Source organism: Bos mutus, chromosome 21 (genome assembly GCF_027580195.1).
Source record: "Bos mutus isolate GX-2022 chromosome 21, NWIPB_WYAK_1.1, whole genome shotgun sequence".
In the NCBI taxonomy this organism is placed as follows: Eukaryota; Metazoa; Chordata; class Mammalia; order Artiodactyla; family Bovidae; genus Bos; species Bos mutus.
Genome location: NC_091637.1, coordinates 20,567,709 through 20,711,887, shown reverse-complemented (window position 1 = coordinate 20,711,887; position 144,179 = coordinate 20,567,709). Strand labels below are relative to the sequence as shown.

The following is a 144,179-nucleotide window of genomic DNA, read 5'->3' as shown; positions in this document are numbered from 1 at the left end:
GTCACCTTGAATATCTGGAAGCCAGCACATCATAGGTACCCATAAATATTAAGTTAGTAAATTGTGTCCATGAAGTCCCTTCCTACAGTGAACAGGGCTGACTGGTGTGACTAGTAGGGAACTGTGGAAGTGGCAATGTATGACTTTCAAGCCTCAGTGGCCATGGCTAACAGCCTCCTCCTTTGCCTGTTTCAATTTCAGGTTTCAGAGAAGAGGAATCCAACCGGCTTATGTTGCCTATTTGTACCAAGCCATAGATTTTCAGGACGCCCTATAAACTGGGGGCTTTGGGGAGAGCTGTTTGCCCACTTGGATCATTAGAAAGGACTATGTCTATAGTTAACAGTCTAGTGCAATGGGATCACATCTTACCTGAGGGCTGGACTCGAAATCTCCAGGTAAGGCTTTATCCCGGATAGTCACTGTTGTTCGTGTGTGCCTGCGTAATGTGTTCAGTCGCTCAGTCGTGTCCGATTCTTTGCGACCCCATGGACTGTAGCCCACCAGGCTCCTCTGTCCGTGGGATTCTCCAGGCAAGAACACTGGGGTGGGTTGTGATATCCAACTCCAGGTGACCTTCGCTACCCAGGAATGGAACCCGAGTCTCTTACGTCTCCAGTATTAGCAGATGGATTTTTTTTCCCCTGGGAAGCCTTAGAGTTACTCATGAACATCTCTTACGTTACCCTTAAAATTCTCCACCGTCTAGTACCACCAATCAAAAATCCAGTTCAGCCAGTTTTTTCCTTTAACTGGGAAGATAACTGTTTCTTTGGTTGTGCACACGAAGTAGCTGGTTTACCTTATGGGTCTTATTGTATGAAAAGCACATCTTTAGACTTTTAGGGTCATGATGAGATGATCACATATAAGGGGCACACGGGACCCTAGATTCTTGCAGAAAACCACAGTTTCCGGTCACATCAATCTCTGCTTATTATGGGGTATGTGCTGTCTGAGTAGAAAGAGAGGCAGAATCTCCAGCAGTTTTAAAATCATCCTCTCTTCTCCCCTCCCTTCCTCTCTTTTCTGATTACTTCTTTCTCCTCACTTTTGAATGAATATATACTACAAGGTTTAGTGATTACAAAAAAAAAAAAAACCCATCCACTTGCGCTTATTGGATTTACACATGAATTGCAAGGAAGTCTGGATATAAAAGGCATAAAACTAATCTGATCCCAGGGAGAAAAGCCCCAAGCACGGAAGTAAAAGAAGAAAGCAGTGAAATTGTACTGATAATCCTGTTCTCTGAAAGGGATCACTCACGTGAATTGAAAGAAGGTTTTAGAAAACAGCTATTACCTATTCTCAGGGCAATCAGGCAAGGACAGTGCAGGGCAAGGGGGTGCCCGGTCACGTTAGCTTGTCACTGGAACCTGTGATTAATAGGGTTAGAGGAGGTTGGATTATTAAATGAGGTAGGTTAGAGAAACCTATGTGGCAAGCAGGAGAAATGCATGGAGAGAGGGAAGGAAAGCTAGAGGAAAATGCTGGCCATTTAGGATAAAGTGTGAAGATTTAATGTGGGGGAAAGAGTCCCTGAAGGGAATTCCCTGGAGGTCCAGGAGTTCAGTTCAGTTGAGTCGCTCAGTCGTGTCCGACTCTGCGACCCTGTGAATCGCAGCACGCCAGGCCTCCCTGTCCATCACCAACTCCCAGAGTTCACCCAGACTCACGTCCATCGAGTCAGTGATGCCATCCAGCCATCTCATCCTCTGTCGTCCCCTTCTCCTCCTGCCCCCAATCCCTCCCAGCATCAGAGTCTTTTCCAATGAGTCAACTCTTCACATGAGGTGGCCAAAGTACTGGAGTTTCAGCTTTAGCATCAGTCCTTCCAAAGAAATCCCAGGGCTGATCTCCTTCAGAATGGACTGGTTGGATCTCCTTATAAAGTGTGAAGATTTGATGTGGGGGAAAGAGTCCCTAAAGGGAATTCCCTGGCTGTCCAGTGGTTAGGACTCCATAATTCCAGAATAGGGGATACAAGTTCGATCCCTGGTCAGGAAACTAAGATCCCGCAAGCCACCCTGCACGGTTAAAAAAAATGGTCCCTGAAATGTCTAAATAAATCAGTGGAACAGAATCAGTATTCAAAACATGTCTGTTTTCTCTCTTCTTCTTTCCCTCTCTCTCCCTCCCTGCCTCTCTCTCTCTCTGTCTCACTCACACACATACACACATGGGCAGAGAGTTTTTTGTATTTCCTTCACTGCTGTCTCCCCAAAACTTAAAACAGTGCCTAACAAGTAGTGGACCCTTAATATTTGCTAAATAAATGGTTATAGTGAACTGAGATGGGTCATCTTGTACCTATCTAAATGAGAAGCCAACTTGACCCTAAGATACATCCTGGTGAAATTCCTAAACTTGTTGGAAATGTGAAGATTTAATGTGGGGGAAAGAGTCCCTAAAGGGAATTCCCTGGCTGTCCAGTGGTTAGGACTCCATAATTCCACAATAGGGGATGCAGGCAGAGGATTTGAAATTTTAGGAGTTGAAATCCTAAATTTCAAGCAGAGGGATCAACGTCAGGTGACTTTCAAAAATATTGATAATCAGGACAGCTTTGAACTTCACCGGGCAACACTCACTGCCAGAGACAATAGAGTGAAGACTATAGAGACCTTAGGGGACGAGGGCTCCCCAGGACTCCTGAAGCCAGGAAGACAATCAAAGGAAATCTAGGACCTGGAAACCCAAGGAAATGGCCTCACGGGCCATTGGCAAAACACGGAGACTAAAGGACACCTCGAAAGAGAGAGCCCTTTCTCACTCTGCTGATGCTTACAGGGTACCATCAACACAGCAGTCTTCTCATGACCCTAAACTGTGGGCCACCTGCTCTTTCTCCCCGGCCTTGGCTTCTTGCGAGAGGAGACAGTCAATGAACAACGAAAGAACGATGGAATCAGCACAGGGAGAGCAGGGTTGGACCTGCTGCCTTAACTTGGCCCAGCTGGTGGGGGCAGCCTCAACCCTCCCTGTGGGACAGCTGGGAGGTCGCAGCCCAGCCCACCACTGTCACAGCTCTGTGACACTGCAGGTGCTTTGACCCTGGGTGATGACCAGAGGGATAGTCTTCCTAGACCCCACCATCCCGCTGCACCGATGGGAAGGGCTTGGCCTGGACACTCTCCCCACAATAGAACTGCAGAACAGGCAGGGACATAGGAGGCCATGGAGCCCAGACCAGCATGTTTGTTGTGATGAGAAAAGGGCAGCCCAGGTCCCTCTCTCAAATCTCCGGGGCTCCCACCTTTGTGAGCTCCACCCTGAAGCTGCCTTTAGTCCTTTGCCACAAGCCAGACCAGAAGGCAGTGAGCTCATGCCCATCTCCTCCTGAGCCTTGGCCCATCGGGGGCAGGCACAACTCAGGACTCTCCCCAACTCCATCCAGGTGGATGAGTCACACGGCAGGAAAGGCAAAATCAGGGCCCACTTGGAAATGGGGGAGACCCTGAAGGTCAGGACCTGGCCCTCTGCTCTCTCTCCTCCTCCCACTCCTGGGGCCCAGTTATATCCATGGTACTTGTTTGTGTGTCTCCGCCCTTTCCAGGATTGATTACCTGCTACACACTGCAAGCTGGTGGAGAGAACAGCCTCAAAACCCGTTGGGACTTCCCTGAGAGTCCAGTGGCTGACTCTGTGCTTCCAATGCAGGGGACCCAGGTTCAGTCCCTAGCTGGGGAACTAAGATCCCATGCCGAAATTAAGAGTTCACATGATGCAACCAAGACCCTGGCACAGCCAAATAAATAAACAAATTGATAGATAAATAGTTAAACATTAAACAAACAAACAAAAAAACCCTGTCGTGGAGTTTTTACTCCACAGAGATGACAAGGCAGAGCCCTACATGGATCACCTGTTCCCAGGTCTTTGAAGCTCTGGAGTAATCACCTTGGACATCTCACCCCATCAGTGCACAGTAAGAAAGGAGGTAGGAGTTTTTGTACCTTGGGGACAAAAATAAAAACCAAGTCACTTAAGTGTCACTCTTACAGCAACATAGAGTTCATGACTGAAGACAGAGGGAAAAAAAAAAACCGTTGTCTGAACAGAGACATATGTAGTCAGTTTTAATTCCCATCCCTTTGGGGGGGGGGGGAAAAACATACTGAATGCCCCCTCCCCCAAATAGGATAAAAATAAATTTCCAGAACAGATACAAAACAGCAGCTGACTGCCTTCAGTACCAAGCATTGTCCAGTGGCTGAATCACCCAGACTTCAGATTATGCCCAGTGGACAGCAAAGGTGGTGATTTACCTCCTGGGCAGGGAAGAGGCGGATGGAAGTGCAGGGACGTGGCGGGGGCCAGGGTGTCCTCTCCCCGTCCCTTTGTCTTTTGGCCTATCCCTCTGTCTTTTTTTCTTACTGTGTCCCGTGTCTATCCTTCCATCAGTCTTGCTGGTTGTCAGTGTCCTGACCTCTGTTGATCTCTGCCTGCTGACCTGTCTCTCTCAGAACATGAGATCTCTCATCTCTGCTTCCCAGTACATCCACTTTTCCCCTTCTCTCTCTCTCTTTGCCTCTGGACTGGCCTTCTCATCTCTGCTGCAACATGGCAGTCTTTTCATGACCCTGCACGTCGGTGCCTGTACTAACTGACCCTGTCTCTAAGTGACCCAATTCTTGATACCCAGGGCAGGGAGGGGATTGGCTCAGCCTCTGATATGCTTCCTCTGGGTGGCCCACCTCTCTGTTCCATGGCTCTGTGAACATGTGTGTGTGTGTGTGTGTGTGTGTGTGTAGGTGGAGGGCATGGTCCACTCTTGAGAATGGCCATGGATGTGAAAGTTCTCAGATAAAGAAACAAACCCTGGGGACACAGCTCAAAAAATTCTATGTTGCAGACAGGTGTTCCTGGAAACTCCTGGGACAGACCCCACATGTAACGTTCCCTTTTGCAGATTTTATACATATATAAATCCCTAACGCTTGAAAAAGTCATGTATCACATATGACTGAGATAAGATAGTAACAATAGATCTCTGTTCTACAGGATTCAGGCTGAAAGGTTTTCTAAATGCAGTAGGTTGCGTTAGCATCTTCATGCAGGCTCTTTCTAATTTGAAGATACTATAATTATATACCATGCATTGACATTGCTAGAAATCTGTGTAAAAACTTGGCCCAGGAAGGACCTAACCAAGATAAGCAATTTCCTTGATTTAGACCGGCCAAGATTGTGTCTGAAAAATTCCACACATTGTCAGAGACACTTCTGTGAACAGGGCTTTTCCCTACCTGCTTTATCAAGACCTCCTCACAGCTCTATGAAGGACCAGGAAGGTATATTTTCAGGAGAAAATATCTCAAAAAGACGCAGCCCCTTTTAAAAAATTTTTTAACACTGGAAACATTTTGTATTGGCATATAACTGATGAAAAACATTGTGGTGATTTCAGGTGAACAGAGAAGGGACTCAGCCATAAATATACAGGTATCCATTCTCCCCCAAATCCCCTCCCACCCAGGCTGCCACATAACATTGAGCAGAGTTCCATGTGCTATACAATAGGTCTTTGTTGGTTATCCGTTTTAAATATAGCAGTGTGTACATGACCTTCCCGTAGTCCCTAACTATCCCTTCCCCCCACCAACCATAAGTTTGTTTTCTAAGTCTGTGAGTCTCTGTTTTATAAATCTGTTTGTATCATTTCTTTTTAGATTCCAGATATAAGGGATGTCATATGACATTTCTCCTTCTCTGTCTTACTTCATTCAGTATGACACTCTCTGTGTCCATCCGTGTTGCTACAAATGACATTATTTCCTTCTTTTTGATGGCTGAGTAATATTCCACTGTATAGACGTACCACATCTTCTCTATCCATTCCTCTGTCGATGGACATTTAGATTGCTTCCATGTCTTGGCTATTGTAAACAGTGCTGCAATGATCATTAGGGTGCACGTATCTTTTCGGGCCATGTTTTTCACTGAATATATGCCCAGGAGCAGGATTGCAGGGTCATATAGTAGCTTTATTTTTAGTTTTTTAAGAAACCTCCATACTGTTCTCCACAATGGCTATACTGATTTACTTTCCCACCAACAGTGTAAGAGGGTTCCCTTCTCTCCACACCCTCTCCAGCATTTGCTGTTTGTGGATTTTTTTTTTTAAGATAGCCATTCTGACCGGTGGGAAGTGATTGTCTCACTGTAGTTTTAATCTGCATTTCTCGAATAACTAGCGATGTTGAACATTCGAAAAGATGCTTCTTAAATGGCAGGAGGCTGGGGGTGGAGGAGGCAATGACAGTTCTTAGGTTGCAGGCAATACAGCCTGGGTGGCGAGGGGAGGGAGGGATGGATTCTAGCTTCTTCAAGATTCTGAGTGCTGAATAAACTACCAAAGGAGATGTCTGCGTTAGCTTCTCTATAGAAACTAAATACGGCAAAATTCTCTCACCCTGAATCACAGAAAGCCTAATTGTTGTTTAAGCGGCTGTTTCTCATCCAAGGCATTTGGCAGTTCTGTCTTGTTTCCCAGGAATTTCTTGAAACCATGGTTTGTCTAGTTTCAAATTATGCTGTGAGCATGCCAGGGATGGGCTGGGGCCAGGGTCTGCCCTCCTAGCCCATGCAGAGAGACTCTGGTTTGATCTGTTATTTATTTTCCTAATTTAATTTTTATTTGGTCAGTTATACAATAAACATTGTTTGAATAGCAACAGTTCCCTCATCCAGCCCTGCAAAGTTCAAACTCTCAAGCCAGTTCTTTTGGTATTTACCTCCCTAATTCTCAGTTAATATGCATCTATGATTATTGACAGATTTTTTTTTCAATGTAAACCATCATCTATCTACTGATTTCCATCCCCCTATTCTCGAAGATGAAGGTGAAGCTGGCTTATCACTCACTTCTCCGCCTGTACACTCTTGCACCCACACACCCCACACTTGCCTTTTTCTTTCCTTATCTTCCTAAGACCGTTCATCCCACTTTTAACTAAATCAAGAGTGTTTATATTATTATGACTGCAGAAGAGGCTACTAATGCCCTGTCCATCAAGGGGAGGGCACCTGACTCTAAGTGAGGGATCAGGAAAAGATATCTGGAAGGAGTTACAGATTGAAGTGACTTCAAGGGATTTCCCTGGAGGTCAAGTGGTTGAGACTCCATGCTTCCATAGCAGTTGGTGTGGGTTCGATCCCTGGTGGGAGAACTGAGATCCCACAAAATTTTTAAAAATTAAATTAAAAAAAAAAAAAGAAAGACTTCAAAGACTAAGCCTAAAATAGCAAGGGGAGAAGGGAGCCTGGGTAGGAAGTGCTCAGGCCTAGAGATGGAGGGAGAGTGTGGCCCACCAGGGAAGCCGACAGAGCCCAGTGGGCTGGATCAAGGCCTGATGGGTGGGGGGCAGTGAAGGATGAGTTCGGGTGTCAGCAGAGGGTGGGAGCCACTGGGGAATTTGATGCAGAGTAGTGTCAGAATCAGATTCGCATTTTAGGAAGATGCCTGTGGCTGCCCTGGGAGGATGAATGGAAGGGGTGTGCCCAGAAGCAGTTTATCTGGGCAAGAGACGGCCCTGGCCTGGAGGAAGTTGTCTGGAAAAGCACAGACACCTGGTCGGATGAGGATGTCAATCATGAGAGTCAAACAAAGGAGAAACTGGCTTAAAAGGGAGGGTGATGCTTTCTCTCTGTTTCGGCACGTTGAGTTCAAGATGCCTGTGGGCTTCATGGGTCTGGAGCTAGGAGAAAAAAAGCCAGGGCTGGAGCAAGATGGATAAATACCTTTTTAAATTAATAGTTGGCTCGGTAATTTCTGTTATAAATCATGCTAAGGGCTTGTTTTAGAAGGTGACATACCCACTCCCAGGAAGGCCTGGGTGTCAGTAGGTCTCAAGATTCAGAGGAGCGGGGAGATGCTTCAGATAATGGGGAGGCAAGTTTTGTGGTTGCCATGGTGAAATGAAAGGTAAAGAGGATAGCAGAAGGCTAACATAGCCTCCCCCACCCCACCGAAACCTGTGGCAAAGTCCAGGAACCCCACAGTGTGGTGCAAGTAAGTGTCGTGAGGGGAGCGAAGAAGAGCACAGGACTGAACAGATTCCACCGGCTCGAGTGACACGGAAGGTGGGGAGGTCCCAGGGGAGCTGCCTCATGGGCGCCGAGACCCGGCAGAGCAGAGGAGGAGGGAAAGGAGACAAAGAAGCAAAGCCCAGAGTGTAGACGGCACCAGGTGTAAACAACGCTCTACACTTCCAGACTCTCGGCTCTGAAGGCGCTTCAGGCGCTCCGTGGTTAAATTCTCCTCCAAAGGCCTAAAAACCCTTTAATACCACCAGTAAGCTATGTTGTTTTCTTTTCTTTCTAGAAAGAAGAGAGAGAGAGAGAAGAAAATTGTGACTGTTTTTTAAGATTCAAAGGCTCACCGAAACCTGTGTTCCTCTTTCACACAAAGACATATTTGGACATCAGTGGTCCAAAATGAATATGGAGTGTTTTCAAAAGTTCCTAGTGAAATTCTTGTTCCCAAATTGTGCCAATTACTGGACAGAGAGCGGCCTGCCTTGATGAGGAACTGGGGCTTCGATCGGAGTGTGACCCCCCTCTCTGAAACAGGTTGATTGGCTCTGGACAGTCTGGGGCAGCTCCCCTAAAAAGTTGGGGATCCAATTCTCCCTGGATTATTTTTTTTCTTTTGCTCTCCTTTATTTTGTTCTTTTAGATTTCATTGTTATTATTAAAGTACAATTGCTTCACAAGGCTGTGTTCGTTTCTGCTGTATAACAGAGTGAATCAGCTATATGTATCCGTTCCTCTCCCTTTTGGATCTCTTGACCACGCCCCCCAACCCTCTAGGTCATCATGGAGCGCTGAGCTGAGCTCCCTGCTATACAGCAACTTCCCACTAGCTATATCTAGCTATACGGTGGGGTATATATGTCAGTCCCCATCTCCCAATTCAGCCCACCCTCCCCGTCCCCTCCTGTGTCCACACATCCATTCTCTACATCCGCATCTCTGTTCCTGCTCTGCAAATATGTTCATCTGTATCATTTTTTTAGATTCCACTTGGATGCTTTATTATATGATGTTTGTTTTTCTCTTTCTGACTTACTTCACTCTGTATCTCCCTGGATTATTTTTAAGTACACCAAAGCGAAGACTGTACAACCAAATCTGCATGGTGTTGTTTAGGGAGAAAAGGGAATGTAGAATAAACCCTTTGGACGGCTCTCTAGGTGTCTTAGTATCTAGATGTTTTCAAGTCATTTCTTATTTTAACAGAACTAAAAATTAGACTGAGTGTAGAAAAGGGGGATCCTTCTTGCTTATGTATTGATATAAGGAGAACAGCAGAGTGATTGGAAGGAGCGAGAGGAGTGGGAGGAGACAAAGGGGAGACCGATGGGAAAGATCTGAGCTTGTTTAAAGGCTAATGAGAAGCACACAGGGAGTAAAGAGGCTGAAGACAATGAAGGGTACTTACTGGTTTTGAGGTTGCAGAACCAAGGGGAAGGAATGGGTTGAGAGCTCAGGAGTAGGGTCTGGCCTTAGAAGGGAAAAGGTGGGTGTAGGTAGAGAGAGGTTGTTGAAGGATTGGGTTGGGGTTTAGGGGGAGCAGAAGGTTGAAAGGGCCAGGGAGTCCGCCTCCCAATGCAGGAGACACGGGTCAAATCCCTGGGTCGGGAAGATCCCCTGGAAAAGGGAATGGCAACCCACTCCTCTATCCTTGCCTGGGAAATCCCATGGACAGAGGAGTCTGTGGGCTACAGTCCACAGGGTCGCAAAGAGTTGGATACGACTGAGCAACTAAACAACAACAAGAACCCAGGGTAAGGGAAGCAGAACAAACATACAAGGAGAGATGAAGCCCCTGGAGTGTCCTGTCTGACTCCATCCCCCCAGCCCCCAGCCTCCAGGCCCCCGGCACCTTGAATTTGGGCTGTATCCCTCGCTCTCCACCATGGCAGCCCAGTGTGGTGGGTCACGTTGCAGGTGGATGAAGCAACTGCATCATAGCACTGCCCTGACAATTAGGAAGAGAGATTGTGGGAGCAACAAAACTCTCCTTTAGAGATAAAAATAGAGGAGTTGCAGGAGCAGAAACCTGAAGCAGTCTGTCACGGATACATCAGCTCTGACACAAGAAGCAACAAGTTTAGTGAGTGGCCATCTTAGGACACAGAAGCCTGCGAGGGGACAACCCACAGGACGATGACACGGTTAGGGATCTGACCCCTCCCAGCTACTCCTGGCCAAGGGTTCCCCAGTACCCAGGTGAGAGGAGTGACCATTTAATAGCAGGATGAAGTGGCAGCCAACTTGGCTGAGAGGCTGGTAAATTGCACTAAGTCCATCCCATGCTAAGGGGTTATTATTAATAGTTTTTCCTAACAAGTCAAGACTCAGATGGTTCTCCCCACCAGGCTCATGTTTGCATCAGGAAAATAAAATGGATGGTTGGGCCGTCTTGGAGCATTTCCTAAGGGACAGATGAGCGAGAGGCTGTTGGTTGACATTTAACTGTAGCTCCAAATTTGTCAACTTCTCCTTGCAATATGTCCACGTCAGCCTGGAACTAGACTGGACTTGGAGGCATGAGGAGCTGCCTGTCCTCCCAGCAGTGCAATCAGCACTCTCCCTCATCCCATGCTGGGCACAGGTCACCTGCTTGTATTATGGGGTCAAGTGCCCGAGCGCCTACCAAGGGTGGTTCTCTGTTCAATGCATCTTTCTCCTCTCTTAGTCCTTGGTATGGGTCACAAGGTATCACAGCTTGAGCTGCCATAACAAAATACCATAGATGCGGTGCCTCAAAAACAGACATTTCTTTTCTCACAGTTCTGGAGGCTAGAAGTCCAAGATCCAGGTGCCAACAGGTAGGTTTCATCCTGAGGCCTCTTTTCTTGGCTTGTAGAGGACAGCCACCACCTCCCAGGTACTCACCTGACTCCTTTTTAAAAATATTTACTTCCTTCCTGGCTGCACTGGGTCTTAGTTGCTGAGCCCGGGCTCTCTCTAGTTGTGGTGTCTTGGTGCACTGGCTCAGCTGCTCCGAGACACGCAGAATCTTCCCAGACCAAGGATGGCAGGTGGACTCCCACCCACTGTACTACCAGGGAAGTCCCTCACCTGACTTCTTATTTGTGTGTGTGAGCAGGAGGGGGCTAGAGAGAGAGCTCTGCTGCTGCTGCTTCTGATAAGGACACTAGTTCTATCAGATTAGGGCTCCATCCTTACAATTTAATTAACCTTAATTGCATTTTGCTTGCATGCTAAGTTGCTTTAGTCTTGTCCCACTCTTTGCAACCCCATGGACTGTAGCCTGCACGGCTCCTCTGTCCATGGGGATTCTCCAGGCAAGAATACTGGAGTGGGTTGCCATGCCCTCCTCCAGGGGATCTTCCCGACCAGGGATCGAACCTATATCTCTTTTGTCTCCTGCATCGACAGGCGGGTTCTTTACCACTAGCGCCACTGGGGCCTCCATCTCCAAATATACACACTGGAGGTCAGGACCTCAGCATATGAGTTATGGGAAAACACAGTTTGGTTCACCACATGTGAATACCCAACCACCTGCTCATAATCTGATTTTCAGTGCCACAGAGAGTAGAAAGAGTAGATTTTCTGTAGGTGCTGGAAATGGTCTGTGTGGGTGATAGTTATATAAGGCTGTGCGTGTGTGTAAATTCTTTGACGTGTGTGCTTAATATTTGTGTACTTTCATTGATTTCTTCTATTCTGTTTTCTATCCGTTGACTTCTTCTTTTTTGGATTTATTTCTTTATTTGGCTGTGTCAGGTCTTAGTTGTACCACTCGAGCTTCTCTCGTTGCTGCGCTTGGGCTTAGTTACCCGCTGGAATGTGGGATTTTAGTTCCCCCACCAGGGATCGAACTCAAGTTCCCTGCATTGGAAGGTGAATTCTTAACACTGGACCACCAGACAAGTCCCTGATTTCCTCTTTAATCTTTGTTATTGCTTTCTGTTTTCTTTCCGTAGACTTAACTTACTCATCTTTTTCCAGTTCTTTAGAGTAGAAGTTGAGATCAGTGACATGGGATCTTTCTTCTTTTGTAACATAAGCATTTAATGCTATGAGAACACAGGTCCTTGATGACATTGCTGACCACCGGATCAAGCCTCATTTGAGGCCAGCCTAAATCCAGACTGGGCTTCTCAGGCGGTGCTAGTGGTAAAGAACCCTCTTGCCAATGTAGGAGACACAAGCAACCCGGGTTGGATCCCTGGATCAGGAAGATCTCCTGGATGAGGGTATGGCAACCCACTCCAGTATTCTTGCCTGGAGAACCCCCATGGACAGAGGAGTCTGGCAGGCTTCAGACCATATGTTTGCAAAGAGTCGGACATGACCAAAGTGTCTTAACATACACATACTCATTAAATTCAGACCAACAGTTGTCAACTCTTTCGGCATTAGAACCACCTGTGCCTAGACCCCACCCTGGGCCAATGAAGTAAAAATCTCTAGGAATGAGCTTCAGTGTGACTAGTTGTCAAAACTCCCCAGGTGAATCTAAGGCATAGCCAGGATTTTGAATCACCACACTAGACCAGTGCTTCTCAAACTGTCTTGATAAAGGCAGTTTTGGTTTCCATTTCCAGTTTTATATTTCTATTATCCCATTGACTGATACTTTCATAACATGCAGCAAAAATGAACCATATGGTTTCTAGATGTTTCCCTTATGAAAAGTGTTTCCTTTGACTCGGAAACTCAGGTGCTCTCACTATTCTTTATCATTATCAACAATAGAGGAAAAGAAGTTTGTGGAAAGATGACATAAGGGAACTTCCCCAGTGTTGCAGTAGTTGAGGGTCTGCCTTCCAATGCACGTTCAGTCCCTGGTCAGGGAACTAAGATCCCACATGCCACAGAGCAACTAAGCTAATGGGCTGCAACGCTCGCCACAACGAAAGACCCCACGTGACTCATCGAAGATCCTGAGTACCACAACTGAGATACAACGTAGCCAAATAAATAAATTTTTTAAAAAAGTGATAGATGAACTACAGACTGTTCAAGATGGCTGTTCTCTTGCTGTCTGTGAATCTTCTGCTTGACCGGTCCCTGCTTCATCTACACCCTATTCACATGACCGTCCAGTCCTCTTAATCATAGGGCTTAATCAGTAACTGCCTTCATGCTTGCCCCCTCAGCTGCTGGTTTCCTTGGTAACTGATGAGCCAACCTGATGTCAATTCCCCCTATAACCAGTAACCTCCCCTCTCCCTGCTGAATTTCAAAGACTGCTGCTGTGTCCTGCTCGCCATCTGCTATACATGGTGGGGTGTTGCTCCAGGACTTTGCTTTGGACGCATAAGATACCCTGTTCAACCCATCACTGAAGTCTCTGTCACTGTCCCTGGGCTCTTTCTTCGGTCTCGCACCTGGGCAATTACAAGGCTTGCCGGCCTGCCGGGTGCAGCCGAACGGATGACCGTGCATGTAGTTGCTTTGGCCGTGTAGTTCTGTCTCAGGACTTCACTGGCAGTCCAGCGGTTGACTCTGCACTTCCATTGCAGGGGGGAAGGGTTCAATCCTGGGTCGAGAAACTGTGATCCCACATGCCACTGCAGTGTGGCAAAAAACCAAACCAAACCAAAAAAAAATGTAGTTCTATCATTGTGGACCATTTGAGTCTATGTTTTTAGGAGCACTGTCTAGATCTCTTGGTTATGAGTTAATAATTGCTTTGTACTGTTTAAACTTACTTGAGTTGGGTTTTCAGTTATAAGAGGAAGATTCCAACTGAAGCACCCTACCATAGACACATCCATCCATTCTGCCATCACTTGCTCACACACTATTCTCTCTTTCTAACTCTCTTTCCCACACAAAAGATGAAACCATCCCAGACAATGGCTGTGCTTTCTTTGAAGATGACTGTGTGATCACTCTGTACCCTCACCTTTCTGGAGCAGCTTTCCTACAGGACATGAAGTGTTAGTCGTTCAGTCATGCCCAACTCTTTGTGACCCCATGGACTGCAGCCCACCAGGCTCCTCTGTCCATGGGATTTTCCAGGCAAGAACACTGGAGTAGGGTGCTATTTCCTTCTCCAGGGGATCTTCCCAACCCAGGGATTGAACCCGGGTCTCCTGCACTGCAGGCATACCCTTTACTGACTGAGCTATGAGGGAAGCTTACAGGACCTTAGCCAAGGCCATATAAACTTCCTTTCCTCCACTGTTGATAATGCTAAAGAAAAAGTGAGAACACTTAGGTTTAATAAGCAATGGAAATATCATTTTTTAAATAAAGAAAATCTCTAAAAGCTGCACAATTGCAGATACAAATTTTGGCACATTTGCATTGTTCCTTTTGATGTTTGAATTATCCCTTATGTGACCACAGGGAGCCTCTTCAGGTTGGCTCCTGCGTCCTTTTAATCCAGCCTCATGGTCTCTGACACCTTCCCTGCTCATCTGTCCCAGTCCTAGAACTGCTGTTTCTTGGGAGCCCTGGTTCCTTTCAGTGGAGAATGCTATTTAGAGACTAAGATCTAGCAAGATAGATACACTTTTTAAACACAGAAATTACATGAATTTCAAAAGATCTGTTTTTTTACCATAACCAGTGGTCTTTTCATTGTCAGTTAATGACCTGAAATCATCAGGTCACTTGGGATCTAGGGTGGGTTTGGATTAAAGCAGTTTCTCAACCACAAAGCTGGGAAGTGCTTTACTTCGGACACAGTCCTGAGCCTTGTAGGGTGTTCAGCAGCATCCTTGACCTCTACATACTAGATATCAATAGGACCCTCCCAGTTGTGACAACCAAAAATGTCCCCAGACTTTGCCAAATGCCCCTTAGGGTGACAAAATCATCCTCCATTAAACATACTAGATGCAATTCTAAAGAAAATAAGTCCTGAATATTCATTGAAAAGATTGATGCTGAAGCTGAGGCTCCAGAACTTTGGCCACCTGGTGCAAAGCACCAACTCATTGGAAAGGACCCTGATCCTGGGAAAGATTGAAGGCAGGAGGAGAAGGGGGCGGCAGAGGATGAGATGGTTAGATATTATCACCAACTCAACGGACATGAACTTGAGCAAACTCCAGGAGAGAGTGAAGGACAGGCAGCCTGGAGTACTGCAGTCCACGGAGTCTCAAAGGGTCAGACACAACTTAGCAACTGAACAACAGCTATAACAAAATTCTAATTTCAGTGAATATAGCAATTCTACTTTAATGTATTTGGAGAAAATCAGTCTATGCCTAACATGTAACTCACCCCACCTCAAATCAATTGTAAGAAATGTTCTGTCAAAGAAAAATAAAAAAGAACCACTGAATGGCGGCTGTGGCCTGTGGCTTCTACGGAAAACATCCCAAAACAAACCAGAGAATCTGGCCCCCAGTGTGACATGCTTGACACCTTCCTGCCTCTATTTCCCCATCTGTCTTTTGGGACACAGGCTACAGGAATAAAGCAACACATTGTGGGAAGCAATTTGACTGGCAAAGACTCATTGGCGTAAAAGTGAGGAGCAGACATTACGTCATAGACACCACCACCCCGAAGCCGCATGTCGGGTTTTTGCCAAACCTTGCTGAGATGGTACAGCTTTCTGATTGAACTGCCTGGAGTCCCGAAGATTGCTCAAACTCTTGTGTTCCCACCAGGCCTCTTTTTAATGTCAGCCTTGTTTAAGACCTTTCATTTTACTGTCACCAAGAGAAAGTCCCGTTTAATTCATACCAGATGCTGAGTGAGTCGTCATGAATCAATACAACAGCATCCAAAACCCACCAAAATGAATCATAAGGACAAACAGGACTTTTTCTCCCCACAAAACAGTGACTAAAATAGTGTTTTGCCCTTTTAGAAAAAAAAAGAAAAAGTAACAAGGTTAAGATGAGGCTTTGGGCCCTGCTTGTGTAACACACGTGTCCGTGGGTGTGAAGTGGTTAAACTGTGTGTCTCCAGCAAGACAGCGTTTGGGGCCTCCAGCCAAGCCAGACAGAGGCTGGGGAGAGGAGATGAGACTTGGACATCAGGGGCTCTAGACGGGGGGTCCAGCGATGCCCAGAAACTGTTACATAATCCTGTCTCCGTCCAAGTGGCAAGGGTGTCCGAGACTCAGAGTTTAGGAATCTCTATCATGGAATGGGGCTCTTGGGAACTGTGGAGGGTCTTTCAGGAAATGAGCATCTAGAATCTTCTCCTGGCAGAGCCCACTCGATCCCTAACCCTTGTTTACTCAGTCCTGCCTGTTCTCCGGATTCTGGGAACAGCAGTTGGATTACCTATGGGAGTCAGAGATTGTGTCTGTCCTCCTTGGGATGGGAGGGGCTGGGCCCACTGAGGCACTTTCTCCTGGACTCTGACCCTTGAACGGAGAAAAGCAAAAAGCAGAGAAGAGGCGGGGGCTGACACACCCCCGTAATGGCTGGATAAGACTCTCAACTGGGGCCTGCTTCTGTCCCCAAGACTTCCCTGGCTCCTGTCCTTTGCAGACTAGGTTCTTCAAGTTTCCTCTTTTTTATGGGTTGTTGTTCAGTAGCTAAGTCGTGGCCAACTCTTTGTGATCCCATGGACTGTAGCCTGCCAGGCTCCTCTGTCCTTGAGATTTCCCAGGCAAGAACACTGGAGTGGGTTGCCATTTCCTTCTCCACAGGATCCTCCTGACCCAGGGATTGAACCCATGTCTTGTACACTGGCAGGTGGATTTTTTTACCACTGAGCCACCTGGGGAGCCCTTTGTTATAGGAGGGACTCCTACCCTTCCAATGGATTTCCTTTGTGACAAGGTCAGTGACTGTTGCTTAACCAACACAGCACCAAGTCACTGCTGTCAGAGGCACTGAGGGCTTCGTGTCCCACTCCGTATCTCGAAGACTCCTGCGGGAGCCTGAGCACACAGGCTGCAGAGCTGTGCTCGACGATATTCACAAGTTACAGTCAGGTCTCCCCTCAGTGAAGGCAAAATGAGAGTGATGGAGGCCGAGAGCTCCCTGCAGTTACCGTATCAACACTGATCGAGGAAGTGAATCATCACATGATATCACATATATGTGGAATCAGAAGCAGACTCACGGACACAGAACAGACCTGTGGTTGCCAAAGGAGAAGCGAGGAGGAAGGGGTAGACAGGAGGCTGGGGATTAGCAGGCGCCAACCACCGCATTTAGAATGGATAAACTGCAAGGTCCTCACCGGGAACTGTATTCAATAGCCTGTGATAAACTGTAACGGAAAAGGATGCAAAAAGACAAGGCATATTTGTGTGTCACTGAGTCACTTTGCTGTACAGCAGAGATTGGCACAAACATTGTAAATCAGCTATACTTCAATTAAAATAAATAAATAAGTAAAATTATATTTATCAAGATTTTTCTACTCAAAAAAAAAGGAACTGAACCATTGATGCGGGTGGGTGAGGGACTCTGAGGTGGACTGCTGCTGCTGCTAAGTCGCTTCAGTCGTGTCCGACTCTGTGCGACCCCATAGACGGCAGCCCACCAGGCTCCCCCGTCCCTGGGATTCTCCAGGCAAGAACACTGGAGTGGGTTGCCATTTCCTTCTCCAATGCATCAAAGTGAAAAGTGAAAGTGTAGTCGCTCAGTCTTGTCTGACTCTTAGTGGCCCCATGGACTGCGGCCCACCAGGCTCCTCTGTCCATGGGATTTTCCAGGCAAGAGCGCTGGAGTGAGGTGCCATCGCCTTCTCCGCTGAGGTGGACTAGTGGACACCTAAGACCTGCGGCACCAGAAGAAGAGCAGAGAGCCCCTGGGGCCCTCCGGCAGTGCTCCGTGGAGGAGGCTGGGCACGCAGGCTCTGCCGCAGGACCCCGAGCCCGTGTGCCCTGCAGGGGTCTGCCTGGATTGTGCCTTTGGACCCCTGCATTGTCTGGTTGTTGGCAACCCTACCATGTGTCGCCTAGCTCCCCACTCCTACAAGGACTATTTCCATTCTTCATTCTTTCAAATCTCCATGGCCCTCCCATGCCTCTCATTCCCAGCAGAAGGTGAATTTCTAACTCCACAGAAAAAGTTTAGACCATCATATGGGGACTCTTTCAACTTCCCAACACCAAACCTGCACGGTCCTGCCCTTGAACTTGCCCTGACCTGTGCTGTTTTGGATATGTAGCAGCATGCCTGGCCTTGTACTAGATGAGCCCTGCTTGTAGCGCCTCCTAGAGGTGTTGATCAAGCACGTCTCCAGACATTGCCAAATGTCCCAGGGGTATTAAGTCATCCAGGTGAGAACGCTTTTTGTTTGTTTGTTTTTAAATATATATATTTTTTTATTTGGCCGCGCTGGGTCTTAGTTGTAGCATGTGAACTCTTGGTTGCAGCATGTGGGATCTAGTTCCCTGACCAGGGATCGAACTCAGGTTCTCTGCATCCGGAGCTCAAAATCTTAACCACTGGACCCCCAGGGAAATCTCTAGGTGAGAACTCGACCCAGAACAACCTCTAGCTGCTCTGTCTCGAATTTGTAGCCCACATCGGCCCCACAGGAAGTGCACACATAGAACCGACCTTCACCTGCCTCTCATATAGAGCACTTTGTAAAAGCCAGGCCACTGACAGCCAAGCCCCCGATGTAGACCTCCTCCCCTGGCTCTAGGGACCACACTTCAAGTTCTCCAGTTGGCCCTCTAGTTGATTTCAGAAAACAAGAAGTACACCACCACCACCACCCCCACCACCCCCGCTTCTCTCCACAGTAAAAGCCTCTCCTCCAGAAATCTCCCTCAGAGGGTCTGGTCCTCTCTGGGGCTTTCCATCCATCCTCTTTATAAGCTGGAAGTGGGCGATCAATATAGTGACTCAGAGCTAGTTCTCAGACATTTCCCTTTCCAGTCCTGCTGAGGTGGTCTAGCATCCCACGTTGGAACAGTGGAGCGGCTGCCTTCCTTGCGGGGACCTCAGCCAACAGAGTGGCAGAGAGCTTGTAATAGGTTTAATATTATTATTAACATCCGTGTGTTCCTTAGAAATGCCTTCTCTCTTCCTCTCAGGATCCTTTCTCACTTGATTTATTCAACCTCTCCTTCCTGATTGGAACCTTCCCACTGACATTTAAACAGGTTTAAGTCACTGCCATTAAAAAAAAAAAAAAAATGCTTTGACCACAAAGCTCCTTGCAGCTACCACTCTAATTCTCCTCCCCTTCAAAGCCAAACTAGTGGAAAAGCTGTCTACACCCACCGTCTCCCTTTCCTCACCTCCCACTCTTTCCAGTCTGGCTTCCACCCTCATCAGTCCCCTGAAACAGCTCTCGCCAGTGTGGTCAGCAATTTCTGCAGAGCTGAGCTGAGGCTGGAGTGCAGGAGGCTGACCCGACCCCACTCAGGACACTGGCCCTAGGACCAGTGGCAGGGGACAGTTGGTGGTCGACATTACCCGGGGGCAACCACAGATGATAGAGCGGAACTTCTGAGATGTTCCAGAAAGAACATCGGGCCATGAGTCCTGGGAAAGTGCCCCCACCTCCTTGCCCTCTTTCATTCACTTGGTCTTGACTGAGTACGGCTTGAGTCAGGCCCTGAGGCAGGCACTTATGTTACGCTTTGAAGGATCCAGGTGTGGCTTCTACCCTCACAGAGATACCCATCTATTAGGGGAGTGGGAATTAGTCAAAGAGTCATGAGAATACCCCATGACAACCTAGACATTTTATAGAGGTACACAGTGTGGAATGATAGGTTCTGATCTCACTGGAAGAGAGATTTCGAGGCTGAGATCAGATAGATGGGTAGGAATTAGCTAGTCCAGGCAGAAGGAGGAGGAAGACATTAAAAGCATTGGGAGAAACCAATACAACACGCAAAGCACTTATCTTCCCATTTAAAAATAATTAATTAATTTTTAAAAAGGTTTGGGAGAAAGGGACTTCCCTGGTGTTCTAGCGGCTAACACTCTGCACTTTCGAGGCAGGGGGTGCGGGTTTGATACCTGTGTCAGGGAATTAAACCCCACATGCCGTGAGGTGTATCCAAAACAGTGTTAAAAGAAAAAAAAAAGTGTTGGAGGAAAGGAGTAAGAACAATGTTCCCCCCAGAGACCAGGGAATCACCTCCCCCAACCCAGAAACTGGAAGCGGGTGGGGGAAGGCGGTGAGACACTCTAGATAGAAATTAGATTTTTGTCTCTGCCTCATAGTCTTTGTGCCATGACCCTCTCCTGCCTCATTCTAGGGACTTTGGCCCCCTGGGCCCCCTATATGGTTAACCCCTTTTATTCCCTTTTAGCTCCCAAGGCTGTGTGTTCACGGCCTGGCTCCTGCCGCTTCTCCTATAACCTGAAAGTGGATGTTCCACAGAGTTCCACACAGGCCTTACCCTCATCCCCACCCACTTCTCCCTTGACACTGTCTCCCAGTTTTATGAGACTACCACTCCCAGCACATCTCCAATCTCAGAAATCTCTCCCAGGTTTTCAGGGGGTGTTTTTGTTTTGTTTGTGGCTGCATTATTCAGCAGCAGGATTTGGCTCCCTGACCAGGGATCTAATCTGTGCCCTCTGCAGTGGAAGCTCAGAAGCGCTAAACACTAGGCTGCCAGGGAAGTCCCAGGTTTATAGTCTCATTTGCCCAATGGTCAACTCCATGCAGACACCCTGCCACCATTTCAAACACAGTGGATTGTAGTTTTAAAATGTAACCTTCACTTTTGTTGAACGACATATAGACAGTAATGTAATGTTACCTTTTTTCCCCAACCGTGATTAATAACATAGGAGGAAATAGACAGAACAGGCTCCATCTTGAAAGCAGGACTCCATCTCGGGCCGGACTGTGGACTTTGAGCTATATGCCCAGTATCTATGGAAACGACATACCAACTGGAAAACCAGACCTCCCGGATGGAAGAGCCCCAGGGCTCATACCTAGACTCTCCACTGCCTAAAAGAATACCCTAATTATCTGTGTAACCAGATAGAATGATAAATTCTATTATGCTTACTGGGATATGACCACAGGCCCATTGATAACTGTCCACTGTTAACTACCTAGGCTTAAGGCATATGAATCACAGGTTAACTTTGATTGTATCCTTCTCTTCCTTTGTTCAGATTAGTTTCAGGGAATTTGGGGAGGTGGGTTTGGGCACGTACACTTAGGGTATATAAGGTTTTCACAAAATCTGGTTGGGGTTCTTGGCTAAGAGGAGACTCTGCCTTGGGCGTACAGGTGTAATAAACAGGACTTCACTATCTGCATCGTCCTGAGTGGGTTTGTTTCCTGGAACACGTGGCTACAACAATAAGACAATCTTGAACAGAACTTGAGAATTTGACCCAGACCTACAGAAACTTGGTGCAGTTGTTGAGTCATGAATAGCCTTTCTTTACCACGATAAAGAAGCTAAAATTAAACAAAGAGCTTTGATTAGCTGATTAATCAAGTTGGAGCAAGCTCCCAGTAAAGCTAAATTTAACTGTATCCCAAACTGCAGACTTCTTCTTTTATGATTTCTTCCAACTCAGTGTAATTGGATCGCTCATTCTGGGTGCTGGTTATGTGAGGGGGACTGTTGTACTTTTCTGTGTATGTTTGAAATTTTTCATAATAAAAATCCAGAAAAGAAATAATATCTCTCTCTTAAAAAAAAAAAAAAAAACTGGTCTTAACTGGCTGGTTAGCACTTATCTGAGCGTAATCCTTAACCTCCTGGTTGGAGAGAATTGCCTGGACTTTCATGAGCATGCTTTTTGCAGGAAATCATGTGCTATGAAACATGGGACTGTGCACTGAAGCTGCAAATGACATCATCAATGAATTATTTTTCCTTGTGCTCCTTTTCTTTGTTCTTCTAACCATATGTGTATATAAATGTGTGTGTGTGAGCGCTGAGAATTTCTGAGCAGGAGGAAGTGGTTCAATCTGCTTGTCTCTGAGCAGCTGTTGGCTTTCAGAATAAAGAAGTGACTCTGCCTGCTTTCTGATTCACATGCAATATGAAATTTGCTTTCATCCACATATAAATTTAGATGCCTGTCTTCTCCCCCTCTAAAACTTAATCCTCTTCCCCATAACACTGTAGAAAAAACCCCTGGCTTCACCATGGTGTTTAGGTTAAAGATACAAGAGGAGTTTAAGTGTTGAGTGCAAGAAACATCAAGGAGAGAATGCAAACTGGCATGGAAACCTGATGCAGAGAACACTGCATATTATAAAGACACTGCACAGCCTCTTCAGGTCTCAGGGTTAGAATGGCAGAGCTCTAGAGCCTAACAGTTACGGGCATCGTTATGATACATCTAAGAACTCAGCCCTCCCATTTCTTCAACCATTCTTTCCCACACCTTCCCCACTCCTAGCTTCATTTTCACAGAAAAAGACAATCTCTCTTGACCAAAATCTGAATTTTTTAATATTATCAGTTTGCACATTTCACCCACTTTGTTTAAAATTTTATTTTGACACAATTTGAAACGTACAGAAAACCTATGAAAACAGTGTTAAGGAACCACGATATGGCCTTTACCCTGGTCTTACTTTTATTTTCCCTCTATTTTTCTTTATTTCTAAATCTTGCTGATTTTATCGATTTCATTAATCTTTACAAGGAAACTTTTTGTTTTTCTCTTTTTTTTATTGGCTTTCTCTTTCACTGACTTCTGCTCATTTTTATTAAATTTCCTTTCTTCCTGCTACTTTTTTTTCTTTAAAAATTTTTTTATTGGAGTATAGTTGATTTACAATGTGGTGTTAGTTTCAGATGTACAGCAAAGCGAATCAGTTATACATACACATAAATCCACTCATTTTTAGATTCGTTACCCACGTAGGCCATGACAGAGAATGGAGTAGAGCTCCCTGTGCTATATGGTAGGTCCTCGTTAGTTATTAATTTAATATATAGTAGTGTGTAGAAGTCAGTTTATTCCTGTTAATTTGGATTTAATTTGTTCTTTTTCTAGCTACTTAAAGTGGAAAGTTAGATTATTGTTCAAAACTTTTCTTCTTCTGTAATATAAGCATTTAAAGCTATAAATTTCCCTCTAGGCATAGCTTTAGCTATATCCCACATATTTTGATATGTTGTACTAGCTTCTGGTTTAAGATATCTTAAAATTTCTCTTATGATTTTTTTATTAGTAGTGTGTTATCTGATTTCCAAATACTCGGGGCCTTTCTAGATTTCTTTTATAACATATTCCATCAACTATCAGTGCTTTAATATTTATTTATGTTATCATCCAGCGTATGGTCTATCTCAAGGAACATTCTTGTGTCCTTGAAAAGAAACATCTGTATTCTGCAGTTTTCGGGTATAGTGTTCTAGACACAGACATGGACAGAAGGAAGACGATGTTAAGATACAGGGAAGACAGGCTCCAGAGGGAACTAACACAGCCACCACCTGGATATCACAATTCCAGCCTCCAGAACAATGAGAAAATAAATTTTTGTTGTGTAAGCCACACAGTCTGAGGTACTTTGTTATGGCCCAACTAACCCAACTTGCTAGCAAAGTTATATAGCTTACTGAGTGCACGTATTTAGGATTGTTAGATCTTCTTGATGGATTGACTCTTTAATCAATATGAAATTTCATCTTATTATGTGTATTACATACACATAATGTATTTTTCCATCCTTTTACTTTTCCTTTATCAGTGTCTGTATGTTTAAAGTGTGTCTCTTCAGACAGCAGAGATTTGGGTCATTTGTGTCCAATTTGATAATCTCTGCCTTTTAATGGAAGTGTTCATTTTACAACTAATATAATTATTGACATGGTTTGGTTTAAATCTACCATCTTGCCATTTGTTTTATATTTGTCCTACCTGATTTTTGTTCTTCTGTCTTCAATTAATTAAATATTTTTAGTAGTTTATTTTATTTCCTCTATTTGCTTTTTTAGCTCTTCCTTTTTGTATAATGTTATTAGTTTAGCTCTAGGGGATTACAATATATGCTCTTAATTCATTACATTCTGCAAAGCCAAAGACTTCTTTTCAGCGATGTTTCAGTGACGTTTTTTGCTGGTAAACTTTAATGTGTATCCCAAGTTTCTGTGGCAACATGGTTTATCAGGGTGGTTGCTTTCTTAAGTTGGGTTCCTAAAAGCACATGTTGAAACAGGAGGGAGGTACAAATGATTTATTAAGGAAGTGTTGCCGTCCAAAATCTTGGCTTTCTTTGCCCACTGAAGCCAAATGAAAAATACAGAGACAGAGTTTAGAGGAAATAGAAAGGTGGCTTTTATTCTCAGCCAGTGGAGAGGGGAACAGGGTAGGCCCGTGCCTTGAGAACTGTGCCCTCTGCCATGAGGGGTTTGAAAGTGAAAGTGAAGTCACTCAGTCGCTCAGTCGTGTCTGACTCTTTGCGACCCCATGGAGGGTAACCTACCAGACTCAGCGGTCCAAGGGATTTTCCAGGCAAGAAAACTGGAGTGGATTGCCATTTCCTTCTCCAGGGGATCTTCCCAAGCCAGGGATCGAACCCGGGTCTCCTGCATTGCAGACAGACACTTTACCATCTGAGCCATGAGGGGTTTAGGGGTTCATATGAGGCAAGGGCTGGCAGTCAGGAGTTGGTGATGAGAAACAAAAGTGACAGGATCTTGATTTCTTCCTCTTGCATTGTTTCAATGACAGTCATAAACTGGTGTCAGCTTACTCAATTACAGCAACCCGGTAATTGAGTCTGGCAGTTCAGTGGCTCTGCCGCCTTCCTTCTGATATGTAACTACAGGGGGAAGGGTGTTGTAAGGATAAACACCAGATAGGGGGTGTATTTAGCAAAGAGTCAAGGGAAAAGACGTGTGAAGTGTAGCTCCTGCAGAGTTAGGGGGCGGAAAAGCAAACTTAGTTATAGACATGCAGAGTTAGAAGCAGTTAAAGTAAAATAAAAAGAAAGCTAGGAATGTTCAGGCCTGCTCACTGTTCTCTTATATTCTTTGTTCTCAAGAAAGGGAAAGAGAAAAACCCATTTCTTTTTTTTTTCCTTTTCACTGCAACAGAAGTGCTCCAGGGAAAACAAGGAAAAGAATGGGGAAAAGAGGTATAGAAAGGGAAGCAGCCAGGAAGAGGATGATGTTGGCCAAGCCCCAGCTTCGGCCTGATCCAGGGGGCAGTTCTGAAGGGTAAATTATACCTCATGTAGTTCATCCTTCTTAAACAAGAGATCTGTACTTTCATACTCCTGAACCAACCAGTAGCATGGACCCAGTAGGGAGAAGAACACAAACTCTCAGGGAATTCCTGTTCTGTTTGTATGATGATGTTCAAAGTAGCTCCCATAGCCCAAGGGAGATCCTCTGAATGAAGTCGCAGTTATAAGCCATTAGAAACCCAAGGCATGGAAGCTAAAGAATGACAAAATAGAAAGGGTGAAAGGAATTGATATTGTGATTTATAATAAGAAATATATATTTTGTCTTTGACCCTGTTCCTGGCATAGGGCTCCTAAAATCCTTGGGACTTCCTATGTGATAAAGACACCATAAAGGTTTCTTTTCAAGTTGTGTTAATGAAGTGACTTGGGAAACTGTTGGGTCATCTAAGGATGAGCTGGTTGCCAGGGGAACAAACCATGTAATTAGAGGTTTCGAACTTTGAGTTCCACTCCCCTGACCTCCAGAGAGGGGAGAGGGGCTGGAGATTGAGTTCAATCACCAATGGTCAATGATCTAATCAATCATGCCTAGGTAATGAAGGTTCCATAAAAACCCCAAAGGACAGGATTTGGAGAGTTTCTGGGCTGGTGAACATGTGGAAATTCAGGGAGAGGTGCTCAGAGAGGGCATGAAAGCTCTGCACCCTGCCCACACACTTTGCCGTGTGTATCTCTTCTGACCGTTTCTGAGTTATATCCTTTTATAAAACACTGGTAATCTACCAAGTAAAATATTTCTCTGGGTTCTAAGCTGCTTTGGCAAATTAATGAAATCTAAGAAGGGGGTCATAGAAACCTCCGATCTTGAGTGGTTGGTCGGAAACCCAGGTGAAAACCTGGAATTATGATTGGCATCTGGGGTGGGGGAGATTCTTGTAAGATTTAGCCTTAAACTGTGGTTATCTATCTTTAGGTAGGTAGTATCAGAATTGAGTTGAATTGTAGGACACACAGCTGATGTGGAAGAATTGCTTGATATATGGGGGGAGAAAACACACATCAGAATTAGAATCAGAGGGACCCAAGGGGATGTAGGTGAAGCACCAACAGCATTTGCTGTGATAGGACAGTTATGAACGAAAGGCCCTGACAAAATTTCCAAAAAAATGCATAACTTCAGTAGAAAGTCAGTTAATACATGATTTCTTTTCAGTGTGTGCCTGTGAGAACATAGCGGGAAGTTTCATGGGCCAACCCATTAATATATCAAGATGAGAAAGTCTTGCCTCTTTGATAACCACTCATCTTATACTCCCAAGAACTAAGGGCAAGATCTAGGCCATCTGACTCAGGTTCCTGCGTATATATTGGCCAACATAGTTTTTAAGATACTTTTTTATCATTTTTACCCCCTTGATGAATCTACAGTGAGAGTTGACGGTTAAGTTCTTGCTGTTTCTGAAAGACTTCCAGTTTGACCAATGAAGCGTGTGTTCCATTATATTAAATAATAGCAGTATTTCAAATCGGAGTGTGGTGACTTTTCACAGCTCTTTGATGATGGGAGTATTTTATATTTTGCATGTGGTGATATTTTTGTATTTCCATGAATATGTATTTATGTGATCAGTATTTGTTTATCTGGATGAAACCAAACAGAATGATTCTATTGTGGATTTTCCCCTCCCATTATATCCTTAAAAGTGGCTGACATGACAGTATTACCACTCACGAAACATGTTGGAACACACTGATACCTTTTATGAGACCTCCTTTATCATAGCCCACCGCTTAATTCACGTGAGCCATCCCCACCGGTCTTGCCACTGAAGTGAAGATTCTTGGGCGCCATCAAGTGGCCATCTGGGGAATGAAGGTGAGCTGGTTGAAGACCATTTGGCCTCAACAGATGTCCCTGTAAACTTGCAGCCTGGTTTCAGAGCAGAACAGCATTCAAGAAAGTTAAAGTTTCAGAGGAGCCAGTTGAAAGTGAAGGAAATAAAGTCATGGCCCGAGAAGAGAGAAAATGGTTGCGGTAGCCATGGCATTTTGACTTGGAGCACCTCATGACTTCTTTAGAAGAAGTTAGAAGGCGGGGAAAGTCATTAATCTAAAGACATTTGGAGACTTCTTTTCACTTTGTTGCTTTCCAGTTGGCCACAAATATGAGCAAGCCCAAAGTCAGCTGGAACAAATAAAGACATTGGCAGATTTATATGAAGGGTGTGTGTTTTGAGGAAAGCAGTCAGTGACCTATGCAGACGTCACACATCTAAGGGGAACATCGAAGGGGAATGACACTGAAACCAATGAAGAGATCCATCTGTGTAAAAGTCGACAGTAAGATGTCCTTCTGTCTTTCTCCTCTGCCCGCCTCAGCCCAGACCACCGTCACAAGAAGGTGGCTGCAGCTCCGAAAGAAAACGACTCTGTGGGGGTCTGTGAGGGGGAGTGAAGAAACTTTTCTCAGAAGTTTCCCCAGGAGATTCCTCCCCATATCTCACTGGCAGAACTGTATCCATACTGGATCAATCCCTGTTCAGGGGAATGGTACGCAATTAATCAAGATTTGCCCCTGGACTGGGAAAAGTGGTAGTTTCTAGGGGAGGAGGGATATATATAGAGATGTCTGCAAGAAACCAAGATTCTGTTAACAAAAAAGAGGGGAGAAGGGTTGTATAAAGGCAAACAGGTATGTTTTCAAAAACAGTAAGACAAATACGAGGTTTTGAATATATTGGAGTTGGAAGTGAAATTGTTGGATTTAGTTGGGGACAATGTGTAAGGGTAATATGACCAGCCAAGATGAGTGAAATGTAATACTAACATACTTGGACAGTAGATGGGAATTGTATTTTGGTTTTCAGAGGGAGTGCTGTACCTGAAGAGGAGCAGACCTCTCCCCATTTAGAGGTAGTCATGGACAGATGTGAGAGTTGGCTCATAAAGAAGGTGGAACACCGAAGAATTGATGCTTTCAAACTGTGGTGTTGGAGAAGACTCTTGAGAGTCCCTTGGATTGCAAGGAGATCAAACCAGTCAATCCTAAAAGAAATCAGTCCTGAATATTCATTGAAAAGACTGATGCTGAAGCTGAAGCTCCAGTACTTTGGCTACCTGATGGAAGGAGTTGACTCAGTGGAAAAGATCCTGATGCTGGGAAAGTTTGAAGGCAAAAGAAGAGGGCGGTAAAGAATGAGATGGTTAGATAGCAACCCCAACTCAATGGACATGAATTTGAGCAAACTCCAGGAGATAGCGGAGAACAGAGGAAGCTGGTGCGGTACTGTCCCTGGGGTCACAAAGAGTCTGACATGACTTAGTGACTGAACAATGAACAACAACAAAGACAAAAACAGAGGGAGACTCCAATGAGACAGATGTCCTGGTCACTGGCTGTGGCTCTAGACAGGACAGAGTCCAGAGGCACATCTGGTGCTACCAGTTGTACAGAGGATTATAACAGCAATGGAAATTGTCTCCATCAGTCTTTGTACAACAAACGTAAGTATTGCTTTTTAATGGCAGAAAAGAGTGTATTGCTTACTGCAGAATCAAGGGTACCTAATGCACAGCTGACAGGACTTGTTTAAGGGAAGAAAATCCATTTAGATTTTAAGACCTAGGTAATCATGTAATGTGGTTAGCTTGAGTTAGATGCAGTAGAGGTTTTATATTTGAAGCATGATTTAATATTTACTGTCAGCAAAAGCCAGACATGTCCAAGAAGGTATGCATTTGTGAGACTGTGGTGAGCCCAGGTCCCTTGAGGATGGCTACTTCCCTAGAAGAAAATGAACGTCTTTTTTTTTTTTTAACTGATTTGTCTTGTCCAACTAATGGGCTTGGGACAGGCATAATTGTAATTTATTTTAGAGTCTTTGTGGCCCTTGACAGCACAAGAAGAAAGAGAACAAGAAATCTCATTTGGGCCTTTTAGTGAGGAGGAGGCCAACAGAAGGCTGTTAACATATTGGATGGGAACAGTTTCCAGGAAACGTTACATTATTTAAATCACTTTTAAGAACTAATACAGGAGTTGCAGGCTGAAACTGCAGATTAAACATTCACATCTAGATTCACTCCCTCTAAAACTCCTGCTAAAATCATAGTAATTTTTTTAAACTACAATATATCTACAAAGATGAGGGAACAGAGAAGACAGCAGTAACAAAATTTTGGAAGTTAGCAGAAGAGGAATGGTGACTTTTAGCAGATCCAGGAAGAGACAGGTCCTGGACTAGTAGTGGGCAAAAGTGAAAACCAACGCAGTTAATATGGAATTCTGAAAAGGCACAGCCACTGACGGAACCAGGAATCTCTGGAATTGGGAGTAAAGAAGTGTATAAATTAATGAGGATTGGGCAAAAGCAATTTGAAAGATCCCTAGATCCCCCTACCCCACTGCATACATTTGGGCTGGATTCCCCATTACTTCACTCCTTATGACCATATTTTCTTTTAATTCCTTGAACACATTTTGTTTTAGGTTTTTGAACATATTTATAATGATTTCCTTAAAGTCTGCTAAATTCAGCATCTGGGCCATCTTGCAGTCAGTTTCTATTGACTCTTTTTTGTTGTTTTTACTATGGTTCACATTTCCTTGTTTTTGTTTTTGACATATGTAGAAATGTTAGACAATTTAATGGCCACTGTGGCTGGTACATTTTAGAGGCTCTAGATTCTGTTATCTGCTTGACTTCTAGTATCTATTTTATCCTCAACTTAGTAGCAGCCTCTCTCTGGAAAGCCTCAGGTGGTCTTCTCTTATACATGTGCATCCCAGACCTGAGCCAAGTGTTCACAGGGGACCCTCCCACACTTCATAGCAACATCTTTGTCAGTGCCATGACCTGTAGACTGTAGCTGCTTCAACAACCCTGAACTCTGATCTCTGTCTCTTCAACTCAGCAAGGCATTCCTACTCTGCTAGGACTTCAGCTTGCTGTGCTATGGTTGAAAACTGTTTCCCAGCAGAGAACAAAAATGATTTGGGGGCACATCTCATGAGTTTCCCTTCTCTCAAGGATCAGTGGCAGGTACTGTCTGTTGTCCAAGGCAAATGAGAATGGTTGCCCATATTTTTTTGTCCAGTTTTATGGTTGTTTGAGGCTAATCTGGTACCAAAGTTTGTATCATAGCTGGAACCCTTCCTTACCTGATATACTTTAAAATACATATTTCTTTATTTGGCTGCACTGGGTCTTAGTTGTGGCAAGCAACTTTACCTGTGACGTGCGAACACTTAGTTGTGGCATGCGGGATCTACTTCCTCAACCAGGGATCAAACCAAAGCCCCCTGCATTGGGAACACGGGTTCTTAGTCACCATGCCACCAGGAAAGTCCCTTACTTGATACACTTTTATTTCTTTCTTTTATCATCCCTTCCCCTCCACTTCATCAATTTAAGCCAGTTCTGTGTTTATTGGCTCAGAGGAAAGAGAAAGTGATAATGAAAGTAGAAAACAATAGTCCAAAAATACAGTTCAAAAAAACTAAGCCTATTGAGAAGGTAGGGTTCTCTAAGGAGATCAGATAAGAGCCCCTTAAGCCTTAAGCAGGGAGAAAGAGGAATGAGAGATTGATTTCTAATAGCAATGATGAAGTGGGTTCAAGAAAACAAAGTCCTGGGCTTCCCTGACAGCTCAGTGGTAAAGAACCTGTCCGCCAATGCAGGAGACATAGGTTCAATTCCTGGTCTGGGAAGATCCCACATGCCATAGAGCAACTAACCCCACGTGCCACAACTACTGAGCCTGTGGTCCAGAGCCCAGGAGCCGCAGCCACTGAAGCCAGTGTGCCCTGAAGTCCGTGCACTGCAACAAGAGAAGCCTGAGCACTGCAACCAAGAGTAGGCCCCTCTCGCTGCACCAAGAGAAAGGCCAAGAGCAGCGACGAACACCCAGCGCAGCCAAAAAGAAAAATAAACAAAAGGTTTGTAAAAATAGTCAAGAGCACCATCACATCTCCTTATGGAGAGCTTTACATCCCTGATTTCATTTAAGCTCATTTCATTTAATGAAAGTCCTTTACCTCATACTCCCTCTGATGCTTCTTCTGACATACAGATGTACCTGCTTGAGGAAAAAATGCTAATAAAAGTGTACATTTACTCTGTGCCAGGCATTATTATGCTAAGGGCTTTATGTCCCTTAATCTTCATGCTAAAGCTATGAGATATATACTATTACCTTCATTTTGCAAATATGAAGACTGGATTTTAGAGTTAGACAATGAAGTGAGTTTTAGATTCAAATCCACTAGAAGCTTTACTTTATATTACGTGCAATCTGTGGAAGAAAACTAGGTCCAAGAGTCTAGTAGGAATGTCTGCGATACGATTCCCAAAGTGAGTTTACTTACAATTTAAGTAAACAAATTCCCTTGTATCTGCTACAACAAACATTCGAAGATGAAATGAATAATCTTCTTGGCTAAATATTGTATGCTGGGAAGACATCAAACAAAAACTTTGTAGTTAGCATTGTTCTTTCTATTCCTTTATCTTTCTGTACTTTAGTTTGGATATTTTCTATTGGCCTGTCTTCAAGTTTACTAATCTCTTGCCTCTGCTGCATCTGGTCTGTTGCTCAGCACATCTGAATGCTTCCTTTCAGATATTGTTAATCCTAGGATGTTCATTTGGTTTGTATATATTTACATATTCTCTGTTGAAATTTCATAGCTTGCCACCATTTGTTCATTGATCCTCCTATTTTCTTTAACATATTTCAATGGTTATTTCATTGTTAAAATTTATTTTATTGAAGTATAGTTGCTTTACAATGTGTTAATTTCTGCCATATGGCAAAATGATTCAGTTTTATGTATATACATTCTTTTCCACATTCTCTTCCATCATGGTTTATCACAGGACATTGAATATAGTTCCCTGTGCTGTTTATTCATTGTATAAATAATAATTTGCATCTGCTAATCCCAAACTCCCAATCCATCTCTCTCCTATCCTCCTCTACCCCTTGACAACCACACATCTGTTCTCTATGTCTGTGAGTCTGTTTCTATTTCATAAAAGTTTATTTGTGTTATATTTGAGATCCAACAAAGTTCCATCTAGTCAAGGCTATGGTTTTTCCAGTGGTCATGTATGGATGTGAGAGGTGGACTGTGAAGAAAGCTGAGCGTCGAAGAATGGATGCTTTTGAACTGTGGTGTTGGAGAAGACTCTTGAGAGTCCCTTGGACTGCAAGGAGATCAAACCAGTCTATCCTAAAGGAGATCAGTCCTGGGTGTTCTTTGGAAGGAATGATGCTAAAGCTGAAACTCCAGTACTTTGGCCACCTCATGCGAAGAGTTGACTCATTGGAAAAGACTCTGATGCTGGGAGGGATTGGGGGCAGGAGGAGAAGGGGACGACAGAGGATGAGATGGCTGGATGGCATCACTCATGACTCGATGGACATGAGTTTGGGTGAACTCTGGGAGTTGGTGATGGACAGGGAGGCCTGGCGTGCTGCAATTCATGGGGTCGCAAGGAGTCGGACACGACTGAGCAACTGAACTGAACTGAAACCTAGGTGATATCATACGGCATTTTCCTTTCTTTCTAACTTACTTCACTCAGTGTGATAACTTCCTAGTCTATCCATGTTGTGGCAAATTGCATCGTTTCATTCTTCTTTATGGCTGAGTAGTATTCCAGTGTATATATGCCACATCTTTATCTGTTCATCTGTCAATGTGTGCTTGGTTGCTGCCATGTCTTAGCTATTGTACATAGTGCTGCAATGAACATTGGGGTACATATATGTTTTTGAATTATATTAATAGTTTTTTTCTGAATATGTGCCTAAGACTGTGATTGCAGGATCATATGACAACTCTATTTTAAGTTTTTGGAGGAGCCTCCTTATTTTCTGTAGTGAAAACACAGCTGTACCAGTTTATATTCCCTTAAATGGTTATTTTAAAGTCCATGATATCCAGATCAGATATGGGTCTGCTTCTATTGCCTCATGTTTCCTCTTGATTATCAGTCACATTGTCCAGTTGTATTAGTTTCCCACTACTAGTTAATAAATTACTACAAATTTAGAAGTCTAAGACAGCAGTGATTTATTATCTTATAGTTCTGGGGGTCAGAAATCCAAAATCGGTCTCACTGGGCTAGAGTCAAGGTGTCAGCGGGGTGGGTCCCTTCTGGAAACTGTAGGGAAGAATCCTTTTCCTTGTCTTTTTCAACTCTGATGGCCACCTGCTTCCTTAGGCTTGTGGCCCCTTGTCCACATAACTCCAAACTCTCATTTCTATCCTTCCACCTACTACTGACTCTGACCTTGTGATTTTATTGGGCCCCCCTGGATAAGCCACAATACTCTCTCCATCTCAAGATCCTGAATCACATCAGCAGAGTCCCTACAGGTTCTGAGAATTAGGACAGACACATCTTTGGGAGGACATTGCTCAGTCTACCATACTGGCTTTTTCTATGACTTGTAATTTTTTAATCATATGCCAAATATTGTATATGAAAGAATCACAGACAGTGAAGTTAACCATATTCCCCACTAGTGTGTGTGTGTGTGTGTGTGTGCTCGGTTGTGTCGGACCCTTTGTGACCCCATGGACTGTAGCCCACCAGGCTCCTCTGTCCATGGGGTTTTTCAGGCAAGAATACTGGAGTGGGTTGCCATTTCCTGCTCCAGGGGATCTTTCCAACCCAGGGGTCAAACCCACGCCTCTTGCATCTCCTGCATTGGCAGCAGATACTTTACAACTGGGCCAGCTGGGAAGCCCATTTTCCCCTAGAGGGTTGATGTCTCCTATGTTAGACAATATATCTTAAAGGGATGGGTGCCTCAGTGAAATCAGGAACTGAGCTGAGTTGGGGTGAGCTGCAGCCTTAGTTGGATTCAGTCCACCTCTGATTTAGTTATCCTGAGTGTGAGATCTATCTTGTGTTTTTGCAGGCTCTTCTCCCCAGTGAGACTCCACCCTCCAATTACCAAACGACTGCGGACCTTGTGCTACCTTTCCAGCCCAGGCCCCCAGCCAGGCCCTACCCCGGCCCCACCATCATCACCCCTAGCCTCCCCTGTCACTCACCAAATATCCCATAGGAAAAAGAGCCTCGCATCTAGATTCTAGTCTGTAATAGGAGCCTGAATGGCTTCAATCGTTCACCGTAAAGCAAACCCAATCTTCAGCACGGCAGTGACTCGGAAAAAATGACCAACAATCTCAGCTCATCTAGAATGAGATCTTCCTTCTCTGTTCCTACTGCTCTCTGAAGTCTTTTTTAAATTTTATTTTATTTTATGTATTTTGGCTGTGCTGGGTCTTCGATGCTGCTTGGGCTTTTCTCTAGCTGCGAGGAGCTGTGGCTACTCACTAGCTGCAGTGCGCAGACTTCTCGTTGCAGTGGTTTGTCTTGGTGTGGAGCACAGGCTGTAGGGCATGTGGGCTTCAGTAGTTGCCACACGTGGGCTCAATAGTTTCTGCTCTTGGGCTCTAGAGCACAGGGTCAATAGTTGTGGTTCACAGGCTTAGGTACTCTGAGGCATGTGGGATCTTCCCACTCGAACCCGTGTCTCCTGCACTGGAAGGTGGATTCTTTACCACTGAGTCACCAGAGAAACCCTCTGATGTCTTTTAAATTGTGAGTTTTTTAATTTATCCTTTTTTTTTTCTTTGCAATTGTTGCCACACAAATGAAGACCTACTGATACTGACTACATCCTACACAGAAGCAGGAGTTCTTTATGGATAACACTGAATATTCTGAGAAGAACTTTGTAGTTACCACTGGATATCTCAGAAAGCTTCTTGCATCTCCTTAGCAAACATAACAAAAGACAGACTATGCATAGCTTTAAATCTAATTAAGATCTTTTCCCATCTACTTGGTCTCTTGACTTTGTTCTGTTTACTTTGCTCCCAAGTGGTTAGAAGTGTAAATATACTTATCTTACATACTTTGAACATTTAATGTATTTGGTATAATAGGCTTTGTTCTTACTAAGGCTTATACAATACCATTGCAACCTCTAGCTTTTTATTTTAAATTATGTAATTAATACTATTAAAAGGTAACAATCCCAAATGTACAAGTGTAAAAAGATATGAAAGGATATACGGTGAAGCTATGGAAGCTGCTATTTTATGCCTAACATGTGTAGCTGAGGCCACACATGGCCCCTAGCACTGGCTGCTTGGACAGTGCCCCTAGGTGGAGAGGGGTTGCTGTTTTCTTAGACTCTGCATTTATCTATTTAATGTCTACTAATCACAAGGCCAATTGCTACTGCTGCTACTGCTAAGTCGCTTCAGTTGGGTCCGACTCTGTGCGACCCCAGAGACGGCAGCCCACCAGGCTCCCCCGTCCCTGGGATTCTCCAGGCAAGAACACTGGAGTGGGTTGCCATTTCCTTCTCCAGTGCATGAAAGTGAAAAGTGAAAGTGAAGTCGCTCAGTCGTGCCCGACCCTCAACGACCCCATGGACTGCCTTGGGGGCTCTCCGTCCATGGGATTTTCCAGGCAAGAGTACTGGAGTGGAGTGCCATTGCCTTCTCCGACAAGGCCAAACTAACAGCCAAATTTGTCTAGCTCTCCTCTGGGATCTACATCAAGGCCAGGTACCAGACTTTTAGGGACAGCTCCAAAGCCGTAAAGTTCAAAAGAATTCTTTAAACTAACTGATCCTAAACTATTGGGTTGAAAGTTTCTTAGAACTTCTTGGCTAACCCCATATTTTCCCTGATATACCTGCCCTTTCCTGAAGAAACCCTGGTAAAGGCTTTGACTGGGGCATCCCCTTGTTCCTTTCTGACTCCTGACCAAACCTGGTGCTTCCCCATATGGCCCTATGTGGTGTTTCTTGGGAAACATAAGTAATAAGTTCTTCTTCGAATGCCATGACTTCTTTCCATGCCATCACTCAGTCACTTCCAAAAATTAAAATTCTGCAGTTATAGTTGAGACAAGAACTGCCACTGCTGAACACCAGCCTTGTGTATATATGTGTGTGTGTTAAAGCACATGTGATATAAACTTTACTACACTGATCACTTCTAAATATACAGTTCCATGGCATCAATCACATTTGCATTGTTATGCACCCACCACTACTGTGCAACTGAAGAACTTATCACCACTATTAAACAGTAACTCCTTATGACACCCCCTCGCCCCCAAATCCTAGTAACCATTATTCTACTTTCTCTCTCTGAATGCTAAGTACCACATATAAGCGGAAACCATAAAATATTTGTCCTTTTGTGACTGACATTTCATTTAGCATAATGTTTTTGAAGTTCATTCATCTGTTCAGTTCAGTTGCTCAGTCATGTCTGACTCTTTGCGACCCAATGGACTGCAGCATGCCAGGCTTCCCTGTCCATCACCAACTCCCAGAGCTTATTTAAACTCATGTCCATCAAGTCAGTGATGCCATCCAACCATCTCATCCTCTGTCGTCCCTTTCTCCTCCTGCATTCAATCTTTCCCAGCATCAGGGTCTTTTCCAATCAGTCACTTCTTCACATCAGGTGGCCAAAGTATTGGAACTTCACCTTTCAGCATCAGTACTTCCAATGAATAGTCAGGACTGATTTCCTTTAGGATTGACTGGTTGGATCTCCTTGCAGTCCAAGGGACTCCCAAGAGTCTTCTCCAATGCCACAATTCAAAAGCATCAATTTTTTGGCACTCAGATTGCTTTATAGTCCAACTTTCACATCCATACATGACTACTGGAAAAACCATAGCTTTGACTAGATAGACTTTTGTTGGCAAAGTAATGTTTCTGCTTTTTAATATGCTGTCTAGGTTGTTCATAACTTTTCTTCCAAGGAGCGAGCAAGCGTTTTTAAATTTCTTGGCTGCAATCACCATCTGCAGTGATTTTGGAGCCCCCCAAAATAAAATCTGTCCCTGTTTCCATCGTTTCCTCTTCTATTTGCCATGAAGTGATGGGACCAGATGCCATGATCTTAGTTTTCTGAATATTGTATTTCAAGCCAACTTCTTTCACTCTCCTCTTTCACTTTCATCAAGAGGGTCTTTAGTTCTTCTTTGCTTTCTGCCATAAGGATGGTGTCATCTGCATATCTGAGGTTATTGATATTTCTCCTGGCAATCTTGATTCCAGCTTGTGCTCCTTCCAGCCCAGCATTTCTCAAGATGTACTCTGCATATAAGTTAAATAAGCAGGGTGACAATATACAGCCTTAACGTACTCCTTTTCCTATTTGGAACCAGTCTGTTGTTCCATGTCCAGTTCTAACTGTTGCTTCTTGACCTGCATACAGATTTTTCAGGACACAGGTCAGGTGGTCTGGTATTTCCATCTCTTGAAGAATTTCCCACAGTTTGTTGTGATCCACACAGTCAAAGGCTTTGGCATAGTCAATAAAGCAGAAGTAGATGTTTTTCTGGAACTCTCTTGCTTTTTCAATGACCCAACAGATATTGGCAATTTGATCTCTGGTTCCTCTGCATTTTCTAAATCCAGCTTGACCATCTGGAAGTTCACGGTTCACATACTGTTGAAGCCTGGCTTGGAGATTTTGAGCATTACTTTGCTAGCATGTGAGATGAGTGCAATTGTGCAGTAGTTTGAGCATTCTTTGGCATTGCCTTTCTTTGGGATTGGAATGAAAACAGATCTTTTCCAGTCCTGTGGCCACTGCTGAGTTTTTCATATTTGCTGGCATATTGAGTGAAGCACTTTCATAGCATCATCTTTTATGATTTGAAATAGCTCAACTGGAATTCCATCACCTCCACTAGCTTTGTTCATAGTGATGCTTCCTAAGGCCCACTTGACTTCACATTCCAGGATGTCTGGCTCTAGGTGAGTGATCACACCTTCGTGGTAATCTGGGTCATGAAGATCTTCATTGTATAGTTCTTCTGTGTATTATTGCCACCTCTTCTTAATATCTTCTGCTTCTGTTAGGTCCATACCATTTCTGTCCTTTATTGTGCCCATCTTTGCATGAAATGTTCCCTTGGTATCTCTAATTTTCTTGAAGAGATCTCTAGTCTTTCGCATTCTATTGTTTTCCTCTATTTCTTTGCATTGATCACTGAGGAAGGCTTTCTTACCTCTCCTTGCTATTCTTTGGATCTCTGCATTCGAATGGGTGTATCTTTCCTTTTCTCCTTTGCCTTTTGCATCTTTCTTTTCTCAGCTGTTTGTAAGGCCTCCTTAGACAACCACTTTCCCTTTTTGCATTTCTTTTCCATGGGGATGGTCTTGATCCCTGTCTCCTGTACAATGTCATGAACCTCTGTCTACAGTTCTTCAGATCTATCAGATCTAATCCCTTGAATCTATTTCCCACTTCCACTGTATAATCATATGGGATTTGATTTAGGTCATACCTGAATGGTCTAGTGGTTTTCCCTACTTGTTTCAATTTCAGTCTGAATTTGGCAACAAGGAGTTCATGATCTGAGCTATTATTTTTGCTGACTGTATAGAGCTTCTCCATCTTTGGCTGCAAAGAATATAATCAATCTGATTTTGGTGTTGGCCATCTGGTGATGTCCATGTGTAGAGTCTTCTCTTGTGTTGTTGGAAGAGGGTGTTTGCTATGACCAGTGCATTCTCTTGACAAAACTTTGTCAGCCTTTGACCTGCTTTGTTTCATACTCCAGGGCCAAATTTCCCTGTTACTCCAGGTATCTCTTGACTTCCTACTTTTGCATTCAAGTCCCCTATAATGAAAAGGACATCTTTTTTGGGTGTTAGTTCTAGAAAGTCTTGTAGGTCTTCATAGAACCATTCAACTTCAGCTTCTTCAGCATTACTGGTCAGGACATAGGCTTGGATTACTGTGATATTGAGTGGTTTGCCTAGGAAACGAACAGAGATCATTCTGTCATTTTTGAGATTGCATCCAAGTACTGCATTTTGGACTCTTCTGTTGACTATGATGGCTACTCCATGTCCTCTAAGGGCTTCTTTCCCACAGTAGTAGATATAATGGTCATCTGAGTCAAATTCACCCATTCCAATGGAAGTTAAGAGATACCTGGAGTAACAGGCAAATTTGGCCTCGGAGTACAAAATGAGGCAGGTCAAAGGCTAACAGAGTTTTGCCAAGGGAATGCGCTGGTCATAGCAAACATCCTCATCCATCTTGCCTTTTGAGATGGCAGAGTAGAAGGACATGTGCTCATCTCCTGGGAGAACTCCAAAATTACAACTCACTGCTGAACAACCATCGACAGGAGAATGTTGGATCACACCAAAAAAGATACCCCATGTCCAAGGGCAGAGGAGAAGCCCAAGTAAGACAGTAGGAGGGGCAAAATTGCATTTAGAATCAAACCCCATACCCACCAGAGATGATTGGAGGGCTCTAACAAACCTGGTGAGCACCAGGACACAGAGACCCCATAGAAACTGAGCCAGAACTGTGTTTGAGTGTCACTTGTGGAGGTATGGGTCAGCAGTGGACTGCTGCAGAGGCAGGGGCTCTGGGTGCTGTAGACCTGGGTATGGCATAAGCCCTCTTAGAAGCTGCCGTTAACCCCACCATAGAGCTGCCAGAACTTACACAGGACTGGGGAAACAGACTCTTGGAGGGCACAAACAAAAGTTTGTGCACACCAGGACACAGGAGGAGGGAGCAGTGCCCCGACAAGAGACTGACCCAGGCTTGCCTGTGAGTGTTCAGGAGTCTCCAGCGGAGGTGTGGGTTGGTGGTGGCCTGCTGTGGGGTTGGGGGCACTGAGTGTGGTATTGCATAGACCTTTTGAAGAAGGTCAACATTATCTTCATTACCTCCACCATAGTTTGGCCTCAGGTCAAACAACAGGGAGGGAACACAGCTCCACCCATCAACAGAAAATTGGATTAAAGATTTACTGAGCATGGCCCCGCCCATCAGAGCAAGACCCAGTTTCCCCCTCAATCAGTCTCTCCCATCAGGAAGCTTCCATAAGCCTCTTATCCTTATCCATCAGAGGGCAGACAAACTGAATGAAAACCACAGTCACAGAAAACTAACCAATCTGATCACATGGACCACAGCCTTTTCTAACTCAATGAAATTATGAGCCATGCTGTGTAGGGCCACCCAAGACAGACGGGTCATGGTGGAGAGTTCTGGAAAAACGTGGTCCACTGGAGGAGGGAATGGCAAACCACTTCAGTATTCTTGCTTTGATAACTCCATGAACAGTATGAAAAGTTCATTCATGTTGTGGCATATATCAGAATTTCATTCCTTCTTAAGATCGAATAATATTCCTTTGCATGTATAGACCACATTTGTTTATCCATTCATCTGCCAATGGACACTTGGCTTCTTTCCACATTTTGGCTATTATGAATAATGCTGCTATGAGCTTTGGTATACAAGTATCATTCTCTACATAAAAGCCAGAAAAAATTTTCTAAAATGTAAATTTACTCAGTCCCTTCCTTCATAAAAACCTTCTCTGGTAATGGTGAATTGAACCACAATGACATACCATAGAATAACTACAGATAGCTAAAATGAAAAAGATTGACAATTCCCAGTGTTGGCAAGGATGCAGAAAGTAAGAAACTCATATGGTGTGGGTGGGAGTGTAAAAAGTTACACTTTGAAAACAAGTCTGTTTTCACCAAAGTTACTCCATGACTCAGAAATTCCATTCCTAGATACTTACCAAGAAAAATTAATGCATTTATTCACAAAAAGATTTATACAAAGGCATCCATAGCAGCTTTATAATAGGCAAAGGGAAAAAATTAAAATGTCCATCAGCAGATGAATGGATAAATAAACTGTACTGTGTTCATACAACTTCACACTGTTGTTAAAGAATAATTTTAAAAATCTAGTTTAATCAAGCTCTCACATAGATATAAAATGAATGTATCAAAGGTTTTTATTAATATTTAAGTCATTAATTATTGAGACCCAGGAAGATATTAATACAAAGTTCAAAGAAAAGTTCAAAGTACTGCAGGCAGGCACATAATAAATGAGGAATAATGAAATGTTTTACAAATAGATGCAAAACCTGGCAGAACTGATCGAATCCACAGTGCAGTAATAAAATACATTGCACTGAACACAATTTGCATTTCTATACACAATAATAGATCTTTAAAAACACTAAGTTATTTCCATGATGATGAAAGGTATGGAACACTCAAGTCAAATATCAAGTCAGATATCCCAGAAGGGTGTGCTAGCAGCACCATGGTTTCACTGGATACTCAATTTTTAAACCATTTCAGAGCTCATGTTTTTAGACCATTTCAAAATTTTTCAGTTTTCCCCTACATTACACAGTAATAAAAGAGAATGAACTACTGGTACACAGACAGGTGAAGCTTGAAGATACTATGTTCAGGGAGAAAAAGGGCAGAAATTAACTCCGCAATGGAAGTTCCACAAGAGAATCTTATGGGGTGCTGGAAATGGTATATAACTTGAGTGGTGAAGATACATTTATTTATATACATGTATAAAGTGATATACATGTATATAAAATCACTGATTTTACCTAAGAGTAGTACACAAACATCTCCCTATCTCACTTGCCCCCAAAACCAACAGTTGTTATTTGTCTTCAGAGTGAAGTCCAAACTGAGGTGTGTCATCTGTTTCCTCTAATGTGTAATTTCTATTTTCCCCTTTTCTGATAGTTTCTTAAAGCTACCTTACATAGTTTTTCATCTCCTGGCCTCTGCCTACAGATCATACATGCTATTTATCACTCAGCTATCAGCACACCTTTTGAAATCCTCACCTAACCTGACAAATCTGCCCTCCTAGGTACCTCTGTAACATAGGTCAGCATTGTTAGCGCTTGTGTTGTTGTCATAAAGTGTACAAGTGTCTGCCTCCTCAAAAGATGTCTAAAAGAATGTATGCTCCTCAAGGACACTCTCCAGGGCCTGGCACAATGCCTCGCACTGGAAAAGAGCACAAAGTTGAAAGACAGTGAAGAAAAAAGCGAAGGAGAATTCAGGCAGTGCGTGGTTTAGGTGATTTCAGATGAGGGTCAAACTTTATTGAATTCTGAGAGAGGATCCTACTTGTGGTACCCTTTGAATTTAAAAGTTAACGCTTTATTCTTTTGGTAAATTATTCACTCTTTGTTCTTTATCCCTATCCTGCTTCCTGTTTGATCATTTTGCTATTAAAAGTCTGCTTAGCTGACTCTGCTTTTGCTTTTTTTTCCTAGAGTAATTCAACAGCGATGTGTTCTGATTGTCCCATTAGGCTTTGTTTCTGAACATTTGAAAAACAGATTTAGATAGCTAATGGGAAGCTGCTGTATCGCATAGTGAGCTCAACTCTGTTCTCTGTGATGACCTAGAGGGGTGCAGTGGGGGTGGTGATGAAGGAGGGAGATTCAAGAGAGAGGGGATATATGTATACATCCAGCTGATTCACTTCTGTTGTACAGCAGAAACACAACATTGTAAAGCAATTATACTCTAATTTTAGAAAATGGAAAAAAACCTAGCAGATTTCAATCACAAAATAGGACTGAAACAGATTTTTCAGTTTTTTTTTTAAAGGACAAATAAATTCATTTCTTTAGGGAGTAAAGAAAATCTGGCATCAGAAGGCCCACAGTTTCCTGATGAAAAAAATCACTTGGAACCTCAGCATGGGTTTTCACTCAGCTACTGCACATATCCCTGCATGCATCTGAGTTTGACACCCTTTTCTCCATCAATAACAATTTCCAGTTGCTCACTTAGAACATACTGTGTGGGGTAGAGGCCAGCGTTACCAAGCAGGTGGAGAGGACAGGAGTCAAAGTCTCAGAGACAGAACCAAAAAGACCGGGGCGCAGAGCCTTGGCGGGGCCTATGGGAACTCAAAAATCTCAGGCTCCCCTTAAACGCGGGGGTTTTCAATTCAGCCACAGTCGTGTTCCAGGAGCCTTTCTCACTGACAGCCTTTTGCAACACACTTTTTAACTCACTAAAAACAAAGGACTCTGCCAAGGCCGGAAGCCCGGGGGATAAACTGTAGTCACCTGACCTCGAATTCCGGGCTTTGATTGGGCTTTGCGAATACGTGCCCCTCTCGGCCCTGTACGCGTATCCTGCCCCAGCAGCCCACGGGGCGGGGGACAGGTGCCACCGAGGGACAGTATTGGTCGGCTTCTTCGGGACGCAGCCAATCGGAATCTGTCGGCTTCCGGCGCGAAATGAGCTGGCGCGCGGCCCCGGGGCTGTGGCAGCGACGCGGGTAGTTTAGATCCTGGTTCCACCCGCTTCCAGACTGTAGGAGAGGTGAGTTCCCGCACACGCCGACTTACGGGTTGTCCGCCTGGCCCAGCTCCGTTCCTGGCCATCCGGCCCAGGGATGGAGAGGGAGGCCTCTCCGGTTCCTTCCGTTGTCTCCCTCGGTTCGGCTAGGCCGGAGTCCGGAGTCCTCCAGTCCCGCGAGCGGCATGAGAGAAGATCCTCAGATGCGGAAACAGAGGCCCGGGGGCGGGGGCTAACTTTACCAGGCTGTCCCAGGGCGTCGGGGGCAGAGCCGGCCTGGCACCCACTATGTTCTTGTTCGTGTGCTCCAGTGCCTGCCCTGATGCCTGGCACAGAACAGTCAACTGTCTAGATTCCTGGCACTACCCCGTTTCTCTACCGAGGGAAAACCAAAACACTGTACGTTTCTAAATGGCCTTCCACAATCATGAGCCAGGCAGTGGTGTTTTGAGTGCTGTGTACCACGTGCCCGGCACCCCTTTATCTTAACTGTAGCTTACCTCCAGCAAAGGGAAATGGTTAAGGGCACAGACTGTATCAGATTTCCTGAGTTCAGATGCCGGCCTCTGCACATACTAGGTCTGTGACTCTCCAACTCATAAAGTACCTCAGTTTCCTTCTTATATGAAGGAGATGACCTATTTTACGTCTTGGAGTTTTTGTTAGTATTGAACCGACTTAATGCTGTATATGCCAGTAAATGCTTCATAGAGTACTTACTACTTAGTAAGGATTCTTTTATCACCACCCAGAGAACTAGGTAGGATTGTTCTCACTTTAGCCATTGAGACTAGAGCACAAACACGTGTCTTTGTGAAAGGGCATTTGTAAATGCTAGAGATAGGATTTTAATTAAGAACTGCCAGACCCCAAAACACCTTGTACAACCGGGGGATTCTTCATGTACCCCTTACTTGCCCTTACTTGCAACTTTGGATGTCTAGTGGCCTGAAATGGTACCTGACAGCTTGGGCTTCCCTCGTGGTAAAGAATCTTCCTGCCAATGCAGGAGATGTGGATTTGATCCCAAGATTGGGAAGATCCCCTGGAAGGAAATGGCAACCCACTCCAGTATTCTTGCTTGGGAAATCCCATGGATGGAGGGGCTTAGCTTGGCGGGCTACAGTCCATGGGTTTGCAAAAGTCAGCCACAAGTTATGGAGAAAAACAACAGCCAGCTCCTGGTGCCACCAACATGGATAAATAGCACTCCTGTGCCCCTGTCAAGAGTAAGGAGCAATTTATGTAAGTGATTCACTTTATTGTACAGCAGAAACTAACTCAACATTGTAAAGCAATTAGACTTCAATTAAAAAAAAAAGGTTAAGGGACATAGTGAGAAAGCCGAAATTGGAGAAGGGAGAGGCAGAGTATTCTGTGTGAAATAATAAGTAGAATTAAATTGAAACAACATTTAGTTAGCCAGGCTGCTAACTGTCAAAAAGTAACTTATAGTCTAGTAGGAGGAAAGGAAATTTCTGGATCTTGAATCATTTTCAGCATCAGTCCCCATGATAACCACCTTATGCATAATATTTCTCATCCTCCCAGCAACCGGAAGCTATTGCCTTCATTTTACTGATGAGGAAACCCAGGATTTAAAAATTGGAAAAAGACTGTAGTGTTAGATGTGCAGTAAAAGAATAATGTGCAGGGAAATTATACACATCCACTTTAGGATAGTCACAGTCTCTGGAGAGGAAGATAGGGGAAGTGAATAGGATTTTAAATATATCTGAAACGTTTTATGCCTTTAAAAGAGAAATAGGATAGAGTTTGGACTTTCTTGGTGGCTCTGTGGTAAAGAATTCGCCTGCCAATACAGGAAATGCAGGTTTGATCCCTGATTCTGGAATATTCCCCTGGAGATACCTACTCCAGTATTGCCTGGGAAATCTCATGGACAGAGGAGCTTGGCGGGCTACAGTCCATGGCTTCTAAACAACAACAGGACAGAACTTAGAAATTCTTAAATTTGGTTGGTGGGTACATGGGAATTGTTCTATTTTCTGTACTTTTCTGTATGTTTGAAATATTTTTTAAAAGTTTTTAAAGGAAATATATAGTACAAAATTAAATATAAACACTATATTAAATATAGTAGTACTAGTTGGAGAAGGAAATGGCAACCCATTCCAATACTCTTGCCTGGAAAATCCCACGGATGGAGGAGCCTGGTAGGCTACAGTCCATGGGGTCGCAAAGAGTTGGACACGACTGAGCGACTTCACTTTCACTTTCCTGCAAGGAAAGTGCAGAGTCTTAACCACTGGACCAGCAGGGAATAGACCTGTTTGTCTTTCTCTCCAAGCAATAATTTATTATTTTTCTTGCATATGTTAGTAATGCCCTAATTTACTTCTAAGGTTAGGAGAGAGACCTTTGATGTAGATAGTAGGTATTTTGGAGAAGGCAATGGCAACCCACTCCAGTATTCTTGCCTGGAGAATCCCAGGACGGCGGAGCCTGGTGGGCTGCCGTCTGTGGGGTCCCACAGAGTCGAACACGACTGAAGCGACTTAGTAGTAGCACTAGTTAACTATATATTTTAACATGTAACATTTTCCTTTGAAGTATAGTTGATTTACAGTATTGTATTTGTGTCAGGTATACAGCACAGCAATTCGGTATTTTTGCAGATTATACTCCATTAAGTGTTATTGCAGGATAATGGTCGGAGTCCACTGATATCGCTACAAATGGTGGAATTTCATGTTTTTTATGGCTGAGTATTATTTATTTGTGTGTGTGTGTACACACCACATCTTTTTTATTTATTCATCTGCTGATGCATTACTTTGATGTTTTGGCTGCTGTAAATAGTGCTGCTATGAACATTGGGATGAATGTATCTTTTTGAATTAGTATTTTCATTTTTCTTAAATATATGCCCAGAAGTGGAATTGCTGGATCATATGGTAGTTCAGTTTTTGAGGACCCTCCATATTGCTTTGCTTGCTGGCTGCACCATTCCCATCAATAGTATACAAGGGTTCTCTTTTCTCCACTTTCTCTCCTATATTTATCGTCTGTAGGCTTTTTGATGACAGCCATTCTGACTGATATCTTGAGTCAGATATCACTAATATTATGAGGTGTTATCTCATTGTTTTGACCTGCATTTTCTCTCATAATTAGCAGTTTTGAGCATCTTTTCATGTACTTGTTAGCCATCTATATGTCTTTGAAAAATGTCTGTTTAAGTCTTCTGCCCATTTTTTGATTGGCTTTTTGTTTACTCAGCACACTTGTTGAGGAGACTCTTCTCTGTTGTATATTGTTGCCTTCTTTATTATTAATTAATTGATCACAGGTGTGTGGGTTTATGTCTGCGCCCTCTATCCTGATGCACTGATCTATGTGTCTGTGCTTATGCCAGTACTGTGCTGTTTTGATTTCTGTGGCTTTGTAGTATAGTCAGAAGTCTCAGAGAGCAATACCTCCAGCTTTGTTCTTTTTTCTCACAATTGCTTTGGCAGTTTGGGGTCTTTTATGATTCTGTATGAATTTTAGAATTATTTGTTCTAATTCTGTGAAAAATTTCATGGGATTGCATTACAGCTGTATGTTACTTGGGTTGTATTTTGTATTTATTCTGTTTAAGGGAAGAAAGGATAGAAAAAGAGGTCCATGGGTAACTGCAGAGTATTTTGGGGAGCAAAATGGGAAGCCATTGTGGGTCTCCATTGCTTGTAGCTCAATACATGAGGCCTTTGAACAGTCTGCTCTAACCCTTGCTAGTCCACACCAGGCTTTGCACAAATAGTGCATTGACTACTCTTCACAACTTCCACCCTGTTTGAAAGGTTCCAGTTGTCCTTCAAGACCCAATTCAGTATTCTTTGGAAAGCTGCTCTATGATTTTCCTGAATTTTACCTTCATCTGGGAAGTCATAAGACTTGTAAGAAAAGACTTTACAAGGACTTTGTAGGACTTACCCCATTCCATTATAATTATTTATTGGCATGGCTATTTCCTACTCATCTAGAAGCTCATTGAGGGTAATAATTATGTCTTGCCTATCTCTGTCCTCTAGTGCTTCCTACAATCTCTGGCACAGAGTGAAAATACAAGTTAAAAGCAGCTAGTGGAAGTTCTTGGCATTATGACATAGGGACTTTGTTCTTAAAGAATAGCAAGGAACTATTGAGTTTACTTTATCTAAAAAGTCCTATATCTTAATGAACCACGTTCTCAATATCAAGAAAAAAATTTTGCAGTCATAATCCATCTTTCACTCACCAGCTGTTTTTATTTTCTCATGAAATTTAAATTTTAAAATTTCTAAATAACCTTTGTGTATTCATAATTTACTGTTTTTTTCCCCAGTTTTAAGTTATTCCACGTAGCTTCTCAGTCTTTGTGGTTGTCATTTATCTTGTAAATTATCACAGTATTCCATTCTCCTTGTTTTAATAGGTGTGAAATGTCTCATGGTATTAATTATTAGAAAAGTTGAACATTTTTCCATAAGATTATTTTGTATGTGTATATTCTGGTTAACTGTGTATTTATACTCCCTGATCATTTGTTCTTTGGAGCTTTATGTGTTTTTAATATTAATGCTTTATTTGTTATTTGTTGCTGTTTTTGCAAAAAAAATTTGCGTGTGAAAGTAGATACATTTTTTAAGTACATTGTGTGTGTATATATACAATAAAGAATATAGAGTTTAACTTTATATTAAAATTATGTAAATGTAAAGAATAATTATAAAACTGTAATTACATGTAACTGTCACCCAGATGAAGAAATATAACATTATCAGTACCCCCAGTACCCCCTGTCTGCACGTGTAAGTAATGCAGTTAATTCAGTTTTGCCTGGTTTTGAACTCAGTAAATGGCTTGATGGTTTGTTTCTACTTTGTCTTTCTTCTTCGATTCAATGTTACGTTTGTGAGACTCTTCCATATTGTAGATACAAGTTTTCCTTTTCTTCTTTAATTTTTTGGCCATGCCCTGTGGCATGGGGGATAATAGTTCCCCCAGGGATAACTAATAGGAACCCTTTAGCCCCAAAACGTCAGCTTCTCAGAATAAAAGCAAGTGTTAGTGCCCCACGTAGGCAGAAGGACCTTATTAGCTTAAGGGATCGCACCTGTGCCCTCTGCAGTGAAAACATTGAGTCTTTACCATTGGCCCACCAGGGAAGGCGCAGATATAGGTTTTCTAATTTTTTAAATAATTTAATGATTTAGAATAAAAGCTTATTTTGTTGCCATAGAATATCCTGTTGTCTGATTGTGCCTCAGTTTATCCACCCTGCTTTTGATGGCGTTTGGGCTGGTTTCAGATTTTGGCTATTAATGTTGCCCCGAATGATCTTGTATATACTCCTGCTGCACACGTTCTTTAGTTTGTATATAACTAGGAGTAGAAGCACTGGGTCTAAGGGTATGTTTAGGTTTTACTTTTTGATCTGAAGCCAGATGGTCTTCAAAAGTGGTTGCACTCCTACGTGTATTAGACTTTTCATTACCCCACATCCTTTCTAATATTTGATACTGTGATTTTGTTTTTTGCCTGTCAAGTACGTGTATGTGTTTTCTTATGGTTTTAGTTCCTGGATTACTAATGAAGTTGAGCACCTTGTATTTATGGACTGTTTCCTCTTTTTTAAAGTGACTCTTCAAGTATTCTGTCTTTTCTGTGCAGTTGTCTTTTTCTTGTTTTGTAGGAGATATTTTTACATTCCACATAGTTTTTATTTGTTATACATATTGCTGATATCTTCTCGTCTGTGGCTCTTAAAAGTGGATTTAATATAATTTTAGTCAATTATTTTTAAACATTTTTATTATGAAAATTTTTTGACTTTTTATTTTACATTGGAGTATAGTTGATTAACAGTGTTGTGATAGTTTTAGTTGTTCAGTGAAGTGATTTAGTTATACACACATGTATCTATTCTTTCTCAAATTCTTTCCCCATTTAGGTTGTTACTTAACATTGAGCAGAGTTCCCTGTGTTATACAGTTTGTCCTTGATGGTTATGCATTTTAAATACAGCAATATGTACAATCCCAAACTCTTAAGTTCCTCTCCTCCACCCTACTGTGAAATAATATACATTATATTTCATGGGGAAAAGTGTAGAAAACATCCATATAAACTGTGTTGTTGTTTAGTTGCTAAGTCATGTCCAGCTCTTTTTTGTGACCCCATGGACTGTAGCCCACCAGGCACTATCTATGGGATTTCCCAGGCAAAAATACTGGAGTAGGTTGCCATTTCCTTCTCTAGGGGATCTTAACAACCCAGGGATCGAACTCGCATCTCCTGCCATTAGCAGGCGTATTCTTTACTGCTGAGCCACCAAGGAAGCCCATAAGCTTTGTGGGAGTAGTTAACATAGTAGGCCTGAGAATTATCCTTAGACCTGCACGCAAGATTGGCCCTTGACTGGTGTCTAGGAACTCTTGGAACCTTTTGGAACCTCTCTTAAGCTAATAAGGTCCTTTTGCCTACGGGGGGCACTAACACTTGCTTTCATTCTGAGAAGCTGACATTTTGGGGTTAAAGGGTTCTCATGTGACCAGCCCTAGATAAAGACCCTAACCATTGCATCTCTGGTGAGTTCCCTAGGGAAGAACCATTGTGCACATGTAGCTACGCTTTCCTTGAGAGAGAGCATGCTGTCTAGTAGGGAGAGAGTATGTAAAGCCAGCATGGATTCCTAGAGACTGGCGTGTCTTTTCCCCTTGCTGATCTAATGGTGTGTCTTTACCGCCTGTTGTAATGAAAATTAGCTGTGTATTGGGACTGTATGCCTGGGGGTCCTTCATCACTGAACATGAGGGAGTGGTCTCTGGGGACTCCACCAACAGCATGTTAATGACATGTATCAAAGCAAACACCCCTGTACCCATGTCCCAGGTTAGAACATTGCTAGCACCTTCAAAAGCCTCCTCTCTGCCCCAGTCTCATCCTCATCCCCAAAGAGAACAATTATCCTAATTTGTGTGCTGATCAGGACCTTGCTTGCTTGCTTGTGCTTGTTTCAGTCATGTCCAGCTCTTTGCAACCCCCTCTACTGTATCCCACCGGCTCCTCTGTCCATGGGATTTCCCAGGCAAGAATACTGGAGTGAGTTGCCGTTTCCTCCTCCCGGGGATCTTCCCAACACAGGCATCTAACCTGAGTCTCCTGCATCGCAGGTGGACTCTTGACCACTGTGCCACCTGGGAAGCCCAATCAGGATCTTATTTTTCTTTATTTTCAGATGTCAGGTCCTGAAAGTGCAAGTCGCTCAGTCATGTCTGACTCTGCAACCCTATGGACTGTAGCCTGCCAGGCTCCTCTGTCCATGGAATTCTCCAGGCCAGAATACTGGAGTGGGTTGGCATTCCCTTCTCCAGGACATCTTCCCAACCCAGGGATCAAACCCAGGTCTCACATATCACAGACAGATTCTTTACGGTTTGAGCCACCAAGCAAGTTATTTTAAACTAGTTGGCACACAGAAGATTCTTAATTAAAATGACAGTTCAGTTTTTCTTATCTTTATCTTTTTTGTTAGTGCTTTTTATATCTTGTTTGATAAATCTCTTGGTGATTATACAATTATTCTGTATTCTTTTCCAGAAACTTTATTGTTTTGCCCTTTACATTTAGAGCTGCAGTTCATTTGAAAATGATTTATGTGTGTGGAGTGAAGTAGTGTTTAAATTTCATTTCTTATGTAGATATCCAGTGCCCCAGCCCCATTTACTGAAAGACTCCTTCCCTAGCGTTCTGCAGCGCCACTTTTGTCATCAATTAAGTGTCTGTATATTGCCTTGCTTGTGGATTCTTTAGTCTCTTTAGACCAAAGAGAAACTGATCTATTTGCCTATCCTTGCATCAGTATCTCACTGTTGTTAAAGTAGGTTTTTAGTAAGTCCTCATATGTCTGCTGACGCTAGTCTTCTGACCCTGTAGGTCTTCAAGAGTGTCTTGGCTATTTTTGGAATTTTGTATCACCATATAAACTATACATTCATCTATTAAATTCCTTCAAGGGAAAAAAATAGAATTTTGATTAGAGTTGCATGAAGTTATACATCAGTTTGGGGAGAATGGGCATCTTGATAGTGTTGTTGTCTTCCAGTCATGACTATGATTCAAATATTTGTTTACTCCTTGTGGGCTTTCTGGGTAGCTCAAACGGTAAAGAATCTGCCTGCAATGCAGGAGACCTGGGTATGACCCCTGGGTTGGAAAGAGTCCCTGGTGAAGGGCACGGCAACTCACTCCAGTATTCTTGCCTGGAGAATTCCATGGGGTCTCAAAGAGTCCTTTGATTACTCCTTAATTTCTCTTAATAATTGTTTATAATTTTCTGAACAGAATCATAGACATAGTTTGGTAGATTTATTTTTTGGACTTTAAAATTTTTATGCCATTGTAAATGGTAAGCTTTCTGAAATTTTCTGTTTATTGGTGATATATAAAAATAGAATTAATTTTTGTATACTCACAGTCTGCCTAAACTCACTGCATTTGTTTTCTGCTGTAACAAGTAACCACAAATTCAGTGGCTTGAAACAACACAGATTTATTATCTTACAGTCTGTAGTCCCAAAGTTGAATGGGTCTCGTTGGGCTAAAATCAAGGTATTGGTGTTCCCTGTGTTCCTTTCTGGAACCTCTACGGAAGAATCTGTTTCCTTGCCCTTTGCATCTTCTTGAGGCTTTCCCCCTCCATTAATCTGAAGATCTCCTAGTCCTTCTATATACACAGTGTGTCATTTGTGAATGTTAATGTTCTTGCTTCTTTCCAGTCCTCCTGTGCTGTTTGTTTACTGTTCTTGCTGTGCTGCTTTGGCTTAAACTTCCGGTGCACATCGTATGGAAGCAGTGAGAGTGGGCATCGCTGTAGTGTTCCTGATCTAAAAGGAAAAGCTTTCTAAATTTCATCCCACTGGATGGAGGCTTGTTTATTTTGTAATTGTATATCCCCTCTAGGGTTAGGGAAGTTCCCTTTTATTCCTTCTTTGATAAGAGTTTTCATAAAGAATGGATCTCATTGTGAATGGATATTTATTTGATTTTACCATATGCTTATTCTGCAGCTCTTGAGAAAAATCATAAGATTCTTCTGCTTTAATAATTTGATTTATTAATGTTGCCAACCATGCATTCCTGAAACAGTGCCACTTATTATAATATATTTTATACATGACTGGATTTGGTTTGCTAACATATTGTTTGGGATTTTTTGTGGCTACATTCATGCATGAGAATTGACTTGTAATTTTTCTTGTTAACTGCCCTTGCAGAATTCTGTACCAAAATTATGCTAGTTTCATAGAGTTGGGAGGTTCAGTCTTTCTGTACTTTTGAATCATTCTAAAATTTGGAATTTTAAATAAAGTATTTTATAATTAGAATATTTTATTGTCATAAATGCTCAGAAGAATTCACCAGCTCTTGGGTGATGATAGTACCTTTATGGGTAGATTTTTAACCACAGATATTTCTTTAATTGTAAGGCTGTAGGCTTTCTGTCTTTTTGAATGAGTTTTGATAACTATGTTTGTAAAGAAATTTGTCCCTTTCATCTAAATTTTAAATTTCACTGGCTCAAAGTTGTTCATAACAACCTATTATATTTTAATGTCTATATTATATGTGATTGAGTTTCTTCTTTTAGTCCTGATAGTGAGTTATGCATGCCTTTTCTCTTGTTTTTGATAAGTCTTTTCACAGAACAAACCTTGTTTACTGACTCTATTATTTGTTCATTATTTTGGCTCTTTATAATTTTCTTCTTTCTATGTTCATTGGACTTATTTTGTTTTTCATTTGTGAAAATGAAAAACATATGAGATAGAATAGTTAAGGCTGTGCATTTCCCTGTAAGTGCATCTTTAGTTGCAGAGCACAAGTTTTTATATGTAAACTTTCATTATTGTTCAGTTCAAAAATATATATTAATGCCCATTCTGTTATCTTATTTGATGCATGCTTTTTTAATAAGTGTATTCCTTTATTTCCAAACATAAGGATTTCCTGGATCTCTTTCCTCCTTTCTCTATCTCTTTTTTTTACTTTGAAAAATTAAAGTAATTTTTATGGGAAAATTGTAGGATTAGTCCAGTAATAATGTATCTACTCAAGTGTGCATTTTATATTCATAAAAATAGTTCATGTTATCAACCTAAAAAATAAAATAGTTATTTTACTGGCAAAATGAACTTATTCAGGAATGGCAGAGGAATTGCAATTTAGGACATGCAAACTATAGCAAACCACAGGTAAGCCCAGAAAACATAGGAGAACAACCTTACTTTATATGGAGAAAGAAGTTGGAAAGGGATACTCTGAACCCAAGACCATTGAGGAAAGCAAGAGTTCAGAGTGGCTGAGTTGCAGATCTCATCGACTGCGCTGTTGCTTAACAAGGAGAAAATCAGGTGATAAAGTAAGCTTCCTGCCCAGGAACGTAAAGCAAGCTATGAAAGAAGATACATGTGAGGAGAGCACCCCCTTCAAGACTTTGCAACTGTTTTCAGTGAAATTTCTCCCTTTTTTAATTTTTGCAATATGTTTGGTCACAAAGAAAACATTAGTATTTCCCCAAAAGTACAAATATTTTGAACTGTTCTTGTCATTGTACAACAAAACTAGAAATTTAGAATTTTTTTTTTTTTAAAGGCAAAGACTCTTCATCTAGAAAATTAAAAACTTTCTATTAACATACTGTCAGACAGAAGGGAAATACAGATAGAAATAAAGGATTCTTGAAAATTAATGAAATGAAAACAACAAATCAGATTCTGTAAGACACATAATGAAGTGATGAAGGGGGGAATTTATAGCTTTAAAGCCATTATAAATGAAGGAAAGAAAATAGATGAACTAAATTGCAAGCTTGGAAAGTTAGAAAAAGGACAACAAAGTAAACCAAATGAAAGCACAAGAGGCAAAAATATAATAAAGACAGAGAAATTACTGAGATAGAGAACTGAAAAACATGATTAATCAATCAAAATCTTGTATCTTGAAAAATTTAGCAAACTAGCAAACTACTGCCTAACTTAAGAAAATAGGCGGGGGTATTGGGCTTCCCTCGTGGTCCAGTGGTTAAGAATCTGCCCGCCAATGCAGGAGACACGGATTTGAGCCCTAGTCTGGGAAGATCCCACATGCCACAGAGCAACTAATCAGTGCACCACAACTACTGAGCCCAAGCCCTGGAACTACTACTACATGCCTGGAGCCCGTGCTTCACAACAAGAGAAGCCACTGCAATGAGAAGCCCACGCACCGCAAGGAAGACAGCCTCTGTTCACCCCACCTAGAAAAAGCCCACCTGCTGCAACAGAGACCCAGTGCAGCCAAAATAAATCAAGTTTTAAAAATTAAAGAAAATAGGGGGAAATCGCAAATACAAAATGACAAATGGGGAAAAACTCACTGATAGAAAAGAAACTCTGGGAGTTGGTGATGGACAGGGAGGCCTGGCATGCTGCAATTCATGGGGTCACAGAGTCGGACATGACTGAGCGACTGAACTGATGAGATTAATTTGCATACCTCTAAACATATTTGAATATTTATATGAAATGGGTTCAGTTCAGATCAGTTGCTTTGTCGTTTCCAACTCTTTGCAACCCCATGGACTGCAGCACACCAGGCCTCCCTGTCCATCACCAACTCCCGGAGTTTACTCAGACTCATGTCCATTGAGTCAGTGATGCCATCCAACCATCTCATTCTCTGTCATCCACTTCTTCTCCCGCCTTCAATATTTCCCAGCATCAAGGTCTTTTCAGATGAGTCAGCTCTTCACATCAGGTGGCCAAAGTATTGGAGTTTCAACTTCAACATCAGTCCTTCCAATGAACACTCAGGACTCATCTCCTTTAGGATGGACGGGTTGGATCTCCTTGCAGTCCAAGGGACTCTCAAGAGTCTTTTCCGACACCACGGTTCAAAAGCATCAATTTTTCGGTGCTCAGCTTTCTTTATAGTCCAGCTCTCACATCCATACATGACTACTGGAAAAACCATAGCTTTGACTAGATGGACCTTTGTGGCAAAGTAATGTCTATGCTTTTTAATATGCTGTCTAGGTTGGTCATAACTATTTTTCCAAGCAGTAAGCGTCTTTTAATTTCATAGCTGCAGTCACCATCTGAAATGGGTAGAGAAATAGAATTTGATAAAATGGATCCTCATAAAGATTACAAGTTAAATAGCTCAATTTCCATAGGATAAACAGTTTTGAAAGAACCATTTCATTGAAAACAAAAAGCATTAGCTGCAAATGGTTTCATAGGGAAAATTCTACTAAACTTCAAAAGTCTAGGTGACCACAATGCTAATAAATTGTTTCAGACCAATGAAGGGAAACTTCAAAAACATCTTATTGGGTGCTTCATATTACTGTTATTGATTTAGTCATCTGTCTCTTGTGCTCGTGCTCAGTTGTGTCCGACACTTTGCAACCCTGTGGACTGTAGGCTGCCAGGCTTCTCTGTCCATGGGATTTCCCAGGACAGAATACTGCCATTTCCTCCTCCAGGGGATCTTCCCAACCCAGGGATCAAACCCTCGTCTCCTGCATTGCAGGCAGATTCTTTTATCACTGAGCCACCAGGGAAGCCCCAAGTGTTATCAAACAGCTAGAGTGAAGTAAAATTCAGTCTTCTAGAGATGCTCCTTGAGTTTGCCTTTTTTGAAGCTGTTTTGTTGACCTATAATAAACTGCACACATTTGAGTTATGATTTGATCAGCTTTGATACATATATCATCACCACAATCGGGTTAGCGAACATACCCATCTCTCCCAAAAGTCTCTGCGTGCCCTGGTGTCATGCCTCACTCCTGCTCCCTTTCCCCCAGTTCAGAATCTATATATATATAATCCATATATGAAACAATTAGAGCATCAACATAAATAATGACAGGATAGATTACAACCCACTGAATAAATGAAGAATCTTTACTGATAGAAAACAAATAGGGGAGACAGGAAAGTTCTTGATAGTGGAATGCCAACTACTAAATGGTAATGCCAGCTGCTAAAGAATGGGATTAGAAAAGGCTTCATTATATAACCATATTATTCAGGTATGAATCATCAATGGATATGAAAACAGTTTTTTTTTTCCTAGTTATCTTTTTATTGCTGATTTCGGGCTTAATTACAATTGGTTGGAAGCATGTCATTATTATTCAGTCCTTTGAAATTTGTTGAGACTTGCCTTGTGACCCAGTACAGGGTTGGTTTTTATAAATGTCTGTTCTTGAAAAGTGTACATGGTGTAGTTGTCAAGTTTGTGTTATTCAAATTTCTGGATTGTTACTGATTGTTTAGTTACTTGTTCTGTCATTTACAGAGCGCTAATTTTAAATCTATAATTACAGGCTTTTTTCTGTTTCTTGTCATTCTATCAGTTTTGCTGCATGTATTTTTGCAGTTATTTTATGAGCCATACCAATTTAAAGTAGTGAATCTTCCCGGTGAATTGAATTCTTTATCATTATATTCTTTATCTCTACTGAAGCTTTATGTCTTAAAATTTATTTTCTTTGATATGAATATAGCCATCAGCTTTTTTTGGTCAGTTTTTGTATATTTTTTCCATCTTCTTTCAACCTTCCTATACACCTAATTTTTTACATGTGACTCTAATAATCTGCAAATATTAGATACCATTTATTCAGATTGTAATCTTTTAATCAAGACAGTCTGTTTACATTTATTATAATTTATAAATTTTTGGATTTAAATCTACTACCTTATTTTTTCCTTTGTATTATTTTTTTCCTCTTTTATGTAGCTTTCTTACAGGTGAAAGTTTTTTTGTTTGTTTGTTTTTAATCATTTTTCCCTTCTAGATTTTAAGTTACATACTCTGCTTTTGTTCTTTGGTAGTTACCCTAGAAAGTACAAATGCATATTTATGCTCTCAAAGTTTTAAGCTTATCAACACTAATTACACTCCTCACAGACAAGACAAGGGCCTTGGAACACATTCACTGTCTTTGCCTCCCTCATTTATGGGTCATCTATTGTTGGGTGTTTTACCTATTTTTTTAACCCCACTGGACACTGTTATTTTGTACAGTCAAGGTTTGCATAGATTTAACTGAATGTCCGCCACTTTCTTTGTCCTTCAGTCTAGCTGTCATCCATCCAGGCTCACTTTTCTGCTACATGAAAGTACATCCTTCAGAATTGCATCTAATGAGAGTCTACTGGTGGTAAACTCTTGGTTTTTGATTATCTGAAAATATCTTTATTTTGCCTTGATTATTTTTTAAAGATTTTTTTTTTCATGTGGACCTTTTTTTTTTAAGTCTGTATTGAATTTGTTACGATATTGTTTCTGTTGTCTATGTTCTAGTGTTTTGACCACCAGGCACATGGGATCTCAGCTTCCTGACGGGGGAGCAAACCCGTACCCCCTACATTGGAAAGCGAAGTTTTAACCACTGGACCACCAGGGAAGTCCCCTGTCTTGACTTTTAAATAACAACTTTGTTAGCTGTAACTCACATACCATAAAATTCACCCATTTTAAGTATAGAATTCAGAGGCTTTTAGTATATTCACCGGTGCAGCAGTTGTCACACTGAATCTTAGAACAGCTTTGTCAGCCCAAAGAAAAACACCACACCCCTAGCCATCAAACCACAATCTAACCAGCACCCCTGCCCCAGGCAATCACTAATTACTCTATAGGTTTGCTTATTTTTGACATGTCATATAAATGGGGTCATACCATATGTTGTTCCTTGTGCCTGGCTTCTTTCTCTTAGCTTAGTATTTCAAGGTTCATCATCACTGTAGCATTTATCGGTACTACATTCCTTTGTATGACCAAGTAATATTCCATTATATGGTTACCCACATTTCCTTTATCCATTCATTCATCAGTTGATGGGCATTTGGGTTGTTTCTAGTTTGGGGCTATTATAAATAATGCCCCAATAAGCATTCAGATACAAGTATTTGTTTGAATACCTGTTTTCAGCTTTTTTGAGTGTATATCTAGCAGTGGAGTTGCTGGATCATATGATAACTCAGTGTTTAACTTTTTGAGGAACTGCCAGACTGTTTTCTAAAGTAACTGCACCATTTTACATTCCCGCCAGCAGTGGATAAAGGTTTCACTTCACATCCTCACCAGTACTCTGTTTCTTTAATTATGAAAAGTGAAAGTGAAGTTGCTCAGTTGTGCCCCTCTGTCCATGGGTTTTCCAGGCAAGAGTACTGGAGGGGGTTGCCAAATGGAGTGGGTTCCATTTCCTTCTTTCATGATAGCCAGTTTAAAAAATAACAGCCTTATTGTGATGTAATATACAATTCAGTCTCAATTTTTGAACGCTGTTTTTGCTGGGAAAAGAGTCCTAGCTTACTTTCAGCAGATTGAAAGATGTTAATCAATCCACTGTCATTGTCGGAAGTATAGATTTATAATGTTGTGTTCCATTCCACTGTCTTAGGATTTCCAATTTTACTGAAGAGAAATCTATCCAAAAGTCTATCCAAGTATTGTATGATTAGGGGAAGTCCCTGGCAGTCCAGTGGTTAGGACTCTACACTTTCAATGCCAGGGCCCAGGTTCAATCCCTGGTTGCAGAACTAAGATCCCATAAGCTGCTTGGTATAGCCAAAAAAGAAAAGGGGGGAAAAACACCCCACAAATTTTGCAGTTGATATATTTTGGTGTGGATTTATTTTTATCTGTCTTGCTTGGAATATATTTCCTTTCTTGAATCTGAAGATTTGTGTCATTCATTCTGGAAACGTTCCAGCTGTTATGTTTTTAAATATTCTGCCCCAGTTTCTCCTCTTTCTGGAGCTAGATTTATGTTAGACTTTCTTACTCTTTCATGTCTTTTAACTTCTCATATTTTCCATCTGTTTTCTTTATCATTCTGTGTATGCATCTATTAAGTCAGAAACTATGAAGGATCTTAAATTTTACCCTGTTTTTCAGCTCACAAGTTAGCCAGACACATACAGAGGTGCTTAAACATGTACTAATGACACAGACACCTGGGGAGGGATACAGGTGGTTTATTATGGCAATACCTTGCATCCATTCCCTACACCCTAATTCCTACAAGGTGATGTGATAAGAGCTACATGATACCTGTGCATACAGTTGTGTGCATCCCAGGAAAGGAACCCCAAAATTCAGAGACTGTGAGCACTTGAGGGTTTCTGGGATATCTTCCAGAGAGATTACTTTTTACCTTGAGATGTAGGTAAATCTCCCCTGGCTGAGAGAGGAAGGGACCTTGAGGTTTGTTATCCTGAATGTAGGGAAACGTCTCCAGGGAGAGAAAAGAAAGGGCTTTATCTTTGCTACTGTGAGATATCTCTGGGGAGTGTGTGACCCCTAATTCCTCCAGAGGAATACAGCCACCAAGGCCATTTGCTACTTAACATGTCCTTTGCTCAGAAGGCTTGGACCATGCAGGAGTGTGAGAAATCCATGGAGACAGATCCTGGACACTTTCTTCTGGTTTTCCCCCCAGGTTACTAATTTCCTCTTCTTCAGCTTTGTGTTGTCTGCTGAAACAGTGTACTGGTTCAAAATTGGGAAAGGAATACATCAAGGCTGTATATTGTCACCCTGCTTACCTAACTTACATACAGAGTACATCATGCAAAGTGCTGGCTGGATGACTCACAAGCTGGAATCAAGATTGCTGGGAGAAATATCAATAACTTTAGATATGTAGATGATACCACTTTAATGACAGAAAGCAAAGAGGAACTAAAGAGCCTCTTAATGAGGGTGAAAAGGAGAGTGAAAAAGCTGGCTTGAAACTCAGCATTCAGAAAACTAAGATCACGGCATCCGGTCCCATCAGTTCATGATGAATAGAAGGGGGAAAAGTGGAAGCAGTGATAAATTATATTTTCTTGGGCTCCAAAATCATTGTGGACGGTGATTACAGCCACAAATTTAAGCTGCTTGCTCCTTGGAAGGAAAGCTATGACAAACCTACTGTATAGTCTGGTTTTTCTGGTAGTCATGTACAGATGTGAGAGCTGTACCATGAAGAAGAAGGCTGATCACTGAAGAATCTATACTTTTGAATTTGGTGCTGGAGAAGATTCTTGAGAGTCCCTTGGACTGCAAGGAGATCAAACCAGTCAATCCTAAAGGATATCAACCCTGAATATTCATTGGAAAGACTGATGCTGAAGCTCTAGTATTTTGGCCACCTGATGCTAAGAGCTGACTCATTGCAGAAGACCCTGATGATGGGAAGGATAGAAAGCAAAAGAAGGGTGTGGCAGAGGATGAAATAGATAGCATCATCCACTGACTCAGTGGACATGAATTTGAGCAAACTCTAGGAGACAGTGGAGGACAGAGGAGCCTGGTATACTGTATAGTCCATGGGGTTGCAGAGTTGGACACGACTGAGCAACTGAACAGTCTACTGTTCTACAAAGTCTATCTGTTGAATTCTGAATTTTGGTTGTTGTAGCTTTCATTCCTAAAAGTTCTGTTGACAAGGTCAATCTAACAGTTGTGTTTACTGCAGATATTTTCAAGCTTGTCTTTTATTTTTGTAAACGAGGTTTAATAGCTTTATACTGCTATGTCTGATACTGTTTATTTCTGTTACAACTAGTTCTCATTCCTGGTGCCTTGTTTCCATTTTGTGCTTGACTATTTTTGTTTGCTACACATTGTCTCGTGGTAACTATTTAAGGCATAAGATAAAGGGCTTGTCCTCCAGATACATTTTTGCATTTGTTTCTGCCAGGTGCCTTGGGGTTAGGATTGCTTTAATCTAAATTCATGACTTGAATTTTTTTTAAAATATGTGATTGATAAAATTGGGTTGAAAAGATTTTCAAAATTTGGGCTTGTGGTTTCAGGGTCTTTCCCACTCAGCACCTCACTGATTGGTAACTTTATTTGTAGATACCTGGGGATAGAGGTGGGGTTTAATTTTAGTTTACCTTTGCCCAAATGATAGAGCCCTTTGGGGTGACAGTTTTATGGGGAAACAGTTCCCACCATGGTTTTGCCTTGACTTTGATTCTCTCCATCTTTTCCCTCCAAGGCTAGCAAAACTGATGTTCAGATTCTCAGAATTAGACAGCTGTCCTCAGGACAAAAATAACTGTCAGTATTCTCCTTACCTCTCTGGGTTCTCACTTTTGACTTGATCATTTTATCTTCTTGTCAGAGATTCACTGTATATAATCATTTCTTCTTTTTTTTAACTTTATAAAAAATTATATTGAAGCATAGTTGAATAACAGTGTTATGTTAGTTTCACCTGTACAGCAGTGATTCAGTTATACGTACATCCACATGCATCCCTTTTCAGATTCTCTTCCCTTTTAGGTTACCACAGAGTATTGAGTTCCCTGTGCTATACAGTAGACCCTTGTTGGTTATCAGTTTTAAATAAAGCTGTGTGTCCATGTCAATCCCGAACTCACAGTCTATTCCCCCCACCCAATACTTAATAATTTCTTGTTTTATCCAGCACTAATCTAGTAGGATCAATTGTCAATAAGCCTTTTCTGTGAGGGGCCAAATAGTAAATGTTTTAGGCTTTGCAGGCTAGACATTCTCTGTTGTTACTTCCCAACCATGCAGTATGTGAATAAACAGGCATTGTTGTGTTTCAGTAAAACTTTATTTAAGAAACACAGGCTGCAGGCAGGTTTTGGCCTGCAGGTCATAGTTTTTTCAACTCCTGATCTAGAATATATTGTGTGTTCATTATGTTAATAACATTTGTTAAATATTGGTTACTTTCCTTATTTTGTTATGTTTCTCTCATTACACACTAAACATATTTTGGTTTTTCTTTTTCAAAGTTGAGTACCATGCTGTTTAAATTAGTTACACTTAATATGATTATAATATTTCTAATGCTAGTTCCCATCCCATTGTTATTTTGTATTCTTGCCTCATGCTTTTGTCAAATGAAGTGTTTTGGTTGAGTTTTGTGAAATATTCTTGTGGTATTTTAATTGGAATTTTATTAAACTCACTAATATAGAACGAAATATCTTTGCTATATTTAAACCTTTCTTTTAAGAATATGAAATATATTTCTTGATCCAAATCTTTCTTTATTCTTCCCAGTAATATTTGGTCATTTTCTTTATATCATGAAGACGTATGTCTTTTGTTAGGTTAATTGGTAGCTTAATGTTTTTCATGCTATTGTTAATTGAACACTTTTTTAAAATTATATGTTCTAGTTATTACTATTACATGAAAATACATTTGACTTTTGTGGATTTATATTTATCTTTTATTTACCCACTTTCCTGAAGTTTTAATTGTCTATTGTTAATGACTGATTTTCTTTGGATTGAGTTAGTAGTATATAATCAAATTGTCTACATGTGATGATATTCTCATCCTTTCTAGTATATTTCTCTTTTTGCATATTTTTGCATTGGCAAGAATGTCCAGCATGAGAGTGAAAATAAGAGAACAGTCTCATTTTTGCCCCTGTTTTTAATGGGTTCACCTCTATTATAAAATATAAGATATTGTATTGGGTCTTGATTTTAAGTACTTCTAATTTCATGTTTTAGTGTACCTATTAGAAATGATTTAACAGACACCATTTAAATATACATTAGTAATACATACTGTGTGAATCCATATATACGAATCAAGAAATTCAAGAACAGGCAAAACTAATCTATGGTGATAGTCAGATAGTGGTTATATATGGTGTGTATCAACTGGGAAAGAGCATGGGAAAGCATACTAATGTGCTAGAAATGTTCTATACCTCTTCTTAAAAGCATTACTACTGAAGGCTGTGGCATAGGAAAATTATGTCCTTGCTGCCGTGCTTCAGAATATAACTGACTAGAGGACGCCACCCTGTGAGGAATAACCAAAGAGCAGTGTAGCTTGAAAGTAGGGAAGGATACATTAAGGTTGAGATGGTAAAGAATCTGCCTGCAGTGCAGGAGACCTGGGTTTGATCCTGGGTTGGGAAGATCCCCTGAAGAAGGAAATGGCAACCCACTCCAGTATTCTTGCCCAGAGAATCCCATGGACAGAGGAACCTGGCGGGGCTGCAGTCCATGGGGCTGCAAAGAGTCCGACACAGCCGAGCAGCGAACACTACTACTGACTGTGTGCTAACTGTGAATCCACGATCTATCACTGCAGTTACAAAATACTTAGTCAAACGTAGGTACTACCAAGATGGTCAAATATACATATCAAATCGTGCCATGGAATAATATTAGAAATCTTTATTATAGACTACTGTGGCTAGTTTTGATCCAAAAATCAATAAAGTGTGAAAATTTTGCAGAGGGATGAGACAGGAACAGTAAAACCTGAGAAGGAATGCTAGGAAAGGTTGTGTAATGATGCCGTGGACCTTTTGTCCTGCTTTGTCTGAAGGCTGAAGGGCTGTGTGCCTCTGTCTCCGCGTCATTGGTGGAGATCAGTAGTGTGGCTTTATTCTGTGAAAAACTTCCATATTGGACTGGGCCTTGGAGAAAACATACTTTGGCAAAAGGCCGGTGCTTTTAAACTGGATGTAAAATGGGGAGGTGCCTTTGGATATGCAGGGAATGATGGTCTTAAAATACTCTCCACTGAGACTCCCTTGGTGGCCTAGTGCTTAAGACTCGACCTTCCCATGTGGGGAGTGTAGGTTCAGTCTCTGGTCAAGGAGCTTAAGATCCCACATGCCTTATAGCCAAAAAATCAAAACATAAAATACAGAAGCAATATTGTAATAAATTCAATAAAGACTTTTTAAATGGTTCACATAAAAAAATCTTTTAAAAATAAAAAAATATATACCTTCTCCACTAAAAAAAAAAAAATCAGGGTGGGGAATTCCCTGGTGGTCCAGTGGTTAAGACTCTGCTTCCACTGAGCGGGGTGAGGATTCAATCCCTGGTTGGGGAATGAAGATCCTATATGTTGTGCAGCATGGCGCACACACACACATACACACACACAAATCAAGGCTCTTTGGAGAGATGCCTGATTCTGAGTCTGGGGCAAAAAACTGCCTCAAGAGAAGTCTGGGGCATCTTTTTATTCCAAAGAGTAAAGAAGCTCTCAAAGCCTAACTTTATGTCAAAAGGACTGAAGAGCCAGTCCTGGTATCTGAGTGATTCCCTGGGCCCAGCAAAGGAACCAAGTTTCCAGAGCCTTGAAGACAAGGGGTAACACCCCAAAACATGGACACATGTTCCACTCTACCTTCATTGGCTGAGCAGCTGCTAAGAGCAAAGGCCGCATCTCCTGATAACCTGGCAAACAAATCCAGTATTGCCTCACAAATTGATTGCTTCTCTGAGGTACTGACTGGTGTATTTAGGGAGAAACATCAAAAACAAGTTGAGGAGCGTCTGTCCTTCTGTGAGACTGGAGAAATTCCACAAAAGAATCTGGGTGTCATGACGGAGGCAATGGTTCAGGCAGAGGAAGCGGCTACTGAGATTACTAGGAAGCTAGAGAAACAGGAGAAGAAACGCTTGAAGAAGGAAAAGAAAAGACTGGCTGCAATTGCCCTGGCATCTTCAGAAAATAGTCATGCCCCAGAGGAGTATGAGGAGACAAGTCAAAGACCCAAAAAGAAGAAAAAACAAAAGCCCCAGGAGGCTTCCTTGGTGGCTCAGATGTTAAACTGCTTGCAGTGCAGGAGACCTGGGTTCGATCCCTGGGTTGGGAAGATCCCCTGGAGAGGGGAACAGCTACCCACTCTAGTGTTCTTGCCTGGAATTCCATGGACAGAGGAGCTGGCAGGCTGCAGTCCATGGAATCACAAAGAATCAAACACTTAGCAACTATTACTAACGCTAACAGGAGGCTCCTCTGGAATATGGAATGGAAGACCTGTCTGTCTCTTTTTCCAAACCCAAGAAAAAAAAATCTTTTTCCAGGGAGGAGCTGGTCAGTAGTGATCTTGAAAAGAGGTGGCACTGGAAATCTTCCCAAGAGGAAGAAATCTTTCCCCAAAAAGAAACCAGTTAGTGACCCCAAGAGTCAGGAAATAAGAGAGTCCCCAAGGAAAAGAGGACAGAGAAGGCAATGGCACCCCACTCCAGTAATTGCCTGGACAATCCCATGGATGGAGGAACCTGGAAAGCTGCAGTCTATGGGGTCGCTGAGGGTAGGATATGACTCAACGTCTTCACTTTCACTTTTCACTTTCATGCATTGGAGAAGGAAATGGCAACCCACTCCATTGTTCTTGCCTGGAGAATCCCAGGGACAGGGGAGCCTGGTGGGCTGCTGTCTGTGGGGTCACACAGAGTCGGACAAAGAGGAAATTGTCCTCCAAGGAGGGGCCTCTCAGCAGTAGACCTGAAGAGGCTACTGCCAGCAGGAGCAGTGGCTCCAAGAAAAGAAAAATCCCAAGGAAATTAGAATGGGCGTCTCCCTCATGGGGCATAATGTGTGGAGGTATTTCCCAGCCCATCCTCTAGAGCCCAATAAAAATCAAAACTAAAGAAGTAAAAAGGACTGAAGAGTCAAACTGGAAACGCTCCCTCTGAAGAGTTTTGAAATAGTTTGAGAATCAATAAGGGTGATAATTCTATTGAATTGAAACATACCTAATGTTTAATCCATGAATTTATAATGATACTGAGAAAAAAAATTGACCAATAGAGGTTACCAGAGAATTAACTCATTATTTTGAAAACTAATAAAGGGAAAAAAATGCAACATTTATCCTGTCTTTCCTATGTGAGCTGCGCTGCTGGGTAAAAAAATAGTAGATCAGAGTACGTTTCTCTTGGTAGAAATAGTCCAGCTAATGAACAAAGAAGGAATGACAGAATTAAAATATGACTATTTTGAGAGGTTGGCTTCTGGAATGGTGAAGTGGGGACCCTGGGATGTGTGTGCAGATGAAACAATATTGGATGAGTTGACAGTTTTTGATAAATGTTGATAATGAGTACATAAGAGTTCATTATACCCTTCTGTCTACTTTCTGGTGTTTGCTGCTGCTAAGTCGCTTCAGTCGTGTCCGACTCTCTGCGACCCCATAGACGGCAGCCTATGAGGCTCCCCCGTCCCTGGGATTCTCCAGGCAAGAACACTGGAGTGGGCTGCCATTTCCTTCTCCAAAGCATGAAAGGGAAAAGTGAAAGTGAAGTCTCTCAGTCGTGTCCGACTCTTTGAGACCCCATGGACTGCAGCCTACCAGGCTCCTCCGTCCATGGGATTTTCCAGGCAAGAGTACTGGAGTTTATTTTGTAACAACTTTATTAAGATATAATTCACATAGTTATTCAGTGTTTATTAATTGGGCTTCCCAGGTGGTATGAATGGTAAAGAACTCCTGCCAATGCAGGAGACATCAGAGACATGGGTTTGACCCCTGGGTGGGGAAGATCCCCTGGAGGAGGGCATGGCAACTCACGCCAGTATCTTGCCTGGAGAACCCCATGAACAGAGGAGCTACAGTCCATAGGGTCTAAAGAGTTGGACATGACTGAAGCGACTTCTTGTTTAGTCGCCAAGTCGTATCTGACTCTTTGTGACTCTGTGGACTGCAACACACCAGGCTTGGACATGACTGAAGCAACTTAGCATAATTAGTTATTTTACTGAAGGCATTTGAAAGAGGAAGAAAAGGCAAACATCATTTTTTCTTCCAGGGAAGGTGGAACAAAATCAATATTGTAATCATCTTCATCAAGCTCAACACATGAAGATTTCTTCCACTGCACTTGCTTCGAAGTTCTCCTTTTTTCACTATTATCTAAAGACTTGTTAAACATAATTTAATAATTAGTGAGTGGACTGTGATACATGTAAAACTTCATATTTCCATGAATATCATTTGGTATTGTTAGCCCTTCCTCCTAAGCTATATGGCATAAAATAAAAGAAGATCTTTGGTAAAGATAAAATGAGAAAGAAGGTTATATCTCTTTGCTCAAATAAGAATTGATTACTGTCCATATATTCTGCTATTCCATCCTGATTTGGCCCCAGTAATTTTTAAAAAATTGTTTACTTTTAATTGGAAGATAATTGCTTTACAATATGGTGTTGGTTTCTGCCATACATCAACATGAATCAGCCATAGGTATGTATACATTGTCCCCTCCCTATTGAATTTCCCTCCTACCTCTCACCCCAGGCCTCAGTAATTTTTTAAAATTTTTATTTATTTGGCTTCACTGGGTCTTAGTTGTCGCATGTGGGATCTAGTTCCCTGAGCAGGTTTTGAACCCAGGCCCCCTGCATTGGGAGCACAGAGTCTTAGCCACTGGATCACCAGGAATGTCTCCGGCCCCCTTAATTTTAAGACGGCTTAACCTACACATTGATGGTTAATGCTTGCGGGGGTGGTGCTCAGTTATGTCCAACTCTTTGTGACCCCATGGACTGTGGCCTGCCAGGTTCCTCTGTCCGTGGGATTTCCCAGGCAAGAATACCGAAGCAGGTTGCCATTTCCTCCTCCTGTAGATCTTCCCAACCTAGGGATCGAGCCGCATCTAATCTCCTGCATTGACAGTTGGATTCTTTACCACTAGCACCACCTGGGAAGCCTCTAAGCTACATATTATCCCAGGAATTAGTTCAGCCGTGTCACAATTTATATGCTTGGTAAAAGTATTCTTTCAGGTTGAGACCAGATGATTCCAAAGCACAGCATCTTGCTGGTAAACCATTGCTCTCATTGACAGTGCTCATCCTTCTTTTCCGATTTCCCCTCGGGCGGAGAACTCAGTTATTCCTTTGTTCTTTGGATTTTCAGTGTGCTTTGATCATTTTCTCACACTTCTCTCCCCATTTGCCTTCCCTCTATTCTTCAGACCTAGGCCAGGTCCCCTTTTTCTGCAAGCCTTTTCCTAATAAGCCCTTCCCTAAAAATATCTTTTGTGCTTTTTTTAGCATTGGGGGAAAACCAGGTCATTTTGCTATTTAAGTGAGCTTTCAGTTAGTTAAAGATTATGTATTTCAAATGTCACCTGTTTTAAATGTCAAAACAGTTTTTTGTCCAAAAAAAAGTCTCATTACTCTGGGCACAGTTGGAACAGTAAATATTGTGATTAATGCAAAGCGTGTAATTCCACTGATATTTTTCTCCCTCATTTTTCAGGATCATGGCTGCTGTTCCTCAAAATAATCTACAGGAACAACTGGAACGTCATTCGGCAAGAAAGCTTAACAATAAATTGAGTCTTTCAAAACCGAAATCTTCGTAAGTACTTTAGTTTGCTTTCATACAGGCACCAGCACTCAAGTGAAAAGAAACATCTCTTACAACTCTTTCATTGTAGAGATGAGAAAATGAGAGGGTCAGTGGTTTTCCCACTTGCAAAATAATAATAGAGCATCTTTTAGCAACACCAGGTAATGAATTGTTCAGCACCTTTGCACAGTTTCTAGCACGTGATATTTGCTCAATGAATATTCGTTGAATGAACAATGAATCTTGTAAATATGAGCAAATTGGTATTTTTTATTAAAAAAATTTTTTTTTTGGCAGTGCTGGCTTTTTCTCTGGTTATGATGCATGGGGGCTGCTCTCTAGTTGCAGTACACGGGCTTCTCCTTGTGGTGACTTCTCTTGTCGTGGTTCCTGGGCTCTAGAGTACAGAACCAGTAGTTGTGACAGCCGAGCTGAGTTCCTCCCTGGCATGTGGGATCATCCCAAACCAGGGATCGAACCGATGTCTCCTGCATTAGTAGGTGGACTCTTTACCACTAAGCCAGCAGGGAAGACCCAAATCGGTGTTTTTAGTATCTTAATATAATTTTATGTCCTTTTCGAAAACCATCTGTAAGGAAACTATAGCTCTCCAGTTCTGTTCTTTCCTTCAAGCTGTACTCCAAAGTCCTTCTAACAGACCTAATGATGTATAGCCCTCATTGTGCCCTTAGCAGGTTCTAGGCACATTCTTTGTGCTTGACTTTAAAGTTACCATTGACTTTCATGTCATTAAAGCCCGCAGATGTCCAGGGTCCTTGCCCCTTTCACTTGTCTTTCAGATTTCAGCAGAGCTGGAAGTTTTTAATTCTTTTCCCCATAAAACTTTTATCAGAGTCGCAACAAGTAGTCACATTTGCGTCTTTTCTCTTCTTTGCTTCTGCTTTCCCCCTCTCTGGAGAGGTTGTTAATTAAGGACTATGAGCCTGAGAGGCAAAGTAATGGGAATGGCCTGGATAGTCTCAAAGCTGAGTAATGAGCTCCTGAATAGGAAGGATCAGAGCATACAAAGCATAATGTAAGTTTCCTTACATATTTTAAAGTCAGAGAGGCATATAGATTCTTTGCTCATTTGGGATACAATGAAGGTAAGTCATTATATAAATTAGTAAAAAAAAAAATCAGAGTTTTGTATACTTTCTGGGTTTGTTAAAATGAATCCATCTAATTCAGTTTTTCAATTCTTTTTCAGAGGTTTCACTTTTAAAAAGAAAGTGCCTTCAGCCAACGATGTCTCTGTAACTAGTGTGTCAGTGGCAAAAACACCTGTGTTGAGTGATAAAGATGTTAATATTACTGAGGCCTTTTCCTTCAGTGAACCTTTACCCCACACCACCAATCAGCAGACGGGGATCAATGACTTTAAAAGTGCTCCATCCGGACCGCAAACTAAGAGAGTTGGTTCAAAACCATTATTGCCAAGTTTGTCGCAGGTTCCCCAGGAAGTTTCATGTACGGCCCAGAACACACCGGTTATAAAGCAATCCCTCAATGCTACTTTCAAGAAATTAGAATTTAGTTCCTCATCAGATTCTCTTATTGCCTTCAATGATTGGGATGATATGGATGACTTCGATACTTCTGGAAATTCTAAAGCATTTGTGACACCATGTAAAAACCACTTCGTAAGAGTAAGCACTGCTCAGAAATCAAAAAAGTCTAAGAGGAACTTAGTAAAAGCGCAGCTTAATAAAACACATACAGGGGAGACTGATTTGGCTCCCTCCTCCTCTGAGAGCAAGCAGGAACATTTGACTGAGAAACAGAAGGATGACTCAGAATGGTTAAGTAGTGATGTGATTTGCATTGATGATGACCCCGATCCCGAAGAGCTGATAAATGAAGATACTCAGGAAAATCACTCGTTAAAAACTCATTTGGGAGCGGAAAGAGGTAAAAATTATTATTTCATTTCAAAAGGTTGATTGTATTAGTTTATTCAAAGCTAGACATTGGGAAGAGTCACAAATATGATTTAACTTTTGTCCTTAGGATATATAGAGGTGCTTATTGAACCATCTGTGGGCCACGTTCTTGCGTACTAAGGAAATGAAAGATTTTATTCTGCTAATATAGTTTTTATATTAGCAAGGATAGTTCTGTGATTTTAAATACAAAGAAATATGTAGAGAATATAATGCTTAATGGAATAAGTCAGAGAGAGAAAGAAAATTACTGTGATATCACATGTGGAATCTAAAAAATAATAAAAATAAGTATACAAAGCAGAAGCAGGGACATAGAAAACAAACTTATGGTTACCAAAAGGGAGAGGGAAGTGGAGGGGGGGACAAATTAGGAATATGAAATTAATAGATACAAACTACTATACATAAAATAGATAAGCAGTAGGGATTTATTGTGTAGCACAGGGAGTTATACCCATTATCTGATAATGTCCTGTGATGAAATAAAATCTGCAAAAAACTGAATCACTTGGCTGTACACCTGAAACTAACCCAATATTGTAAATCAACTATACTTCAATAAAAAGAAGAGAAGTTTCCATAGAAGTTCAAGTGGCTTCTTGATGGTGTGCTAACTAGTCGGTAGTAGAATTGGGATAAAACGAAGCCTTTGTGTTATGATTCTTTTATGATTTGCACTGCCTAATACTGATGAATAATACAATATAATCATACTATTCAAGTATTATAAATTACATTCAAATAGTTTTCTGTTTAGGTCTCATAGTTATTAGATGTCTAGAACTTAATAGCTGAGATCAGCCATATGTGGAGGTACCCACCTTATGAAATAATTGTAAATATGAGACTAATATTTTTAAACACCGAATCCCATCAAGGTTACTGCAGGGTAAGAGGGGACTGAAAAGTGACTGATTATAAGCAAGACTATAGTCTAATCAAATGTGTTACTATTTATGAAGAGAAGATTTGGCAAAAGGTAAACTAGAGAGCAACGATTTGGCACTGTTTTCCCACATAGTTGAGAGAGACATGTATTCTGGGAGACTTAAATAACTAAGACGCCTTTGGGATAAGGCAGACATTGTTTATCTGTATCAATAATGGTACTTGTATAACCCTCAGGCTTACTTACTGTACTTTACCCTTATTTAAATATGAATGAAAAATAGAAATGAAAGGACTGATACTAAATATGAGTTTCTTAATTTGACTGGAGACAGTCATGAAAATCCTTAAGCAAATCATCAGCCTCAGTCCAGCTTCTGGTGGACTTAATCCAGTTGATTCAGTCCTCTTCCATGAAGAAACAAGCCAACATCAACGTGTGAAAGGAGAGAACTCATCAGTACAAAGTGCTGCGAATGCTTTTACCTTGTCCAAAGCACTCACTTTTAAGTGCTCACACCCTGTTCTTTCTGGCTCGTTAATATTAAAATAACCTACACTTATCAACTATTTTACTTTGTTTTTTAAACTTTTTATTTTGTATTGGGGTGTAGCCAATTAACAGTGTTGTGATAATTTTAGAGGAACAGTGAAGGGACTCAGCGATAGACATCCATGTATCCATCCCACCCACCAACTCCCCTCCCATCCAGGCTGCCACATCACATTGAGCAGAGTTCCCTGTGCTGCACAGTCGGATCCTGTTGGTTGGGGAGTTTGGGGTGGCATGTACACACTGCTATGTTTAAAGTGGATAACCATCAATTGTTTTACTTAGGTAATTGTGAAAAGAAGAAAAACTTGGAAGAAACAGAATTACATTCAGTGGAGAAGTCTTCATGTATTGAGCTTGACGAAGATGATTATGACATAGATTTTGTCCCACCTTCTCCAGAAGAAGGAATGACTTCTACCTCCTCATCCTCTTTAAAATGCTCTAGGTAAAATAGTTTTATTAATTAATAAACATTGTTTCTGAGATAGCTGAAATAATTTTAGTTGTGTAATGTCACCTCAGAATTGACTAATTTCATGCTAATGCAGTTTGTTTTGTATTCAAATGAACACATCAAGAAATTCCTATTTATATAAATTTTATTTAATTGTTGGCATTCTAAAACTATATAGTCCAATTATCATTAATTACATGGCACCTCCAAATGGTTTTATGTAGTTGATCTTGATATGTGGAATGTAGTCCTAAAGATACTGATTTCCTAGACCTGAAATGACCCCAAACTAACACCTTCTTTGCGAAGTGACTTTTACTAAGTGTCCTTTCTTCTTCTTTTAAAAATTTTTCTTAATCCAAATATTAATAGAATTGACCATTGGTATTTGTTATTCACTGAATTTTGATAAATTTGTGACATGGTGGTGATTAATTGGTGGTGTTATGGCAAAAGAGAGAATCCACATAGTTCATTAATAGCTTAAAATACTAATAGTCGTTGTTACTGCCATACTGGCTCCAGCCTAAATCCACTCAGTTGAGAGGTCTGTTACATACTATGCTGCTAACCATATTTTGATGAGAAACAAATCCCTCTAGTACATCACCTGAAGGAAGGAAGGCAGACAGGAAGGAGGTGTTTGTCTACATAAGCTGGTTTCTCTGGGTTTTTGTTTTAACAGGTGGGTTGAGATGTTTACAGAGATGGGAGAGGGTGAAGCGTGATTGCTATTTGACAACAAAACAGAAAAACTCCAAAAGTTCCCCTCTTTCATCTCCCCCATAAAAATGCAGACAGAGTTGTGGGGAAAAAACTCAGCAAAAGTTCACATAGCATTATTCAACAGCATTCTTATTTCTCAGGTGAAGGAGTTGAAGCCTAGGGAGGAACAGGGGATTGTCTGAGATGACGTCATTAATGGCAAATGGGCTAAGATCCAGTGTAGGGTTATTTCAAGTGTGTATTGCACAGATAACACTGTAGCCACTTTAACAGGATATTGACTGATAGTCTTAGAGTCCAACAAACCAAACATTTTCTTTATCCACATTAAGTTTATTTATTTATTTATTTTTTAAATTGCAGTATAGTTGATTTGCAATATTGTGTTAGTTTCAGGTGTACAGCATAGCGATTTAGGGTTTGTATTTTTCTTTTTCTGATTATACTCTTATATAGATTGTTAAAAGATATTGAATATAATGCTCTGTGCTATACAGTAAATCCTTGTATGTTGTCTATTTTGTATATGAAAGTGAAAGTGTTAGTTGCTCAGTCATGTCCAGTTCTTTGCGACCCCATGTACTGTACTGTCCATGGAATTTTCCAGGCAAGAATAGTGGAGTGGATAGCCATTCTCTTCAGGGGATCTTCCCAACCCAGGGATTGAATCGAGGTCTCCTGAGCTGCAGGCAGCTTTTTTATGAGCCGCCAGGGAAGCCCAGTTTGTATTTGCACCCCGTCCTCCTGATTCGTTCCTCCCCTCTCCCTGTCCACATTGTTTTGTTCCTTCTCTATACGTGTGTATGATTTTTACATTGCCATAATCAACATGTTGCTGTCATTTTTCAATCTGCTTTTCTTTTGACATTATTTTTAAAACGTTTTCCATATTGCCGCATAGTCATTATTTTTATTCCTCTTAATGGCTACATAATTTATTGAGTTGTCATACCACAATTTAGTATATTTTACCTAGATATTCAGCAGTTGGAAAATGGTTCTTTCTAAGGTGGTTTCTGAGATAAATTCTCTGTATATATTTTCAACTGCAACCTTGTATACATATTTGTATATATTATAAAACTAAAAGAGGATTTTCACAAATGCTTTATGTGCAGTGCACACTTACATTTTGTTATATTTTATTACATTTTAAAGTGCTGGTTGTGACTTCTGAACTTATTTCAGAGATGTAATGGTTAGAAAATATATAACAAAAAGGAGAACATATTTTTGTATCTCCTGTATTCCTAAACCTCTTTAGATGGCCCTCAAAATCCTCTCTCTGCAGGCCCCAAATTGTCTTTACAGCTTTATCTCCAGTTATGTTCCTATGGTAACCCTGAGCTCTATTGCGCCTAATGAGAGTAAACTGACAGTCTCCCTCCTTCATAAGCTTTAGCTTTCTTCGGATTGCCATAGTATCCTCTCTCTAACACTTAGTTAATACTAATTTATTTTGTTACTTTAAAGTATTTTTTATATCCAGCCCGAATGACCATGTTTATGTGTGTTAATATCAGGGCCAAAAGATGGCAAACTTTGAGGGCCAGCTAGGTCTTCCCAGGTGGATCAGTTGGTAAAGGACCCACCTGCAGTGCAGGAGACGAGGGTTCGATCCCTGGACTGAGAAGATCCCTTAGAGAAGGAATGGCACCCACTCCAGTATTTTTGCCTGGGAAATTCCATGGACAGAGGAACCTGGTGGGCTACAGTCCATGGAGTCACAAAAGAGTCGGACATGACGTAGCGACTAAACCACCACCTAAGAGGTTTTACAATAGAGATACAGAGACATGTTTCTCTTTTCTGTTACATAGTGTCTAACCAGTTGTGGGAAATATTAGAGGGAAAAGTATGCATTTGGTCTAGTCTGTACTCTGATCAGTTTAATGTTTTTTTAATTTGTAGTATGTTGAAGGATCTTGACACCTCTGACAAAAAGCATAGTCTTAGCACATCAGAAGACTTGTCAAAACCCAAGGAAATGGCCACACAACAGCCTAATCAAGAAACCAGCACAAGCTGTGAAGGTACAAAAGAATTTTAGACGTAACACATGTTGTAGCTGCTTACTTTTGAAAACAAAGTAAGGTTGTATTCTCAGCCTGTGACTGTATAGTATAAGATGATGAATCTGTAGTTTCTTTTGATCTAATAGTGAATCATCCGTAATAACCAACCACCAGCATTTGCTCAGATAACTCTGAAACTCAGAAACTTGTTTTCTCACCAAATGACTCTCTAATAAGTAGTGTTTTTAGAATAGAGGAGGAATTTTTTTTCTCATACTGCACCAAAATTTTGCCTTCCTGTAGCTTTAATCTCTGTGAGATAAATGTGAAGTGCCTAGAGCTAAATATTAGATCTTTTACCTCTTTTTTATAGGTACTGATTTCTAGACCATCCTCCAAGTTCTCTGGGTTTGGTGTTCACTTAAAGTTTAGTACTTTTTGTTTGCTTGATTTATTTCTAATTCATTTTTAAATTTTCTATTAAATATCTAGTATAAATAATCCAGTAGCACCTAAAGGCTTTGAAAAACTGCTTTGTCTCCTTCCCACTCCTGATTTCTGTTTCCCAAAGGCTTTTCCAGACTAGAAATTTGTTTCCTTCTAGTCTGAATGGAGGAGCCTAGTGGGCTGCAGTCCATGGGGTGACCCGCTAGGAATTGGACATGACTGAGAGACTTCATTTTCACTTTTCACTTTCATGCATTGGCGAAGGAAATGGCAACCCACTCCAGTATTCTTGCCTGGAGAATCCCAGGGACGGGGGAGCCTGGTGGGCTGCTGTCTGTGGGGTCGCACAGAGTCGGACATGACTGAAGTGACTTAGTGGCAGCAGTCTGAATTTTTCCTGGTATTATTTCTTTTTGTTTTCTTCTTTTTGTTTCCTCTTTTCTCTTTCACTCTTCCCGGAACTTCAGCTATTGGACCATTAGACCTCCATTAATTAACTTTTCTGATTTTTATCTCTTGCCTTTTTTGCTTTCTGAGAGATGTCCTCGGTTTTTAAATTAACTCTTGCATGGAATTTTTCATTTTTATCAGATTAATTTCCAACAGCTGCATTGTAATCTATGGGTATTTCTGTAATGTTTTCTATTCTTATTTGATGGGTATTATACTTAGGGGGTATGTGAATGTGTGTTTGAGAGTTGCTGTACTTACGGTGTATGTGTGTGTGTGTGTGTGTGCGTGCACATACATGTGCAGTGATCTCTTGGTGTGGTTCCTGTTTCCTCTGGATTTTTGTTTATTTTCGTCTCTGAATTTATTGTTAAAGATGCTCCTGAAATACCTGATGTAGGCACTCTTCCAAGTGCATTACAACATTAATTAATTTAATCCTCACAATGATCCTTTAAGATAGTTTCTGTTATCCCATTTTACAAATAAGGAAACCAAGGTACGAGGTACCAGAGAGCTAAATAATACTCATGGTCATAGAGTTAGACAGCAGCAGAGCTAGGATATGGACCCAGCAGTCTTGAGACTCTTGAATTTGCACTGGTAGCCACTGCACCATACTGCTCCTGCATCATCAGGTTTCACTGATGAAATGGTTGGCTAAGACGAGAGCAAGGACAGAGTCCTACACAATGTCCTTAGCGGCCTCCCTCTCAGCTGACAGCAGTCTGTTCATCACCACCTCGTGTTCATCTTGTTACAAATCTGCCTTCAGACTGTGTTTCTCTCCCTTGTCCCTGGGGATACGAAAGACTCGCTCAATTGACTCCAGAATTTGAAAGTCTGAGGCAGCGAGAGGAAAAAGGTGGGCCACTGGCTCTAGAGCAATGCTGACCTTGTGTGCAAGCCTCCCTCTTCCCACTCCTGGCTGGTGACTGTGCCAAAGTAGTTCAGCCTCTTTGGACCGCAGTTTCTGTTCCTTCTGTTAAATGAGAATAGTATCTGCCTTGCCTGGTTGTTGTCAGGGTTCAAGGTAAAGTGCCCCTTGCACTGCGGGCCTTCAATAAATGGGGGCTTCTGTTATCTGTCAGTCTAGTGATCCTTTCAAAAAAGGAACTACGTTGAGATGGCTGTTGTATTTTTATGAACTCTTGCGAACTCTGTAATTGTTTCCTCTTTTTCTTAGAGCTCACAAAGCAGCCATTTGATAACATGTTCTAGAATTTTGCCTTGAATTAACTTTAAGAACGCCAGCCTGTAGCTTTTGGCATCCCTTTAGAATTTTTTTGAAAATTAGAACAATGTTTGACTGTCTTCACTCTCCCTTCAACTCTCCTATTAACTAGACGCCTCATGTATTAGTGAGATTTTCTTTTGCAGGTTTCGTTTGTACTCTGAGGTGTAATCTGTCTAGACAAAGAGACTTGAGCTCCTTTCCAATAACTGTATCTCTGAGCCTGTCTTGGTTTTCATTTCCTTTGGACTGTTGTTTATGCTACTCTTTCCAATCCAATGCCCGTTCTCCTTCCAGAGAAAACAGATGTCAAACAGGAGCGCGGTGAGTGCACTTGTACCACTTCATACTTCGGGACCCTGTTTACGTCAGTCACTAGTGAAAGTCCTCACTCCCACATCGTTTTCACATGGACATGCGGGTCCCCTCACCGGGGTCGTGTCCACACCCCCATGCTCATCTGTCCTCGCTTCCTCTCCTTAGACCCATCAGCTGGCTCCCTTGCTCAATAATTTCCCAGTAGCCGCCTCCTCTTCTCTGATTGTCTCTGAGAACACTGTTGCTTCTGTAGCTGCCTAAACTGTTTATTTCACCTGAACACCGTAGGCCCCAGGGGTCGGTAGGCATGTTTCTTGCTTCCCATTGCTCCCCTAACCCATTGTTTTTCCTTTGCCTCATCTAAAGCCATCCCTCCTCTATCTATTTCTTAGTTATACAGCTGAAATGTGAAAGTGTGGAGTGGGCTGGCTGGATCCACATGTCCGTACGGGTGTTAGCAGGCATCTCTCTCTCACACCTGCCTCTCACGTCTCCCCATCTCAATCTTCCGTTTCCCTCCATCTCTGTTTTCTGCTTTCCCTTACCTTGGCCTTATTTTCAAGCTTGTATTTTCCCTCAGGGTGGCAGAGTTGGCCACCTGCAGCCAGTCCAGCTTGTTGAAGAGAGAGGTCCTCTTTTCCATTCAGTCAAAAAACTCTCAGATCTAATTCTCATTGAACTGCCTCACGTCACATGCCCACTGAGGAGGTAGGGGTTGGGGTGGAGGGTGGGAGTGGTCTCCAAAAGGAAAGTGTAAGTGCCGTGCTGTTAGGAAGCTCTGGTTGGCAGGCAGACGAGAGCAACAAGTGGAGTTCTTACCTGTCCAAACTGTATGACGTATTCTGTGTGGGCATGGTGAGATTTACATCTGAAAAAGTAAAAAAAAAAAAAACCATAAAACTTTACTATCTTACCGCAACCTTGGTTACCTTATAAGAATTAGCAGGAAATGAAACGATAACAGTTTTTAGCTCTCATGATACAGATTAGAGCCAGTCTGATTTCAGATGATTTCAGAGGCAGATAACGGAGAATATATTATTGTTCAGAATCCTGTTTTTAAACTACTTCAGGTGTTACATGCAGGGCTTTCAAGATTTTAAGTCTTTTTTTGTTGGTGGTGAAAAATATTCATAGCATAATTACTTTACAGCTAGACAGACAAGTTTACAGCAGCAGCTTATCCGTGTGATGGACCGAATCTGTAAATTAGTTGATGCTGTTCCTGATGATGAGCTGAAAGCTTTGGATTGTGGGAACGAGCTGCTCCAGCAGCGGGACATAAGGTATCTTGACTTTTCTCCTTCTGGATCTGATTGCATTTCCACCGACATTGTAAGTGTCAAAGATACAGGGCAAGATTTCCAGGCATTCTGCCCCACAAATGGTGTAGCATACTTATCACTGTCATTTTTTTTTTTAATTCTATGATTGGAATATAGTTGATTTACAATGTTGTTAGTTTCAGGTATACCAAAAAAATGACTTAGTTATACATATACATGTATCTATTCTTTTTCAGATTCTTTTCCCAAATACGTTATTACAGGGCTTCCCAGGTAAAGAACCTGCTTGCCAGTGCAGGAGATGTAAGAGACATGGGTTCAATCCCTGGATCGGGAAGATCCCCTGGAGGAAGAAATGGCAGCCCACTCCAGTATTCTTGCCTGGAAAATTCCATGGACAGAGGATGCTACTGGGCTACAGTCCATGGGTTCTCAAAAAGTCAGACATGCCTGAGCAACTGAGCACACACATATGTTGTTACAGAGTATTGAGTAGAGTTCCCTGTGCTCTGCATTATGTCTTAATTTACTTTTTCAAACTGTTCCTTTAGCATTTGTATTCAGATTTTTAAGGTTGGAAATATTTCGCCAGTTCGGCATGAAAATTAAACATAAACTTGTGTGTACCCTACCATTGCCAGCCTGTTGTTGTTTAGTTGCTAAGTAATGTCCGAATCTTTGCAACCCCATGGACTGTAGCCCACCAGGCTCCTCTGTCCATGGAATTCTCCAGGCAGGAATACTGGGGGAGGTTACCATTTCCTCCTCCAGGGGATCTTCCCCACCCAGGGATCGCACTTGTATCTCCTGCCTGGCAGGCAGATTCTTTATCACTGAGCTACCAGGAAAGCCCACACCATTGCCAACTACTCATTGTTAATTTGGCATCCTGTGTTCTCTCTTCAGAAGGAAACTCCTAGCTGAAGCGGATTTTGATCCCAGTGATGCCAGTGTTCTTAGCGCCATGTGGGGGTGTAGGCCTGATCCCCTGGAGAGCCCTGTGAAGGACTTGGCCTCTGTTTCCTTACCTTACGCGTTTCGGAAGGGTGACTCCTGTCTTGCAGGGAATGCTGTGAAGGAGTTTACTCTTCCACACCTCCCCTCAAATTCCATGTCCACCCGGGAACGTTTACTGACTCCTCCCCTAGGAAAGACGGGAGTCTTAGCCACCACAAAGAGTCCCTTTGAAAGACCGCTATTCAGTTCCCATTTACAGAAGTCCTTTGTAAGTAGCAACTGGGCTGAAACACCGAGGGCAGAGAAAAGAAATGAAAGCCCTGATTTCCCAGGAAATGTTCTCACAAGCACGGCTGTGAAAGATCAGAATAAACATACCACCTCCATAAATGACTTGGAAAGAGAGCTCCAGGCTGCTTGCGAGATTGACAATTTTGACATAGATGACTTTGACGATGATGATGATGACTGGGAAAATCTGATGCAAAACTTAGCAGCCAGCAAATCTTCCACAGCTGCCTACCCACCCATTAAGGAAGGTCGACCAGTTAAATCAGTGTCAGAAAGACCCTCTTCCGCCAAGACAGACTGCCTTCCAGGGGCATCTACCACTCAAAATAAAAACTTCTCAGAGTCAATTCCGAATTACCCTGGTAAGTTTACAATACATGGAATGCTTATATTTTCTTTGACAACAAAACTGTCCAAAATAGGAATTGTACAAGAGAAACCATAGCAAATCATCATTGCCTGAGAATGACATTGTTTCTATGCAAATTTCTGCTGATAATATGAATTAAAAATCACAGTTTCAGAAGCAAGTTGCTCTTTGTCTGGGTACCAGCTGTAGTTTTATAAAATGTGTAATTATAACCTATTGTAGTAAAGCTCCAAAAGTCGTTACAAATGTGCTTTGCCTTTAACGTTTTTTAGTCCCTAAAACAATAAAGCTCAGGAGGGCCAAGTTTTAACAATTTGGGGGATGGATAAAAAGCAAAGCTGAATTTATATGTTAAAATGTCGTCGTGTGTATTTTTAGAATCCTGGATTGATAAGAAATGATGTTTATAAAGCTGTGGAACAGGTTTTATGTCAAAATACTAAAATTTACAGCAACCTAAGAAACCTAAGAAGTCAGAAATTTCTTAAGTCAGTCAAATCATTTTTTTGGTCTAGGATCATTTTAATCCGCTCAGCAAATATTTCCTGAGTGGCCACCATGTGCTATGCTCAGGTCCTAGTGATAGATGGATAACGAAGAGTTCCTACCTGCTTGGAGCTCACAGTTTAGTGAGAGAACTTTTTGGAATAGTGAAATTAGCCATTGTAAAGGCTGCAGAGAAAAGCCAAAATTGATTTTAAAACCTTTCATTGACCTTATAAAGTTATCAAAAGGTGGTTTTCTTTTTTAAGTTTGTATGTGTATGGTGTAAAGTGCATTCCTCCCTATTTTTGCCATTGATGACTTAATCCCACAGAGGTTGTTCTTACAGCTATGCTGTTGACCTTTAAAATAACCATTAATGGATTTATTTCTATGTCATGTTTGAGTGTGTCATGCCTGGTGTTTGCAGTTATCTTTGAGACAGTTGAGGGCTGAGGTAAAAGGAACTGCCAGAGCTGGAGTGAGCACTTTTTGCACTCTGTGGGCACCCACCCAGAGTTGCGACAGCGAGGGGGCGGAAGTGGGGGCAGAGGCGAGTGGCATGATGGAGGGAGATTCATAGGGAGCTAGGATGACTCTGAGCTTTCAGACCCGGTAACTGAGAAAGCTGTGACACCGTGAACAGAAAGAGAAGTCAGGAGGCAGAGGCAGATTTGGAGCAGAGCTGAGGAGGGCTATTTTAAGGCTTGCTGAGCTTCAAGTGTTGGGAAGTCATTCAGGTGGAAGTATCTTGCAGACAGTTGGAGGTGCGTGCAGCCCTGGGACTTAGGAGGGCGTCAGTCTAATCTTGAGAAAGAGATCTGGGCATTCTGTGCACATCAGCGATGTTTAAGGTCAAAGAACTAGGAAAATTCCAAAAAAGAATGTCTACTGAGCCCAGTCCCAAGTGTCGGAGACTCCCACATTTCAGGGACAGATGGAAATGGAGCCAGGAAAAGGAAGTTAGAGTGAGTAGAAAACCCAGGACTGTCTTTCTTTTTTTTTTTTTTTAATCTGTATGTATGTATTTGACTGTTCCATGTACATGCATTGCATGGGGGTCTTAGTACCACATGCAAACTCTTAGTTGAGGCATGTGGGATCTAGTTCCCTGACCAGGGATAGAACCCCGACCCCCTGCATTGGGAGTACAGGGTCTTAGCCACTGGAACACCAGGGAAGTCCCCCCATGATTGTCTTGAAGTTCAAAAGAGAAGGAGGAGAGAATATATAGGAGGGGTAGGTGCTGTAAAAAAAAATCAAGGAAAAATTTGAACTTGGCCCTTAGGAAGTCTCTGGTGGCCTTGACACTGGGCAGCAAGGAGACCCCGATAAATAGGTAAAGAAGGGTGTGCTGTGGCAAACCGCACACCAGCGCTTCTGCAGGGCAGTGGGCTCAGATGCTAAAGCTTACTGGTTACAATAACGCCCCGATTTCTCTTAACATTGATTATTTTCTTAGACAAGATGGAGCAGAATTTAGCATCCAGAAATCCGAAACATGAGCGTTTCCAGAGTCTTAATTTTCCTCATACAAAAGAAATGATGAAGATTTTTCATAAGAAATTTGGCCTGCATAATTTTAGAACTAATCAGCTAGAGGCGATCAATGCTGCACTGCTTGGTGAAGACTGTTTCATTTTAATGCCCACTGGTATGTATTTTTAGATATGAATTGGCAGGAATCCATTGGCAGATGTTAAATGAAAGCCCTTTAATAGAAATAAAAAGAACACCTACACCATATTTCTATCATTTAGGGGCCTCTGATCCTCCCATGCCACAGTTGGGAAAGTATATTATTTCATATCCTCTGTTCTGGTTGTTGACATGATAACATTTATTGCCCTTTAAGATCCTCACCTCAAAGCTCATTGTGTTGAATTGATCAAGGATTTTCCTTTGGGAATTTTTCTTTTTTTCTAGTCTAAATTAGCCTGGAACAAGAACAAAAAAATTACTGTCAGAGACCACAACCCCTTCTGGCAGTTTATTTGGCACAACCTCGTGTGGCCTGGTGGTTGAAATCATTGGCTCTGGAGTGATGCCCTGGGCTCAAAGCACAGCTCTGCCATTTATTAACGGTGTGGCTGTGAGCAAGGCACTTCATCCCCCAAACCCAGGCTCCTCGTTTGTGCAGTGGGAATAATACCAAAGCACCCACTTCACAGAGTGTCATGAGGATTAAGTGAAAAGCCTGGAACATAGTTCTTTCTTGTCTTCAGTTTTGAAGAGATCCAAGACTTTTCATTGTGCTGTTAAAGTGTATAACAGCTGTCGAGTGATTGATGTACAGTCATCCAAATAAGAATATTAAATTAGCCATTAGGATAAGACGCAGGGTAGCATTGTAAATCACCTATGCTTCGATTAATGAAAAGAAAGCACGCGGCAATGTGGGAGGTTGGGGTTTCATTACCAGACGAGTCTTCCCTCTGCCTCTTACTTGCCTTAGTTGTGACCTCCAGCAATCAGGTGTCGCCATCGTCATTAGTAGCATTGACTGGGCATCTGAATTTTCTCACACTGACCTTACATTGTAGATGCTGTTGGTTTGTTTAGTCAGCAGCTTTCCGTACTTCTATTGCCGTTCAGTGTGTGTCTTCTGTTTTGACTCCAGTTTGGCACTGCAGAACTAAAGCTGGAGAGGGAGGGCCCTGGCATTCTCCTCGTCCAGCAGTCTGAGGCATTGGCAGTTCGGTGGTGGAATTCTCACCCTCCTCATCCAGCAGTTTTCATTCAAGGCTTTCCAAGACCCTCTAGGGTTTCGAGGGGGCATTTTTTGGGGTATCCTTCTCAAGCAGACTTTTAAAGTATTTCTGATGCATTTAAGTTTCCTGCCCTGATGCTTGCTTTTGCTGTCATGTATACCTATGTAAGATTGTCCTAAAGATAATTTTTATGCATTTAAGTTGCCCACATACTTTGGCTCATTCAAATATGGCGTATTTTGGCACCGTGGAGAATATCACTTGGTGTCCTATTAGTTACTTTAAATTTTATATGTCATTTGCATTGTACATTTTGCCTTCATGCTCTCAACATAGAACTTGACGGATTTTTTTTTTTTTTTGGTCATTTCCTTTAGGAGGTGGTAAAAGCCTGTGTTACCAGCTTCCTGCCTGTGTTTCTCCTGGGGTCACTATTGTCATTTCCCCTTTGAGATCACTTATAGTAGATCAAGTCCAAAAGCTGACTTCCTTGGATGTAAGTTAAAACACTGCCAATTATAATAAAAATACTAAGAATAGCATAACTTAAAAACAGTTATATTTTAGTACTCTGGGTAACCTTTTTTATTAAATAGTTCATGAACTATATGACTAAAGCACAGCAGTTATATTAGGTTGTTACATTTAAGTACAAGTCTTTGGGAATTCTGGTACAGATGACTTTCTAGAGTTCAATCTGGTTTTACTCTGGAAGAACGCATTTTAGTATGAACCTTTAACCTGTATTGCTGATGTAAATTTGTTTTTTCTAATGTGGAAGAATTTCTTTTTATACTACTGTTAGATCAGCTTAGTTCTCACTCCCTTAATATCTTAAAATGCACACACATGTGCATGCCTACACACGTATGTCCTTTTTCCTCCTGGCTGAGGTTAAGAAAAGTTTATGAATGCAGTCTATTAAATCCTACATACTGTGAGCAAACAGAACTCTTCTCAGGGTTATGAACCATCACCCCTCAACAAGACCACTGCTTTGATTTTTCTTCCCAAAGATGATGTCTCAGTACAGAGATGGTAGCCATTGTTCAGCCATTCATGAGGTTGTGGTCCTTTTAGTGTCGTGGTGCATTAAAACCCAAAAGATGCATTTACTTGAAAAAATAATATGGCCATACATTAGAATTGGAATCTCTTAGATGATGAATTCACATTTATCTTCCTTACAAATCTGAAGAGCTAAGAAAGTAAAGAAACAGGGAAAAAGAAAAGGAAATAAACAGTGGGAAGACTATTTGACTTACAGTTAACAAGGGTTTGTAAAAAATATGTACTGATTATTATGTTGAGATTCTCTTTTCCTTTGACAGGTTTGATATGTGACTTATAAAATATTTATAAAACCTAAAGATAAATGTAAGCTTGAGTCAGATTAGTGTGTAAAATTTAATTTGTTTACTACTTTTATGCTTAGATCCCAGCTACATATCTGACAGGTGATAAGACGGACTCAGAAGCTACAAGTATTTACCTCCAGTTATCAAAAAAAGACCCAATTATAAAACTTCTGTATGTTACGCCAGAGAAGGTTTGTATTTCTATCATTATTTTAAAATATGATATTACAGCTATTTTAGAAAAACAACCCAGTTCTCCTTTACCAAGTGAGGAAATACTGAGTCTTTCCCTCCCGTGTTTCTCTCCTTTACTTCTCACATAGAATATTACACGCTAGTCAGCAAAGATACGGAGGTCTTTGCTTCCATCAAGTGGTCCTCTGTGACACCAGGTAGGGGTCCTACAGTTTAACTCAATTCTGACACTACCTACCCAGAGATAGTGTCGGACCCCACAGGTTAAGGGCTCAGTCTCTCGAGATTACCACCCTGCTCCAGGTGCCAAGCCACAGGTTACCCACAACTTCCGTCTGACTTAGCTGCAAATCTGAGGTTCCTGTGACCTCCTCCTGCTTGAATTCAGTGACTTGCAAGAGCAGCTCACAGAACGCAGGGAGACACTTACCTACATTCACCAGTTTATTGAAGGCTGTGGTAAAGGCCTTCAGATAAACAGCCAGATGAAGAGGTATATGAGGCGGGTCCTAAGCACAGGAGCTTCTGTCCCTGTGGAATTGGGGTGTGTCAGCCCCCAAGCACGTGGATGTGTTTGCCAACCTAGAACTTCTCTGAACCCCATACTTTTGGTATTTTATGGAGGCTTCCTCACACAGGTATGATCAATTATAGTCTCCATTTCTACACTGACTCCCTTCTCTGGAGGATGGGAGTAGAACTCAAAATCCCAAGCTTTTAATCCTGGTGTAGTCTTTCTAGCGACCAGTTCCCACCCAGGAGCCCAACCAGAGTCGCCTCAATAGGATCAAAGGTGCTCCCAGTGCTCTTGTTGTTCAGTCGCTCAGTCATATCCAACTCTTTGTGACCCCATGAACTGTAGCCCGAAGGCTCCTCTGTCCATGGCATTTTCCCAGGCAAGAGTACTGGAGTGGGTTGCCATTTATCCTCCTCCAGGGGATCTTCCTGACCCAGGAATCGAACCCCTGTCTCCTGAATTGTAGACGGATTCTTTACCACTGAGCCACCAGGGGAGCCCCAGTGCTCTAACTACTTAAGAATTTACAAGGGTTTCAGGAACCCTATTCCAGGAACTGGGAGCAGGGACCAGTATATTTTTTCTGTTATCTTATTAAAGCCCACTAAAACACATGTTTTTAAATTTTTGACATAATTTCTGATGCGTGTAGTGTAAGAATTCCTCTATAACTTTCACTGAGAAACCCACATGGTAACGTTTTATTGTAACTGCTCTATTATTCTTTCTCTGTTTTTCCCTTAAACATTTCAGAGTAAGTTGCAGACATGATATCCTTTCAACCCTAACTACTTCATTGCATGTCCTAAAAACAAGGAATTCTCAGTATAATTAACAAAATTGGAAAATATTAATTGCTACAATACTGTTACTTTATGAAACCTTATTGTAATTTCACTAGTTATCCCAATAATATCCTTTATAGCAAAATAAATTCTTAGATTATCCATTTTCTTCATGTCTCTTTAAACAATTTCTGTCTTTCATGATCTTGACAGTTGAGTGAAAACCAGTTGTTTTGTGGACTGTCACACAATTTGATTTTATATTGCCTCTTGATTAGATTTGCATTGTTCATTTTGGGGAGAATATCACAGAAGTGGTGATATGTTCTCAGTGCAGCTTATCAGGAGGCATTTGATGTCAATTCATTCTATTATTGGTATTGTTAACTTCGATCATTTGGTTAATATGGTGTCTGCCAGATTTCTCCACTGTAAAATTACTTTTTTTGTTGTTAATTATTCATTACAAGAATAAATGTAATTTTTTTGTAATTGTAGATCTCTTATTGTGGAATATTCTGAAACTGTGTACATATCCTATGTCTGGTGAGACTTTGACTTGAGTTTTATTGTCCCCACCAGTTGTTATTGTAGTGAGTGCCAAGTGATGATTCTTCTAATTTAATTGGTATTCTCCTGTAAGGACAAGCTTTTCATTTTACCCACATATTTATTTACATCAATATGAAATCATGAATTCTTAAGTTAATCAGTGGGTTATAATCAGTTACCATTGTGTGTTTTGATGTTTTAATTGTTCTAGGTTTGGCCAGTGGAAAAGCTCCATCACACTGGCTTCTGTGTCCTTCCAACATGTCTGTCAAGACATGGGTGCCAGATATGGTCACTGCTACTGGGATGTCATTGTTTCTAGACCCAGTTATGGACTGAGCTATGAAATATACGTACATACAGGCTTGTACGTACAAGCCATGCATATACAGGCTTCCCAGGTAGCACAGTGATAAAGAATCCACCTGCCAGTGTAGGAGACATGAGACGCAGGTTCCATCTCTGGGTCTCGAAGATCTCCTGAATGAGGAAATGGCAACCCACTCCAGTATTCTTGCCTGGAAAATCCCATGGACAGAGGAGCCTGGTGGTCTACAGTCCATGGGGTCACAGAGTTGGACTCGACTGAGCATGCACACGTGTGTGTATATATTGTACATATGTTTGTATATGATTTCCCCAAACAACATGCACACATGTAACACGTCTGTAACACTTTCACCCGTATAAACCTGTGGTGGCTCCCAGATACACTGAGGCAGAAAAATTGTTTTAGAAGCACTGACCTAATACATAACTGTTTGCTAAATGTGGGTGAACATTCTAGAATGTCTCATCTGCTACTTTCTATTACTTTTTCTAATTCAGTTCATAGATTGAAATCAGAACCAATTTTATGTGGTTTTAATGCAACTTAAGTCACAGTGGAACTTAAAGACAACCAGATCCTTACGGTGATGTGTTCAAATGGTTTTAAATGTCTGACTGACATACTTCCCGTCTAGGTCTGTGCGAGTAACAGGCTGATCTCTACTCTGGAGAATCTGTATGAGAGGAAGCTCTTGGCACGTTTTGTCATTGATGAAGCGCACTGTGTGAGTCAGGTAAGTACCGTTCTCTATATCTTGACATACCAGTAAATACATACCGCCAACAGTATTTAGATTTTGAGTGCCGAGAGAAGAAATATTGATTGAATTATTCTGCTATGTCACTGAAGAATAATGTGGTTCTTAATATGTGTATTAAGTGTATGCTGTATATAAAGAAGATCCGAGTAATCTGAAAAGCAGTAGTGTTTTGTTTTGTTTTTTTTTCCCTAACTAGTGGGGACATGATTTTCGTCCAGATTACAAAAGAATGAATATTCTTCGCCAGAAGTTCCCTTCTGTTCCAGTGATGGCTCTCACTGCCACGGCCAACCCCCGGGTACAGAAGGACATACTCACTCAGCTGAAGATTCTCAGGCCTCAGGTGTAAGTTGTCAAAAGTTATTCATTTTAAAACCTGGGGGCCATGGTTCCCCGATTGTTGCACAATAGGATCATTTGTGGAGTCTTCAAAAATCCCAGTGCCTGGGGTGCATGCGTGCTAAGTCACTTCAGTTGTCTCTAACTCTTTGCAACCCTATGGATTGTAGTCTGCCAAGCTCCTCTGTCTGTGGGACTCCCCAGGCAAGAGTACTGGAGTGGGCAGCCGTTTCCATCTCCAAGGTGTATTTCCATCTCTAATGCCAATTACATCAGGATTTGAGGAGCTGGGAGCCAGTATGTATTGTTGTTGTATTTAAAAAAAATTTTTTTTAATTCTCAGGTGATTCCAATGTGCAGCAGAATTTGGGAACCAAGACCCTGGGGCTTTTAGTCAATCACTGAAATTAAAACTCTCATCCCAGTACCAATTTTGGAAGTAGGGATAAAGTGCATGCCATACCTGTTAAACCTTAGGATGGTCTCAGAAATAAATTAGCTTTTATTTATCCAATTTTGGCTCCTGTGTATTCTAGAACAGGGGACCCCAACCCGGGGTCGCAGACTGCTACTGGACTGTGGCCTGTTGGGAACCAACAGGCTGCACAGCAGGAGGTGAGCCGTGGGCAAGCAAGCAAAGCTTCATCTGTATTTACAGCCACTCCCCATCGCTCCCTTTACCTTCTGGGCTCCACCCCCTGTCAGACCAGCGGCAGCATCATAAATGTAATGTGCTTCAATCCTGAAACCATCCCCGCCCCCCAGCTCCTGTGGAAAAAAGGTCTTCCAGTCGTCTTTTCTGGCACAGTCCCTGGCGCCAGAAAAGTTGGGTGGGGACTGCTGTCGTAGAGTGTATATAATGAAAGGGACAGACGATACTGCTTTGTCATTTTCCTCTGAAGTCCCAACTATATCCAGGATGTTGAAAGCAGTCCAGAAAGTGTATGTAGCAGCTTTTTTTTTAACTTTGTTTTCATCTCAACAGCAAAGTGCTTCTGCTTGCCACCATTTGACCATAACTGTTCAATAACAAAAACTTCTATAAGAAAATATCCCCAGTATAGGTTGCACTGAGTTGTTTTGTATCTCTGTATGACTTTGTAAAGACAAGTACATTCTCTCACAGGTTCCATTTACTCAGCAAACATTTACTTAAACAGCTGTTGTCTACCAAGGTTAATGTATTTTTTCCTTCTGATTTATTAGTGGGTGCTTTGAGGAATATCTGAGGGAATAATGGCTGCTAATGTATTGGGGTGAATTTTTAAAGCTTGACTCACTTGGAAATAAAGAAAATAAGCTGGCTCTATAAATATTATGATCAATAAAGACAACAGCAGCATTTTGGTGGATTATCAGAAGAACTCTTTAAGTGCCATATGTGGGGACGGATGTGAAGATGGTATTAGTCACTCAGTCATGTCCGACTCCTTGCAATTCCATGGACTGTAGCCAGGCTCCTCTGTCCTTGAAATTCTCTAGGTAAGAATACTGGAGTGGGTAGCATTCCCTTCTCCAGGGGATCTTCCCAACCCAAGGATCAAACCTAGGTCTCCTGCATAGCAGGCAGATTCTTCACCATCTGAGCCACGAGAGGAGCCCTAGTGTGAAGGGGTTTGAGATTAAGATAGCTTCAGAGACCTTTTGCAGATTAAACTGGCATTCATAAGCCCAAGAATTTGAGAGTCTTCAGAATTTTGTGCAGGTAATCACAAAAACTGGAATGCAGTATTTTAATTTCACTTGCAGAGGAGTGTTTATAAAATTTGGGAGAGAAAAAGATTGTTTCTTCCATAACTGATTTATATTACAACATTTTATGTTTAAGATGTCTTACAAGTTTAGGTTCTAGTGAAGAGCCCACATGCTGGAAATTTGTTTCTGCAAGTCTTCCACTGGTTTAAAAAACCCCTTTTAAAAATAGGCAGTGTTTTTAGCATTTTTCCATCAATAGATATCAGATGCAATCTACTATTCTTTTAAATCAGTAATATTAATTACCAAACGTCCATAATTAAGAGAAGTGATGCAAATTCAATTCACCTTTTGAATAGCTTTTTGGAAGTATCGAATCTGTGTTTTTTGAGTAAGCATTGTACGTACAGGCTCAGAGGTAGACACCTCTAATATGTCCTCCCAAGGATGTGTGGGGGAGATCTTGGAAAAGTCATGGATTGTACGTTCCCTGAGGCTAGCATGTGGTGCCCTGTGTATACTTGGCACTCGGTAAGAATGAATAAATGAAACGTATGGAAGAATTTTGGTAAATGTGGGTAAAATATGAAAATTTGGGCAGGTCTGTTGACTCCTTTAATATATTTGGTGCTTCTATATTTGGGAGAATTTAAATCCCTGAGTTGAAAGTAAAAGATTTTAACCCCCGGCTGATCCAGGGTATTCGAAGCGGGGACGGCGTCGGCGACCTATTTATTTAAATATTTTATCAAAGATATAAAGAGTAATAGGATGAGGATAGCTCAGTAGGAAAATTCAGTGGAGAAAAGAGGCTGAGTAGCTTGGTTTACGCGGGAGACCAATAAAACTTCAAGACAAGAAATTTGCACCACTTACGTAGGCCGCAGGCGTCCTTCCGTTGTCCCGAAGGAGAGGAGACACTGAGGCCTCCCCGGTCGGATCTTAGAAGCCCAGGCATAATTAGTAAGCATGGCGGGTTCCGCGCTCCAGATGGAGACTCAGCCAGAGTGGGAGAGAGAGCGACATGGGGAGACCAGTCTTTCGAGAAACCGATCCCAATTCTTTATTTTCCATGGTCTACTTTTATACACTGATATGTTATGCAAAAGTCACGTGGGGTCAGCAGTCCTGACTTTTATCAAAGTCAGGTGCTTCATACAAATGTATACAGAGGTCTTAGGGGTGTTACATCATCTTCTGGCCAGGGGGACCTGTTGACAATTTATGACCCTCTCCTTGTGACAGCGGTCAGTCAACCAGGACACTTATTTCTCCAGGGGTGATTATTCTTAAAACAGACGCCACCCAAATAAAGTTACATTCCTATAGGGTGAGGGTGTAGTGGGTTTTAGTTAAGGAAAGAATTGACTTAGCCTAAGGTCTAACGTGATTAATATCAAAGGTTAATACTTATTCCTTCTATATATTCATTAATGTGTGTAAGGGCAGGGGATATGGAGACTTAGCAACAAACATTGGCTCAACAAATGAAAAACCCTTCACCAACACAATTTCTAATTAGCCCACTATACTTATAGTTTTCTAACTTCTCTAAAGAACCTGTTTTTAGAGGGTTTAAAGCATCTCGTGCCTCTCACGGTTGGGAGGCTGTGAGCAATCACATGTGGCCCGACGAGCCTGTCAGGCAGGCTAGAGAACCTTCAGAGGAGTTTGTAGGTTAAAACACTCTTGTTTTTTAAAACACCCAAGAGTTTTTATTGACTGGAGCTCTAGGTTAACTCCTTCTCCGAAAGAGGTGGTGGGGGACAGCCCCCCGTAAAGTCAGAGGTGTAGGTAAGAGCACAAAGTAAGTAGGCAGGCTCTGGTTATGGAGGTAGACGCTCGAGGATTTCCAGGGGGACTCCTGAGGCTCTATCCCGCCTTTGCGTATGTCGAGCCTCCTTCCTCATGACCTTTGCCATGGGCAGAGTACCTCACTCTGGCCCCCAACATTAACCAACACTTTCTGTTACTTTTTTTTTTTTATCTTCTTTTCTGTCCATAGACCCCTTGTTTGGATTAAATTTCCCCACTGCTGTGGTGTCATGGCCCTAGTGAAGACAGGTGCCCCTAAGGTTGAAGCCACGGTCCCTGCTCTTCTCTCCTCCTGCCAGTCTGTGATAACATTCTTTGTCTTTGGGAAATATGAGGATGGAAGTAAAATTGATTGGCTTTATCCCTTTTCTTCAGGGCCTTATAATATGAACCGAGAAAGAAAAATAAGAGTTAGACATTTATGCAGTTAATATAAAAAAGAATACTGTTTCTCTTTCAATTTCCCCATAGAATTTTACCCTAAGGTAATGTATTTTTATGCATGAAGTCTTATTGCTTACTCTGTCATATTTACCTGAAAGAAAAACATATATATAAATTAATTGTTTTTTTTTAATTTCCTATAGTAAAATTTTCTTCCTAACTGAACAAATGAATTATATATAACATTAGTAGTACATGACTGATAGAACAGCTTAAATACATTTTTGAAAATAATTCTTAGGGATAAATTTTGATGGGGAATGTGTAACTTAATGAGCTAGGACTTTTTTCTCAGTACATTTATCTATGGATCAATCAAGTCAGTTCATATTTCTTATTTTTAGAGGTATATTTTATAGCATTGAGAAATGTTGCTCATATAAGCATGTAGATAGGAATGGAAAGCATTTTATTCTACATTAATGCTCAGTTATTTGAATTCCTCCAGATATATATGCCAAAATTATATAATGATCTGTCATCGAAAATTATTTGTAATGATCTCTCAGCTGACATCTCAATTAAGTCCTCCAAATTTTGTGAAAAGGAAAGAATTTGGAACCATTTGGCAAAATAAGTCAGGTCATTATTTATTCACTTTACTTTTTCTGGGAAATATACCTTTAAAAATATGCTTTACCAAACTTTTCTAGTGGCTATTAGATATCCTTGTTACTCTTTTCATTCAAATGATTCCTTTATCCAGGAGTTAGGGAAATCAAAATACTATTAGCTTCAGTACATCTTTTCTAGTGTATTTTTGACATGTTTTTATTCTGTGATATGCTTTTAAATAATAGTTTTGTCAGAACTTTATGGCTGCCAATTAGCTCTTTCAAACAATGAGACATGACTACCATGAAACCTAATTGGCAAAGCCAGTTTTCATTGCCAAAACAATTGGCCAAACTAGACTTATTTTCTTATATAAAAAAAAAAATTCTGACTTTGTTTTTCAACTCACATAAACTACTTAGGACACATGCCCATGATGGTGGCTCGGTTCCAGAAGCAGAGCCGAGCACAAACTGATCCCATTTCCTAACGTCACTTAGCATGGCTAGAGCTTGACACCCTGGACCTAATAATATTTACCATTTCAGTGTCTACACCAGTATTCCCTCGGTGAAGATATTTTGGGATCCAAAGCTTTTTTAAAAAAAATATTGAGACACATTTGACACACCACCGAATTCACCCATTTCAAGGTTAGAATTTACTGGTTTGTTTGTACTTTCACAGGCTGTGTACCCATCCCCCAAATCTAAGTTTAGAACATTTTTATCACCCCAGAAAGAAACCTAGTACTCAGTAGTCACCACCCATTCTCTCCTTCCTGTTTCTGCCCTGCTTCTTTCACTTGTTTTCAGGGTTCAACTATTTTGTAACATACATCAGAATTTCACTCCTTTAAAAAAAAATCATTTATTTTACTGTGCCGGCTCTTAGTTGCAGTATACAGGATCTAGTTCCCCAACCAGGGATTGAACCCAGGCCCCCTGCATTGGGAGCACAGAGTTTTAGTCAGTAAACCACCTGAAATTCCTTCATTCCTTTTTATGGCGTAATAATCTTTTTTGAATAGGCATTTCACATTTATTTATCCACTTATCAACTGATGTGAACTCTAATTAGAGTATCTGTTAATTCCAAACATCCCATTTCCAACAAGCCAAGTAAGATTTGTTATATGTGATGAACTCTTTAAGAGATTTAACTTTTTCATTATAACAAATTGTGTGAATACAGTGAACCCTTGAGCAACATGAATTTGAACACAGGCATAGTAACTTCCCATACATGTTTTTGTGTGTACCTGTGTTTTCAGTTCTCTTGGGTATATCCCCAGAAGTGGAATTGTTGGGTCGTATTGTAACTATTTTTAACCTTTTGAGAGCTTTCCAAAGTGGCTGCACCATTTTTCATTCCCACCAGTGATATAGTGGATTCAACAGCATGTGCTTTTATCTCCCCTTTTTTGACCCAAAACTTTTTTGCTTAATGCATAAAACACCGTTCTGAAATTAAATGTAATGTGTAAAATGTAGGGGAAATCAGTAAGGTCATTCTTGTGTATAATCATTTCAGCATTCCTAGGGAGACTCACAGAGAAGGCGATGGCACCCCACTCCAGTACTCTTGCCTGGAAAATCCCATGGATGGAGGAGCCTGGTGGGCTGCAGTCCATGGGGTCGCTGAGGGTCGGACACGACTGAGCGACTTCACTTTCACTTTTCACTTTCATGCATTGGAGAAGGAAATGGCAACCCACTCCAGTGTTCTTGCCTGGAGAATCCCAGGGATGGGGGAGCCTGGTGGGCTGCCGTCTATGGGGTCGCACAGAGTCGGACACGACTGAAGCGACTTAGCAGCAGCAGCAGCAGCAGCAGCAGCAGGGAGACTCACATGGCATTCCCAGCTTAAGCCCAAATCATACAAGTTTTTAAATTATCTACATCATTTGTATTCCTGAGCAATTCTTTTTATGCCTAAATTTTATCAAGACTGCAGTTTCCTTTGCTGTGGCAGTGATTATAAATAATTAATTGAGAACAATCAGAATAGTCTGTGGGTGTATCAAGTCTCTCATCTACCGTCTTGCCGCAGTCTGCCACACATTCTTCTGCCATCTCAAGCTCTGAAAGATCTCTGAGTGCTTTGTACGTACACATGGTGTCTTAAGAGGAGTGGATTCTCAGTATGGTTTAGCAGTCATCTCACAAGACGCTGTGCATAATGCATCTCATGACAATAGGAATGAAAGCGGCCAATGTCATAAAGTGAGCATCAGCTTCTCTGCCGCCACTTTCCTGTCAGTGTATCTGAAATCAGATCATCCCAATAAAGGCCACAATACTTTTTTCCTGATGTTTACTCTTAACAGAAACGTGTAAAGCACTGAGAGACAGGAAGCCCCACCCAGGTCTCTGGTACTTAGATTAGAGAAAGTTGTACCTACACCCATACTGCATTTCAGTCGTTTTGTTGGGAGGTTTTTACATCTGGAACAATGCACGTGGTAAGTTTAGAATGGCTGAAAAGTAAAGTTTGTTTTTCAAAAGTGAGAGACAATTGTAAAAGGGAAAAAAAGGGGCAGGAGTATTAAGCAGAAAGGGCTTCCCTAGTCGCTCAGCGGTAAAGACTCTGCCTGCCTTGCAGGAGATTTGGGTTCTATCCCTGGGTTGGGAAGATCCCCTGGACAAGGAAATGGTAACCCGCTCCAGTATTCTTGCCTGGAGAATCCCATGGACAGAGGAGCCTGGTGGGCTACAGTCCATGGATTCGAAAAAAGAGTCAGACACAACTTAGCAACTAAACAACGATGAGCAGAAAGTCCTGATTACCAGCATTCTCAGATCCATCTTTTCTTGATTGTTTGTCTTTAATATTTGTTTATATATTTGGCTGTGTCAGGTCTTAGTTGTATCATGCAGGATCTTTTGTTGTGGTGTGCTAGGGCTCAGTAGTTGCAGCTCAGGGGCTTAGTTGCCCCACAGCATGTGGAATCTTAGTGCCCCCACCAGGGACTGAACCCATGTCCCCCGCATTGGAAGGCAAATTCTTAACCACTGGACCACCAGGAAGTCCCTCAGATCCATCTTTTAGGGAAAAATTCATACATGTGAAAACAGGATCTGGAAATTGATTCCTGTAAGATTATCTTCGCTCATGTACCTTGAGAAAATCTTTGTGAACCCCTAGGGGTATACATCAGAGAAGGCAGTGGCACTCCACTCCAATACTCTTGCCTGGAAAATCCCATGGGCGGAGGAGCCTGGTGGGCTGCAGTCCATGGGGTTGCAAAGAGTCGGACACGACTGAGCGACTTCACTTTCACTTTTCACTTTCATGCATTGGAGAAGGAAATGGCAACCCACTCCAGCGTTCTTGCCTGGAGAATCCCAGGGATGGGGGAGCCTGGTGGGCTGCCAACTGTGGGGTCGCACAGAGTCGGACACGACTCAAGTGACTTAGCAGCAGCAGCAGCAAGGGTATACATACCCCAGATTTAGACCACTGATTTGGAAGAAGTTGAACAGTGGTTTAGAACTCTGAAAAGAGGTCTAAGGTGGGAGTAAAGTTGGAACTCGCAGGTATGATATTTGGATGCTGTTTAAAGCAGTGAGAGTGCAGTCCCTGAAGAGGATAATACAGGGGAAGAAGAAAAGAGCCAAGCGTTTCGGGAGCTGATTCTCCTGTAAGTGGGGAGAAACCCCACAGGTAGAGGTTTTGGTAAGACTAGCAAACAGCAGACGGTGACAAGAAAAGGTAGGAGAATGAGGTCTGACAGAAGACCAGGCAGATACCAGATGCAGTTGATTTCTGCCGCCTGCTGCGTGGCCATCTTACCTGCATAGCAGTCCCCTCAGGAACATGCCCGCCTCACATGTGAAGCATTCTTTAGTCCTAAAATTAAGTGTGTATCTTGATATCAATGGCAACCAAACCTGGACCCATCTAACCTGAACTTAGATACAAAGACAGAAAGGCAGTGGTTTTAGTCCCCATCTTTCCTTCCTCTGATCCCTACCCGCTGTGTATAGACCACCTCCTTACCACAGGTTATTGCAGTTCACCATCTTCGTTCCCTTCCATCCACCCAGGCACTGAGATGTCTTCATTCTCTAACTTTAACTCCTTACTTCATGTTCTCACTCCTTCCTGGGGCCATGTTGGAACCTGGCACAGATTCAGGGGCTCCCCAGGGCCAAGGACCCTATAACAATTCCATCATCCTTCTCCAGATTCTCAAAGCTCTGATAAAGCAATTTTGGTAGAATGGTAATGCCAAAAGCCAGCTGGTTGGGGGCACAAGAAGATTCTGAGAAACCTGCCTTTGGAGGGAGAGAACAAAGTGGGACGCTAGCTGCAGTGGAACGTATGATGGGTCAAGAGAAGCTTTTGTTGTTTTCAGGATTGGAAGGTCCAGGTACATACACAGAGATAAAAGGGAAGAATTCACAGAAGAGACTGGAGCACAAGAAAGGAGATAATGGAGAGGCAGAGCTCACAAAGGAGATAGGGGACGTGGGGGACCAAGAGCGAAAGGCCAGAGGACGAAGAGTGTATCCATCTCAGAGTCAGTCACGCCCCCTCTGAGCACAGAGCAAAGGGCAGTGATCAGGGTCTGCAGACTTCACCTCCTGGGGCCTTGCAGCCAGCTCTCCACTCTTTGTGTGCATGCGTGCCTAGTCACTTCAGTTGTGTCCGACTCTTTGCCACCCCATGGACTGTAGCCAACCAGGCTCTTCTGTCCCTGGGATTCTCCAGGCAGGAATACTGAAGTGGGTTGCCACGCCCTCCTCCAGGAGATCTTCCTGACCCAGGGATCGAACCCACGTCCCTTGGCATCCCCTTCATTGGCTGGCAGGTTCTTTGCTACTAGCACCGCCTGGGAAGCCCCCACTCGTCTGTGCACAGTTAGAATTGGGGGATACTGGTAGCCTAAACTTATGTATGGTTTCTCTATGAATTTCTCATCTTTTACATAATATTTTAACCATCTCTGCTTTTAATCTACCTTGTTTTTGGAACCTGGACTCCTGTCTTTTCTGCATATTTTTTTCTTTGGCCCTCCTTCTGATTGTCATAGTCCCATAGACATACCCTCCTTATCACCATCCTTAATCTTTAACCTAACTTCCAGCTGTGTTTTATTATGTAAGTTGCCAGTAGTTATATTCACTTTAAGACAACTTGATGATTAGGTTTACATTGTAGAAAACCAGTGCTTAATTTTTTTTATTTTATAATTTTGTTCATTTACTTATTTTGGCTATGCTGGGTCTTTGTTGCTGTGAGAACTTTTCTCTGATTTCGGGGAGTGGGGGCAGCTCTCTAGTTGTGGTGTGCGGGCTTTTCGTTGCAGTGGCTTCTTGCTGTGGCGCACGAGCGGGCCCTCGGGCGCCTGGGCTTCTGTAGTTGCGGTTTCCGGGCTCTGGAGCACAGGCTCAATAGCTGTGGTGCACGGGCGTGGTTGCTCCGAGGCGTGTGGGATCTTCTGGACCAGGGATCAAACCGTGTCTCCTGCATTTGCAGGTAGATTCTTTACCACTGAGCCACCAGGAAAGCCCAATCAGCGTTCAGTTTTTGAAGGTGGCTAAACCTATATTTTCTCATAATAGTGAAATTTTTATGTTTCTGACTTCTTTTAGGTTTAGCATGAGCTTCAACAGACACAATCTAAAATACTACGTGTTACCCAAAAAACCTAAAAAGGTGGCATTTGATTGCTTAGAATGGATCAGAAAGCATCACCCACGTGAGTACAGCCTTGTGATGAACTATGTCTAGAAGTGATGAGTAAATGTCTTTTTAGTACCATGGTTGAATATATAAAATCGCCTATTAAGCATTTCTTTTCTCATCATGGTAGCACTAACTTGCTGTTTATAGCGCAGAATATTGCAACTCTCTCAGTTCTGAAAATTAGAAAACCTCATTCGGTTTGCTAGCAATAACCCCTAATAAAAAGCATATTAAATACCACCTCCTACACACCTGTATTATTCGTGGTTTCAGTCTTTCTTCTGGCTGCTATCAGTGTGTGAATTATGCAACTCTGTTCTAGTGCCTTCTCCCAAGTGTGTCTGCCTTTGAGTCCTGTTAACTAGAATGAGATTCCGAGATTCATGGTAGTTTTCCATGTAACCTCTTAGCTACTTTTCCATGGAGCATTTGTTGTTGTTGCTGTTAAACATCTCTATTTTATTTTTTTTAATTTGTATACAAATTTGTCTCAGTAAATCAGACAATACAGAGATAGATCAAAGAAAAAGTCAGTAATTTCCTTTCCCATACCCCCACCCCCAGCCCCCGCCACCCAGGGAGCTAATATAAATAGCCTTCTGTGTGTACCTGTATCTTTGGCCCTTCCACAGAGAGATGTCTTTTTCTTTACTGCCTTTTATTGTCTGATTTTTAAAAATAACGTACATACAAACAGCAGCAAATATAATACAGTGAAGAGAATTTAGAAAGGAAGGGAAGAAAGAATCAAAGGACAAACCTTACCATAGGACAAGTTAAGTTACTCTTACCATTTTGGCTTATTTCCTTCCAGTAATTTTTGTGTGTATTTTTCTTTCCATTAGCCTACTGTATATACAGTGTTTTCTACCCTTTACCTCTTTTAAATCTTAAACATTTTCTCATGTCTTTTTAAAAACTTAGAAAACACTGAATGATTGCTTATAATTTTCTTTCTTAATTATGTCCTATGTTGGCCCTTAAATTTTTTTTTTTAATCTTAAAAACTATAGGGCCTTCCCTGGTGGTCCAGTGGTTAAGACTGTGCACTTCCACCTGCAGGGGGCCAGGGTTCAGTCCCTGTTTGGGGAACTAAGATCTTGCATGCTGCACAATGTGGCCAAAAATTATAAACAGAACTTGTTAAATAAGTCCTTGGGGCACTTTATTTCTTCGATTTGTTTCCCAGAAGGAAACTGAGTCAAAAGGAAGGAGAATTTCTAAGGCTCTTGATACATATCACCATATGCTTTCTACAAAGTCTGTGTAGGAGTGCCTTCCTATTGTATAGCAGTGAGAAACGGAGCCAGGGCGCCTCCAGGTCCATTTGGAGGAACAGGATTGCAAGTCAAATCTTGTCATTTCCAGCACATGTTACTCCTTGCTTGATTTATTCTACCTATGTGATTCTCCTCTGCTGTCAGAAAACTGAAGGTTTGTTTACAGTTCAGACAATTCTGAGGACATCATGTAAGTCATGTCGCCGTTTATGTTACGTGTCCTCATTTCACAAGACTGTCTTGGTTTCTTGGCAGATGACTCAGGGATAATTTACTGCCTCTCCAGGCGAGAATGTGACACAATGGCTGAAACGTTACAGAACGATGGCCTTGCTGCCCTGGCTTATCACGCCGGCCTCAGTGACTCCGCCAGAGACGAAGTGCAGCACAAGTGGATTAATCAGGATGGCTGCCAGGTAACATCTCTTAACATAAAGGAAACAATGCTTTATAGTATATAAGCCACCTTGCGTGGAAAATTGTTTTTACCTTAAATAGTAAACATCAAAAGAAGGCGGATCTAAAAGTAGATCTTTGAGACATCTAAAGTTGCTTTTTCTTTCTTAAATTAAAAAAAAATTTTCTTATTGGGATGTAATTCGCATACCATAAAATTCTCCCTCCCAGAGTTTACAAGTCAGTGGTTTTTAGTATATTCACAAGGTTGTGCAACCATTACCACTGTCTAATTCCAGAACACTCCATCATCCCAGAAAGAAACCGCATATCCACTAGCCATCACTCCCCACACCCCCCAACCCCCAGTTCACTAATCTATTAACTACTATTAATCTGTCTCCATAGAGTTTCCTATCCTGGACATTTCATACAAATGGAATCATACAGTATGCATTCTTCTGTGACAGATTTCTCTTACTTAGCATGTTTTCGAGATTTATCCACATTGTAGTGTGTATCAGTACTTGACTCCTTTTTGTGTCTGGATAATATTCCATTGTATGAGGTACCATATTTCTTATCTGTTCATCAGTTGGAAGGCATCTGGGTTGTATCCACTGTTTAACTCTTATGAATAGTGCTTCTGTGCAAGTTTTTATGTAAACGTACATTCAGTTCTGTTGGGTAAATACCTAGGAGTGGAGGGACTTCCCTGGTGGTATGATGGATAAGAATCCCCTTGCCCGTCCAGGGGACACGGGTTCCATCCCTGGTCTGGGAAGATTGCACATGCCTCGGAGCAACTAAGCCCATGCACCACAACTACTGAACCTGTGCTCTAAGCCCTCAGACTGCAGCTGCTGAAGCCCTCGAGCCTAAACCTGTGCCCCACAACCACAATGAGGAGCCCAAGCCCCACAGCGAAGGACAGCCCCTGCTCGCCACAACTAGAGAAAACCTGAGCACGGCAACAGAGGCCTACACAGCCAAAAGTTAATTAATTTATAAATAAAAAAATACCTAGAAGTAGAATTGCTTAGTCATATGGAAGCTCATTGTTTAACTTTTTAAGGAACTGCCCGTTTTCCAAAGCAATTATAAAGTTAGACATTCCAGCAATGTATGAGGTTCCAATGCCTCTACTTCACCAACACTAATTATTGTCCTTTTTTTAAGCTATATCCATCCTGGTGGATGTAAAGTGGTATCTCACTGTGATTTTACTTGCATCCCCTAATAACTAGTGATGCTGAGCATCTACTTCTGATATGACAGATTTGTCACCCAAGTGGATCAAGAAAGAAGCCGAGAACACTCTAGGCATCCCATATTGTCACTTGGATAGATCCCTCTACATACAAGGATGAATCTGAGAATGACTAAACTTTTTTTTTGGAGCCCATGAAATTTTCAGCTCATAAAAAAAGAAATCATTACCCTGAAGATTCAGAAAGAAAATAACTTTTGAAATTATTTTCTGAGGGAAAATAAAAGGAAGTCTTAGAGGATATCAACTTAATATCCTTAGAAAGATTTAAGAAAACTTGTATGAACTAGAAACAGTTTGCCATAAGAAGATGATATGAAAAGGCTGACATGAAGGGAAAAATAAAAATTCCATGTATGCAAACAAGAAAATGCAAGAAAAAACAAAACAAATAGAATGATATATCAAGACACACACGGTTCAATTCAATGCAGACATTTGAATCAATGATGTAGTGAATAACTTCAGACTGTAAAGGGAAAAAGAAACATATGAAAATTGAAGGAATAAAAAACAAAAAAAGTGTGGGTTTTTTTTTTTGCCAAACAGAAAAATGTTTGGCAACAGGGAGTAATATTCAGCCTAAAAATAATAAGTGTACCCAAGAATGAAATCGGGAGAGTTGAGATTGATAGAATAGTCAAATGTATTATAAATAAATACATAATAAGTATATAAGAAATTAAGAGTCATCTCAGAATCACTAGGGAAAAACTTAGATAATTCAGAATATTTGTTTGATTTACAAAGTTGAAAGAAATTGTGGGCCTTAGGAAGCATCACTACAAACAAAGCTAGTGGAGGTGATGGAATTCCAGTTGAGTTATTTCACATCCTAAAAGATGATACTGTGAAAGTCCTGCACTCAATATGTCAGCAAATTTGGAAAACTCATCAGTGGCCACAGAACTGGAAAATGTCAGTTTTCATTCCAATCCCAAAGAAAGGCAATGCCAAAGAATGCTCAAACTATCGCACAATTGCACTCATCTCACACGCCAGCAAAGTAACGCTCAAAATTCTCCAAGCCAGGCTTCACCAATATGTGAACCGTGAACTTCCAGATGTTCAAGCTGGTTTTAGAAAAGGCAGAGGAACCAGAGATCAAATTGCCAACATCTGCTGGATCATGGAAAAAGCAAGAGAGTTCCAGAAAAACATCTATTTCTGTTTATTGACTATGCCAAAGCCTTTGACTGTGTGGGTCACAATACACTGTGGAAAATTCTGAAAGAGATGGGAATACCAGACCACCTGACCTGCCTCTTGAGAAACCAATACGCAGGTCAGGAAGCAACCGTTAGAACTGGACAAGGAACAACAGACTGGTTCCAAATAGGAAAAGGAGTACATCACGGCTGTGTATTGTCACCCTGCTTATTTAACTTATATGCAGAGTACATCATGAGAAACGCTGGGCTGGAAGAAGCACAAGCTGGAATCAAGATTGCCGGGAGAAATATCAGTCACCTCAGATATGCAGATGATACCACCCTTATGGCAGAAAGTGAAGAGGAACTCAAAAGCCTCTTGATGAAAGTGAAAGAGGAGAGTGAAAAAGCTGGCTTAAAGCTCAACGAAAACGAAGATCATAGCATCTGGTCCCGTCACTTCATGGGAAATAGATGGGGAAACAGTGAAAACAGTGTCAGACTTTATTGTAGGGGGGCTCCAAAATCACTGCAGGTAATGATTCCAGCCATGAAATTAAAAGACACTTACTGCTTGGAAGGAAAGTTTTGACCAACCTAGATAGCATATTGAAAAGCAGAGACATTACTTTGCCAACAAAGGTCTGTATAGTCAACGCTATGGTTTTTCCTATGGTCATGTATGGATGTGAGAGTTGGACTGTGAAGAAAGCTGAGCACTGAAGAATTGATGCTTTTGAACTGTGGTGATGGAGAAGACTCTTGAGAGTCCCTTGGACTGCAAGGAGATCCAACCAGTCCATTCTAAAGGAGATCAGCCCTGGGATTTCTTTGGAAGGAATAATGCTAAAGCTGGAACTCCAGTACTTCGGCCACCTCATGCGAAAAGTTGACTCATTGGAAAAGACTGATGCTGGGAGGGATTGGGGGCAGGAGGAGAAGGGGACGACAGAGGATGAGATGGCTGGATGGCATCACCGACTCGATGGACATGAGTTTGGGTAGACTCTGGGAGTTGGTGATGGACAGGGAGGCCTGGAGTGCTGCGGTTCATGGGGTCACAGAGTCGGACACGACTGAGCGACTGAACTGAACTGAAGAAATTGTATTCGTTAAGATAAAGAAATAGGTTACTCTACAAAGAATGAGAAACAGATTTGCCTGAGGCACTGTCACTAAATTAAAAAAACAGAACCAGACTATCTCTAGAAGGCTGGGACTGAGGGGTTTCATGCTCAGCTTATTGTTATTTATGTTGAAAACAATGGAACGGCTTTTTCAGATATTTAGAAGTTCAGAAAATACTGGTTTGTCTTCACTGACATAACTATAGATGGCATTCTTTCTGAATTAATATTTAACTAATAAAAATTGCAGTTTTTTTTTCCTTTGATGAACTTTTTTGAAAGTTTGCCTGGATGAACATTCAAGTGAAAATAACCAAAAGAATTTGGCAAGAAAATGATAACTCATGAACACTGCCTTTGCAATACATTATAGATCAATGAAACATAAATCCAAAAATAGACTAGAAACATGTAAAAACAGTATATGATAAGGAAGGCATTTAAAATTAATTTGGGAGCTTCCCTGTTGGCTCAGTGGTAAAGAATCCGCCTGCCAGTGTAGAAGACATGGGTGGTCTCGGAAGATCGCACGTGCCATGGAGCAGCTAAGCCAGTGTATCACAGCTACTGAGCTCCTGTGCTGCAGCTACTGAAGCCTGCATGCCCTAGAGCCCATGCTCTGCGGCAAGAGAAGTCACCACAATGAGAAGCCTGTGCACCGCAACAGGGGAGTAGCTCTCCTCTCCACCGCTAAAGAAAAGCCCGCACAGCAGCACAGACCCAGGATAGTCAAAAGTAAATAAATTAATTAAAATTTAAAATTAATTGAGAAGCCCCTGGAGAAGAAAATGGCAACCCACTCCAGTATTCTCACCTGGAGAATTCCATGGACAGAGGCCTGGCGGGCTGTAAGTCCATGGGGTCGCAAAGAGTCAGACACGACTGGGCACTCAGCACAATCGGGAAGGGAAGTTTATTCAACTTGTGGCACTGGCTACCTGATGGGGAGAATTATCCTGAGTCCTCATATCAAAATTAATTACAGGTAGGGACGTCCTTGCTGTCCATGTTGAGACTTCATGCTTCCAAAGCAGGGAGCACAGGTTCAATCCCTGGTCCAAGAACAAAGATTCCACATACCACGTAACCAAGAAAAAAAATTACAGGCAAATACAAGTACTGATATTTTTAAATGTGGAAGAGAACCTAAGCTTAGAAACAAACCTGACAGGAAGTAACTGCTCTAAATGATTAAAAACCTAAACAACTAAACAGTTCTGTATCTATAACAAAACCGAAAGGCAACAGCAAACTGGGAACTATATCTTCAAAAATAAAACATAATGAAGACCTTGTAAAAATGTAGTAAGAGAAGCATGAGTCTCGAATAGTCAATTACCTGAGGCTGTCAGGAGACTATTGGAAAGGAAGAAACCACAGAGGGCTAAATACAAATTTATTTTAAGTGCAACTTTACTAATAATCGAATTAACATTTAAAACAGAGATTTTTACCTTCTGTATTGGCAAACATTTGTTAACTGACGGGAACAGCTTTGTGAGAGGCAATTTCCTATAGTAATCCTGAGACCTTTTCTGGAAAACAATGTGATGGACTACACTCGAATCTGAAACAGGTGTGGAATTTACTTTAGTGTTATTTTTAATAATAAATGTTCTGAGACCATGATTGGTTATATTGCAGTACATTCCTGCCATTAAAAATGGTTTATGAAGAATTTTTTAATGGTATGAAAATGTTGGAATGTTAACGATAGATGAATGCAGGAAAAAATATAATTCAAAAGTGTGTAATCTCAACCATAAAAAAATCGGATAGAAAACTGATAAGAAAAAAGAAGTAAGTCAATTTGTTTAATTTCTTTAATTCATTATATATATGTACGTGCTCAATTGCTCAGTCATGTCCCACTCTTTGTGACCCCATGGGCTGTAGCCCGCCAAGCTCCTTTGTCCATGGAATTTTCCAGCCAAGAATACTGGAGTGGCTTGTCATTTCCTACTCCCGGGGATCTTCCCAACCTAGGAATTGAACCTGAGTCTCCACCATTGCAGGCAGATTCTTTACCACTGCACTACCTGGGAAGCCCCTTTATATATAGTATATTCTACAGTATACATGTTTTTATATTTAAACACTTTGATCAGTTAACTCAGTTTTTTTAATCTAATTGTTTCTGCCTCAGAGCAGCTAATCCTCATAGTCAAGGTGTAATCACCAACTGGGCAGCCTTGATCTTAATAGATTTGTGGGACAGAATAAAACTTGGTTGTTTTTCTTCACAAAGAAATGATGGTTCCCTGAAATTTTGAAAGCCACACAGATAAAAAGAAGGAATTATCAGTTCAGCAAAGCCAGTGTTCCCAGTTACTAGAAGAAGAGAGGCTCAGGAGGAGTTGGTGTCACTGTCACCTTATGAGCCTGCGGGCTCCCTGGAAGGGCTGTGCTCAGCAGACCCTGGGAGGTGCACCCAGGCTTCCTGGAGACCTGTGGGCTGGCACAGCTTGCTCCACAGCCTCTCCACCTGCTCTCCCACCTCTCTAGGCTGCGGTAGACCTTCCCTTTCCAGGGGATTCACCTTTGATCACAGTGCCGTAAATTTCAGTGGATGGATAAGCTGAAGTACAGCCATCGGTGCTCCCGGTATGGATGAGCGCCCTGTCTGCCATCCGTGTGCTCCGTGCTGTGCTCTTCCCAGGTCTGGTACTCACAGTGACTGAAATCATGTCATTAACCTCAGTCTGGCTGCCACATCGTCCAGTTGTTTCTTGAAATACTCTTCTTGAAGTTGCAATTCATCTTTTTAGGTCCTAAAAAAAGACTTGCAGCTTTATTTGTGTAACGTAATTTTGCCTGGAGATACAGTGTCTTCACCTGGGTTATAGGCTCTAAATTTGCCACTGAAACAGATAGGCTTGAAGATGATTTTTTACCAAAAACTGATTTATCAGGCTCCTGAAATTTAAGTGCCAGTTTGCTTCCACTGAGTAACTTGCATAGACAAAGATCCACAGTCTCTAGTCTTTTTTTCTTTTTTAGTATAAACAACTCTCAGACTTATTGCCCATCTGAGTTCCAGTAAAAAAATTCACAAATTTTGACTCTGAAACCAGCTGATGAATATAAGGAACCAGTGTGTGATCAGCTGGAAAAATGGTTAGTAAGCCCTGGAGTAGGTGAGAACACCACTATTCCTGAGCCATTGGAAAAGCTAGCAGCAGTGACCCCGACAGCCCCAGCCCTGGAAATACCCAGAGCTTCAGAGCAACACGGTTATCCGGGCATTATGGATATCATGGCTGTGTGAGCACCACTCTTGCACATCCATGTCAAAAAAATGAGAGAGCAAATAGTGGCAACACATCGAGAGGCAACTGCCATTGGCCTTGGCTCCCGTGGTGATAACACTTAGTCACGCAAGCAGGGGCCTGCCACACCAAGCTTCTCCCTGCCTTCTTGGGTCTGAACAGGGTTGCAAATTAACAACATGAAAATCTCTAATTCAGTTCAGTTCAGTTCAGTCACTCAGTCGTGTCCGACTCTTTGCGACCCAGTGAGTTGCAGCACGCCAGGCCTCCCTGTCCATCACCAACTCCTGGAGTTCACTCAAATTCATATCCATCGAGTCAGTGATGCCATCCAGCCATCTCATGCTCTGTCGTCCCCTTCTCCTCCTGCCCCCAATCCCTCCCAGCATCAGAGTCTTTTCCAATGAGTCAACTCTTCGCATGAGGTGGCCAAAGTGCTGGAGTTTCAGCTTTAGCATCATTTCTTCCAAAGAATGCCCAGGACTGATCTCCTTTAGAATGGACTGGTTGGATCTCCTTGCAGTCCAAGGGACTCTCAAGAGTCTTCCCCAAGACCGCAGTTCAGAATCATCAATTCTTCGGCACTCAACTTTCTTCACAGTCCAACTCTCACACTCATACACGACCACTGGAAAAACCATAGCCTTGACTAGACGGACCTTTGTTGGCAAAGTAATGTCTCTGCTTTTCAGTGTGCTATCTAGGTTGGTCATAACTTTGCTCCAAGGAGTAAGCATCTTTTAATTTCATGGCTGGAATCACCATCTGCAGTGATTTTGGAGCCCAAAAAAACGAAGTCCGACGCTGTTTCCACAGTTTCCCCATCTGTTTCCCATGAAGTGATGGGACCAGATGCCATGATCTTCGTTTTCTGAATGTTGAGCTTTAAGCCAGCTTTTTCAGTCTCCTCTTTCACTTTCATCAAGAGGCTTTTGAGTTCCTCTTCACTTTCTGCCGTAAGGGTGGTGTCATCTGCATATCTGAGGTTATTGATATTTCTCCTGGCAATCTTGATTCCCACTTGTGTTTCTTTCAGCCCAGTGTTTCTCATGATGTACTCTGCATATAAGTTAAATGAGCAGGGTGACAATATACAGCCTTGACGTACTCCTTTTCCTATTTGGAACCAGTCTGTTGGTCCCTGTCCAGTTCTAACTGTTGCTTCCTGACCTGCATATAGGTTTCTCAAGAGGCAGGTCAGGTGATCTGGTATTCCCATCTCTTTCAGAATTTCCCACAGTTTATTGTGACCCACACAGTCAAAGGCTTTGGCATAGTCAATAAACAGAAATAGATGTTTTTCTGGAACTCTCTTGCTTTTTTGATGATCCAGCAGATGTTGGCAATTTGATCTCTGGTTCCTCTGCCTTTTCTAAAACCAGCTTGAACATCTGGAAATTCACGGTTCACATATTGGTGAAGCCTGGCTTGTAGAATTTTGAGCATGACTTTGCTAGCATGTGAGATGAGTGCAATTGTGCGGTAGTTTGAGCATTCTTTGGCATTGCCTTTCTTTGGGATTGGAATGAAAACTGACCTTTTCCTAATTAGTCACGCTCAATAATGAAATCAAGTTATTAGAATCTTGTATAGAGTACATTTCAAAGTAAAAGAGAGGAAGACTTCCCTGGTGGTCCAGTGTTTAAGAATCCACCTGCCAATGCAAGGGACACGGGTTTGATCCCTAATCTGGGAAGATTCTATGGGGCAGCTAAGCCCCTGCGCACCTACTGAGCCCGTGTGCCATAACTACTGAGCCCGCATTCTAGAGCCCAAGAGCAGCAACTAGAAAAAGCCCAAGCATAGCCATGAAGACCCAGGGCAGCCAAAAATAAATAACAAAATTACTTTTTAAAAAATTAAGTAAAATAGAGGATGAAGGTTTTCAAAGCATCTATTATTAAAATGTTCCTTCAGATGCATTAAGAGCCTCACTGGCTTTCGCTTGTATGGCAGGTCATCTGCGCGACAATCGCCTTTGGAATGGGCATCGACAAACCGGACGTGCGCTTTGTGATCCACGCCTCCCTCCCGAAGTCCGTGGAGGGTTACTACCAGGAGTCCGGCCGAGCCGGAAGGGACGGGGAGATCTCTCACTGCATACTCTTCTACACCTACCACGACGTGACCCGGCTGAAGAGGCTTATCCTGAGTAAGCTCGGCTCCCTGGGGGACTGTGCTGTCCCGCTCAGTCCCGTGACTGCCGTCCACCCCTGCAGTCATGGTGCTTTTGGTCCAGTGTTCTTAAAATAGAGATGCTTACGTAGATATGGAAGTTTTATTTTAGGTCATCTTTATGATAAAGATGTTGTTCAACATGTTGAAGACTAGAAAATTTCCAAACCAGGCCTTATATACAGTCCAATCCTAAGAAATAACTCCAGTTACTAATTTCCTTTGTATCCTTCTAGGCCCATTTTCTGCCTGGATCCTTGTATATAATGTATATTTCAGACATGCAAAAAAGTAAAATGGAAAAACTAATAAGCTATCGTGTACCCCCATCCAGGTTAGGAAATAAACTCCCTATAGAGCCCTCTCATATCCCATCTCTTGACTTCCACATTGGAGTTAAACAGTATCTTTTTATTTTTAATAATTTTTTAAAAATTGGGGTGTGATTGCTTTAAATTTGGGGCAGTATTTTATATTTGATATTTACGTTCCCAAATGCAGGTATTTCACAGTATAAATGCTATTATGTGTGTCGTCCCCCCCCACCCCCACCCCGCTGAAGTATTGTTGAGTCATTCAGGTGTACAACACAGTGATTTAAAGGTTATACTCTATATATGTAGTGAAAGAAAGTCAAGTTGCTCAGTCATGTGCGACTCTGTGACCCCATGGACTGTAGCCTACCAGGCTCCTCCGTCCATGCATTTTCCAGGCAAGGGTACTGGAGTGGGTTGCCGTTTCCTTCTCCAGGTGATCTTCCCGACTCAGGAATCAAACCCAGGTCTCCCGTATTGCAGGCAGATGCCTTCCTTACCCTCTGAGCCACCAGGGAAGCCTACTCTATTTACATACAGTTATTATATAAATGTGCTTTTTTAAATATATATGTATATTGACCAGATTTTTTCTAGTCAACACCAGGGTGTGACTATGATTCCAACAAGTACACATAGCTTGACTATATAGAATTCTATAGAATCATATTCCTTGTTTATTGAACCAGTTCCCTTTTAATAGATAAGTAAACTTGCCTGTTTTGAGACCACTTTTGAAGGAACTCTGGCAAAGATACTGAGTGCATGAAATGACGCTTACCAAGTTCTGTGCCAGATAATGTTGACCTGTTTTGCTCGTAACCGGTAGCAAGGGCAGGGTCCTAACCATTGGACCGCCAGGGAATTCCCAGCCACTGGCTTTAGAGATAGAGTCAGTCCCAAGAGAAAAGTGAACTTCAGAAAAGTTTTATAACTTGCTCCCAATAGCAGCAGCAGCGGTAGCAGGGGGAGTTGTCATGGTAATGATAATGTTTCCTTAGCACTTACTTACTGTATGCCACTGTCTGGAATGCTTTACGTACATCACTTAATGTTCACAAGATCCCTAAAAGACACTACTCTTACTCTCCTCATTTTACAGAAGAATTTCCTCGAAATACAGAGCTAGATAAGTGGCAGAGCCCTGGTGGAATCCAGGTTCATCTGAATCCAAGATTCACCTCCCTTGCACTATACCAAGATCATTCTCAGTGAAAAAATGCAACTTTTAAACTTAGCGTGTCCAAAAAAGTGAAACTTTTAAACTTAGTGTGTTTTTGAAAAGAACCTATATTAAGTTAGGTCCAAATAATTTAGTAAGTATTTAAACCCTAAATACTTAGAAGCCATCTGAAAAAAATAATACTCATAAAGCAGAAAAAAATTTTTTTAATTTCCTTTTTAACAAACCACAGTTGCTTATGAATGAAAATTATGAACATGTTGTTCTCAAACCTTGGAATCAGAGTACACGCTACCACCCTCATTTCCTGTTTCAGGTTGATTTTTTTGGAGGTAAAGACATTTGAAAAGACCCTGATGCTGGGAAAGATTGAGGGCAGAAGGAGAGGGGATGACAGAGGATGAGATGGTTGGATGGCGTCACCGACTCAATGGACATGGGTTTGGGTGAACTCCGGGAGTTGGTGATGGACAGGGAGGCCTGGCGTGCTGCAGTTCATGGGGTCGCAAAGAGTCGGACACAACTGAGTGACTGAACTGAACTGAGCTGAATTGTGTTCATGATAGCAACTGCCAAAATTTTAACTTCACAATGTCATTTAGAGGGACTTCCTTGGTGGTCCAGTAGCTAAGACTCTACGCTTCCAATGCAGGAGGTGAGAGTTCGATCCCTGGTCAGGGAATTAAGATGCCGCATGCTGCCTGGCACGGGCAGGAAAACAAAAAAAAATTAAATAAAAAACAATAACAATGTCATCAGAAGAAAAGTAGCACATCATGAGGGCTTCCCTGGTGGCTTAGTGGTAAAGAACCCACATGCCAGTGTAGGAGAGGCAGATTCAATCTCTGGATCAGAAAGAGCCTCTGGAGAAGGAAATGGCAACCCACTCCAGTATTCTTGTCTGGGAAATCTATGGACAGAGGAGCCTGACGGACTACAGTCTGTATGGTCACGAGAGTTGGACACAACTTAGTGACTAAACAACAAGCTCATTGTGAACTAGCTCAATCAAGTTGTGTATGTGGAGTTCAACATGTGTTAGGTGTTGCTGTGTTTCGCTTAAATTTAAAATACCGACCAGCAGCCGTGTGCATACATTGCAGCACCCACCCTGGCCCAGGAGGTCCTTCGCACACAGTTTCAGAACTAGTGGCTTCACCACTTTGGTCCCAAATACTCCAGAAGATGCACAGCCCACTGCCATGGCCCGTCTCTGCTCACTCTGGATGCTAGGTTTAGTTCATGCTTGTCTTGATAAATGTAGTAAATATAGTTGAGATAGTTATCATTAGGAATAATGAAGATATGCAAAACGTTTTCAGCTACTCCTGACAAACCTGTATTTATTCCCATAAAACTAAATTCTTGGTTGTTGTTGTTCAGTCCCTCAGTCGTGTTTGACTCTTTTCAGCCCCCTGGACTGCAGCATGCCAGGGCTCCCTGTCCTTCACCATCTCCCAGAGTTTGCCCAAACTCATGTCCAGTGAGTCGGTGATGCCACCCAACCATCTTGTCCTCTGTCATCCCCTTCTCCTGCTTTCAGTGTTTCCCTGCATCAGGGTCTTTTCTAATGAGTTGGCTTTTCGCATCAGGTAGCCAAAGTATTGGAGCTTCAGCTTCAGCATCAATACTTCCAATGAATATTCAGAGTTGATTTCCTTTAGGATTGACTGGTTTGATCTTGCTGTCCAAGGAACCTTCAAGAGTCTTCTCTTGAGATGAATCTTGGAGATGAACATAAACATTCAGTTAATTATAATATAAATATTTAGAATTATAGGAATCTATTTGAAATACTTCTGTGATATATTCAACTTTTCTACTTTAATAAGTATGTTTTACTATGTTCTTCATCTCTTTTAGTGGAAAAAGATGGAAACCGTCATACACGAGAGACCCACTTCAATAATTTGTATAGCATGGTACATTACTGTGAAAATATAACAGAATGTAGGAGAATACAGCTTTTGGCTTACTTTGGCGAAAATGAATTTAATCCTCATTTTTGTAAGAAATACCCAGATGTTTCATGTGATAACTGCTATAAAACAAAGGTAAAATAAGCAGGTTTTAAATTCTTTGTAATAAGGAAATTGCCAAGATTTTTTTTTTTTTTCTTCTCTTAATTTAGAATAGTTAGATATAGGTTAGACTGCAATCAAGTCGGCCCTAAGGAGTTTAACAAGGGAACAGTGGCTTCCTCCCCATGTTAATTGGAAATAGAAACATTTTGATAATAATTCTGTGACATACCCTTAGAATTCGAAGCCTGTTTAAAAATATATACTGTACCTGTTTCAGCAATTATAGGATACTTTAGAAATGTCGTTAATCTATAAATTTCCAAAAAGATCCAATATGGGCAGCTAGAATAATTTCCATTCAATTGTAGTTACATTTAAGCATCCCATTCTCAAAAGGGTTATAACTAGTATACTTATATGTTTGAATTCAGATCAATTAGATTACTCTGTAAATTGGTTTTAAACTATAAAGAATAATGGCAATAGCTTTGAGATGAGTTTGCTATCAATTTTCATAAAAACAACCTTGGGAGGTGGTTAAATTCAATCCTTGTCTTCTCTACTTCACAGTTTATGGAGCATTTTCTTGTGTTATGTATTACTTGAAATGTCTGTGCAAGGTGCTAGGGATTCACAGACAGGAGAGAAAGACATGTTTGTATTCATATCATTGTGATACTGTGTTATAAATCCAGTTACAGATAGGCAGCACTAGCCGAGCAGACAGCAATTTACTCTGTCTCTGTGGATTCCCAGCCATCTCCACCCATCGCGCCCCACTCTGTAGATGTTCCTAATCTGTTCACTCATTCAACAAATATTTGTTGAGTGCCTGCTCTGTGATAGACACTGTTCTAGGAGTTTGGGATATATCACCAAACAACATATGAAGATCCCTAACTCTTGTGGAGCTCACTTTCAAGCAGAGGAAGGCTGAATAAAGACAACATACGTTATAAGTACATGTGAAGAGGGAAATTGTTGCTGTTCAGTCGCTCAGTCATGTCTGACTCTTTGAGACCCCATGAACTGCAGCATGCCAAGTTGCCCTGTCCTTCACCATCTCCTGAAGTTTGTTCAAACTCATGTCCGTTGAGTTGATTGTGCCATCCAACCATTTCATCCTCTGTCGCCCTCTTCTCCTCCTGCTCTCCATCTTTCCCAACATCAGGGTCTTTTGAAGAGGGAAGAGCCTTGGTGAAAAGTACAGCAGTATAAGGAGTCAGGAATGATAAATGAGATTTAGGAGGCAGTGGCCCTAGGAAGTCCTATTACAATGATGTTCAATTCAGTCGCTCAGTCATGTCCGACTGTTTGCGACCCCATGAATCGCAGCACAACAGGCCTCCCTGTCCATCACCATCTCCCGGAGTTCACTCAAACTCACGTCCATCGAGTCGGTGATGCCATCCAGCCATCTCATCCTCTGTCGTCCCCTTCTCCTCCTGCCCGCAGTCCCTCCCAGCATCAAGTCTTTTCCAATGAGTCAACTCTTTGCATGAGGTGGCCAAAGTACTGGAGTTTCAGCTTTAGCACCAGTCCTTCCAAAGAAATCCCAGAGCTGATCTCCTTCAGAATGGACTGGTTGGATCTCCTTGCAGTCCAAGGGACTCTCAAGAGTCTTCTCCAAGACCACAGTTCAGAAGCATCAATTCTTCGGCGCTCAGCCTTCTTCACAGTCCAACTCTCACATCCATACATGACCATAGGAAAAACCATAGCCTTGACTAGACGGACCTTTGTTGGCAAAGTAATGTCTCTGCTTTTCAATATGCTATCTAGGTTGGTCATAACTTTCCTTTCAAGGAGTAAGCGTCTTTTAATTTCATGGCTGGAATCACCATCTGCAGTGATTTTGGAGCCCAAAAAAACAAAGTCTGACACTGTTTCCACTGTTTCCCCATCTATTTCCCATGAAGTGATGGGACCAGATGCCATGATCGTCGTTTTCTGAATGTTGAGCTTTAAGCCAACTTTTTCACTCTCCACTTTCACTTTCATCAAGAGGCTTTTGAGTTCCTCTTCACTTCTGCCATAAGGGTGGTGTCATCTGCATATCTGAGGTGATTGATATTTCTCCAATCTTGATTCCAGCTTGTACTTCTTCCAGCCCAGCGTTTCTCATGATGTACTCTGCATATAAGTTAAATAAGCAGGGTGACAATATACAGCCTTGACGTACTCCTTTTCCTATTTGGAACCAGTCCAGTTCTAACTGTTGCTTCCTGACCTGCATACAGGTTTCTCAAGAGGCAGGTCAGGTGGTCTGGTATTCCCATCTCTTTCAGAATTTTCCACAGTTTATTGTGACCCACACAGTCAAAGGCTTTGGCATAGTCAATAAAGCAGAAATAGATGTTTTTCTGGAACTCTCTTGCTGATGTGATGAGACCTCAGCAAAAACTTGAAGGGAGTTTAGCTGAGCAGCTCTCAAATATGGGTATTCTTGGCAGAAGCCAAGACAAAAGGCCCTGAGGTGGGGATGTGCCTGTATGTTTGAGAGATAGCAAGGGAACTCACAAGCCTGCCCTGGGCTAAGAGTTAGTCAGGGGAAAGGTAACAGCCAGCCATAGCATTATCTGGAGGGCGGAGAGACTGGCCAAGTAGAACAACCCTCAGCAGAGGAGACCTATTGGCAGGGAAGATCAGGAGTTCGGCCTGGGACACAGTGAGTTAGACACTCTTATCTTAGATTCAGGAATTCTGGAAGGAGGCTGGTGATACCATAGCTGGAAGTGCTTGGCCCGGGGGTTGAATTGAAAGTCATAAAAGCAGGTGAAACCTTCAGTGGTTTCTGTTTACATGGAAGAAAAGAAAATGAAAGACCGAGCCCTGGTGCTTCAAAAGCCTGAGGAGAAGAGGGAGAATTAGGAAAGGAGCCCAGGAAAGAGAACAAGTGAGGTAGGAAGAAGAGCAAGGCAGCTAAGTGTGGAAGAGCTTCAGGGAAAAGGGAGTGCTGCCTGGCCATACACTGCTGCCAAGCCCCATATCTTAAGGACCAAGACGTCCCCACGAACGTAGCCCTACAGAAATACGGGACCTGGACATGACCAGTTACAGTGGAGAGGGGCAAAGCTGGAGGCAGTGTGCTTATGGAAAATTCTTTCAAGTTTTGTTTCAGGGATGAACAGAGAAACAATATCTGCCAGGAGAGCTGGAGTCAAGAAAAGATAGGAGAAATGCTGTAGTTGTGTGCTGAAAGGAACGCACCTACAGAGGATGGAAACTGATGTGTGAGGACAGGAAGATGTGCTGCAGCAGGGTCCCTGGGGTGGCGAGGGGGGCTGGGAGCTCGTCGAGGGCACCAAGATGGGTTCAGACAGTAGCCTGGATAGTTCATCTGTAATAACAGGAAGGAGGAGAGAAAATGTGGGAGAGGCGCTGGTGACAGATGTAGTGGAGGGAGTTTGCGAAAGTTGCTTCCCATCGATTCACTGTTCTCAGCAAAGTAGGAAGCAAGGTGTGTGCAGGAAGCAAGAGTGTGAAATCAGACAGGAGTCCACAGGCTTACCTTACAGGGCCAGAGAGCAGACATTCCAGGCTTTGTGGGCAGTCTCTGTCCCAGCTACTCAACTCTGCCATTTTAGCCCAAAGGGGGACATAAAGCACAATAAATACATCGATTTTCCGTGGTCGTATTTTGATAAAATTTGATTTACAAAAGCAGGTGTATAGCGCATGGGCCATAATTTGCTGACTCCTATTCTAAGAGAATGGAGGAAGATAGACCACACACCTGTCATGATCACCAAAGGGTGCACTTGAGATCTGTGGCCCTGTGTTGAAAGTGAAAGTCAGTTCTGTTCAGCAGTCGTGTCTGACTCTTTGAGACCCCATGGACTGCAGCACGCCTGGCTTCCCTGTCCATCACCAGCTCCTGGAGCTTGCTCAGACTCATGTCCATCAAGTCAGTGAAGCCATGAAGTCGAAAGTGAAAACAGCACAGTTGTCCAAGTGTTTCTCCAGCCAGGTGTAGCTACAAAGATACAGGCATGAAGTGGTGGAGAATGGGATGTAATGTGTTTGTCAAACTAGGAGACATAAGGGCAAGGGAGTTGAAGCTGTTGTGTGAAAGGTGGTGTTACAATTTTTTTTAAAAAGCGAAAGATTGGCTCTGGGATATCAACTGAATATCTTAGTACTTAGAGAACATCTAAGAGTGTGGATCAATGGCTAGGCAGTCCCAGAGGATTGTTGGAGTCAGCATACTAGCTGGCCTGATTTTGAAAGGTAGGAGGTGATGGTCAGAGAACAGAGTGTTGCTGATATTAGTAAGACTAAGGTAGTGGGCGTGACCATTAGAGTGAGTGGCCGACATTTGTGGAGAATGGGATCACTAGAGCACAGGAGATCAAGTTGCCCAAGGCCAACATGTGGGAGAATCATTTCTGTGTACTAAGTCACCAAGAATTAAGACAGGAGTCAGGTTGGAGAGAGCAATGGGGGCACTCTCTCGTGACAATGCCAGATAGAGCCTCAGAATAACTACCAGTTGTTAGTATAGGATGAAAAACCCACCTGTCTTCAGGACTGTGGGGGTTGAGCAGGGATTAGCAGGTAGAGGGACTCATATACAGAAGCACGATGCCACTTCTGAGAACTGCAGGTGCTCAGCAATCCTGTGATGTGATGATAGTAAAGCATCACATAGTAATGGGGACTTCCAAGAGGAAGGCAGAGGGACTTCCCTGGTGGTCCAGTGGCTGAGTCCACCTGCCAGTGCAGGAGACTCGAGTTCAGTCCCTGGTCCAAGAAGACCCCACATGCTGCAGATCAGCTAAGCCCGTGCTCCACAGACACTGAACCCTTGTGCTGCAACTACCAAAGCCCACACGCCTAGAGCCTGTGCTCTGCGACAAGAGCAGCCACTGCGATGAGAAGCCAGCACGCTGCAATGAAGAGGAGCCACCCCCTCACCAAGCACAACTAGAGAAAACCCACAATGAAGACACAGCAGAGCCAAAAAAGAAAATAAAATAAAATTCAAAGAGCAAAGGAAAAAAATGGTTGGCAGAGTTTGGAGACACCTGAGGGCTAAAGGCAGAGGAACCAGCGATCAAATTGCCAACATCCGCTGGATCATGGAAAAAGCAAGAGAGTTCCAGAAAAACATCTATTTCTGCTTTATTGACTATGCCAAAAAGCCTTTGACTATGTAGATCACAAGAAACTGTGGAAAATTCTGAAAGAGATGGGAATACCAGATCACCTGACCTGCCTCTTGAGAAACCTATATGCAGGTCAGGAAGCAACAGTTAGAACTGGACATGGAACAACAGACTGGTTCCAAATAGGAAAAGGAGTACGTCAAGGCTATATATTGTCACCCTGCTTATTTAACTTCTATGCAGAGTACATCATGAGAAACGCTGGGCTGGAAGAAGCACAAGCTGGAATCAAGATTGCCAGGAGAAATATCAATCACCTCAGATATGCAGATGATACCACCCTTATGGCAGAAAGTGAAGAGGAACTAAAAAGCCTCTTGATGAAAGTGAAAGTGGAGAGTGAAAAAGTTGGCTTAAAGCTCAACATTCAGAAAACGAAGATCATGGCATCTGGTCCCATCACTTCATGGCAAATAGATGGGGAAACAGTGGCTGACTTTATGTTTTGGGGCTCCAAAATCACTGCAGATGGTGATTGCAGCCATGAAATTAAAAGACGCTTACTCCTTGGAAGGAAAGTTACGACCAACCTAGATAGCATATTGAAAAGCAGAGACATTACTTTGCCAACAAATGTCTGTCTAGTCAAGGCTATGGTTTTTCCAGTGGTCATGTATGAGTGTGAGAGTTGGACTGTGAAGAAAGCTGAGTGCCAAAGAATTGATGCTTCTGAACTGTGGTCTTGGAGAAGACTCTTGAGAGTCCCTTGGACTGCAAGGAGATCCAACCAGTCCATTCTAAAGGAGATCAGCCCTGGGATTTCTTTGGAAGGAATGATGCTAAAGTTGAAACTCCAGTACTTTGGCCACCTCATGCAAAGAGTTGACTCATTGGAAAAGACCCTGATGCTGGGAGGGATTAGGGGCAGGAGGAGAAGGGGACAACAGAGGATGAGATGGCTGGATGGCCTCACCGACTCGATGGAGAAGAATTTGGGTGAACTCTGGGAGTTGGTGACGGACAGGGAGGCCTATTGTGCTGCGATTCGTGGGGTCGCAAAGAGTCGGACACGACTGAGCAACTGAACTGAACTGAGGGCTATGATAAAGGAAACTGACTGGAAATAACAAAAAGGATTGACTGTGGCACCAAAGACCCAAAGGACATCAGAACTCATACATTTGCATGGTTAGACAGTGTTTTTCATTCCAGAGGTCACCATACAGTAGGTGACAGAGAAAATATGAAGGATTTTGGGGGAAAAAAATGTTTCTACCCACAGAGTGCTCTCCGGTAACAGTCTGTGAAACTAATGAAATAGAGCAGACTGCTAGTTGTTCTAGACACAAGATTAATATAAAAACTTAGAAAAGAAGGACATTTGCAACTTCCTTAGTTTTTGCTCTTGGTTTTAGTGTGGGAATGGCGTGTTGTGGGACTGTTTCAGTTAGTATTAAACCCTAGCAATCTAGGTATTGTTATCTTAATTATAAAGATAACAGTAAAAGCTAATAAATATAAAAAGGTAATCTCTTTTTATTCATAGGATTTTAAGACAAAAGATGTGACTGAAGATGTGAAAAATATTGTAAGATTTGTTCAAGAACACAGTTCATCTCAGGGAACAAGAAATATAAAGCATATAGGTCCTTCTGGGAGGTTCACTATGAACATGCTGGTTGACATTTTCTTGGGTAAGTCAGCTGTTTTATCGTTTGAATTACATCAATTAAATTTGAACATTAAAGAAGTCATTACAGTTACATAGAAACAGCTCTATTGTCGCTTTCTTAAAGAATTTAAGGGCTTTAGAATAAAAACCTTTTAGAGTAATAAAGGAAAAGCCATTTTATGCATTATAACAGTTATTTTTATAGAATTTATATAAGTCACTAAAATCAGTTTTCACAAATGAAAAAAAAAGAAAGCTCACGGAGTTTCATCTGAGTGAGTGAGCTTCTAGTTTGGGACGGCAGCTTGAGCATTAAGTATCTGTCTTCTTTTTTCTTCCTTGAGGCCCTTTTAAAATAGTAGCAAGGAAATAGAAGGAGGATTCAATCCATAACAGCATAAAGAACCAGGAAGAGACCATCATCGGATTAGAAGTTTTAAAAATCTTTTACAAAATGGATGAAAGCATATTGATGAATGGAATGAAATTCAATAAATCACAGAGCAAATAAATGTAGGAGAAAGTTACAGCCAAGGGACTGTCAACCAGGCGGAACGCCATTGTCCCCAGGCCCCGAACCTGGAGTCCTAGAGACCTAGGGGTAGAAGTGAAAGCAGGGGAGCTCCAAATAGGAGGGGACAATTGGAAGAAAGTCTGCTCACAGAAGAACTGCATGGAGTACCAGCCTGCAACTCGTTCTAGAACAAAGATAAACAAACTGCTTGAGGAGCAGAAAGACAGCCAAGTTGGGGGCTACCAGCGCATTTACCCTAAAACAAACCTGATAACTGGACATTACATTTTAAGGGAGAAATTTGGGGGGAAACAGACATTGATACAAAATAATAAGAAATCCACTTAAAAAGTTTAATCTGGTCCCTGAAGAATAAATATAAATAGACGATCAAGAAAAGACCAGAGACTTCCCTGGTGGTCCAGTGGCTAAGACTCTGTGCTCCCAGTGCAGGGAATCCGGGTTCGATCCCCGGTCAGGGAACTAGAGCCCACTGCCCTAACTAAGAGTTTGCGTGCCACAAAGAAAAATGAGAGAAAGGCCAAAGAAGTAACATATTTGATCCTGGGGATAGAGGTAATTTAGAAAGTAGGCAGTACTTCTGGGGAGACAGGAAGGGGAACTCTTCATTAGTATCTTCACAAAGACAAACAATAATAGAATGTTACGGTGTCTTGGATGGTAAAGAATCCACCTGCAATGCAGGAGACATGGGTTTAGTCCCTGGGTTGGGAAGATCCTGTGGAGGAGAGCATGGCAACCCACCCCAGTATTCTTACCTGGAGAATTCCATGGACAGAGGAACCTGTTGGGCTGCAGTCCACGGGGTCACAGTCAGACATGACTAAACAACTTTCACTTGTATGGAAAAGAAACAAAGATGGAGAAAGAGCTTTTAAAATTTTTAAATGATTAACAAAGTAAATTTAGTAGAAAGGCTGGAAGATAACATCAAGAAAATTTTCTGAAGACCTCAGCAAAAATATATGGAAAATGTGAGAGAGAAAATACAAATCAATTCTTAGGAAATGTAAAATCTGACAGAATTTTGAAATAGGAAATAAACCAACAATAAAAGGAAATTTCTCCGAAAAGGAAAAAAGCCTTAATTGCCCACTGGGGGAGTTCCCTAGTGGTTAGGATTCGGCACTTTCACTTCCATGGCCTGGGTTCAATCCCTGGTCAGGGAACTGAGGTCCCGCAAGCTGTGTGGTGTGCCAAAATTTAAATTAAAAAAAAAAAAAAAGCCTGCTTAATGCCAAATAAATGCTTTATAAGATGAGGTTTAAGAATACCAAGAGTAAAGCGATGTTAGGGAGGAAAAGCCTTTTCTCTTGTAGTTAGGGGAGGCAGATTAGCAAGAGAAAGGACAGATTTAATCAGACATGTAATGGGAATTCATGGAAAATGTGACTCAAAGGAGCCATTAGAATCTGAGGCTTAGCTACCATTTTAAAGGGGAAGGAGAGGCAGGAAGGGTTAGGAGGAAACAAATGTTGTGGAGGGGGCGGATCATAGGGCCCTTAGGAGAAAGATGGTGGGGGAGGGGAGGGGAACACGTGGTCATTTTTGTAACAGTGTCTGGGTGTTGTATGGAAAGTTCTCATCTCCGATGATGTGAGTCAGTCTTCTGGTTGCTCCAGGGCTGGGGCGGGGGCTAGGATTTAAGACAATTGAGTTCTTTGGGGAGTGTCTGCTTTTTGGCAGATAGATTTCAGGAGCTCAGATACCTTCTGCTCAGAATAGTTTTGATGCCATTGTGGCATATTCTGAACCCCTTCAAAGATACTCCCAAAAGCTTTGGAAAGAAAAAGACAACCAAAATCAAAGGACATCATATTAATACCAGCAACCCTGGAGACTTGTAGGCAAAGAAGATGATGTGATCTATACCATAAACAGGAACAGACCCATGGGTCCAGGGAGAAGAAATCCCAGAGTCACAGTAAGCAGTCTTTACATGCATGCTCAGTCAGTCAGTTGTGTCCAGCTCTTTGCAACTCTGTGGACTGTAGCCCTCCAGGTTCCTCTGTCCATGGGATTCTCCAGGCAAGAATACTGGAGTGGGTTGCCATGCCCTTCTCCAGGGGATTGTCCTGAAGCAGTCTGTAGAAATTGTTAACAGAAAGTCGGAAAAATAAGTCCCACGCAATATAGAGAAAGAACAAGAAATGAATTTTTTTTTTTCTTTTTGATGACAGAAAAGGCCACAAATGTTACTTCTCAACAACAAAAGGAGAAAGGCACTTAGAAACTCCGGGGAAAAGATTATACAAGAGAGCGGAGGTCAACTAGAAAATGAAGGAAGTGGCCACACCGTTTTGCGTAATTGATAAAATGTACAAAATAATCTGTCTGGATACAGTGAACATCCTCCTTAGTTGCACAAGAGTCAGGAGTTCTGAGAGGGAAAGGAAGCTTGTCCTAATCTAAACACTGCTGATAAGCAGCAGAGTCAACTTAGAGACTTAAACGTGGTTAGAGAACAGGACAGGATATAGTGGTTAATCCTGGTGATATAAGAATGCAAGTAGAATAAGTAAAAATAGGGATTTCCCTGGTGGTACAGTGGGTAAGAATCCACCTGCCATGGCAATGCAGGGGACATGAGTTTGATCCCCGATCCAAGAAGATTCCACATGCTGTGGAGCAACTAACTCAAGCACCACAACTAAACCTATGCTCTCGAGCCCTCAAGTTGCAGCTATTGATCCCATGTGCGCTAGAGCCTGTTCGGGCCTGTTAGGGCGTAGGTTCACCTAGAGCCTGTGCTCCACAAGAGAAGTCACCACGATGACAAGGCCATGCGCTGCAACAAAGAGTAGCTCTGCTCGCCGCAACTAGAGAACGCCTTCGCAAAACCAATAAACAGATAAAAATAAAAGGGGAGTATACAGATGGCTTGAAATGACAGCAGAAGTGTGGGTTCCATGAGTGGTAACCACCAGAAGAGCTGAAAACAAGCCATTTAAAAAGTGATTGCCTTGGGATTTCCCCGGAAGTGCAGTGGTTAAGACTCCACGCTTCCATTGCAGGGGGCAGGGGTTTGACCAGGGATCGGGGAACTGAGATCCTACATACTGCATGGCACAGCCAGAAAAAAAATTTAAATTTTTAAAAAAGCAATTGACTTGGAAAAGAGTGAGACTAGGGAGGGGAAGGGTAGAATAGAGGAATGTTGCTTTTAATTACAAACCCTCCTGTACTGTATTTTTCCCTATGTGCATGTATTACTTTAATTTAAAATCTAAAGCAATTAAACCACGAATAGCCTCCACTGGGGAAGGGAGGTGGTTTGCTCAGTTTCTAAGCTGCTGCTTCTGGATCCACACATTTCTCAGGACAAAGTAGCCTTTAATGCTGGACCCCCTTTCTGGATTCTTGCCTTCTAGTTTGGGAGCACAAAGGGTTGTAGGTTAAGCAGTTTATTATAAGAATGATACATAATCATTCTACATTATTACATGTAGAGAACTGAAAAATACAAACTCCAGAAAAAAAACTACTAATATTTTAATACGTTTGCTCACAATTACATATTTATCATATTGAATGTATAATTTCTATCATTTTTATTTAATAATATAAGCACTTTAAAATTTTTTTACTCTCTTGAAGTAGTTTTTAGTTTATATTTTATCAGGTTGATGAAATATGTTTTAATAGCTTTATTGTAGGACATATTGGGTTGGTGAAAAAGTCTGTTAGGGGTTTTCCATAACATCTTACAGAAAACTCCAAGTGGACTTTTGGCCAACTCGCTGTTTTCCTATTCTGTTTTCACATTCTGTAGAATGTGTGATAAATAGCCTTTTAAGTACACCTTCATCTGCATCTCTGTAGCTTTCACGTAGGGTCCTAGAAAGATCGCTAAGTCAGACATTTTTCTGACACATACTTCAGTTTCTTATCAGCTCTCGTATGTTTTTAAGAAAACTGTTTATGTTCCATCCAGCTTTCTTAGTTACCCTCAGCACTAGCACTGGGTCCATGTCACCAAGGCCTTTACCAGAGCAGTAGTCCTTTATGTCCAGATCACTTGAAGAAGTAAAACTTGCATCATTCAGCATCTGTGACCAGAAGCCATCTGAAATTTACAGTAACATAACTATTTGGAGCTCTTACAATAGAGCTAAAGCCTTACAAAATATAGCTGTTAATTCTGATTATAATCAGTGTCACCAACCTTCTTAAGTGGTGGTGGTTTAGTTGCTAAGTCTTGTCTGACTCCTGCGATCCCACGGAACTATAGCCCATCAGGCTCCTCTGTCCATAGCATTTTCCAGGCAAGAATACTGGAGTGGGTTGCCATTTCCTTCTCCAACCTTCATAAATAGATTGCTATTAAAGAAAAAAATAACTGCTTATGATTTAAAAAAAAAACAGACACTTGTCATCACAGCAGCTGGGATGTGAAACCAAGTATCCAGCCTTCTGTGGAGCTCTCAGTCAGCCCCCTGGGGGAGGAGGGAAGTACATGGCCTCCTGGAATGCTGTGCTCTTGTTTTGGAGTTTATATAGGTTTCATCTGTGAGGATGACAGAATGTGTAGACTTAAATGCTTTGATTGTAAAGGAGTAGCACTTTCATCACAGGATCAGAGATATTTATAAAGTTGATTGTCAAAAAAATTTTTTGGAACCAGATCAACAATGCATAGTTATCCTAATACAGCAGCAGTCATGTGAAGCTATTAAAGTTGACATAAACTTTGTCTTTGATTTGTTTGCTGTCATATAATTTTATAAGCTGTACATGCAGCATCCTAAAATGACCAACTGAATTCTGTTGCTGTGTTTGGTCAATGCCTGTTATATAAAGAGAAGTACATGAAATTATTTTAGAATTCTACTCAAATATTCTTACTTGATGGAAATGAGTGTCTGTTTGTGCCATAGGTTTTCCTGAAGAAGAGTTGTCTATCCCTTTATCCAGACCTGTCCATAAATGACTTTTAAATATATATATATATATATATATATATATATATATATATATATTTGGCTGCATTGGGTCTTAGTCGTGGCCTGCAGGCTCTTGATTGTGGCTCATGGGCTTCGTTGCCCCATGCCATGTGGGATCTTAGTTCCCCACGCAGGGATTGAACCCATGTCCCCTGCACTGGAAGGCAGCTTCTTAACCAATGGACCATCAGGGAAGTCCCCATAAATAACTTTTTTTAGCTTCTTTTGTTACAGTTATGGTGAAAGGGAAAGTTGTTCAATCATGTCTGTCTCTTTGGGACCCCGTGGACTGTAGCCTGCCAGGCTCCTCTGTGCATGGAATTCTCCAGGCAAGAATACTGTAGTAGGTTGCCGTTGCCTTCTGTAGGGGGTCTTCCCAACCCAGGGATCGAACTCGGGTCTCCTGCCTTGCAGGCAGATTCTTTTCCATCTGAGCCACCAGGGAAGCCCTCAGTTATGATATACCTATATTTACTAGTCTAACTTCTTGTACCTTCTTGCCAGGGAGTAAGAGTGCAAAAATTCAGTCAGGAATATTTGGAAAAGGATCTACTTATTCAAGACACAATGCCGAAAGACTTTTTAAAAAACTGATACTTGACAGGATTTTGGATGAAGACTTATATATCAATGCCAATGATCAAGCAATTGCCTATGTGATGCTCGGAAGTAAAGCACAAACCGTACTAAATGGGCATTTAAAGGTATGATTTTTTAAATGTTGATTTTATTATCTCCCAAACAGTAGATAGAAATATATTACTGTGAGTTAAAGTGTCTTTTCCTAAGCTGATGAGCTGATGGACATTGAACTTACATGTACTGCCCTATATGAACATATTCTGTTCTTCTTAGTTTAGAAAGAGATCTTAAACTTGAGCCCAAGTAATGTCATACTTGTCAAAATGAATTATATGGGCTATCAGATCATTAGATCATCATATATTCATTAAGTAAACATTTATTAAAAAGCTTTTCTGTGCTCTCACTGGAAATGTGAAGATGGAGAATGGACAGCCCCTGTTCCCAAGAGACTTACTATCTACTTGACATAACAGAAATACCCCTACCCTGACCCCAAGAAATGTAATTAAGCATTAAATAAAGCCTCTGTTTGGCTACAAGTATGCACACACCCACTCTTGTGCTCTGTTTTTCTCTCACAAAGGTAGACTTTATGGAAACGGAAAATTCCAGCAGTGTGAAAAAACAAAAAGCGTTAGTGGCAAAGGTGTCTCAGAGGGAAGAGGTGGTGAAGAAATGTCTTGGAGAACTTACAGAAGTCTGCAAATCTCTGGGGAAAGTTTTTGGCGTCCACTACTTTAATATTTTTAATACCGTCACTCTCAAGAAGCTCGCAGGTTGGTATGTGTGTGTCTCCTGCTGCACAGCATAAATGAATGGGCCAAAGTTAATCCTGATAAAGAACTCATCAAGAGCATAAGTGTATCTCAGTCTTTTTCATCTCTGAATTGAAAGCTCAAACAATTTTAAACTCATTCTTGAAATAAAATATATTCTTGAAGATAAACACAGTACTTTGTTCTTCAGACATATGGTATTAATATAATTTTAATCTTATACTTTGGTTTAATGCTCCATGTTAAGATATGGATAATTGTAATTGCTAATACCAGGTGTCTCTTACTTTGTGTGCATTACTTGCCTGCCTTATTTTTAATGAATTGTGCACACGGTTTTGTTTTGTTTTCGTGAGGACCTTAGCTTCACATTCCTAAAACATAAGTTCCTTATGAAAAGAGATTTTGTTTTATGTTTCTCCGAATCCAGACCTAGCACATGGCTGTGTCTTAAGTATTTTGTGATAAATACTTGCTGACCTGAATTATCCCCATGGCTTCAGATAGCTCCACCCAGAATTCTTGTAGTAAAGTCCCTGGAAAATAAGTTGGCCAGTAGTTGACTGATGATGAGTGTACATTTCCTTCCATGCTTATCCTTTATAAAAACCCATAATCACCACCTTCCCTCTTTCCCATTCCCACTCTGGCCACCATAGGTCATTATAGTATCTCATCAACTCTAAGATGCCACGTTGTTATTTTATGGACTATTGAGAAAGAAAAAAATTCTGCTAATTAAATTGTGACACAGTACTTTTATTGAAAGAGTTGTATTCTAGTTAATTTATATTTTTAACATACATAACTGTGCCTCTGTGGAAAAACGCATAAGTCAAAGTAGGTTGATTTAACTACTTGTAAAAATTCACATTCAAAGCCTGACTCTTCTGAACCTTTTTTTTGACTCAGCTGTCACTGTTTTTCCCTCATGTCATCAGGGACGTTAGTGATACAGCCTTTTTAGCATGTTCCACTATATCCCCCAAACTTTTATCAAAATCCCCATCACCCCTTCCAATGTGATGGTGGTGTTTTCTTAATGATACCAGGAAGTTGTCCACAGATGGGCACACATCTCTTAGCAACACAAGTCATGTAAAGCACTTGGTTGTTGCCTACAAGAAACTATGAAATTGTCATCTCCTCCAGAACAAATCATTTGCTTTGTTAATGCCACATTTATTCCCCATTACTCCATGTCTGAGCTTTTTTGCATTCACAGTCATTTTCTTTTTTTAATTATTATTTTTTTCTTTTTGGCTGCCCTGGGTCTTTGTTGTGGCTCAACCCCACAGCATACGGGATCTTAGTTCCCTGACCAGGGATTGAACCCGTGTACCCTGCCTGGGAAGGTGGATTCTTGACCCCTGGGTCACCAGGGACGTCCCCACATCATTTTCTCAGTGCTCATCCCAGTCTAGTCTTTTTGAAGACAATTCATGTGCAGTTAAACTCAACTTGTGAGGAACCAGCACTGCAGTGGTGCTGTTGACTGATGCTGTGACTATGTTCTCACGTGCACAGGCGGTGACAGCCGCTGGACAGCTGCCATCTGACCATCTGCACTGGTAAGACGCAGCTTGACCTCAGGAATGCCAAAATGCAAAAAAAAAAAGTGTATGTCTTAGAATCAATAAAATACTGTATTTCGTTCCTAGGTTCTCACTGAAGTTTCTTAACTGGACTCCTTAACTCCAGATATAAACATGATACTCATTTTAATCTTCTAAGTACTCTTTAAAGCTCCAGCAGTTCTTCAGATAAAGTACAAACTCTATCAGGGATTTGCATTTCTTTTTTTTTTTTTGGCCACACCCCGAGGCATATAGGACCTTAGTTCTGTGACCAGGGATCAAACATTAACCACTGGACCCCCAGGGAACCTGCAGGGATCGGCATTTCTCCTTGCCTCCCTAACTTTATCTTCTGCTAACCCCCTGGTCTGTCCCACAGGTCTGTTCTTTTTCCTCTAAATGTAGAAATGATGCGAGAATCACGGATTTGAAATCCACCCTTTGCTCAACTCAAATATGTGGGGAATACTCACTTGCTCCCCATAGCCAATGCATCAATAAATCCTACAGACCTAGCCTCCAAAACATGTCCGAATCTGCTGCTTCTCTCCATCTAGTTCACAGTATCCTCACTTGCCCCTGAGCAGCTTCCTCAGGGCTCCAGTTTCTCCTCTTTCCCTTACAGTCCATTTTGCATACAGCAGCCAGAGTGGTATTTACAACGACAGACTTGTCTAGCTGTAAGACTCACGTGCCTTCTGTGCTCAGAGGACTCTTAATGGCCTACTTGCCTCGCCCATGTGCAGAAAGGCCAGAGGAAGGACAGGTTTGGGTTGAGGGGGGAGTGAGAATTCATTTGAGGCCTTACTGATCAGTGGATGCAAGTCAGGAGTGCAGGGGAAAAGTCAGAGGTGGAAGGAAGCACACATGTGGGCTTTCTCTGCAAACAAAGGATCCCCATAATTGCAACTAGACTCGTCTTTGTAATGTGAACAGTGGATGAGAGCAAAGACCGGATACCCCCCTACTCTGCTCGCCCCAACGTCCTCGACCCCCTCCTATTCTCTGCCCTGACCACGCACCTTTGCTGCTGGAATGCGATGGTGGGCGCCTGCCCTCTGGGCCTGTCTGCTGCCTCTGTTGGCATTAGCTGCCTTTGTAGAAAATTGGCCCGTGTACCCAGCGCTCTGCAGTCAGTTGGCACTTAACACACAGGCGCTGAATGGGTGAATGAGCATAAATCCAGTGGGTTTTCTCTGGGTGGTAATTTAAATTTCTAATTTTATGCCCATGTACAGAATCTTTATCTTCTGATCCTGAGGTTTTGCTTCAAATTGATGGTGTTACCGAAGACAAACTGGAAAAATATGGTGCTGAAGTGATTCCAATATTACAGAAATACTCTGAGTGGACATTGCCAGGTTCAGTATACAGCCAAATACGTGTTTTTCCAAAAGCCTCTTTTAATGTTAAGCAGTGCCTCTCACTGGATTAGAGTTGTGTGGTTTCTGGGTTGTGTCACTGCTTCCTACACTTCGTCACACTGACATCCAAGTGCTCTGAGCAGACCCCGGTGGGGTGCCAGGCACTTCATAGAGAACACTGGTGCTTAGGTCCCCTGGGGGTGCCAGTTAGCAGACCTGCTAATAGGACCCAATGGAGGGCCTATGGGCCCAGCATTTGTTGATTCTGTTAAAGCAAGCGCCTGAGGACCCTGGAGCCCCGGGTGCCGGTTGCAGATTGGTCAGATTGATCCCCCTGTGTGATCCTTGGCAGGCCACGAATAACCTTTTCGTGTTTCACTTTCCTTATCTGAGGAAGGAACGTGTTATCCGAAAAGCATGTCTAAAGATTAAGTTGAAATGTTTTGGAAAATGAACATGTAACTGGAACACGAGAGCCTCTACTGTCGCTAAGCGTTGAAAGGCGCTGCCTGAGCGAGTGCATCCTCATGGACGTTCCCAGAGGCTGCGTGAGGCCTGTCGTGTAGCACCTCTGATAACAGAGCTCATCACGATGGAAAGTGTGGATGCAGGGAAAATGGAGAACAAAGACTGCTGTGGGCGATAGGTCAGGTGCAGGAGTCAGGTGCCTGCCTCCAGGGTATCGTGATGCATACGAGCCGAGAGAACTGTTCTGTGACTCCAGTCCTTCCCAGGGCTGAGGGAAATGGTAGTGGGGTGAGAAACGAGCGAGTCGCGTTCTGTCTCTCCACAGTCGTTTTTATCCCTTGGCACGAAGAGTCAGGTTCTCGTTAATTCTTCTGTACGGTAATTATTCCATAAAAGCCTTACTTCAGACACATTGAACTCTTGGTGGGAACTTAACGCTTGGTTAGTGTAGCACCTTGTTTGGGAGGGTATTTACCCACGTCAGACAGGGCAGCTGTGCAGAAATCGCCGTGGTGACCACCCCACTTACTGAGGGAGAGATGCTAAGTGAAGAGCTTCGCCCATTTGGTGTCATTCAGTCCTTCCTGTTTTATTTTTGACCACGCCATGCAGCTTATGGGATCTTAGTTCACTAAGCAGGGACTGAACCCAGACCCACGGGCAGTGAAGGGCAGAGTCGTAACCACTGGACCGCCAGGGACTTCCCCACACCCAATTTGGAGGTGGACAGGGGCGAGGTTTTTCATTTTCCTAAAGTCCCACAGCTGGAAGGACTGAGCTCTTCGCCCTTCCCAGCACGCAGTGAGGCAGGGTAGCCCGAGGGTAAAACCAACCAGGCCAGCCCAGAAGTACCTTCAGAAATGAAGACCCAGTCACTGTTGGTGGGGAGATTTCAGGCTTTGGGAGTGCCTTGGCTTGCAAATACCTATGGAAATTACCATCTTCTTTGCAAATGTGTGCTTTGTACAGGCCCATTTCCTGCACAGTATGTAAACTATTCACAGCTATTATGCAAAGAAAAGTAAAATACAGTCTAGAATTTTCCGACACTCACTACTAAGTAACTATCTCTCTAAAGATGTTCAGCATATGTAAACTAATAAATTGTCTTTTAGTTAGCACTTTCTACTTTTCAGAGAGCTTAATGGGATTAATGGCACAAACAATAGCAGGGACTTGGGCTGCAGAGAGTGAGCTAATAAACCTGACTCTCTGGTTATTTTCTTCATGAATTCTGACCCCCCATTCTTTAAAACTGAATTGCCATTGATGACTTTGGGGCTTTCTGAAATAAAAGAAGAGCAGGTTCTTGTGGGATGGTTGAACCCAAGTGGCGGGGTGCTCCAGGAAAGCAGCAGGGCCTCGGCTGAACTGCGCCCTGTGCTGTGCGTCTGCACGTAGACTGTCAGCGCGGCATCGTCAGTAAATGTCTGTATTGTCCTTTGTAGCTGAGGACACCTCCCCACGGAGAAGCCCCTCCAGCAGCAGAGGCACCAGAAAAAACACTCCTGAGGAGTCGGATGAGGAAGCACCCATATCTTCTCACTACTTTGCAAATAAAACCAGAAACGAAAGAAAGAGGAAAAGGATGCCAGCCTCCCAAAAAGCCAAGAGGAGAAGAACTGGTTTCAGTGGTTCCAGGACGAAAGGGTAGGTTCTGCCACCTTGTCTGCAGTGTCGGGTGGAAGGGAGGATAGAAGGGAGCAGGGCTGCCCTGCTTTGCTTTGCAGTGTTCACTAAAATAAGCCGTTGTTCAGTGTTGCCTGGTCCAACTCGTGGAGTCAGGATTAAGCTTTGATCCAAAACAAAAATTTTTTTTGTTGCGGATTTTTATATCTGCTCCTAGGTTGACTATCACTGAAGTTTTCTAGTTTGTAAAAAAGCTCCAATTTTGACCTTACCTTCAAGGGGGGAAAAATTTTTTTTTTTTTTTACACTTGCACTGAAGAGACTTTTCCACCTAAAATACTGTAAACCATGTTGTTGTTGTTTAGTTGCTAAGTTGTGTCCAACTGTTTGCAACACCATGGACTGTAGCCCGCCAGGCTCCTCTGTCCACGGGATTCTCCAGGCAAGAGTACTGGAGGTAGGTTGCCATTTCCTTCTCCAGGGGATCTTTCCGACCCAGGGATCAACCTGCATCTCCTGCTTGGCAGGCAGATTCTTTACCACTGAGCCGCCAGGGAAGCCCGTAAGTCATTCGCTAGCTGAATAAACAAAAGGCTTTTGTTTCCTCATGACTCTTATGATCCCGCCAGTACTTGCTACACTGCTTTTATTGCTGCAGCATCTGCAGGGCGTCCACCTGGAGGCCCCGCACAACCCCTGTCATTCAGTAGCAGCCGGGAGGCCAGCCTCCCGACCTTAGCAGGGTAGCAGAGAAGAGGTGAGGACTGGAACCCCGCAGAGGTCAGTGCAGCCCTGCCATCTCCCTGTTCCCACGTCTGCCTGGCCCCCGGGGCTGGGATGCCCCAGCACTGGGATGCTGTCTGCTCACCAAGGCGGAACAAAGCATTGTCGTCAGGTCCGGGGTGATGATCTGAAGAGCGTTTTTGTCTCTTCATCATTGCCCTGCTCTTTCCCATCTTCTTCAAGAACGTCCTCTGCCCTCACCGTCTAGGTCAGGTCTGGTGGGATGGCGAGCATCCGTCGGTGTTGACAGAAACATAGGAAAAGGGAACTCAGTAAACTTGCACAGGCTATCGTGTTTTCCTCTTGCAGTTTTTCTACCTCTGTTCCTTCCGGGTTAATAAAGACCAAAAATTGAGTGGAGAAGAGAAAAGAAGGCAGTGTTAACAAGCTGTCATTTTCTGCTTAAGTCCGCAAACAAACATCTTGTATGTGCTAATCCTTCTGTCGGGGGACAGAAATTAAAGACATTAGTAAATATTAGTTTAACTTTGTGGGTTTTATTTCTCTATTTTAATTCTATTTAAACTTTAAACTTCACCCATTTATCCTACACCCCACCCCATCCATGCCTTTTGCAACCACCACACCAGTCTGTCCTCTGCATCTATGAACTTGGTTTAAATATTCATATGTATTTAGGTTCCATCTATGAGAGAGATCATAGAGTATTTGATTTATTTCATTTAGGCTCACTCCCTTGAGGTCCACACATATTGTAACTAGCAGGATTTCATTCATTTTTATGGCTAAGTAATTTCTGTGGGTTTTGATGTGCAAGTGACCCACCAGTGCCCTTCCGTGGGGACGTTTTCTTAATTTCTTCACTTGTTTCCCCATTTGGGGAAAGACTCATTTGCTCAGGCACTCACACAGAGTAGAAGACCTTGCAAGGCCTCTGTCCCACTCCCTGGGACTCACGCTGAGGACACGGGGGCTTCCTGAAGCTTCCCCTGGGAAAGGCATGTGTCCCCTGGCCTGGCCCCTGTCTCACAGGTGGGGCTGGACACTGGCTCGCCCAGGCCTGCCCAGAGCACTTGCACTGCTGCACGTGGCCCGCGGAGGTTCCATCATGGCCTCCTCTTGCTGCGCTTTAGAACAAAGCAGACCGTTGTCTCCCTTAGTGCTGTCGCAACTGTTGTTTTTCGGAGGGAAGCACTTTGCCCTGTGGCCTGGAACCTAAGCTGGTAAGGGCCTTCCCTGGTGGCTCAGTAGTCAAGAACCTGCCTCCAGTGCAAGAAACGCAGGTTGGATCCCTGGGTCGGGAAGATCCCTGGGAGAAGGGATCTCACTTCAGTATTCTTGCCTGGAAAATCCCATGGACAGGGAAGCCTGGTGGGCTACAATCTGTGGGGTGTCGCAAATATGCCTTAGTGACTGAACTCAGCAGCACAGAGAAACTCACACTTGTCCCAAAGCCAGCACAGTTTTGATGCTGGTTTTTAATTAGCCTGTGTGTTTACGGCAGGATTCTTTGCTAGTCCCTGCTGGCGAAAAGCAGCAGTTGTGTAATACTGCTTTACCCTGCAGCAGCCTCGCTGTCTCCGTGCCCAGTTCTCCACATTTCCACTGACCCACTCTGCAAGGTGGTGGCTCCCCACGTGTCTGGGCCGCTCACCTGGCTGGGGCCCCGAGCGGCCACGGGATCAACATGGCTCCCTGCCAGTGCCCTCACCTCCCCACCCTGCCCTCAGAGTTTCACATCTTCCGAACAACACACAATGAACTGGTTGTGTTCTGGGCCCTGAGTGGCAGTGAAATGGATGGCTCTGGTGAAAATGGAGGCTGCAGTTGGCAGATTCATTCTGTAAATCAATATCAGCAGCAGGTTTTCTCTCGGGGCTTAATTTCTCAGCAGGAAATCAGCATAGGGAGATTTAAGGCTGCTTCTCTGCTAGTTTTAGCAGATCTTTACCAGTTCTGCAGTAAAACTGCCCTCGAGCAAGAGTTTTAAAATGTTGAAAAACCACTTTTCACTCAGCCCCACCAAAATATCATCAGCAGACTGATGGCCCTGACACCGGGCCACTTGGGTGCCCTGATGACCGGAAATTAACACGGGGCAGGAATTCAGCCTGGCTGCAAAGCGACGGGAAATACTGGTTTAGGGACAAGCTTCTGTGGCAAATGCTGCCTGCTGTTAGCCTTGTAAACACACTGGCCCTGTGATTTTTTTTTAACAGTTTATTCGGTGGGGAGAGAAAAGCTGTTATCTTCAGATCAATGGGGGAAGTGAGGTGCTGGAAGGCCTCTGTAGTAGACTGTGGCAGGGGCTCCTCAACCTGTTTTAAAGGTAGCGAGTGGAAGGTGAGAGCAGGCAGACCTTGGAGTGTAGACAAGCGAGCGACCCACTGGCAACAGGGTCCTATGAAGACATGGCAGCCCTAAGCTGCTCCCGCCCAGGAACCATGTCTGCAGCCTGCCCGAGACTGGCGGGCCCCCTGCTCCACGCCGCCTCCGCCCGCCCACAAAGCTCCCTTCCTCTGGGCTGTGGGAGTGCAGTAGTCCCACCACGCCTGTCGTCCAGGCGCTGGGGCCTGAGACGAGGTGCTGTCACCTTTCTGTGTGGTTGGAGTAGGTGGGGAATGTGAGTCTCAGCTCAGATGTCTGGAGGGGCGGGTGGAAAGACTGGAGAGGAGAGAGAAGGCAGCTGGGGCTGGGCTCAAGTCAGAGAGGCCTTGACATTTTAGGAAGACACGTCTAGGACAAGTGTGTGTAAAGGGCAGCAGTCCTTTATTCCTTGAATTGCAAAGGAAACTTACCTCACCCCAGGGCCATCATAGGCCAGAAATGGAGAGACATGTCACACCAAGGAAAAGCATGGATTATACAGTGCATACAGGTTAAAGGGCTTCCTTGGGGGCTCAGTGGTGAAGAACCTGCCTGACAAGCAGGAGAAACGGGTTTGATCTCTGGGTCAGGAAGATCCCCTGGAGAAGGAAATGGCATCCCACTCCAGTATTCTTCCCTGGAGAATCCCATGGACAGAGGAGCCTGGTGGGCTACAGTCCATAGGGTCGCAAAGAGCTGGGACATGACTGAGCAACTAAATCACAATAATGCAGGTTAGGATAAAAATGACTGTTCGCTTTTGGTTTCATTTGACATTTTACTTCTCTTTTCTTTGTCACATTTTAGGGGGTCCAACACATGCCGAAGGATACCTTCTAAAACTAAACCCTCCAACATAATCGGACCCAGTTCCACTTCGCATAGTTCTCAAGCAGCATCAGGAGTCAGTAGGAAACTGGGGATTATGGCTCCACCAAAGCCTATAAATAGACCATTTCTGAAGCCTTCATATGCATTTTCGTAACAACCAAATCTCAATGTACATAGATCTCATTTCTTGTTTGTCAGCATCTGACCATCTGTGAATATAAAGCTGTTAGTTTCGTTATACCATTTGTAAATTTTTACCCATATCTATTAATATTTAAATAAATGCTCGGGGTGACAGTTCTGGTTTTTTACAATAAACATTTTCTTATTTTCTTTTGAAATACATGCACAATTTGCTGCCACTGCAAACGCTGTGGCCGTTGTTTCTCAGAATGTCTGAACCAGCAGCTGAATCATCTCACTGAGAGAAATCTTAAGCACGACATGAAACACAGAAGCCAGAGGGAAAGATTCAAACGGAACAGCTTGAAACTGTAAAACTTTTTGTAGAAGACAACATAAACAACATTAAAATGTAAATGACAGAAAAAAGGGAAGAAAACGCACCACACAGGGTTCATATCCATAATATATAAAGAGTACCTACAAATCATTAAGAAAAAAAGACGAGCTAGTAGAAAAATGAGCAAAGGATGTGAATAAGCTGTTCTCAGAAGAGGAAATGCAAACAGCCCACAAATATGTGAAAAATGCTCAATCACCCTTGTTTAAAATATCAGTTAGAACAACAAGTTGCCATTCATTTGCCTATGAAATTGTCAGCCCTAGATGATAAATCTGGGATCTGCAAGAGAAGGGTCAGAAGTTCTGTGTGAAAACATGTATTAATACTGGTGTCTTCCTTTAGCATCAAAGAAGCCTTACTTGTCAAGACCCTCCCTGAACTGGCTGATCAGCCAGAAAGTCTTACAGTGGGATTTTGGCACCTCTTCTTGCAGTTCCAGCCCCTCATTTTTGGAGACATCTTTTCTCAGCTATCGTGTAATCTTGGTGACACCTGTTGGGTACCCCACTTCTTGTCCTTTGTCAAGAGGATAGAGCTGGGGAGCCCTTGCCTGGGCCAAACTTGTTAAAGAAGGAGTTGGCTGGGAGTCTGCGGCCTTGGCCCGAAGATGACGCTGAGGCCGACCCTGCACCCACCCCGAGGGGTCACCCTTGGAGCTGCATGCCTACCCCCTGCCACTGAGGCCTTGGGCCTTCGTTTAATGGAGGAGACTGGGAGGCAGAAGTCTGCTGAGGGCCATGCGCTGTTAGATCCAGATGCCTCCCGGAGCTGACCTCTTCAGAAACCACTTTTCCGGCAAGTCCTGATTCAGGTGGCGGGAAGAGCCTCCTTGGGGTGAGAGGAGGAAGTGGAGAACAAAGTAGCCAGTGGTCTGGACTGCAGGGTTCATGTTGCTGGCCTGAGGCCTCCATGGAGAGCTGACCATGCACCTGGGCATCTGGCACCTTCCGCCTGCAGCAGCTCTGGCTTTGGGGACAGAGGGAATGTGGGGGCAGCCTCCATGCAGAGTGTGCCACACACTGGACTGCTTCCCAGCTCTGACCGCACTCATTCAGTCCTCTACTGGGCACCTCTGTCCAGACTCAGCTAATTGTCCTCTCCACAGTGCCCACTCTGCCTTCAGGGGCTCCCAGGGCAGTGGAGGGGAGGGGGCAGGCAAAGGTGGTGCCTGGGGGCCCTGGGGTGAAATGCAGAGGATTTGAGCAGGGCAGCACTACCCACGCCTGTCATCAAGCCCAGAGGAGGCACTCCCTGCAGGAACCTGGGGCCTGGAGACCTCAGGCTAGCCCGGGGTCAAGGGGCAGAGGCAGGTCCCACACCCACCTCGCCACCTCGTTCAAAATGCTGGGTTGGCACAGGTTCTGGTCAATTTCTCAGTCCCCAGGAGCAGCCGCAGGAAGTGCAGGCAGCCTCCTTAAATTCTTCCTGGACCTCCCAGAAAACAGCTGTGTTCATACAGGGCAACCTCAGAGAACAGAAGTACACAGGCTTTCTCAGCCAAAACTGGGACCTCTGGCAGAAAGCAAAGCCACTTCAGGCCAGGTGCTGGGAGGGGTCCTCCATGAGTACCAAAGACCACCACCTGGGAGGAGGGGAGGGGACAAGTCCACAAGGGAGTTGCCGCCTAGGACCCTTCACTGGCCCACCATCCCCAGGTACAGGTCGGCTTGAGGATGGGGCAGTCCTGGGGCCGCACTGTCACCCTGCGGGAAGGCACAGCGAAGACTGGAATCTGACTGTCCAGCTGCATGCACGCCTTCCCTGGCCGCTCCCCACGAGAAGTCCCTCCAGAGAGTGACAGGTCCCTGCTTCCCTCCGAGGACAGGGAGCCCCCTTCCTCTCTGAAAGAGAACAAACGGAGAGCCCAGTCTATGCTGAGGGCTGTTCAGGCATTTTCACATAATTTAATGGCCTCCTTCAATCCCTCAGCTCCGATACTGTGGCCACCTGATGTGAAAACAGCCTGATGCTGAGAAAGAGCAAGGGCAAGAGGAAAAGGGGACAACAGGGGACGAGATGGTTGGATGGCATCACCAACCCAATGGACATGAGTTTGAGCAAACTCCAGGAGATGGTGAAGGACAGGGAAGCCTGGTGTGCTGCAGTTCATGGGGTCACAAAGAGTTGGACAGGACTTACCAACTAAACAACAACATTCCCTCCACCAGCCCTGGGAGGCAGGCACACAGGATCAGCCTTTATGCAGAAATTGGAATTCAGAGAGGTTATGTAATTGCCCAAATGCACACAGCTCAGAAATGCTAGTAAGTAGGGTAACATACGTCTCGGTTTGCCCTGAGGAGTCCCAATTGGTATCTGCTGCCCTGGTGTAATAAGACAACTCCCTTTCAATTCTTGAAAATGCTCCAGTTTCTATGCTAAATTATAAGGAATCCAGGTCTGTACTCTTTCCCTGGACAATCCAGCCTCCTCTCCCAGCCCGTTTTCCCTCCCAAAGCCCCAAGGACCACCCTAGGGCTCAAAACTTCAGAACCTTGGGGCAGGCTCGAGGCACAGAAGCAGCAGAGCTTATCAGCCAGCACAGCTGAACTGTGGTTTTTCTCCAGAAGAGAAAGCAGAGGCTGTGGTCCAGGCCCCCTCGCTCTGCTCAAGACACTGCCTCTCTTCCTACAGCCTGGAGCTGCTCGAAGCCCCCAGGGCCCACCCTGTGCCGAGAGGCTTGCTGGGTCCCCAGCCTGGCTTTCCTCTGAGCAGCAGTCTGGGTTGATGCTGGGGTGAATCTCAGTGAACTCTGGGGCTCCCACCCTGGTGGAGGCCTCTGAGCAGGGGGCCATTGCCCCTGGGCCCTCAGTGGAGACCCCAAGAGGCATCACTTTCCCCTCAGGACAGCAGTCATGTCCCCTACATAGCTGCACAGACAGGACTCGGAGAAGCAGGCCGGTGGGACACGCTCGGGGGACCCCAGCCTCAACCGGCCCCTGCTAGGTTCCCCAGGCCGTGGACCCAGCCCCGACTGGCTAGGCATCAAGGGCTCAGCTTCTACAGCTGTGCCAGGCATCACCAGAGCAGCTCAAACCAGCACCCTTGGCCTTTAGAAAGCTCCTGCTTTTCAAAAACCACTTACTCTCCTGTCCTCTCCACCCCCAGAACAGCTTTCTTCAGCCAGACCTATGTTCCCTGTCGGCGAGAGAGAAAGGAAGGAGGGAACAAAATCCCATAGGGGCTGGAGTGGGCCATGGGGCCTCTGTTCTGGGCAGAGGACAGAGGACAGGATGAGAGGCTGGGCAGAAGCGGGATCTTGAGTCCGCAGACCCTCGGGCAGGGAGGCGTTTCCCAAGTAGGGAGGAGGGTCTGAGGCTCGTCCTTGCTGCTCAGAGGTGTGGGTGATGGGGTTTTGGTGTCATAACAGCTCAGCTGCATGGGTGCCCCATCCCACAGAGGCTGTGGTGACCGTCAGTGACTAGGGTGGCCCCTCAGCCTACTCTGGATATGGACGCCCCCGCAGTGGGGCTCCATCTATCCCTCTGGGTCCCCCACACACGCGGCCCCAGGGACTCGGCCACTGGCAGGAGCCTCAAGCCCCCACAGAGGTCGGGGTCCCCGGCCCAGCTCTGGGCGGGAGCAGAGCACGCAGGTCCCCTCTGAGGGGCAGGAATAAGCCACACACCTCTGGGCACACGGTAGGCGACAGGACCTGGTGGTCTTCACTGCTCTCAGGAGGAGAGGTCTGGAACCCTAGCCTGGAAGGAGGCATGTCTGAGAAATGAGCCCTGTGGCTGGAGTCCCGCTCACACCCAGCACCCTTCCCCAGCAAGGGCCCCAAGCATCTTGTGACCCGAGGGACAGGGAACCCCATCAACCTCAAGACGGAAGTGTGAACGTCTGTGGCGGCCGTGGTTTGACAGTTACAGCTGAGAGCAGGCCGCCCTCGCCAGCCCCAAGGGCCGCCACCTGCAGCTGCACGCGCTCCGCCACGAGGGACCGTGGTGGGGGTTGGGGGGCGGTGGGGGACCACCATCCACTCGTCACCGCTGGTCCCAGCTCCCAGCCCCGCGGCCCTGCTCGTTTCACACGCGCTGAGTGACCTTTGCAAGCCCCCTGGCCTTCCTGAGCCTCAGCTTCTCATCTGCATGGGAATCGTTAACAGCCGGCCCTGCCACCCAAGGTGGTGATGGTATCCTCTGGTCAGAGGCCCCGCAAATGTTTGCCGGTCTGAAACCAGAGACCCCGGCATGGCCGTGGCTTTGGGCGATTTCACAATCAGAGAGGGAAGCCGTGCTCACTCACCACTGGGGAAGGAGAGGAGAAGCAGCACTGGGTGAACGGGGTGCCATGGGAGCCCCAAGGGAGACCTAGTCCAGCCTGAAGTTCGAGCCTTGGAGAATGAGTAGGAATTCAGAACAGGAGGAGGAGACCCCGGGGAGCCGCAGAGGTAAAGGCAGGAGGTGTGATGGAGCCTGGACCGAGAGGGGGCCGCCCTGGGGTGAAGGACGAGCCAATCAAGGGTGGGAGGTGGACGAGCCAGCAGCGATGGTCCTGGCTGAGGAGTGGGGACCTGTCCCCGGGGAAGGCTCTGAAGCCAGAGAGACATGATTCAATTTGTGTTTGAGAAATGACTCTGATCACAGGGTCAGAAACGGATTGAGGCGGGTGAGGCCAGACGCCAGCAGAGAGGCAGGAGGCTCATGCTTGTCCAGGAAGAGAAGCAGCAGTCCTCGGGGAAACAAGTGGCAGGAGAAGCCAGATCCCACCGGCAAGGAGGGGACATGGGGTGGGGACAGGGGCTGTTGACGTGCTTTGAAGACATCCCAGAGAGATGGTGCTCCCACCCAGGGACACCAACAGACCCTGCCCTTCCCAGGCAGGAAGAGGCTGTGTTGCCCGAGGGATCAGTTTGGGAGCCCCGGGTCCACCATATCCTGCGAAGCATGGGGTGTGCCTGGTGTGCGCGTGATGGTGGTCCGTGCAGCCCACGTGGCCTCCTCTGAGCTTGGCAAGTAATCCCCAAAGGCCACACCAGCACCCCACCAACAAAGCCAGCTCTGTGCTAATTTATTTTTTATATTTAAGAGCATGTAATGAACGCTGTGCTGATTGACCTAGAAAATCATTCACAGCACATGTCTGAGGAGCCAAACAGGGTTCTATTGCTTTGCTGTAAGTCCCTGCCTCCGACTGCCCAGCCCGGAACCCCGGGTCCCTCATGGTCTGCAGGAAGGGCCATGTCATAGGCATAGCCCTCTTGGCATTGACATCTTAAACGACAGCTCGTTTTGTTTTTGTTATTTTTTTTTTAAAGCAGGCTATAGAACAACATCGCTAGTAAAGATTTTGTCACTTTATCTGTGTGTGTGTATGTGTTTAGATAAAGGGTTGCTCACCAAAATATTAACAGTTGGTGGGATTGAGACGATTTTTACTTCTCTGAATTGCCTGATTTTTTACAAAAAAGCTCTGTATTTTTTTTTTTTTTTAATTTTGAGGCTTCCTTATTTATTTATTTATGGCTGGGCTGGGTCTTTGTTGCTGCACAGGCTTTTCTCTAGTTGTAGCGAGCAGGGGCTACTCTCTACTTGCAGCGCGCAGGCTTCTCATGCTGGTGGCTTCTCTCGTTGCAGAGCACAGGCTCTAGGCACACGGGCTTTACTAGCTGCAGCACATGGGCTCAGCTCCCGGGCTCTAGACCACAGGCTCAGATGTTGTGGCACATGGGCTCAGTTGCTCCACAGCGTGCGGGATCTTCTGGGACCAGAGACTGAATCCGTGTCTCCCACCTTGGCATGATAGATTCTTTGCCACTGAGCACCACCAGGGAAGCCCTGTATCATTTTTATAATCAGAAGAAAGCAAGGGACACTTTGGGGTTCAGACACTCTGGGGTTCAGTTTTGCTCAGGAGGGCTGGGGATGGTGGGGTCGGAACCTCCAGTGGACTAGGAATGGGCCATGGGGCCAGGAACGAGCACGCCCCTGCCCAGGACCGGCACCAGCCAGGATCAAGCAAAGCCAACAGATGTCAGTGAACTTTAACTTGCACAGGGTGCTGAGGCTGGAGTGGCCCCGTGGCCTCCAGGCCGGGGAGCCCAGGGTCTGGCCATTGCCGATGGGCCACCCTGCCCATTCCTGAACAGAAAGCAACACTTCCCCACCTGGCCATCCTTCTCGCTTCGAGGGGACAAGTGCCTTGGGCTGGGTCTCCTGACTAGGTGACAACCAGGAGCACAGTGGAACTCTGGCTCAAGGAGAGGGTGGTGCCCAGGGGCAAGGAGAAGAGGACCCCAGATGGCTTGCAAGGACCCCCACCCTACAAGTCCTGCCACTCCCCCCATAGTCCTTAGCTGAGGTCTGTGCTTTGCCCCAGACCAGGGTTCTGGCTGAGAAGACCTGGCACACAGCAGGCGCCAGATGATATTCACGGATGAGTGGGCGAAGGGGCCGATACGAAGGCGCCTGCCCAGGCTCCCCTCCCCGTGGGGGGTAAGATAGCAGGATGGGGACCAGGGCCTGGGGCCTGCTGGATCTTAGAATCTCGCTGCCCATTTGGCACTGCCAGGCCTGTGGGGACACTCCCCCCTCACCACGTCTGTTGGCTTCACCAAGTGAAAGCTGCCTTCCAGTTGGCTTCAGTGGCTTCCCGGGTGGCTCAGACAGTAGAGAATCCGCCCGCAGTGCGGGAGACCTGGGCTTGATCCCTGGGTTGGGAAGATCCCCTGGAGGAGGACATGGTAACACTCCATTACCCTTTCCTGGAGAATTCCAGGGACAGAGGAGCCGGGCGGGCTATGGTCCATGGAGTCAAGGAGAGTCAGACATGACTGAACAGCTAACACTTTCAACTTTTCTCAACTTTCTTGGCCTCGGTATTCACTTACATTTCCTTTTGTATGTGTGCGTTGTTGTTTTTGGCTCTCAGTGTCTTGTTTGTTCTCAGAAAACTAGCTGATTTCCCTGTTTACTGATTCGGAGGTGCACCATTCACCGCTTGCTAAGGTTCGTACAACCACCCGCGTCTGCTTCTAGCTCCCCATTCTAGCCTCTGCACGTGGAGTTTTCACTGTCTTATGGGGAAGGCTTTGGGGAGGACCACGATGCAGGGAGGGCTTGGAATTCAACCTTCAACCATCAATATGTGTGCAGAGCTTCATCCCAGCCGAGAAGGCAGAAGCCCAGGGCAGCGGTTCTCAAAGCTTCAGCATCCCTGGAGGGTGGGGTAAACACTGTTTCTGATTCAGAAGATCTGGGCTGAGAGGCCAAAGGGTCTGCATTTCTAACAAGCTCCCTGGTGATGCTGAGGCCATCAGTCTCCCCGGGGCCCACATTTTGAGAACCGCTGGCCTCGGGCAGAGGGAGAGCCCCGGGAGTCAGCCCTCAGGGTGAATACAAACTTCGGCTGCTGGAAATGTAGCTTTGGGCTGTGGGCAAGGCAACCTCTTTCTTATTTATTTATTTAGGCTGTGCTGGGTCTTCACCACTGCCCCTGAGCTTTCTCTGGTTGTGGTGAGTGGGGGCTGCTCTCTGGTCATGGTGCACGGGCTTCTCTTGTTTCAAAGCACAGACTCCAGGTGCACAAGCTCAGTAGTTGCAGCATGTAGGCTTAGTTGCTCTGCGCCATGTGGCATCTTCCCGGACCAGGGATCGAACCTGTGTCTCCTACATTGGCAAGCGGACTCTTATCCACAGTACCACCAGCGAAGTCCAAGGCAACCTCTTTCAGCCTTGATTTTTCTCCCGAAACGTCAGCTGAGCCTGTCAGATGGGCCGGAAGCCTCCGGAGGGTGTTTAGGAATGCATGGGTGGGAAAGCCATTTGCAGGAAGTGGTCTGGCCTCATGAAAAAGCTCCTCCAGCGCCCAAGTCTGCCTTCACCAAGGAAGCAGGGACAGGAACATGGTTTCCCACAGGCACTTTGCAGAGAGCACTGGAGGTAAAGGGAAACTTAAAAGCACTAGAAAGGAGTGTAGGCTGATGTTCCGCAGGCTTTGCCAGCCTGTGAGGTCAAATGGGGTCACATCACCACCCAAATTTGCAGGGGGAAGTGGAGTTCTGTCTCCCTTCCAAGCCAGGCAAACACCACTTCATGATACAGGGCTGGGGGCACCAACGTGCTACAGAGGCATTCCAGAACATTACCATTTCAGCATCCACTTAGAGCCTGCTCTCCTTGCCTTGACCCCACAACATCCAAAGCCACGTCTCAGGAGAGGATAGGGCCAGTCCCCCCGCCCCCCGGCCCCCACCCCACTGGCTGTGTTTCACCACCCGCTATGAAATGTGGCTCAGATGGTAAAGAATCTGCTTGCAATCTGGGAGACCTGGGTTCAACCCCTGGGTCAGAAAGATCCCCTGGAGAAGGGAATGGCAACCCACTCCAG

The 144,179-nt window shown here is 43.0% G+C and overlaps 1 protein-coding gene across 2 annotated transcripts; it reads left to right on the top strand.

The window, feature by feature from the left end:
* Positions 1-43,092: 43,092 nt before the first annotated feature.
* BLM (BLM RecQ like helicase) lies at positions 43,093-135,620 on the top strand. 2 transcript variants are annotated; one of them, XM_005887156.3, is made up of 22 exons: positions 43,093-43,242; positions 68,270-68,371; positions 69,573-70,273; positions 72,035-72,197; positions 74,844-74,965; positions 78,550-78,682; positions 79,589-80,292; positions 82,246-82,437; positions 83,872-83,990; positions 84,930-85,043; positions 87,867-87,965; positions 88,189-88,337; positions 98,441-98,547; positions 100,070-100,230; positions 108,984-109,179; positions 112,563-112,753; positions 119,378-119,525; positions 125,486-125,685; positions 126,150-126,342; positions 129,158-129,280; positions 131,200-131,401; positions 135,299-135,620. In XM_005887156.3, exons 2-22 carry the CDS (start codon positions 68,274-68,276, stop codon positions 135,474-135,476), a joined length of 4,293 nt encoding a protein of 1,430 aa, XP_005887218.2. In that variant the 5' UTR covers positions 43,093-43,242; positions 68,270-68,273; the 3' UTR covers positions 135,477-135,620. The 2 variants fall into 2 exon arrangements, with proteins under 2 accessions (XP_005887218.2, XP_070214422.1); XM_070358321.1 differs by lacking the exons at positions 129,158-129,280; positions 131,200-131,401; positions 135,299-135,620 and having other exon boundaries at positions 126,154-126,334.
* Positions 135,621-144,179: the final 8,559 nt, after the last annotated feature.

What these genes read in the sequence shown, in the direction of transcription:
- BLM (XM_005887156.3), top strand. Translation starts at nt 68,274, where the DNA reads ATGGCTGCTGTTCCTCAAAATAATCTACAGGAACAACTGGAACGTCAT. An exon ending in CTCTGAGTGGACATTGCCAG is followed by an intron (nt 129,281 to 131,199) that starts GTTCAGTATACA and finishes TGTCCTTTGTAG; the next exon opens with CTGAGGACACCTCCCCACGG. An exon ending in AGTGGTTCCAGGACGAAAGG is followed by an intron (nt 131,402 to 135,298) that starts GTAGGTTCTGCC and finishes GTCACATTTTAG; the next exon opens with GGGGTCCAACACATGCCGAA.